This window comes from Dermacentor silvarum, chromosome 10 (assembly GCF_013339745.2).
Source record: "Dermacentor silvarum isolate Dsil-2018 chromosome 10, BIME_Dsil_1.4, whole genome shotgun sequence".
NCBI classification, from domain to species: Eukaryota; Metazoa; Arthropoda; class Arachnida; order Ixodida; family Ixodidae; genus Dermacentor; species Dermacentor silvarum.
In genome coordinates this window covers 15,906,566-16,032,955 of record NC_051163.1, presented here as the reverse complement: position 1 = coordinate 16,032,955, position 126,390 = coordinate 15,906,566, and the positions used below count along the sequence as shown (strand labels likewise).

The 126,390-nt window shown below is 45.8% G+C and overlaps 1 protein-coding gene across 6 annotated transcripts; it reads right to left on the bottom strand.

Moving 5' to 3' along the window:
• Window positions 1-14,576: 14,576 nt before the first annotated feature.
• Window positions 14,577-92,619, bottom strand: LOC119430932 (6-phosphofructo-2-kinase/fructose-2,6-bisphosphatase-like). 6 transcript variants are annotated; one of them, XR_007464096.1, is made up of 14 exons: window positions 91,625-92,614; window positions 59,620-59,745; window positions 58,297-58,393; window positions 56,060-56,258; window positions 54,444-54,627; window positions 53,550-53,623; window positions 53,389-53,460; window positions 52,232-52,378; window positions 51,946-52,050; window positions 49,484-49,525; window positions 49,295-49,382; window positions 40,937-41,064; window positions 21,765-21,899; window positions 14,577-15,966 (listed from the first exon to the last, which is right to left on the bottom strand). XR_007464096.1 is itself a non-coding variant. In XM_037698401.2 (13 exons), the coding sequence occupies exons 1-13, from the start codon at window positions 92,379-92,381 to the stop codon at window positions 15,907-15,909; spliced, it is 2,079 nt and encodes a 692-aa protein (XP_037554329.1). In that variant the 5' UTR covers window positions 92,382-92,614; the 3' UTR covers window positions 14,577-15,906. The 6 variants fall into 6 exon arrangements, 5 of the variants coding, with proteins under 5 accessions (XP_037554329.1, XP_037554330.1, XP_037554327.1 ...); XM_037698401.2 differs by lacking the exon at window positions 21,765-21,899; XM_037698402.2 differs by lacking the exons at window positions 14,577-15,966; window positions 21,765-21,899 and adding an exon at window positions 24,650-32,045.
• Between the last annotated feature and the right edge of the window lie 33,771 nt (window positions 92,620-126,390).

Here is a 126,390-nt window from a genome sequence, read left to right as displayed (position 1 = left end):
GCGCGGTCGACTGCGTCCCCGTGGAGGCCATGGCAGACGTCGACCGGGAGGACGTTGGAGATCGCGGTCGCCCGGCAGGAGAGGCCATGCGAAAAGGGAGCCGCGCCTCAGTAAGAAGGAGGCGGCTCGTGACGACATGGATTTCGTCCACGAAGCGGTAAAGAGGTCCTCGCCTGCCATCGCGGACGCACTCGATCAGGGCTCAAGCAGCGCGAGCGAAGATTACTACGAAGGTCCGCCAGATGAAGCAAAAGAGAAGCAGATGAGGCAAGAGGCAGAAGCCCGCATGCTCAGGGAAGCGGAGGAGACGAGGCAGCAAGAGGAAGAAATCCGCATGCTAAGGGAAGCGGAGGAGAGGAGGGAGCAAGAGGAAGATCCCCGCCGGTTGGAGGAAGCAGAGAAGCAGGAGGACAGAAGGCGGCGTAAGGAAGGAGAGGCGAAGAAGCCCGAGGAGGAGGAAGCCATCCGCACCGGCGGCGTAAAGAGCGTCAGACAGAGGAAGAGGACACACTTCGTATAACTTAGCATCACTTGGCATTACTTCTTATAACTCAGCATCACTTCGTATAGCCAAGACCAGCTAGGAACCGATCAGCTCCGCTGTGTCTTTAGCCTTGCGCCACTAGTGCAAGCTACCCCGATTTTTTTTTTCGAGGTGGGCAAACAATCTTGCCATATTTTTGTATGATAGACGGCGTTCCCAGAAAAAGAAATAATGGCCAGAGAGAACCGCAAATTTGGTAGACACTCCCTCGCGCGTGTGAATATCATTTTTCTCGTTTCCGCTACCGTCCGGCCCACTTCACTGAAACTTATTGAGACTAACAGTAACGTATTAAATACGAGTGCGCTCGTTAGAGAATATGCCGACCAATCGGTGGTTTTCATGCTATGTTATCTAAGAACGTTCGAAGCTGAACGCACCTTTCGCCACCAGTCGCAACGTAAACGATTGACGAACGACATTACAGCTTTTCTGTAGACTATTACGAAACATAAAAAAATGGATGTTTTCAACTCGGAGCGCGGCAAGACATCTAGGACAATTGTCACGTTCACGCGTGATAACGTAGAAAATAATGTAATTACATCGCACCAAATTATGCTACTGAACCCAAAATATTACAACATGTTACTTCCAAACCATTAGAAATAGATAAGGGAGAAAACGATGAGCGGACGACAGTAATCCTCACTTAATACAGCGGCTGAAAATACGTACCAATGTGTCTTGGAAAATAGTTTCTAGCCCGGCCTTCTGATACGCGGCCTTACTACGCCAGTGCTCGTACGTAGCTTTTGAACAAGGCCTAATGGGCTCGGAAGGATTGATATGCAACATTTCGATGTCTCCTGAAACGTTGGCCAAATTTCCGAGCCTTTCACGCATTGTCGCGGTGACAAACGCTGAAACAGTGGCTTGTCGAGCCGCACAGTCGTCGTGTGCTGCCGTTGTAAAAGGGCAGCGGAGGCCGGTTGAGGCAAGCAATGGATGCGTTGTCACGTGATCAAACATGGCGGCGTCGGTGGGAGCGTGGCGAAAGGGTCTGTAGAAGAACGATAACGAAATATGGGCAAGTTATCGAGGTATAAAGCACCGACGACTTCATGATAAGTTGTGAAAACCAAATAGCTTTGTACAATAAATTATGAGCCGCCGATTTTAAGGCTTCACCGACGATGATCGGGTGTGTGCGAGACGTATACAGCTTAGTCATAGCTGCAGTCCAAAAATGAAAAAGGACTTCAAAAGGAGAACCGCATAGGACAAGCGCTGCGTTATTCTGTTATACGCAGATTTTCACTATAAGATTAATTCCTCAGCCGGTTCACTTGTGACAAGGAGCCTTTGTGCAATCGATGCTGCCGAGGGCAGCGACGCGTTCTATGATCTCTGAGACCCGTAACCGAAGGGGATGTCAGGCGCACCAGGTCCGCAAATGCTGCATGAATTGTTGCGTTAGCGTTTTATTCTCTCTCTCTCTCTTCTGCAACAAAACGGAGGAGATGTACGAGGAGCAGTGTTTCGTACATTACTTATTGTGTGCATACAACTGAAGTTATATATATATATATATATATATATATATATATCGACTCAAGCATCCATCGCATTTTGATGCTACGTAATTTACGCAAAAGCTTGCGCAGCCTTGCCTGCTTGATAGAGAGAAAATTCCGGTCCGATAGAGGAAAGCGTGCATATTACCGCGTGTTTCGTGGCCTATCCCCCACAGTGGGTTTGCGCCAATAAATAAGGAATCTTAGTCATCATCATCATCATCATCATCATCATCATAACGCATGACGTTCATGTCCAAACAGCGAGTTGCGCCATTTCTAATCTAAGGAACAAGAACGAAGCTACAATCATGGCGCACGAACGGCGGTGGATACCGGAGAATGTCTTCTGGGACGACGTCGTACGGTTACTGACGGCCATCAGCTGCTGCCTGCTGCTCGTCATGGTCACGATCAAGATGAGCCCGCACTTTCTGGACAGCGGAAACGTTACGCTGCCGTTCACGCCGCTGCCGGACACCGATAAACAGGTGCCCTTAACCCGAGCCACGAACGCCGCGGCCAACGCAATCCTGCTGCTAGGACGGATCATCATCGGGACGGTGTTCATAGTGACACTCCACTACTATCGCTTTTACACCGTCATCGGAGCCTGGATCACACTCGCCTGTGTCATGATGCTGGCCAGGTTGCCCGTCATCTACATCGGCACCATCTTCAAGGAGTACAACGTGCCGGCCGACATCTACTCGGTCGGCTTCTTCGTCTACAACTTCATGGCGCTCGGCGTGGTCGTGATTCGGTGGAAGGGCCCGCTCCTGCTGCAGCAGTTCTACCTCATCGTCGAATCTGCCTTCACGTCGATCATACTGCTCAAGTTCCTGCCCGCCTGGACTCTGTGGGTCGTGCTGTGTCTCATACCCATCTGGGACCTGGTCGCCGTGCTGGCCTACGTCGGGCCACTGAGGATCCTCGTTGAAACAATGATAGAGAGAAAGGAGGGTCTGCAGCCCGGAATGGTCTTCTCGACTTCCAGTACGGAAAGCGGCTCGGACGACCAGGGCATCAAGCTGGGCCTCGGTGACTTCGTATTCTTCAGCGTCCTGGTGGGCAAGGTGTCGACTTTCGGCGACTGGACCATTGTGTGTGCCTGCTTCATCGGCGTCCTGGTCGGCAGCTGCGTTACGTTATTAATGCCGGCCATGTTGGCCATCAAGCGAAAGGCGCTGCCGGCGCTTCCCGTGTCGATGGCGTTCGGCCTCACTTTCGTCGCCTTTCACAAGGTCATTCAGAACTTCACGAATGAACTGTACGTCTCGCAAGTGTTCATATGAGGCCTCGAGCCTCCTACACGCGCAGCACAGGGCGCCACACACCGAGCAGAAAAGGTGTGTTAAACTGAATTAAAGAACTGTAATCGCAACTTCCGGTCTTGAGAGAAAGTCAAGCCAACAAAAAAAAAACAAGTGTTTTCGTCCTCTATTTCGATTGGTTGAAGCGATAATACGAAAGCGCTCAGCACAGCATCGATAAGCGCGGTGTCCGCACTGTATTTCATTTTAGAGACTAAACAAGACTTAATTTGGCAATTAGAAATGTCATCATTATCATCATAATCAGCGATATTTATGACCACTGCAGGACGAAGGCCTCTCCCTGTGATCTCCAATTACCCCTATCTTGCGCTAGCTGATTCCAACTTGCGCCTGCAAATTTCCTAACTTCATCACCCCACCTAGTTTTCTGCCGTCCTCGACTGCACTTCCCTTCTCTTGGTATCCATTCTGTAACTCTAATGGTCTACCGGTTATCCATCCTACGCATTACATGGCCTGCCCAGCTCCATTTCTTCCGCTTAATGTCAACTAGAATATCGGCTATCCCGTTTGTTCTCTGATTCACACCGCTCTCTTCCTGTCTCTTAATGTTAGGCCTAACATTTTTAGTTCCATCACTCTTTGTGCAGTCCTTAACTTTCTCGAGCTTCTTTGTTAACCTCGTTTCTGCCCCATATGTTAGCACCAGTAGAATGCAATGATTGTAGCACTTTTCTTTTCAACGACAGTGGTAAGCTCCCAGTCAGGATTTGGCAATGCCTGCCGTATGCACTCCAACCCAATTTTATTCTTCTGTAAATTTCTTCTCATGATCACGGTCCCCTGTGAGTAATTGACCTAGATAAACATACTCCTTTACAGACTCTAGAGGCTGACTGGCGATCCTGAATTCTTGTCCCCTTGCCAGGCTATTGAACATTATGGTTGTCTTCTGCATATTAATCTTCAACCCCACTCTTACACTTTCTCGGTTAAGGTCCTCAATCATTTGCTGTAATTCGTCCCCACTGTTGCTGAATAGGGCAATGTCATCTGCAAACCTAAGGTTGCTGTGATATTCGCCGTTGATCCTCACTTCCCTGCCTTCCTAGTCTAAGAGCTTGAATACTTCTTCTAAGCATGCAGTGAATAGCATTGGAGAGATTGTGTGTCCTTGCCTGACCCCTCTCTTGATAGGTATCTTTCTGCTTTTCTTGTGGAGAACCAAGGTCGCTGTGCAATCCTTGTAGATACTTGCCAAGATATTCACGTATGCCTCCTACACTCTTTGATTACGCAATGCCTCTATGACTGCTGGTATCTCTACTGAATCAAATGCTTTTTTTTTCATAATCTATGAAAGCCACACAGAGATTAGAGAGGTTGATTGTACTCCGCAGATTTCTCTATTACCTGATTTATGACATGGATATGACACATCGTAGAATATCCTTTCCTGAAGCCAGCCTGTTCTCTTGGTTGACTGAAGTCAAGTGTTGCCCTGATTCTAATGGAAATTATCTTGGTGAATATTTTATACAATACGGAAAGCAAGCTAATGGGTCTATAATTCTTCAATTCTTTAACGTCTCCCTGCTTATGGGTGAGTATAATGTTAAAGTTCAACAGCTTTCTGGCAAACTTGAAGTCGTGAGGCATTTGCGTATAAAGAGCCGCAAGCTTTTCAAGCATGATATCTCCTCCATCATTGATTAAATCGACTGTTATTCCATCTTCTCCACCAGCTTTTCCCATAGTCATGTCTTTCAAGGCCCTTCTAACTTCATCGCTAGTTATAGAAGGAGCCTTTGCACCCTGTTCATCACTACTTCGAATGAAAGTAGCTTGGCTGCTCTGGGAACTGTACAGGTCAGTATAGAATTCTTCCGCTGCTTTTACTATGTCATCGAAATTGCTGATGATATTACCCTACTTATATTTCAGTGCATACATTTCGCCTTGTCCTATGCCAAGTTTTCTTCTCACTGATTTCATGCTGCGTCCATATTTTACTGCTTTCTCAATCTTTTCCGCGTTATAATTTCGGATGTCCCTTACTTTCTTCTTGTTGATCAGTTTTGACAGTTCAGCGAATTCTATCTGATCTCTTGAGTTTCACACTTTCGTGTCTTGCCGTTTCTTTATTAGGTCCTTTGTTACTTGGGAAAGCTTACCTACTGGTTGCCTTGGTGCCTTACGTCCCACTTCAATTGCTGCTTCTGAGATTAGCCTAGTTATGGTTTCATTCATTACCTCTATGTTGTCTTCATCTTCGTGTTCTAAAGCTGCATATTTGTTTGCAAGCACCAGCTTGAATTGGTTTGCTTTTACCCTTAACGCGTCTAGGTTGGCCTGTTTCTTCTTGACTAATTTTATTCTTTCTCTCTTTAAATTGAGAGAAATCTTAGACCTCACTAACCTATGGTCACTGCACTTTACCTCACCTAACACTTCTACATCCTGCACTATGCTGGGATCGGCATAGAGTATGAAATCTATTTCATTCCTTGTTTCTCCATTAGGGCTTTTCCGGGTCCACTTCCGCTGCACTTGCTGAAGAAGGTATTCATTATTCGGAGCCTATTCCTTTCCGCGAATTCTACCAACATCTCTCCTCTAGTGTTCCCTAGAACCGATGCCGTAGTTGCCAATTGCTTGCTCACCAGCCTGCTTTTCCCCACTTTCGCATTGAAGTCTCCCATGACTACAGTATACTGAGTTTGCAGCTTTCTCATTGCTAATTCAACATCTTCATAAAACTGTTCTATGTCTTCATCATCGTGACTGTAGTTGGGGCGTAGGCTTGTACTACCTTAATTCTCTACCTCCTATTTAGCTTTATTACGACGACTGCTACTCTCTCATTAATACTGTAGAATTCATCAATGTTGCCTGCTATGTCCTTATGGACTAGAAGTACTACTCCGAATTCTCTCTTATCTGGAAGACCTCTGTAGCAGAGGACGCTGGCCGTTAGTCAGCACTGTATAAGCCTCACCAGTTCTTCTAACCTCACTAAGGCCAATAATATCCCAGGCAATGCCTAGTAATTCTTCAAATAGCCTTGCTAAGCTAGCCTCACTCGATAACGTGCGCGTGTTGAACGTTGCCAGGTTCAGTTTCCAGTGGCGGCCTGTCCGGACCCAGAGATTCTTAACACCCTCTGCCGCGTCGCAGGTCTGACCGCCGCCTCTGGTCAGGTGCTGCGCAGCCGCTGGGGACTGAGGGCCATGGGTTGGTTAATTGTAGGAGTCATGAGGGAGGCAGTGGCCGAATACTGCACCAGGGAGGCCAATTCCTGTTCTGGTGAGGGAGTGACTTTGTTGAAGCTTAGTGAGCCTTCCTAATTTGGTAGCACGTGGACCTAGTATAGCCCCACTAGCTCTCAGCGATGTTTTTTTTTTTTTTTTTGCCGGTGTTAGACGCCACTCCATGCCTGAAAATGTAGTGGACTGGAGGAGGATTAGAACTTACGACCTTCAGATTAGAACCCGGCTGTTCTACCTCTGCTGCACGCCACCAATTTTCTGCCCTAATAGGCAGCACTAAAACAGTGACTGCAAGAGCTAAACATTCCTTCGAATAATGTCTCACCACTTCCTGTGCCCTCAAACAACATGTCCACGCTTTGATTACTCGCCCTACGCACACTTGTCCCTAACACAAACGAGTGCCTTGACAAAACAGAAGCCTGTTTGAGAACTTAATGCTATAAAAAAAAAAGATAGCGGTTAGGTGCGTGGCAGGCACCGCACACACATATACGAAGCAAAATCGGAACCAGGCCCATTGCTTAATGAGTCACGTTCGATGCTGATAAGGTGTCGACTCCAAAGCAAGAATTTCCATGTAGAAATAAGCTGGTAATTCTTGCGAGATTTGCCACAAAAAGAAATCTTAACAGCGTACCTAGAATAAATGTTCTCTATATAGCAATAAGGGCGGCGCAAGGGCTTACACAGATGAGCTTACAAAGCACGAGAACATCGCCTCGAGACTAAATCATTATAGCCGCCTAAATTGTTACTATATTTTGTCGATATCTCACTCCTTACAATGTTTTAATATCTACCGTTAATTTCCTAAAATGTTCTTTCCAAGTAAAGCAAGCGCGCCGCTTATGTACTAGCATCGATACGAGGGCACAGACCGCAGATAGTCACTGACGTTTGGTAGCAACACCGTCGTAGGATAACCACAGATTAAGTGAAATTAGTTAACTGTCCAAGCAAAGTTTTCACAATAAAGAACTAGAATTTTCAGTATTATATACAAATGCACCGTTCACTGCAAACAAAAATTCCGTGGTGCCTATAGGACTGCAACTGTCGACACTAATATAGTCACAGTGTTCCAAACAAACTGCTGAATTTTCATTTCGTATAAATTTCGCGGCACCACCTCGCCTCCTTATCAAAGTGCCTTAACGTGTACACATTCAAGAGTGGAATGTCGTGCACGGTTGATCAGCTCTCATTTGGTCACCAGGTCTTCAGCCAAAAGCGTCAGCAAAGGCCCCGACAGTGACGCAGTGGCAGGTTGACCCTCATCTTCGGCGGCGGTCGTTTTCGCAGAAGTAGCTGCCTCCGCTCAAACCCGTCGTAGTCCCGCTCGCAATGGTCAAGGGCGCTAATACATGAAGAACAGCTGCGTAGAAGTATAGTCAGGCAGGGTGACGAAGCGATACTGCAGCTTCCAGGTGCGGCGCAGGTCCAGAAGCTCACGGAAAGCGTGCAAAGCTAGTTCGATGACCAAGGTCTGTTCGAGCAGCCATTGACGCAGCCACCAGGCTCGATGATCCAGTAAGCCATAGTGAAGTGGCAGGCCCGCAGCGTCCTGATCGGAGAGCGCTCGCCAGTCGTCTTCCAGACAGCGCCTGACGCCCTCGAAAAGACGCTCCGATTCACGGCCCAAGTCCAGCGCAGCTTCGCGGTCGTACTCGTAGCTCGAGTAGAGAAGAGGGACCATGGATGCGTAAAACCGTACGGCCACTCTGGAGAGGTGGAAAGCAAAGATGCTGCTGTTGGCGGGTACCGAGTCGTTAAGCGAACCTTGAGGAATGCGAACGCGACGTAAGGCAGCATCGAAGTCGGGCCACATGCTTAGGGGAGACAGCGGGTGCCAGCCGGGACCAGAGCGAAGTTCGAGAATGGTCCGCCGAGTCCGCATTTTCCGAAAAAGGCCGAGGATATCTGCCAGCGAGTTGCCGACGGCCAAGTCTGCCGGGACGCACGCAACGTCCTCTCGGATCATGTCGAAGGAAAAAGGGGGGTCCACGCGTATTCGCCGCAGTCGGAAGGCAAGCGCAAACAGTGCCCGTTCGTCGAGCCACGACACGAGGCAGCCCATGAAGGAAGGTGACCTCCAGATCGGACAGCCACTGCCTCTGCCACAGAGCGGTGCCCGCATGTAATAGTGGTAGTGCTGCAGCCTTGACCACGCAGAGAGGTAGGACGAGTTCCGTAGCTCGAAGGCATAAGCTGTCGATATCGGGAACCTCCGATCGGCCTGTTACCTCGAGGTAAGACAGCTCACGGAGCACACGCAAGGATTCCGGCATGAAGACAGCCAGCCGAACCACAGCGCGGAAGCCTAGGTGGTTGAGAAGGGCGTTTGCTTCAACCCTCCGGAGTTCCTCTGGCAGCTTCTTGAAATACTCGGCGGAAAGCAGCATAACGTACGTGATGCCATTGTACGTCCTTGATCTCGCTCTGTTTGGTTCGTACTTCACAGCAGAGCTCAGTAGCTTAAAAACGTCATTGTCAAGGTCTCAGTCTTTCAACACAGTAGCGTTCTGGTTGTATACAGCAAGACGCTCGAGTACATCAAATACCATCATTATTTCATCTGCCAGATGCTCTACGTGCTTCTGGTCGTTGAGATTAAATGCGCGCAAAGTCTCCTTGACAGCACGATCGACAAGATCGGACGGCGTGTCGCGCGGGAAGTAGAGTGGCTCTGGAGGCCTAAGAGTTGTCACGTCTCTTCTTTCATTGACAGGGTTGACCGCTACGTATATATCTGCAAATACTGCTAAGCCGATGTCGCGCAGCAGTTCCCCCGCAAAAAACCACGCATCTTCACGGTGGCGCTCTTCAAAGGATTGGACCGGCCACTCTAGAATTCGCCAATGCCTGAAAAGTTCTCGCATTTGATCAACAGATGCAGAAGCTGCGCTATTTTGGCATGTTCTTATAAATTCCACCGCCGGCTCAACTTTCGCCGCGTTGTCTTTGAAGACTGACAGTAAGCTGCGCTCCCTCAAGAAACACATCTTCGGATAATGTCGCTCCTCGGGTCACTTCTGCGCTTCGCCTCTGTGTCCAGCGCTGGCAAACGTGTTCACAAAAATCCTCGCACGGGTAGTCTGCTTCGCTCAGCAAGCTCATCAGAAAATTTCCTTCCTTAGCGCAGTAGTCACTGTCGCAGATGTAGAAACTGGGGACATGAGTTGTAGTACTGACCGAAGTTCTATTCCGATTGTAGCTCAGAACTGATGTCCGAGGAGTTACTGCGACGGTCTCCATTTGCACATGCGCTGTTAGTTTGGGGCCCAGGAATGTGGTGGTGCTTAATACTATAGTGATCCACAGGAGCGTAAGCAAGCTCACCAGTGACACAAAACTGCGTTCAGGAAAAGTCTTGTGGGGTATCCGAAATTTCAAATTTTTTTTCGGCAGCGGCTTCCTCGGCGCAGGGAATCGCCACTTCACAAACGAGAACGCTGCCACGGTGGCCAGACGAAAAAGTCTTGGTGTCACTGTCAGGTGTGCTTTTTTGTTTTTTTTTTTAGCGGATGACTTTTCCGCAGTACTTATATTAATTTCTGGAGCTGACTCAGCTGGCTGATGATCTTTTTCGCTTAGATCAGGAACCGGTTCCGGCAGTTGTAAACGCTGCTCGTGCGTCAACTCTTCGACTGCATGCGCCTCGTCCTTATCCTTATCACTGGCAGGCTTCGTCGCACCATTCGACAGTTTTAGTTCTTGGCGCAACAGGTGGTGGCGTTGTAACACTCGCAGGCAACGCGTCCTTGGAGTCAGTCGGCATTGATTTTGTTGTGTCTTTGACCAAGTCTTCCGGCCGTAAGGTTTCAAGCTCGGCAGTATTCGAGGAAGTCGCTGCTCCAATTTCCTCAGCACTATCTCCTGTGATCTGGTTGATGAAGTCCTCGGTTGTGTATCGTTCCTCAGTGGCATCTTCCACCACAGACAACTAATCAGGTGACTGTTTGGGAGCTGCTGGCTTTCGTTTCCTTGGTGCGATGGAAGGAGCAGGTTGCACAGGATGCGTCCTGGGTTCAGGACGCGTGTTTGAGCTTGTTGGCTTCCAATAGGCGGCTGCTTGCCGCGCTCGAGCTCCACCCTTCCTCCGCTTTAGGCAAACTACTGACGCTCTTACTGGACTTCCTACCGGCCTGCGATAGCTGCGCTTGGGAGGCATTGCCTAAATCGCTAAAGGTGGTCGAGCTGCTTTCTGTATACCACGCTTCTTACGGCGCTCTCACGCATTTTTCGGCTTCACGTTTGGTTCCGCCGACTTCGGAGCATCAAGGTCAGTATCTGAGAGCACGGAGAGCAAACTTTCTATCTCCGTCGAAATGGCGTTGTGGCTTGGCAAGCCCATCCTGTCACGCATTGCTTTAGGTGATATAGACTTCCGATGCTTTACAAAAACGACATCAGGAACTTCAGGTTCTGGTAGCACTGTGGTCCTAGGCTTCTCAGCTACCGAAGCTTTGTCATCAACAAACTTCTCTGGCTTGCTAACTGCCTTGTCTTCCGTCTTACGACTTACTCCCTGCTCGCTCAACGTAGACTCTACCGCCACTTTCCCGCCTCCTACGACATCATCCAACTCAGACGGCTCCGGTCTGTACGACACATGTTTTGTAGCAGGCTTTTCGGTGGACAATAACGATGAGGACAAGAAGGGCATCAGCCTTCCAAGGAACGGTACGTTCTCTTAAGCCTCTTGTTCATCTTGTTTCTGCGAGGTTGCGCGTTTCTTTGCATCTTTAAAAATTTTCTTGGTATTCCAAGCAAAGGACTCGTTCGCCTTCTCTCCCGCTTCTCCTCCCCCAAGAGTGCCAGCTGCAGGCCTAAGAGATTGTGATGACTCACTCCCAGCATCCGAGCAACGACGTGCACGGCGACCCCGCTGGCGCGTCCACCAAGATGAAATATCTGTAGGTACTTGCTGAGCCGGGAAACCGCAAGGTGGCACTGCATAGGGCCACGGCAAAACAAACGGCACCGTGGTTGGTACGCCGTCCCGAGTCCATGAGGCACCCTTCCTGGCGACGTCCTGAGCTTGCTCCAACAGCCGCAAGCGCTCTTGAATTCGAGATATTTGCTCCAGGCCCAAATCTTGGCGTTGACGCCATTCAACCGCGTGCCTCCGCTCATTCAGCCGGTCCAGCTCACCCTGTAGTAACTGTCTCTCCAACTGCAGGGCTTCCTCTTCTGCGCGCAGTTCATCGAAACGGGCTTTTTCCTCCTCATGCCCCGCTTCCAGGAGTCGCAGTTTGCTTCTGAGAAGCCGTGCCTCCTCCTCTGCTCTTATTCTGGCTTCGAGGTCTTCACGTCTCCGACCTTCAGCCCGTAAGGAGTATTCCCTGTGTATCCTATCTGCGTCTTCAAATGGCCTGTCACTTTCATATACGCTTGTTGAGTAAAGTAAACTGGGTTCTGAAGGCTCAATAAAATCGCTTTTCCTACGCCCAAGGTCGATGCAGTGATCGCCGCACTTGACCACACAAGTACATACTGTACTCACGCTCTTGCTGGAAGGCAGCTGCACGCGACCACCTTGTGGTGGACTACGCTCGAAGGACAGGTTGCTCGGACGGTGGCCTTGGCGGACTATAGTGGGCTTGACAATAGGGCACCTGGTCAGCTCCTATGTAGCATCCCTGCCCATCCACAAATGGCTGGCGTGTGTCCCAAGGGCTTAATGTGCGCGGCGTCAACCACGGTTGAAACGGTGGTGGTGGAATGGGTACTGCCTGCGGCCTGCGAGTTCCTCCGCTGACTGCTGGAGGGATAAGGTCCATGTGCCGTAAATTCAGGCTGCATAGCCGCGTCCTTCGTAAGTTCGGCGGTAGCCTGCTCAACAGGTACCTGAATATTCGTGCGTGCACAATGATCATCGATTATCGGTTCCGGTCGGGTTTTCCACTCTCTGATGCTACGAGGCTGTGGTCCTATCTGTCGTGGTACGGTTCCTGAAAAGAGTGTGTCTAAGGGCCTTACTACTCGCATCTTTCGTAACCGGGGTCCGACTGCCTGTCCGTAAAAATTTCGTTCAGGTTCCATTATTTCCTCAGTTATTTCCTCAACGTAACCCATGCCCTGCACTCTTTGAGCAGCTGCGCCAGCGCCATCAGCAGTGCTCGTTTTCGCCTGGAACAGTGCTTTCGTGCGAGCAAACTCACGGGGATCAGACACTTTCCTGAACGGTCCTCCGTCTTGCCGGACATCATGGCGTTGAGTTGGCTTTGATTTTTTCTTACGGCCGCGGCGTTTCTTTCGTTGCTTCCGTGTGTCGTCCTCTTGACCTTTCGGATCTAATTCATCTGGACTCGGCTCCGAGTCGCTGCTGTCTGGCGATTCGTCGTACTCGCCTTCTCTCTGAGTTTTCTTTCCACCCTTTCGCTGCTGGCGATATCCTTCTCCGTAGCGCAATGACTTATCTAGCCGGTCCTCATAGGGCGACCATACTGCTGTGGGTTCCATATACTGATACTCAATGACTTCTGAGTCCGGTTGCTCTGGCGAAGCTAGACCGAAGAACGACAACAGCCGCTGCAACCTTGTCTCAGACCGAGGACTCTTGATAACGTAGGTAGCAACCGGCCGCTACGTTAACCCTGCCTGTACTGGCTCGTTTCGCGTATCCACTTGCTCACGTCGCCGGTAAAATGTGTCGCCATCTGTTTCCGTGCTCCCTTCCACCGTAGTTGGCCGCATTTCGATGAGGGCGAAATGCGAAAATACGCGTGTACTTAGATTTAGGTGCACTTTAAAGAACCCCAGGTGGTCCAAATTATTCCGGAGTCCCCCACTACAGCGTGCCTCATAATCAGATCATGGTTCTGCCACGTAAAACCCTATAATAATAAAGAAAAAAAAAAAGCCGCAGCACAGCACGCAATTCTTCCGGACCCCTGATTCATTGCCCTGCTTAATAGACGTTGCCGCGTTTTTTGCGCCCGGCCAGCTTGACCATTCTTTAGATGTTACAGTGAAGCTGTTAGCCTCTAGTTGGTCGGGATTTCTCGCGGCGCATCCTCACGAAAAAAAAAAAAAAGTACCTTCAGCGGTATAATTTTTTTTTATTTTTAGCGTAGCTTGCACTGGAGGCGCAATGCTAAAGAGACAGCAGAGCTGATTGGCACCTAGCTAGTCCTGGCCTTTGGGCTAGACTAAGCACTACCAAGTCATCCCCAGCACTTCCCGGAATTTATTTATTATTTGTCGATTATCGATTAGCTATTGATTGACTATCGATGACTGACTCAGCTTAAGTTGTCCCAACCATGTTTAGCTAGACTTATCCAGGCTCAGCTTCGCTAGTTCACAGGGGTATGCGCCATCGCGCTTGGACCCTTTCTGCACTACCGCCAGGATCGGCCCACATCACACTTTTTTCCTGTTAACGCGCTACAAATTACGGCCGGCTTAAACAGCTCCGCTGTTAAAACCTTGAGCGATTGAAGCGAAAAGTGCACACATTATTTGGCATCACGCATGCAACATACAGCCCGGCATTCGTTTTATTTAATAAAGAAGAAAAACAAAACAAGCATTCAAACCACATCATTGACTATAAGGCGCTCCTGATAACAATGCGAAGCACGTAGCGCTCCCCGCTTACGTTTCCCGAAAGCTGTCTTGGAGACGGCAGCTTGCGACGTGAGAGTGACGTCACTAGCCATTCATGTATATAAGAACCAGCCTAGCAACTGATTTCACTGTTGTTGCAGCGCCGCTACGGGTAGGCAAGGCATGTTAGGACTCCCGAGGAGCAGCGTGAATACAAGGAGCGCGGCATAGGGAAAAGAAACGGTAATACGTCCAGCGGCGGTGTTCTGCCGAAAGTGCCATTACTAACTTTACTCCAAAGCACACCCCACTATGCAGTTGTAGTGACAGTTTTCAACAGCTTCGCTGGACGTCCACTTTAGCAGGGCCGAAATGACGAGTCAGTTTTTAAAAAGAATTATGAAACAGACAATTCAGTGCCTAATAGCATAGCGTTTATTGTCTCAGAGCGAAATCCAGGAACGACAACAAACATTCTCTCGAGTTTCTTGGTTCTACTGAGCAAGCGATAACACTTTTGCATACTTTGATCATGAATCTAACATTTATTACTTCCTGCTACCGTTCTGCAGTTAGCCGGGCCTTATCAATAGACTTTGCGCGCCGGCGGACTTTAAGCAATGCCATAGCTATATACATGAACCGAACAGCTAGGCTACAGCAACAAATTATAATACCACGTCTTAAATATTTTCTCCTAAAAGTTATGGGCACTTGAGATCAACATACAGCGTGTATGAGGCGCGAGGGGCAAAACGTGAGCAGTTGTACCCAAAGCAGTCTCGAACAGGATAAAAATATACAGTTGTAAATAAAATCTCCGAAACGGGATATTTTCACATCGACAATATAACAGTATTGAGATTCAACGAGAGTCAACTGTTGCATGTGTCTGTGCCAGGCGCTGGGAGTATATTTCATTTCCACGTGGCCGTTCACACAAGCGGCTAAGAAAACGCCGCATTTTGCTGTGACGTCACTAACATCGAGCCGTCTGCGGCAAAACGTGTAGGGAAATGAGTGCCGCTTGGTATACGTTCGCTTGCAACCGACACTGCCTTGTACTATACGAGTTCAGTTTACAGTCGACGCGAGAAAAAAAATAAACAGGCGCACAAAAAGTGCGTCATTCGGTGCGTCGCATTATTGCCGTACGTGGGATTCACGGCGATACCGCGCGTGTGATTTCTTTTATTTTTTTTACCACTGAACTAACGCAACAGTTCCTTGCTAGTTACATCGACCCACTGCTCTTACGCACCTTTCGACTTCTCGTGGGAGCGTGAGCAGCACACGTGTGGTTAACCCCGTGACCACAAGTTTCGTTCACTTACTACAGGCCCTTGCCTATATACTTCGATCGCACGCGTTGTGCGTAGCGGCATCTCCTATTGTATTAAACCGCACCTTCGCGTACGCTGCAAGGCGCTGCTAACATCTCATCCGGCGTTACGCAGAATCCTATATTATAGTTGCTAATGAGATCTGCAATGAACACTGCAGGAAAGGGTATGGGGTTTGGTGGTGGAGGGTGTATCGCAGCGCGTCAGCAAGCAGTCGTTTCGATCTTCGGTGAACAGAATGGCTTGAGAAAGTAGGTGTTCGTGTAGTGTGTGCAGGACGTACAATTTTAATTTCTGTCGCTTTTTTGTTTTTTCGTCATCGTCGTCTTCGTAGTTCCCGGTGAGCAGCGAGTCGTGCTTTCAAGACAGCCGGTGCCGTCGACAACGCCACCGCTCCGCTTACAAGTGCGGGGGTACCGTGTTGAGGGCGTCGTCGGTGCTTCGTCCGGCATCGCAGTTCTGTGTGGGGGAGGAGGAAGAGAGAGAAGGGCGAGGGGGAGAAGGCGCACACAAACAAAGCTGTCAGGGACGGACGAACACAAACGAACACATGCGCGACAGAGCACACAGGTGGAGCCACAAAGTATACAGGGTGCACCAATATGAGAAGTAGCGCCTAATTAAACGATGCTTTATACCGCCGCGGTGGTTGTGGCGCAGCGCTGTTCAGAACGCGGCGGTCGCATTCAGACGGTGGAGGGTGACAAAAGCGTTCGTGAACTTTACCACATTCTGGTTGTCGTTTAAGTTAATAGCGCTCTGGCAGTGCCACGAAGGTGGTGAAAAAAAAAACACATTTAAAGCTGTATAACAAGACTAACCGGGTATAGTAGTAACTAATATGGGTTCATTATCATCAGTGGAGCCTGCTTATCCTGCAAGTAGCGCTTAGATGCTCTTCTTGCATGACATTTGTTGCACTGCCAGAGCGCTGTATAGGGGTCAGCAGAACATGCTATTGCCTTTAGGTGCGCGTTGAACCTCAGCTGCTCAAAATTCACCCAGTGCAACTCCACCACGGCGTCACTCATAGCCGTTGCGTTGTTTTAACAAGGCCAGCCAATCAAACAACGATTACTGCAGATGTGCCGAGTAGGAAGGTGACATGCTTATGCGTGATGCGTATACAGTGTTAGGGTGCTCTGCAATGTGTCGCGAGGCACTTGTGCCCTTCATTGCAAGGCAGATCAGGCGTGTCCTTTCGTGTTGGCCTACCATGCACGAAAACATCCATTAACACAGGCGATAAAAAGCCTACTCTAAAGCCACGGCGAGCTTTAGCTCCGCGCCAAAAGTGGCACGTTTGTAAAATAAAGGAATAAGTGCGACCGGAGACGGGTGTGCTTCAGTGCTCAGACAACAAAGACAGACCCATGGAGCGATTCCGCGCCATCTGCCGCTTTATTTAGGCGCCCGTTCCTACGGCGAGCGTCGGCGTCACCGTAATCGAGCGAACGAGCGCAGCGGATGAAAGAGCGAACGCGGAGCGCAACGGGGGATGAAAAAAGCGGCGAGAGCGAAGAGAGCGCTAGGGGGAAAGCGGAGGAGGAGGGTATGGCGAAAGCGTGAGAAGAAAAGCGTACGTGCCACGCAAGACGCGCACTGCGGCGACGATGGCTACGAGATGGCGCCAGAGTAACGCGCGTCGTCTGGTAGGTCTGTCTGCGGCGGCTGCTGTGAATCGCTTCCACGCTTCACCCACGCGCTGCTTCTCGCGATCTCCCGATTAGCGAGGCAGTCGCGCCACACTTCGCTCCGTTTGCAACGTGCCGCAAGAGTCAGATTGTCCGCGCCAGCCAATATATCGCGAAATGAAAACACGTAGACAGCTGCGCTCAAATTTCGCATTAAGGAGTATCGTAATCGTCGGTGAATTTTTTTTTGACGACATTCAACAAGTAAAGATTCTAGAAACTTGCCTTGCGTCTTCCACTTTCTTCGAGAAAAGGGAGAATCAATACACTCTACACTGTCGTTGACTCTTATGTGCAACATAGTCGGAGAATTCATGCACTCGTAGCAGCTTACACTTCGTTTCAAACTTAGCGGGCAATGCTGTCGATGCTACGCAAGTAGTGCGGTCATAGAAGTATCACTCCACGGGTTTAACAGCGCAATCGTTTTTAATCTGCGCCGCCTTCAACAGAACAACCAAGTAATATATTACAACTACAACTTGTTACGTAAGGCTACGTCAAATCGTGTATTATAATGTAGGGTCCTTCGTTTTCGGGTTTTATGTCTTTAAATTCGGGGGGTAAGAATTGGGTGCTATTTTTTAAGAGAAAAGATGGGAAGAAAACGGGTGTTTCGCTGTCTGGCAGCCGAAAGTTCAGTATTTTTCTGGTAACTTTTAGAAACAAATAGCAGAAGCAATAGTCTCCTTTTGGACACAAACATTGTATTTTAACAGGCGAAATCACTCAGAGGGACATGTAATTTTTTCTTTTTTCTTCTTTGTAAGAAAGGGAGGGAAAATGCGAAAATAAAGTTCAAGTTGAAGTTAATTACAAAGAGAGCTGCTTGCAAATTATGTGACGAACACACCTCTACAAATCCTCGTTATCAGTAATTATTATTATACTTAAAAGAAACCATATTAACAAAAACCACATACAGAGACGGTTTTGGCGATCTTTCTTTTTGTTCTCTGCACTTTTTTTTTCAGAAAAAGAAAGAAAGTACAAAAAAATTCAGAACACTTCCACTACTGTGAATATGGAAGCCAGCGAAGCTATGACTATGGTGGGTCTGCTATAGTGAACATTGCTATAGTGAATTTAGTATACATTATCATTATTGACTGCATTCAGCGTCTTCAGCATGTTCGTCAGAGCAAGGACACCGGCGTCTTGTTTTCGCCCGGAGCGGTGGCCAAGTGGTGCGTTTGCTATACGCCAAGTCCGCCCCATCCTCATAGACTAGCGTATGAGCCACAGCGATTATAGCCGCGGCACACTGCACGGCATCGTCAGGATCTTGACGTCCCGATCCTGGAAGATGTGGTTAAACCAGCGTCCGTCCCTTAGCGAGTTCAAAGGGTAATTGCTGATAACAGCGCTACCGCGATCCCTACGTCACGAGACAAAGGGGCACAACGATTGGTGGGACGTGCCGCCGCTGAGTATCGCGACACTTGTGAAAGAGGCATCGACGGTGGCGAGGGGTATAACAATCGGCCATCCATCATCCGTTTTGACACCTGTGCTAAGGCACAAATGGCGGGAAACCGCCACGGACCGCCAAAAACCGCCACGAAACCACCAAAGCGCCACGCACATGAAGCTGGAAATTATTGATCTACTTCCTGTCTTTCTACTTCCGCTGCGTTGCCGGACGCCATCTCCTGGAACCTAGCCTATGACAGCTGCGCTGTAAAAGTAGTGCACAAGAGCAGGCTTCGCGGGAGGTGTGTCGCTTTTCGTCATCTTGCAAGCCCTTGTTGGTGTAACTTATCATATGCATTAGGAACACTTCTGTGTCCATCCTAGACCTGTTGGGCCTTCAGACCTCGTCTTTTGTCGTCCTGCTTCACGGATTCCGAGTATACGTTCTTGCAACAAAGTTAATGAAATGCCAACTAGACGAAGCAGCCACCGTTCTTCGAACGCAACGCAGTTGAGTAAACATCCTCTCAACGTCACAGCGACCACTCGAAATGCAGAGCAACGTCATTGCTGCGTTAATTCGCTTGCTAGCAAAATTCCCGCCGTTTACACGCGTGCGACGTGCAGGAAATGCTAGGCAATCCGCCACTGTCGTATTCGCTTGAACGTGGCTACTAAAAAAGCAACGAGCTTTCGTTCGCTCAAGGCCGACGGGAACTGAATATATTTTATAAGTGCCTGTTTTCGCTTGTGTGTTAACCGAGAACGAGGCGTAAACCATATTTATATATCAATATTATTAATATCATATACGTACCCCTCGCCACATCGACGACACAGACGCTCTTTTTGCGGCCAGTTTCGGTTTCAAGGAGCCTGCCAAGGGGAACTAATTGTTCGCGTAGCTCCCACATGAACTCCGCTATTCAAAAAAATTGATCGTTGAGATAGGTAGTGTCGAAGACGGGCCCCAAAGTACTCATTTGCTGTAGCCGCCTATCGTGGATAATTAAAGCTAATTAGCGTAACTTCGCTAATTACGCACGTAAGTGCTGAAATTGCTCTGTATCTAGAGGCCGCCAATCCGTACACTCGAATGGTAAAAATAACGTGACCAAGATATATATTTTTCTAATTTTGAAAATTTGGTGCAGATAAAAAAAAAACCTGTATAATATTTCCTTCATATATAAGAACAGAAAAGCACGAGATTTATTGTTACGTCGAATTACATGACGCATACCTATATATATATATATATATATATATATGGATTTTTCAATGGGCCAAGCGTATTTAGGAAAATCAGAAGCACAACTTCGCGGTTATCTTAGGTTTATTATTTTCCCAACAGTTTCGGTCGGTGGACCGACCTTTTTCAAGGAAAAAGGTCGGTCCACCGACCGAAACTGTTGGGAAAATAATAAACCTAAGATAACCGCGAAGTTGTGCTTCTGATTTTCCTATATATATATATATATATATATATATATATATATATATATATATATATAACATTGCCTGCAATGTACGAAACGGACTATATATAGTTCTGCCATTAAGGCCTGCAGGGCAATCTTTCACTGATGGACACTTGCGCAATTCGTGAGATCGTTCACTTTTGTTCCCATAAGGTGACTGGGCACGGACCCAGTCAAGCCTTTTGAAGGCTTTTCGTCCGCGCTCCTAAGCATTATAGGATGTTCGGAAAAAGTTCGTTTGTTTGTTCGTAAATGTTGGTGATATACCGGAATGAGAGCCAATTAAGTACTTCCCCTAAGTGCGCGCCGGCCACTTAAGATATCACGGCGGGCTTGTAATAGTTTTATGCTGGCTTACCAAATTTAAAGACGCGGGTAACGAAAAATCACCATTTTTGTGGAAGTGCGTCTAGGCCAAGATGGAGTACCAGTATTGGAAAGCAAACGCCGTTCTCCGTTACGTCCTAAAGCAATCGCTGTCCCCTGCTCTCGCGTTCGCCTTTCGTTGGCCTAGTAAGCTACACCAACGGAGGTTTAGAAGTTACTGTTTACCTGCCATGCCGCCTTCGCTGTTACGAATTCAAGGCAGCAAAACACAAGCATGCTTTTGGCGCGTACTTCAGTAACGTGTTCTAATTGACCGACGACAGGTGGTGACAACCGCAGTGTGCCCAAAACCATGACTTTTGTCGTCTCGTTGCGCCATCAGCGGAAAGCAGCGATATCGAGGGCCATGAAAAACTTTTCGTAGTAGCGCGCAGTTACTCCGTTTCAGTTTACGCTGGAGCAAAAAGTGGTGACAATGTAGACTGCAATATCTACTGCACCCTTGATGTTGTGTTTCGTCACTGTTAGAGAAAGACTTGCGGAACAGGCGTTTACTAGGGCGCTAGCCATAGTATAAACCATGGATAATGCACGCGCCCCAATAAGCATCCTATAGGATGCGATATACGATGCGTTGCAGAAAACCAGGACACCAGGTACGGCGACTTGGCACCATCAACTGCACCCAAGTAGATCCGGTCCCGACACAGTTGGCTTCCGTGGAAACAAGGGTTGCCAATTCTTCTAAGCAATGCGTTCGGACAGCTGTTACAAGAAGTAAAGTTCTGGTGAAATCAGCATCTCCTTCAATTCGTTTTTCACGTTGTATCGCTTAAACCGATAAGTGGCTACTCGTAAACATTGATGCTATATATTACAAGTAAAATTCCGCTTCAAATTAAATGCAGTCACGCAAGATTGTCGCATTACAGGTAGAAGTTCCAATTTTGTTCTACCGCGTTCAATTGACCGAAGTCTGAAGGAGTTCTCATGAAAGACTATCTCATCACTGGACCGCTGAGGAGTAGGACCTAACAAATTCGGGAAGCACAAGAGTTTGGGCAGTTGCAAGCCACACGTTCAATACGCATGCTGCACACCGAACGTCAAATGCGGTATCCGGTTCCGAACTTTCTCCAAGCATCTATTCGGGATGACTACCTCAACAGGGTCAGGTCGGGGCCCGGGAATTTTCGATAAAGCGGTTGGCAATCCTGGTACAAACCTGCATCAGCAAATGACATTGGGCGCGTGCCGGTCGATGCACTGGGACTATAGATTCGCCCATGACGAATTAGGACGTTAAAGAACTGTGCAGAGCGTTGAGGGTTTACGTGGTTACCGCAAAGTACATCCGTGCGCCAGGTAGGTTTGTACGTGCGACCGGCTTCACAGGCACGGCGACCCGTGGCTGCATTTCGCAAAGGACGTCAGGACGCTTGAGCTGGCCTTCGCAAAGCTGCCACTAGGTTGCAACCTACGGCGAAACGGAGTGCAGAAGGCGCAGCGTGAGTACGACCGACCATGCACCTCGATGATATACGGCGGTAAGGAAAATTCAAGTGGTTTATCGTGTTACTTCGACACGTCTAAAATGACCGACGCGTATGCGTTTTCTTTTTCAAGCACCAGACGACCACGAGATATCGGTATTCACAGTGGCAGAACAACGAATGTCGCTGAAGCCAAAGTTTTAACAAACAGACGAAGACAAGTCTGAAAAAAATTAACGAGTATAACAGCGCAGACACGTACCAACCGGCCCAAGTTAGCACTTTATTGAAGACAAGCCCCCCAAGTCGAAACGTTGGCTTCAGCGACATTCCTTGTACCGAAGTTAGACGCCTCAAGCCCACCTTCCTGTGAACCTCTCTCTCTTGTGTTGCCTTTATATGTCAGATTTCTTTTTTGTTTTCTTGTATACAAAACTTGGCACCAAAGGGCTTTGCTCACAGAACATGGCGTCTAACATACGTACTAACAGAGAGCTGCAGTTTCTCACTGCTATATTGCATATGCATGATAATCGTAAATGTTTTGCAGCTGGTTGCCATACTGTCGCGGATTCTTCCTTTTTTTTTTGTCACTGCTTTAAGTTGGTCAATGTTACGGGTTTCCTAGGCGCCATGGGGCCCGTATTACAATGATGCGCATGATACAAATATATATATATATATATATATATATATATATATATATATATATATATATATACTAGACGATAAGCCCAGTGAGCCCTGAAACCACACAGGTGTCCTAAGAATGCGAGAAACACAGTTATCGTACGAAAAAGGAGAATAACTGCACAGTAGAGCTCGAATGCGCTGTTTGCTCACTGCTATAGCAAGCCCTCCTATCAGAGCACGTTTACGTACAGAATATCCGTGTTTGGCTTGGCTACTGACTGATTTATACAGGCGCTAACCCGTATACAGGATTTGCGACATGCCCCGCAAGTTGTCCCGAGTGCGTGCATCTATCTATAGCTCGCTAAAAAGCACTCAATGCGGGCTTTTCCAGAGTAATAGGCGTTGTGGGTTGAAGACCGCCTCAGTGGTTCTTGTTATATTATTATTATTATTATTATTATTATTATTATTATTATTATTATTATTATTATTATTATTATTGTTATCATTATTATTATTATACAAGACAACCTGCATATTGAAGGCAGGATCTGCGTTGTCGTGAATATAACCGATAACGCAACAGAACGGCATAAAGCGTCATTACAAGATGGAAAAAATAAACAGTGTCACAACGGAACGCAGCCCTGAAAATATTTAAGTTTATAATAAAAATACTTGCAAAAAATTTTTAAAAAAGACGTCACCTGGGTATGCACTACATATTTATGTGAAGTACGTAACATATGACATGCACTCGAAGCGGCGATGATTTTAAGTGGCCAGAACACGAGGTGACACCTTTCTGATCACGCGCGGGATGTTCTGCAAATCGCCAGTTTTTATCAATCGACAAGTGCAACAGTTCTTAACAAGAAACGCACGCTCTTGAACAGGATGTCAATGCGTGCCAATTGTCTGCACTCCCTCCAGATGGCTTCCGCGAAGCGCGAGCAGACAACAACGTACTGCTGCCGCCAAGGTTTTCGAAGTTTCAACGTATTGCCCTACTGCGGCTCTCATTTCGACCAAGAGCGACGTGACAAAAATTAGGGCTACCTTAGAGCAATACTCGTACACTGCACGATCGTAAGCTTTACAAGGCTCAATAAAAAGTAAGGAAAAAAAAAAGAATTCAAGGGGCACTTAGTTATTCCTACGAGTATGAATGCGAAAGCATTGCGGGCACGTCAGCAGAAGTGCGGCGACGTCCGGTGGCGCTACTGGCGGAGTAACGTGACTCGAATGGTCACGTCTGCAGAAGCGCCACGACGACGCGTGACAAACGGTGTTCGTCACAAGGTGCACACAACACAAGGTCGTGGGTGCGAGTGCCTTAACTCTATCTTAACTGTCTTAATTAACTTCGCCTTAATTAAGAACAAATGTCGTGGGTTTCAGTCTCATCAAAGGTCGAGGGTTCGTAGCCTTTTTGGACCATCGTGTGATCACGCCAACGCCGGATTTTCCGCCTCACGAGTCACATAATGCTTTCGCATGAAAAATAACCACCGTCCTTTCTTTTGCACGGCCTGGATGGAGCAGACTCTATCAAGGCCACGCAGTCCGCCTCGTCGTCTAATATCCCCAGCATTTTCACTTTTGAGACAGATGCCCACACCACATAGGTCATTTTTAATTCCGAGAATCCTCCATACTTAGAATTGCGTTTACATTTTCCCCGACTACTTCAGCGAGAATAACGTGACGATGCGCAACACCGCCGTTCGCGAGGAACGAATGAAGTAGTTGTTCCTAAAACACCACGATATTCCAGCGCCTGTTAAGTGTAAGCCAATATTTCAAGCAGGTTTTTAACCATAAACAGTAGGGGATGAGATCCTGGAATCCCATGGTGGGCGAGCGATTGCAGCATAGTAATCTTACTACGAAACACTATGGCAGGCATCCTACGAGAGCGCAGCAGCACCAGGCGTGCATGCCACAATGGCACCACCTCAGGACCTAGCTACACCCGTGCGCGCGCTGGCCTCTGAACTTTTAAAAATGGCTGTAGTGACTCCTGCTGAACGCTATATTGGCAAACTAGTTCACGAAACGCGGCACTGGCCAAAGAAGTAATGTACGCGCAGATCCGTTTGTAGATTCCATAAAACGCTTTTTATTTCGTCAGGATTTTACAGTGGGACTAATGGTGATGATAATAATCATAAGCACAAATACTTCTGTGAAGCGTTCAGACCATATACACTTGTGTACAAGGAGATCAAAAATATGCTCAAGAACTATCACGTATACGTATAATATGTATATACCTATGCAAGCACAACAACAACAAAGGCTAGACTGTCTACACGACGTCCGAAGTACTTAAAGGCCAACAGCAACGAAGTTATGGGGCACGTAAGAAAGCATTGTTTCAGCCAGTGTCGATTTGGAGCAGCCGTTGTGCAAAATTTGACGTTTGAAAATGCGAGTAGATACGTCGCAACAGGCTCCCAAAATTAGACGGTTTCGATACCGAAACTAAGAGAAAAAAAAATACGCTGCCCTTATCGCTAACCAGAAGTGACGCACGACTTGGTACGCGCGGCCCCTAGGCATGGCCTTCGAGATTAGCCGTTGCCAGCGGCTTCCCGCGCTGAAAACATCTCGGAGTTGACGTGCTGGAACTTACGTCATACTCGCCAACCACCAGGTGGATGGGCTGTCTGCTTAGGTCCTGACATTTAAAAGCTGCTAATAAGAAAATTAGACAGTCAAGTAATTGGACAACCCTGAAGCTTTCCAAGATTGCTTCAGTAGTATGCGCTACTCGTGTATAACTAATTTAGCCCAACTTAAATTTCGTTGCTGGTGGCCTTTAACGATAGTGAAGGGCTCCTATATCATCTTGTTTAGCGCGGGAAAGGTTACCCCCTCTAACTCAAGAGCGCCAAAGCCACAGTGACGTGATTATTCATACCCCGTTTCATACAGGGCAGGCAACGCTGAGGAATCTATGCAAGTAGTGCGGCCTCAGAAGTGTCACTCCGCGCGGTTCGCACTGCGGTTACTTTTGATCTGCGACGATTTCTACGAAATAACCACTTCAAATGTTACAACTACGACTGGCGCACGTAAGTTTAAATCGAGTCACGCATGACTTGCGCACTTTTGTGCTTCCAATATGCGACGTACTACGTTTTTGGTCACATAAACCGGTCACTGCGCCCGTTCGGTGGTAATGTGGTTCAGATCTGCGAAGTCTGCTATGTAATAGTGACGAGCTATTTTGCGACTAAAGTACGAGACGCCGAAGTATACGAGGCATACCTATATCATCATCAGCGTGTTTTTTATGTCCACTGCAGGACGAAGGCATCTCTCTGCGGTCTCCAATTGTCCCCGTCTTGCGCTAGCTCATTCCAACTTGCGCCGGCAAATTTCACAACTTCCTCAAACCACCTCATTTTCTGCCGTCCTCGACTGCGCTTCCCTTCTCTTGGTACCCATTCTGTAACTATAATGGTCCACCGGTTATCCATCCTACGCATTACAAGGCCTGCCCATATCCATTTGTTTCTCTTAATCTCCATTAGAATATCGGCTATCCCCGCTTGCTCTGTGACCCACACCGCTCTCTTCCTGTCTGTTAACGTTACGCCTAACAATTTTCGTTCCATCGCCCTCTGTGCGGACCTTAACTTGTCCTCGAGCTTCTTTGTTAACCTCCAAGTTTCTGCCCCATATGTTAGTTTTGGTAGAATGCAATGATTGTGCACTTTTCTTTTTAACGACAGTGGTAAGCTCCCAGTCAGGATTTGGCAATGCCTGCCGTATGCACTCCAACCCAATTTTATTCTGCAAATTTCCTTCTCATGATCAGGGTTCGCTGTGAGTAATTGCATGACTTAGATAAACGTGCTCCTTTACAAACTCTAGAGGTTGACTGGCGATCCTGAATTCTTCCCTTGCCAGGCTATTGAACATGATCTTTGTCTTCTGCATATTCATCTTCAACCCCACTCTTATACTCGCGTACGTATCTAAACTATAGGTGACGCACTATTATTTGGTAACGGATGCGAGAATTGAGAGAATTCTTGCTAGCCTTTGCAGCGGTGCCTGCTATGTATAAAACGGTGTATGGTGTGCACCGACAGAAGAAAGCCACATGTCATCACATGCCGTTATGTTCGATCGATCACTCCCCGAAATGTGCGCGTTATAGTGCGCACTGAATCCAGCGCCTATAGTGTCGCTTTATAGCAGACACCGGGACATTACCAACGCACAGCGATACCCCAGATCTTTTATACCAGTGACGGAGTAAAAGTGCCTGAAACTTGCAAAGTTCAGTTCTTGGCCTCCTTTAGCATACAACGCACTATCTTTGCCGATTAAAAATTTAGGCCCGCGCAGACGCCGTGAGAATTCATGACGTCACAGCGAACTGTTGCGGGGACTTGAAGGCGTTGTCGCCACCTGCCTGTTTTTGAGTATTTTCCAACTCATCAAGTCTCTTCTCACGTAGAGTTTTTTTCTTCTTCTGCATTATAGATGGACAATTAACTAGTAAAGCTCAAATTACTTTTTTTTTCTCTTTTTTGTGTCTAGTTTACTAAACTTGTTTCAGATATTACACCTCCGAAATAGCAAATAGGCGACTCTTTAGCGACAAACGGGCGCATGGCGAAGCAGAAAAACGAGACAATTATGAGACGTTTAAACTTCGCCTGTAAGAGCAGAACGCGATAGCATTCAAAGATCACCGACTGCTTCTCACACCTCCCGGCAACTGCAGCTTATGTCGCCGTAATGTTTACCGGGAAACGCTGACGGCGAACGCTATGTACGAAGGCGAGCGTTCTGTTTTTCTTTTTTTTTTCCCCGGCCGGCCGGCACCGCGGATGCCGCGCTACGATTGGTAGAAAGCTAATAGAAAGCACGGCGCGCGCGTCACTCTGCGATTGCTAGAAACAGGGCACGAGTCGCCCCAGGATTGCTAGCGAGTTTTGGCTCACGCTCAACGCCGTTGGCGCTGTGCTCACTGCGTAACGGGGCCCTTAAAGCTTTCGCTTTAAAACCAAAATGCGGGTGGCGACGCCTCCCTCGATTTCCCGCACCAGCTCTCAATGACGTCATACATTTAGCAACGTCAGGTCGTGGCTATTTACTACGCCTATATTGCAAAAGGTAAAAAAACAAACAAACAAACTTGTAGACTCTTGCTGCCCGAAAATGGTTCTACATGTATGTAGGCGACGATACCGCAAAGCCCTTGACTCCACACAATTCAACAATCGGCACCGTGCCTTGGGCGTGAAAAGGGGACTATGGCCCGTCAAATCAGCTTTTTTTTCGACGAACAGAAGCAAAGTGCGTTGAGCGGGAAGGGCAATATATAACTAATATGTCAGCCAAGTTTAATTAGTGCCCCCTTTTCGCGTTTCTTTGACAACGGTCACCCATATAAGTAGCCAAAATTTCTGGAATCGAGCTAATCAGATTCCTTCGGTTGGTGCACACCTTATCCACAGTGACTGTACAACAAAAACTCCAGAACCAGGCTTTAGTAACGTACTGCGATATCGCACGGTACATATTCAGTCACAGCCGCTAGAGCCATTCTATTATAGCCGAGCGCTTGTACGGCTCAATCCGCTTAGCGGGAATAGCGCATGAGCAAGATGCTCAGCCGCTGTTCAGCTTTCCAGGCCTGTTTGGAGTCTTATGGCAAGTGTAATTTCGGGTCCAGGCTTGTTTTAATGGCGCTTAACGCATTATTAAAGTCCAAATCTGTACGGAGCGCTCATGTAAACAGGTCCAACCCCCGTACTCTAGAACAGTCTTCCACTCAACACCCTACCTCAACCCAGGAAAGTTTAAGCCACCGCCGCCCTTCAACAAAAGCGGTCACTGCGCTACATGTACACTCCACAACAATCTTTGAGAAACGGAGTGTCTTCTTCAGTGGAAGAGCAGCGCTGTGATCAACTCAGAGTTAGATTTAAAGCGGACAGACGCATCAGCCGGTCAGCAGTCCATATAAGCAAGATATGTGTAGAGTAGTGGTGGAAAAAAAGCAGGGAAGAGACTGATACGACCGGTTTCGTTACAGGCATAGGTAGCAGTACAAGGTAGATAGCTAAGTTTTGAAGAAGAGAGAAAAAGCTCAAGGAGATGCATACAAAAAATGCTGGAATGAAAACAGCATCCCTGACTAACTCAAGCTGGCTAGGTGACTATCACCGCCCCGTTTCAAAGGGGACGCCAATAAATCATCATTATCATGGCGTGGAAGAAGAGCTTCGAGTCGAAGATTCTTTCAGAATACGGGGGTTGCGTGACAAATGCGTACGAAGCGCGTCGTAAGAACGCTCACCTTAAATGCTCTAGCACTGACCTTTGTCACACACGGCTACTCGTGAACCTGCACGATATATCACCAACGTGGCAAAACACATACCGCATACAATACGGTTCACAATTGTAAGTGCGCGCGGCGCACGTATACAGAAATGTCCGTGCGCGATACTTAATCCCTATACACACTGCCATATACAAAAACCTGTACAAGTGCTCGCTACCGGCAGAGCCGCAACGACGCGCACAACCCTGTCACTATCTGCTACCTCTGACTGCGTAACCACTACAGTTCGGAATTGTGCAGAATAAGTTTTATGCCCCTGAAGTTCCGTTAATTAGTTCTTTCAAGTGTCTCAGGAGCACGCCGGCAAAGCTAAATGCATGCAATGGTCAGTGACACATGCTTGGACCGACTTACTGTGTCCACGTGCAATTGGTCTCGTACCCGAGCAATCTCGAGACCAAATCCCGAATAACAAGCAAGATTTGCGCTAATACACGGCGAAGAAGTATTAACGTAGACGGGATGGGAGCAGCAGTGAGTGGCGAAACCTTCTGATGCTATGGTTCAAATATAGAGCGTCAGGAACGCTGCGTTGTACGACACGGTCGACAACCGTCGACTCTTGCAGCACCGCAAGATTTCATCCAGTTATCCGAAAGGTCGAATTAACGAATGGCAGCAAAATTAACAATTTCAACTTTACTTAAATATTTTTAGTGCTCGACATTTTCTGCATTTTCTTTTCCCTCTTGAAGCGCGACTCAATCAGCATGCGGTGAAGAGCGTCGAACCGTTCATGCACTGCCTTCGGCTTTGGACTGTCACGTTTTGTGTCGTCGTTGTTGAGCGGCCCACAGACCACAAACACTGTCGTCACCGACGGTGACAAAGACATCAAAGGAGACAAACGCAGTAGCACCGTCTGCTGAATTTCGTGTATTTTCGCATTCGAACTGACCCGTTTTCCTGCCATAGCAGCGCACTGTTTCTCGCCAGAACTTTTCAGTGTGTTCGAATTAAGCGAAAAGTCGAATTAAGCGAGGACATACTGGCGGAGGTCGACCGTACTTCTGTTCTGAAAAATAAGCTTGATAAGTGCATCCGGCGACACTTTTATGCCTTCAGATAAGAAAGAGAAAAGCTTTCGATGAGAAAAAGTTGAAGTTAGCCTGGCCTGCAGATAAATTAAAAATACCGTAAAACCCGGAATATAGGTCGAACTTTTTTTCAAAAAACCATTGCGAAAAGTCGACCCTCGTCTTATATACCGGACATTGACGGAAAAATTCGGGAAGTCTAACAATGGGCAGAAGAAGTAAACAGCCGCCTTCGCCATCGCATTCAGGCTGCTTTTTCACATTTTGTTTCAAAATGAGCGGAAGCCGACGGCAATTCGCCGTCGCCTTCAAGAAAAAAGTTGTCGCAGTTTCACCTGAAAGGCGAAGCATCAATTGCGATAGCAAACGATAGCAAATTTGTAGAGAGCTATACGGAGTAATGATAGTAGCTTTATCAGCTGTATAAACTTGGACATGCAGCAGCACCGGCAACACGCATAACTGTTGTCGACGCCGTCGGCGTTTTGCCCGCGTTCGCACAAAATGGGTGCGGCGTTGGTGACTGTTGCCGGAGCCTCTGATATAAATAGGCACTTGGTGCCGCAGCTAAACGTAGCCTCCCTTCCCTTCCCTTCCCCTCCCCCACGGCCTCTCGCGCGTCGGAAGAAGGCGCGTTTGCTCTACATATATGGTGATTGTAAAGGAGGAAAGAGACGCCTACTTCTGCATGCCCTTAAGGGAGCACGGCGCAGAACGCGCGTTTGTTCTCCGCCGTGCGTTCACTCCCCGTTCACTCCTCGCGCCCTTTCACTCGCACATACAGCGTTCGGCGCGCGGCGACGATTTCATCTCCAGTGACGTCATACGGAACCTCACGGCGACGGCGACGCCGACGGCAGAAATCTGCTTTTGAGTGTCCATATAATTGCTATCGCAATAAAAGGCGATTGAGTAGGCGGAAGCCCACGGCAACCCGCCAGGTTGCCGTGGGCTTCGTATCGTGCGGCCATCGACCCGCGTGTTTGTCAGCACCTTATCATCACGGCACGGAGCAGCATTTAAATAAATACCGTCACCATTGTGCAACCAGCTGAGTCGCATTTGTTTAAGGGGTGTCTTTCGGTATATTTGCCATTGAAAAAGATTTTTTTCATTTTTAGAATTGCTTAGTTGGGGGGTCTACCTACATTCCGGTTCGACCTATAGTCCGGTTTTTACGGCAGTCCTTCAATGCAAAAGTTCCGTGCATTGTAGGTACATCACAGCATCGCAAAGCGTTGCCATATTTGATGCTAATATAAGGCCATTTGATAATCCCGTATACGGCTTCTAGTATTCTACGCTAATATATCTCCGCCACGTTAAAACGTTTTTCACCCACTTTATGGTGTGTCACGTTCAGCGGTTAAGTACCTCTGTCGGCGGCATAAAACTTATTCTGCATTACTAAAACGCCACTTAGAACTTAACATTTCCCACGTACCCTTTCTCCCACGCAACTGTCAGAAGCTCCACAGGATCGTCAACTCTGCACAATAGCAACTGCGGTCGAATGCGCGTGCACAGGAACAGTTCCGGACGGGATTCCACTGTCCTATCACAACTTCCCTAGTGCAGCATCAAACACAGCAAGTTCGCGCCGGGTCTGCACACCAGGGACAGTTTATCACATACTTCATAGGATCACAACACGAGCCGTACCTCACGAGACAGAGGGAAACAAAAAATAAAAAATAAACGCAACATACAAGATGGCGGTGCATTGTGGGCAGGGCAAAGGTTGCAGGTGCCATCACACCGATTCAGCCACTCATTTGAATTCTCATCCATGTACCTTCAGGCAAAGTTACCGAGGCCCCAGATTTTTCGCCAACAGGGATGTCTTCAGGAACAAGTACACATACACAACCTAGGGTCCATTGCAGGCTGTCTTTTTTTTTTTTTTCGCCTTTGTATGGTGGCCAGAAGGTTTGTTTCTACGTAACGCCAGGCCAAGATGTTGTCCATCTCAAAACATGTAGGATCGTCGGAAGAGGAGAGGACGGAAATCTAGAGATGCGGTATATATGGGGTCACTCGTCGTTCTTAGACTTGAACTTGTCCTCCAAAGTTCCTGGAATCTGAAAGACAATTTTTTTTTGTTCTCCTTGAAGGCGTTTGCATGTAACGAAGAATAAACCACACGACGTGGATTTTCAGGAAAAAACTTGCATAAGGCTGGTGTTCCACTTCAGCAAACGTGGGATCGACAGTTTTCAAGGGGGCTACCGCACCCGTGAGTAGCTACCTCACCCATGAGTGACTGCAAAACTGCGATGATGAGTACTGCAACATGATGCAATGGTATTGGAGACAAATACATGGACTGCTGGAATATATGTCCGCAGAATATTTGCATTGCTAGGCACTGGAGTGATTATTTTACAGAGCCTTCGCAGAAGAGGTTATAACCCAGCTGATTGAACATGCACGGCAATTAAACTGAAAACGGGAACAAAAAGGAGAGAAGTGTAAAGGCTAGAAACAAGATGCAGAGACACGAAAAATACCTTTGTACCAAAGTGGCAGCAGAGATAAGTTAATGGAAGTTTTATGACTCATGATGTTGATCTGTGGCCATTCACTGCTTGGCAGCATCAATTTGAAAAGTGCCATGCATAGGACCTAGTGGTGGTGGTGGGGGTTGAACCAAGTATAATGATACCCTAAATTTCGAGTCATATCTTGCGTAAAAACATGATCGAATGATGCCTGCGGGGCTGCCAAAAAAAATTGGGAAATGTCTGAGAAATAGTGCATATACTGAGGTGGCATACAGTGTAATGATCTCAGCTACTATGTGAAAGAGCAGTGATTCCGTGAGTACCAGAAAGAGAAATGTCGAGAAGCTGTATTGATACCCGGAGGGAGGGGGAAGTATGACAAATTCCTGCCCAACATTTATTATACAATACAACTGCCACATGTCTACTTGCAGCATGGTGTCAACCATCTGTTCAGTTTTATTGAGATGAGTGGTCAAAGTAAACTTCACTGCACATCACAAGTGCCATATGTTGTCGGCACAGTTCGTTTTTTTTTTTTTTCATTACATAAAGCCTTGCCACAGTTGACTGACTGACTGCAAACAACTTGGACACACTGCTGCACGGTAAATAAACCATGTGTGCAAATTGCACTGTTGGGCGTTGTGCTTATTAAGGGCCACCACCACAAGCATGCTGTGGCCCATAAACGCGACTGCCCAGGCATTTGGGTAAACGTATCTTTCGACACATTACCAAACTAGGCTGCCTGTCACTATTTGTGGCACCCTTCTAGAAAGTTGGACATGTTTATTTTCTAGCTTACCATTTCAACTTGCCTGTCCACGTCCTGAGTCACTTGTGGTAAACCATCTCTTGAATAATTACTTCACAATGTACGAAGACTGCTGAAATATTTTCTGCTAACAGTCAAACGAAATTATTTCCCTATAGTGTAGGGCTCCTAATACACAATTTTGGCATGCCATGATTAACAGTGAAGGTATTGTATATAATCGGACTCCCTTCAGAATTCGTACCATGCACCTACTACAATGAAAAGTTATGGTTTTTAAGCATGCACTGCTATCAATGCTCAATATATCTAAGTGTACTTTCTCCATACATGAGCAATGCCAGCATGACAGCCAATGCTTCTATAGGGTCACAACCAGTTCTCCAATTACGAAGGCAACATGGTACAGAATATTATGTTCCGAGTTCATACAATTTCATACTGATTTCAGATCATACATTCACCAAACTTATGTCCACGTTTTTTTTTTTAATGTTATGTTCTGCTGTACTGACACACATTCCGCTACCTTCGGTATACATTGACTAATTATGTGATTGCAACCTACTGAGCAGCCTCAAGAGGTGACATGCTTTGTGGGTTGACAGAAATTCAGCAATGCTCGATTCTATAGAAATGATAATAATGGTGTCCTACTGGTGTTCTTGACGTTACTGTTAACACTGCCTCTTTTAATCAACCCGATGCGGCTGGACTGTTGGGAGATTTAGGTTGTGCCTGTCATAAGAATAACGCAATAGTGATGCTACAATTGTAGCAAGATATATATATTTACCATAGCAATGTATTGCTTTTTTATTCCAGAGTTTTACGTGCCAAAAACCACCATTTGATTACGAGGCACGCCGTAGTGTGCCTCTGGATTAATTTCGACTACCGGGGGACCTTTAACCCAATGCACGGGACATGGGCTTTTTTTTCATTTCGCCGCATAGCACTGTTATGACAGTGAAATGAGAGGCGTAATATGGAAGTATGACACCTGTTCTAGATGGTCTTATGCTGTACTGTGTGGCAAGGCTTAAAGACCAACTGTAACGAAACTTAGGACTGCATAGAAAGCCTAGAGATAGTGTAGATACAGAGGAGCATCTGTGCAAAATTTGACGAGTGAAATATGCGTAAAAGAGTTACGAAAAGCTCACAAGATTAGCAGTTTTTGATACCGAAACTGAAAGCAACGCCACCAATACTGCTTGCCAGAAGTGACGCATGACGGAGAATGCGCAGCTTCTCAGAATGACCTCAGAGATGAGGAGTCACCCGCGGCCGCCTGCGACGCAGTGAACAACCTCGGAGGCGACGTGCAGGGCCTTACGTGATAGCGACAATGACCAGGGGGGTATTCTGCAAGTGTCCACCTAGTGGACATGCCCATTTCGTCTGCTGCTGAAGTTCTGATTGGCTGGGCTGTGGTACGCGTCCTTTTGACGCGTATCCCCCTTACTCCTGGTGCACAAGTCACCTGCATAGGTGCTGCTTAAATGGCGCTAACAAGAAAACTAGAATTACCAGCCCTGCAGCTTTGCCAAGATTACTTCAATGGTGTGTACTGCTCACTTAAAACGAAGTTAGCCAAAGTAAAATTCAATTGCAGTTGGTCTTTAAGTTGAATTGATTGAGTCAGCAGCTGGTGCAGCAGTTCAAACACAAGGAGCAAAGGTCAATAATGGCCAGAGTTACCTGTATGCTGCTAGCAAACAGACTAGTACTACAGACCTTCTTGTCAAACAAGCCCCAACAATGCATATACTGTGCTAAGACTATTCTTATGCATGTGTACTCCAACCATTTGAGGCTATCACAAAAAATGCAAGAATGATAGGGATGACAGCGAAGATACAGCAAGCAATAAACAAAATCTTCCTTTTATTAACAAAGTTTTGTTGAATCAGTGGCATCACAGCACTGCGGGTGCAACTACTGACATTGGATTGAAGACGCAGTTCAGCTACATTGCACGGCACAGCACCAAAACTGAGAGGTATACAGACAATGCCAAGGAAGGTACGCTGTTCAGTGTCATGCTTTCTACCTTACAGAACAAACAACATCAAATTGATAGGGCACGTATCCATCCATTTGGAATGGCAAAAAATCTCTACAATGCAGCTACATTTAGCAAGGTAATAAAATCCTGCTATCACAAAGGTCACTGTCATGCTTACGGGGATCGCAGAAGGTAAACTTACGATGCTTGCCCCTGATGCATGCACTATTAAAAGGCTGCTTAAGAGCTCCAACAAGAACTATCACAGCTATGACGTAGAGCTAATTTTGAGTTGGCCAGCATATGCCCATCCTAGCAACCTGCTGACAAATGAAATAAATGAATAGAGAGCAAGCAGCAGGAGCATGTACAAAAAAAGTGTACGCAGGTCAGCGTTGCCATTTCATCCACTAGACCTCAGCTTTTACTGTTGCCTTAGCAAAAATAATGCTCCTTTAGCAGATATTCGACAGAGTCTGAATAAATTTTTAAAGCAACTTCTGAGTGCATTCGCAAGAATGCTTAGTGGGTTCTAAGAAATTCTGAATGTTACTTTAAGCAGTTATTTTGGAAGAAAAATCTGCTGTGAAAAATGCAGTGATCTGCTGTAGACCTCTGTTAATACAAATATTACAATACAATGCCTTCATGCAAACCTACAGGAACACATTCCATCATAAAATAAGGAGCATTTTTAAAGAGATTAAAAAATTAATTGCTCTTGATTGAAATGTCACCACAGAGAGTATATCTACCGTAGACATGCCTATATAACATTGTGGCATTGCTATAATTTTAAGTGATACTTGCACTGATTAAAAAAAATATGTCTCCTTTACTTAATGTTACTTCTTGTAGAAACATTGGTAGATTGTTGTGGGATTTACAATATATACTTGAACTTGTAACACATTTTAAGTGTTTTGGGACAATCATCGTAAGAAGCATATGGCAAAGCTGATGCAGGGGTTATTCATGCAGGAAGCTCTACATTCAAGACAGGTGAGAACAGCTAAGTACAGAAGCCAGCCAAAAGTCAGATTTGTGGGCATGCAAACTACAAGCATGACATGATGACAGATGTGCTTTCACATAGACATTTCAGCCATGACTCAATGACGGAGTTGAAATGATATCGAAAATGTTTGTTCTTATGCAAAATATATATGGAGAACTTCACATGATATGATGCATATCGTAAGCATAATTAATGCCGATCACCAAGTTTGCTGAAAAGTACACACTGGAAAATCGACTGTATATGTACTATTCGTGGAAGGTCATCAAACATGAGAAAGCTAGTCAATGACAGATGCATTGACATAATGGTGATTGACACTTTTGTGTTATTGCCATTAATGCACAATAAGCTGCACAGAAAATGTAAACACAAGGCATCTGCATTATTATATTGCATGCATTTTTATGGCACAAAAGATGGCGAGCCACTGAACTGCCATTAAATGACACCAATGCTGCTTCGGCACCAATGGATTGCACAAACCTGCTCATCAGCACAATTTTCAACAATGCAATAAGTGGTTATGCAGATATCTTTTTAAGCTTCTTCTATCAGCTCTCTTTTCACCTGGGCAGAGCAATCACTAAACCTGAATATTGGCGTAAGTGCTCGTGCTTAAAATACTGCATTAAATTGCACCATATGTGCAAAGGGACGCACTGCATAAGCATGACATGGGTAAGTCCCACTGCGAGGGAAGCCAAGATAATATGCCATAAAAGGAAGAGCATTTTCAACATGCTTACAAAATTAAATGGAACAATGAATGGTATAAAACAATACAGCACTGCTAATAAAGTATACAACATTAAAAAGAAGAATGTGCTAAATGTAAACGACTAAGAACATGCCTGCATTAGAGTACTACAGTGTGATACTTACCGTATTTTCCGGTAAATAAGCCGTCCGAAATGACATGGAGCTGAAATCTAAGTGATGCTACGACCTTGCCAAACTCCGAAATAGATGCCATGCACTGACTCGTGACACACAGGGAACTGATGTCACCAATCACACACAAAAATAGTTAGGAACAACCAATCACTACAATGCATCTAGAAGATACAGTGCTTTTTGGACCTCAATCCAATTTGCACATTCTAGGCATCCACATTCCATGGTGTCTTTTGAAAGCTATGCTTCCACATGCACTGCTAGCTAGCACGTCAGGTAAAGTGCGAGTGTGTTCAAAATTGTAGCTCTGTAAGCGGCACGGCTTATCTACTGAAAGATACGGCAATGTGAACACTTGAAAGTTGAGTACAGGTATGTTCACAGGTACAATTGCACTCTGAGCTCACCCTACACTTGGATAAAAAAATATGGTGATGTAGGGAATGCAGCCAGTCATGTACACATGCCGCAGAGGGAAAGTCTACATGCTAAAACTTGGTGTATTATGGGTAGAGTGAATGCTCTAGTGTCTCAACAAAAACTGCCAAATGCCAACAAGAAGCACAACTTGTGTAAGACACCAAACGTTTTCTTGCACACCTACGGTGCAGTTCTATTAACATGTAACCTATAGCGAAGTACTTTGGGGATCAGAATAAGAGGCAGATATGTTACGATATCCTTCACACCCCAGTGAACCTAATTACAACAACTTGTTCATGTGCTTAGTGAGCCTTCATAACCACTGCCCAGATGACAGCACAGGGCTTTGTGCCAACAAGGCTACAATGCTCAAAAGGTCAATAATTATGCTGTTCACTAAAACAGCATATAAAACCAACCGACAGTGAAATCAAAAAATCATAGAAAACACACTTTGTTTGATTAAAGTGCCTCAGTGATTGTATAATAGCCAAACTTTATATTTATGCTGCCATACAGTTTAACCTTTTCTCAACCAGTGACGAGTATAGTCACCAGATACCAACGTATCTTACGACTAGTATAGTTGTCATGAGGGAAAATGCAGTGTAAACTGACAACAAATATATCCATCTGTTTGCTTGTACTTCCAGTTTTCAACACTAGATGTCGGCACTTGTCAATGTTAGCGACATTGTGTATAGTTTCAACGTATTATGGGCTGCTTGAACACTTGAACTGAAAACATGCAGCAGTTACGAGCCACATTTATGGGAAATTTGGTACAATTATTGTAATTTCCAACAGCATGGGAGGTGTTAAATTTGTCCTTGCATCAATAACATCACAACCTTACCCTCCCCCAAAGATTACTAGACAGTAAGCAAACAAAAAGTGTTTCCTTCATAATTTGCATGATTTCACTGTCTGTAAGCTGCATATGCATTACCTGTTATTTCCACACAGGCATCACATCTTTGCTTAATATTGTAGTGTGTGGCTATTATGTATGATTACAGTTGTACCAAGGTATGTGAAACTATCTTAACAAACTCACTACTGGTTCAAGTGGAAAGCATGTCAGGCAAGCAACATAAACCAAGAGATTTCCTTCTACTAAGGGCTAACTTAAGTACTTCGTAGGCATGCATGCCAATGCTATATTAGGTCAGGTACAACAAAATGGCCACTTATGAGAGTAGATTGAGCAGTAAAAGGTCACCTGTCATTACCATTATAAAGCACAGGGCAACCATAAAATATGAGGGATATACTAGTAACGCATACTCAAATATAGTAATACCTTGTTTGTGTCTTCATGGTTTATACAATTACTTAAGTTTGTGGTGCATAACACTGTAAATAACCCATTTGTATCATACATGTCATGTTTCTATAGATAAATTTTTCACACTATTTTCTTATTTAAGAACATACGAGCGAGGTTCCGCTGTCCTAAGCAACAAGGCAAGGCCCAAAATTTACTTTTGACAAGGTTGCCTAGAACAAAATAGATGCCAAAGCAGTAAAAAAAAAAATGATGCCCAAGAATAAACACAGGCCATGCAGGCTCATAAACAGACCATGCAGTAACAAAAACATAAGGCATTTTGCGGAATAAAAATGCTGCAGCCTCCATTACAAAGAATAATATCATTGCACCATTCCTACAAAGATGTTGCAAAGACAACTGCAGCGTCACCTCAACTAGCTGAAACTAGCACTGTGCAAACGTTGATAATACCGTTTCACACTGGTTCACAGCAAATGTCTGGGCCTTGGTGTCTTCTGCCATTGCACTAAATCTTAGCATTTAAATGCACAAGCATTGAAAAGCTAGAATAATTGCATGTTTTTGTAACAGAGTATTGGCGAGGCATCAAGGTGTCATGTTTGCAGAGGCAACTAAATTTGGCAGAAAAAGCAGATGAGTGATTGTTACAGTATAACTGAATGCCACCTACTTCCTGTGTGTTAAACAGTATGAGCATCGCTGGCACGTTTCTGAATCATACAGAAGCTATCTCGACGAAAAGCTGATTCTCAAAAAGTATATTTTCTTATTCCAGGTATATATTCTTATTCCACTGACCAAAGAACACTGCCACTCTAAACTGCCACCTACTAAAGCACTGTGCAAACACTGATCATACCCTGTTTAACAATGATTCACAGCAAGGGCCTAGGCGATGTATACAGTGCCAAGACAAGAGCCCGAGCATCAAGTTACTGAGTTATCACATAAGAAATGAAAAAACAAATGAAAAAAGACCACATGTGGGCCTTGCCTTGTTAAAGTCACTGGACACACAGACAAGAGTCCCCTTGGTCTCTGCAGCTCAAGTGCAGTAACCTGAGCACTGCGTCAGTACACTTCACAGTTCAACTTCCAGCTATCCCCCCATTCACATCTCCTGCAGCCCAAACCAGGGAAAACTCAGCATGGCAACTAGCACAAAAAAAAAAAAAAAAAGCTGCATAAGCTTGGAAAGTAGTGTATACATTCAACGTCTTGTACAACTTGCTCATCCAAGAACCTCACAGCATCACAGTGACACAATTTGAAGGATCCTGCCTTCTGGTCTACTTGTATTCACTTCATTGTAATACTGTGAATGTGAAATTTTTTCACTCCCTTATTACTTGCCCACACAAAAAAGTACACATATAACTCATTGCTGACCTAGTAGGTTCAAACTTCTAATGGTCGCAAAACAATATGCGAGCACAGGACAGGAAAGATGCTCCTTGCTGTCCTGTTCTCACTTCATACTGTTTCACATCTTACCAACACATTTACAAAAACGTCCATGTTTTGCTTCCACCTGAAGTGCCAGATTTCCTGACCTATCCAGACCCAGTGCACGGTATTCTGGTTTAGGCTCTTATGGAACTAGCCAGGTTGCTCCTGTCACTTCTGCTGCTAGAACAAAATTATTGGACAACTCTGAGGGGGAAAAACATTAAAGACTGTAGCGCTCCAAATTTAGCCTTTTCAAGCAACTTGCCTACACCAGCTTTCAGCAGACTAATGCCCACACAACATGGACTCAGATTCAGCTGCTCTAGAATAGCCCTCTGACCACCAATTAACAACTGCAGCTGAGAAGTTGAAATCTGACCAGGGTAGGCTAACAGTAGTAGTCAATCAAGGGCTCCACTGCAGTGCTTGCACTGCCCCGGCTACTGCAAGTTGGACTGCCGAGACCAGCTGCTACGGGAGATATTCATCCCTGCACAAAGGTGTCAAGCTGTACTAGCAGTTCTTCGGTGATCTGCATTCCCTGCAGGTCAAGGTTGTCCACTGCAGTGGTGTCGGGGCACACACCGTCAGTACTTACGCTGGGCTTGGCGCGGTGCGTGTCCACTGCAGCTATGGGCACGCTGAACTTCTTCATCTCGCAGCCATAGGCCGTGGGTGTAAGCTTGATGATGCTGTGCAGTGGTGCACGCAGGTATGGAAGCTCCTCTGCGAGGCAGCCAGGCCATGATCAGGAGGCAGCAGCAACGAGAGAACGATAAGGAGGGAGGAGGGGAAGGGGTTGAAGAAAAAAAAAGAGGAAGCACGCAAATGGCAAGCTTAGGGGCCAGTGGAAAAGTGGGAAGTCTGTGACAAGAAACAAACTTCAGGACAGGTGTTAATGTTCACCGCAAGGCCAATGTCTGGCAGGGTATGAACAGACATGCATGTTACCCATGCTAATGTGCGAAGATCCCATCACACAATCTTCCAACATCACTCTTTGCACAATCTTCGAACTCACACAATATCATACAATAGTGAGAACCACGTTACAACAGTTAAGAATAACTACAGTGCTTGAGGAACAGACATGTCCTGTTGTGTGTTCAGACGTGTGCACTGAACCTATGGCTCTTGTGTACATCAAGGGCATTAGGCCCTTGTAAGCTGTGTAAGGAAGTCCAAGGAAAACACGGGGAATGCGGGAGATGGATATTCAAATTCATTTGCTCATCGTGTAAGGAAGTCGTTGCACAAGTTGGCACTTCATAACTGAACAACTGCTAAGTGAACTGTATATGAATTTAACTTGTGTCACATGCATGAAAAATAACCTAAACCCACATGACCATGAGCTGCAATATTGGTTATCGACATTCTTCCGCACAGTGGCAATTTGAGTATCGTAACAATGACACTACATAATCTTAGAGATTGCCTGTATGCTTTCTCATATGCAGATATGCTACACGTTCACTTGCAAGTTCGCTGCACAAGAATTCTGAAATCAGTTGAATACCAAATGCCTGCTTGGACTTTGTAAACTGTACAGAATATAGAGAATTTCATAAAATCAACTTAGTCAGAATGAGCTGTCATGGCCATGTATTTACCTGGCTTTTTCAAAATCTAGGCTAAGCTAGAACACTTACACCAACTTGGCCACACATATTAAATGAATATATAATTTGAAATTTGGTAACATCATAGAAACCCATAAAGCACCTTTGCAAGTACTACAAACTATGCAAGTTGCAGAGTTCCGACTGCAGAGCATTACTTAATGAAAATCTAGCTAAGATAAGAAAGCAATGAGATGAACTTCAATTAGACGAGCATACAATCAGGTTCTAGAAAAGGGTTCTAGAAAACTTTACAGCAATTTGTCAGGCAAATTAGTCTAAAAGAGCACACAAGGACTAAAAACTTGCAGTGGCATAATTGGCAAACAATTTCAGAGCACCTGAATTTCAGATGCCCAATATCCCTGCCAGACATGCCCTTTCAAAGACCATTGAAACCAACCATGATTGCGGTCCGTGAGACCTGTTGGCTCCCTTCCATGAGCTCGCATGAAAAAGGCAATTAGGCCCACAGAGCTCAATAATCCTTGGTTTCAAGTGCCTTTCAATGTGTTTGATAATGGTGTTAAGAGGTCTGTGTTACGCACAACAGGCCCTACAAGATTAAACACACAAAACCATGTGTTTGCAAACGTTTTCAATAGTGAGCAGTTATTCATTCTGTTCAATAAAGATTTAAAAAGCGCCATGTGTTATTCTGAAAAGCAACCAGTACCACCTGTTTCGTGTGCAAAAGTTGGCCACCATGAAGGTTTGAAAAAAGTTGAAAGACAGACAAGGGAAATTCTCTCCAACAAATAGATTTGTAGCAGAAACAAGGCCTCAAGTTTCCTTAATATCGGCAATGACACAGATGTACTAAAGGTAGTTTTCAAATGTCGACTGTGGCCTGTATACCAGCATTTTAGTAACCACGATACCGCTAAGACACTTAATGGTTCAACAGAGTTAGTAGCATAGTGAAGTTTTTTTGCCTGAGCTGAAAAATGCGCTTAACACGGAAATTTGAGTACAATGGGTCCTTCACAATTTCAAACTTTTTCACCTATTTCTAAAACACAAGGTTGTTTTATTAAGGTCACTAACGGATGCAAGCTCTATCTGCTGGCTCATGACAATGAGCAGTGCTGCATGTATTGATGAATTTTGAAAAGCCATGTTAGGCCATGCACAGCCATTTGCAGAAATTTCCAGAACACCGGCTGCTATGAGAACTTCTTTACAGCCTCATAACTCCAGCAATCAAGACTTGCAGTATGCCCTCGTGCGCATTACTTGTACAGTGAACTTCACAAATGCAAGCTACACACCCATGGCATGAGGCTATTTAGTTTGTGGCTTCACTGTTTCGAAAGGGTTGTAATCTGTGCCTACATGCACATACATTTGATCTTCAATATAATGAACGTGGATATAACAAATTGTTGGATAACGAGAAGAAAATCTAAAACGTGTTTTGCTGATATCAGCGGGTACTGAATATATGCTTACGATGAATATACGATAGGCATTTTTCTTTTGTGTGTGAAATTGTAATGAGGCGCGACTGCATTTTCTTTTAAAAAATGAGGGGGGGGGGGGGGGCAGCAAGGCTAACCACAAGCTACAGTGATGGCAAAGTTTCTGGGACTGAAGTGTCCAAAAAAGCCTTCACTGCACCAGGTACTAAATATTAATTTAACAAGAAAGACTGCCTAGTGTCCAACCACGTTTTTGTACAAGCCAGTATTTTAAAATACCTAGGGCATTTAGTGACCTTATGCTGATGAACATGCTGCAAGTGGTATAGTTTAACTTCACACCAAATAATATATTTGGCATGCAGTTTGTGATGTGCCTTTAATGTAAATAAAAGAAAGAAATTCTAGTAATAAAATGCCAATTCACCCCGCTTTTATTTCATATGCCCCTGTAAAAAAAATATAGGACTAAATGTCCATTATTAGACTAGCAAGTCTAAATTGGGGACAGTGTCCATAAAAAGCAACAACAATATTCAATCAAGAGAATTTATTCAGGTATTGAGCACATGACTCGTGTACATTCTATTCAAAACGTGGCAATACTTGAAGTTTAAACCATTAAAATATTTGTTTCTCAATGAGTTCACAACTACAATTTTTCTGCATGACGACTGCAGGCTATGCATATTGGTTCAGTAGTTGGATGTATTCACATTATATTAACTCCAGATTATTTTTTGGGGTCGGGCTCAGATTATTGCAAGGTACCAAGTGAAGATAGTGTACTGCAGTAAAATATTTCATGCAGAAACATTTTTATTACATTAAGCTTTGTAATCTTGTTGCTCAAACCTCAAATACAGCACATATGACCAAGAACTAATACACTAAAACAAGAGTTACCCATTACAAAAAGACGTGTACCATAAATATGACTAGTCCCTAAGGTATATATGTAAACGCATCACCTTTTAAAGGCCACAAAATATATTGTATGTGAAATCTTGAGCTTTATATAAATATTCATAAGACCGAGACTATGAAGACTGCCTACCAGTAAACTATAAAAAACAAAAACAAGTAGATGTGCATAAGGAGCAAATAAAACAATTGAACATTAAATTAATGAAGACGTTAAGCTGTGTCATAAGTAGAATACACCTCCAGAAACAAAACTGCTTTCAAGACTGCTAATGTCTTCCCTACACAGTCCTATTGCTTGAAAAGTAGTGCCAACAAACGCTGTACCAGTGATTGCATTGCTGGATGTGCATTGGCACCTCAGCAGCTGATTTAAGCTTATTGCTTTTACAGTGTTGCTTGTGAAATTTTTAGTGATTTTTAGTTTCCATGATCACACATGGTCAAATTTTCAGGTGGCCCAAACTCCTCCATATCTGCAACTCTTGAAACAAGTGACTAAAGGTGTCAATGTAATCAATGACACTGATTAATCTTTCGAATGTCTATTCATGATTTAAATAAACTGGGCAATCTAAACTATGAATAAGAATGTTTTGTGCAATATGTATCTTTATTTGAAATTAGTCAGGTTTTTAAAGATTCCTTGGATGAAATGTTTTGTTTTAGACTGATTTGTGATCATTCAATTTATTAGGGCTTGATAGAGTCTTTGACAAACAGATATCAAATCTGTACTTTATTTTGAACTTTATTACAGACGTGCATTTCACCAAGTGGCTTGAACAATGTTTTAGAATAAAACAGGTTCCATGATTGCCCAAACCCTGCAATGATCAGTTGTGCTACAATACTAAATACAGCTGGATTATGTGGGGAAGACTTCATCATTTTAAGTATTACCTTTAGTTGAATAAATGTGAAACAGCACAAGGTACCTACATCAGCTCAGCAGATAAAAATAAAGTTGATGGAAGCTTATATGTGTCAAAAGTAGTGAGATAAAGTGAAAGTGTGGCCTGAAACCCTGCTCTGGATCTGCTATTGTGCTTGAGAAGAAAAAGGTTCATTCACACATCTTTCACCCAGGATCTCAACCATTCATAGTGATAGATCATAAAGTACGTTGCACTTTACCGTGCAATAAGCAATAAGGGCAACCAAGTGGCAACGTTAAACAATTAGCAACACAGAACAGGATTATGTGGTCGACAAACACCAAGCCCCCTGAATGAGGTAAACTGTACAATGAACTCGAGTAGCCTTCGATATGACATGTCTAGTTTCTCCCATCAAGTTGTAAAAGCAAATTAGGAAAACAGAGCAACACAGCAAAACAATTTAAGAATCTAGCTAAACCTAGCAACACTGCATAGTTCTGAACAACACATTTTCCAAGCACACAGGAAAGAGCACTGAAAGACCAGTGTGAATGTAGATGTATAGTCAGTGGTTAAGAGAAATTAAGGTACAGTAAAGCAAAACTAAGTTGCTAGAATGCCACTTGAAAAGCTGGAATCAAGACCTTCATAAAAAAATGTTCACATGTGGAGAAAACTATGGTAATTACAGTAGAATTCACGGAGTCACCTGAGCGTAGTCACTAGACTAGAAAGTGGAAGAGATGTGAATTTCCTATCATACAGGACGAAAAGTTCAGCACCACAATACGTTTCATGCCGAAATGTGCCAGTGAACCAAATGAACACATAGTATTAGATGCCTCTTAAAGGAATGATTCTACACTTGAAGCAGTCGAGACAGATATATAATCAGCCACTTTGTACTATGTAGCTATGTATTGTGAAAGTCCTGTGCTAGCCATTTCCTCCATGGTTTGAGTCATACACTTACACAATGTCTTGAGGAGACCTTTGACTGGGTTTATCTAAATCTGGACAATGTCTTCATAGCTACAATCATTCTTAGAAAAAATAGTCTACAACATTTAACAGCACGCCACCTAGATGAGATGGTATCAATTTCCTTTATTTTGAGAATAGCATTCTCTTTTCCTTCCCAAGAGATTTGTTTATGCTTTTGAAACCGAAACTGTTGCCTCCGACTCAAGAGTGCAATGCTCACGGCAAAAACATGCGTCCAGCCCCATCACTGGTCAGACTTCCAAGTTGTTCGCTGCTTTGTTTGGCTTAAGACATTTGGTTGACCAAGTGGCTCACAACTGCTGCTCAACTATGACTGAAGTCATGCCAAGCTGTATCTCCATCAGATCAGACAGTTCACAACCAAAAAAAGGTAGCATGATTGAAAAGTGACTATGCTGAAGGCCCTCGCATAAGGTGGTATCAAGGTTTGTTTAAAATCCCTTCATGTTTCATTACACAGGCACACAAACAGGTTGTCTAGTGAAGAAATTTTGCACTTTTTTATATTAAAATGACAAATCAAAACATTTAGATTAGGATCTGCTGCCTGTTTGGTGGGATGTTTTTATTTGTTATCTTCAGCAATTTTGATGCTAGTATTGAGCGTATGGCTGCAGCAAACATTTTACCATTTTGTTTATCCAAATGCCGAGACAATTCAAGGCCAGATTTCAGCTACATTTTACAAATAAAGTACACTGATACCTCACTTTGCAAGCCTCATTGAGACAAGCAAGCAAAAGCTGTCTCAATACGCAGAGCAACAATTCAGTAGACATAGTGCACAGACAGGAGAAATAAAACCTTATCCATTGGAAAGTTTAACCTCCGTGCTTTTAAGTTAGGGTGGTTCAACCCAGATGTGCCAATACTGTCTCATTGATAGCGCATATGCATTCATAGGTCACTAAACTTAGTACTTTACTTGCTTCGCAAATTTCACCAGAGGTGCTGTACATTTGAACTCAATACATGAAAGACTGAAATATGATCCACATTTTAGTGTTCCACTGTGCCACAGAAACACTCCAAATATCCCTTCTTAAGCAAGCACTGATGCTGATCTTATTATCAGCATGCATGCAACTAATAGTGATTCCAATAGTGATTCCAGTCAATTAGGTATTTCGTGTTTATTCCAACTACAGTTTGTGCAAGCAAAGGTAGTCTAGCCAGTGTCTTATTTTCAACTTGAACACATACCAGCTAGCCTGTGCAAAGAATTTTCTTTTAAAAACAAATGCTTAAAGATGCTTTAAAAATGTGAAGCAACTTGACTTTTACACACACTTACACCAAGACCAGGAGGTTTCCAAAGAGGACTTAATAGAAGCCTTTGGTTGTGCGGACGGTTCTTTCAGTTGTTCAAGCATGAGCCCCTGTGTTGCCCTCCCATTTCTTCCTTTTCTCTGTAACAACATTATCCCCAACTTGTTGTTCTGTTGTTTGCACCGACATGCACACATTGATTTTAATATTTTCAAGCAATAATCAATGACTGAGAGTTTGAAAATCTACAAGCAGGTGCTCATTTAGGGGTCCAAGCAGATCTGTACTCATTATCTTATTGCATCTTGTGATCATGGGCACTAATGTGTTTTGGTCATTTTAAATAAAGTAAGGTTCCAAAGGCTGGAAGGTTGCAAACCTTGACGGTTGCAAACTCTTGACAGTTGCAAACTCTTGACAGTTGCAACGCTACAACACACAACCTAAGCTTTCAGTGATAACACGGCAGAGTGAAAAGAGTGCATTCATACTGTATCGGTCCAAACTGGTACCTCGGACACAAGACACAAGGCAATGTCTCACGACATCATCCCACCTGCTCTTTGGATTGCCAGTGCCAAACCATACAACCCCTACACATGGAAGCACTAGTAAAAAATATAAAGTCCGAGAAGAAGGGGGCAGAGGTTAAAGCAATAAAAAAAAAAAAAAAAACATGCGGAACAACACTGTAGTGGCGCTCAGAGGAGCTCGTGGTCGTCCACAGCGTCCACGTTTGTCTTCAACTCTGACATCTGGCAGCCGTGAGCCGTCAGCCTCAAGTGTAGGATGGAGTGCAGAGGTACGTGAATGCGGGTCATCTCTTCTGCACGCCAGAACGAGCAGAGAGGCGAAGAAGAAGACGAAAATGCCGAGCATAGGGGAGGAAAGAGAAGCGGGAGAGGAGAAAGGCAACAGGGCGTCACGGTCTGTGCCCTCAGCCTCTTTGAACCAGCACCCAGATTTCTATTATCCCCACAGCTAAATACCAGTCTTTCATTCAAAACTTTGCAACAGCAGCAAACGACAACCATGTGACATTTTTGCACAGTACAACACTGGCACAAAGGTGCAGCCCAACTCGGCAAACGCCCAATTAAAGCCCATTTGTTAGAAGCGTTAAAGCTTCAGCACAATGTCAAAGTTGGCACTTCGTGTATGACAAGGGACTCCATACAGCTTGCCAAGACAGTTAGTGCCAATGTGGTCGCCATGTTCGAAAGACAATCAAGGACCGACACATTGTGCAAGAAATGCATGGTTGCATGAAGGCGTTAGATATTGACACTCAAAAACTCCCTACCTGTTCAACTAAAGTGTTACGGATTTCTTTAAATCTGTTTGCTATACAAAAGTAAGAGCTAAATTTGCATCTGCTATACCTTCAATCTTGCTGACAAAAAATAAGTTTTCCAGAATGAAAGCAACCTGACCTCTGAGTACTTTCCTAACGTACAATTGAAATTAAATGTACTAGCTCAATAGTATGCGAGCCACACGAGAATTCTGACAAATACACGACTGCTCTGGAATAGGATTCTACAGTTTAAAACCACTGTCCACTGCAAGAAAAGCAGTGAAAAGTGGGCCCTCTTATTATCCCTACCCTATTTGCAAACTTTCAAATAACAAAATATTTTCACTTCATTTAAATGAGACAGGTTATTTGAAAGGAAAAACGACAACAAAAAACAACAACAGCGGAGTGATCACGCCCTGGTCAGACAGACTTGCCAGCAAAACATAGGTATTTGCAACTAGTAAAACAACAGTGAAGTGATCTTTCCCGATAAAAACTATGCAAAGTTCAACATGAAAAAGCAAGTCTACTCACCAGAGTTCTTGTCAAGGAAATAGGCAAGCAGACAACGCAGGACAGCTTGGTGCGCAACCACAAGGACATTCTCCTGGCGCTCCAGTTCCTGGCAAAGGACAAACATTCATGCTCTCATTGTACGGGGAAAAAAAACAAAAAGAAAAGACTTATAAACATGACAAGTGCAGAGTCAATGAAAACACTAACCATGATGACAGGCTCCAATCTAGCCACCAGGTCTTCATAGGACTGGAAAGAAAGATTTATATTTTTTTCATTGAAACTAAGTACAGCAGAATCTTATCAATTTTCCAGGATTTAAAAAATAATCTGTATCATACAAAATTCATATGATCCGTAACAAATAACGGTTACAACATCAAAGTTAAAGCGAGACATTGCCCTAGCAAAAATGGCAACAGAATTTTCTATTGGTCCAATCCCCCATTGGATTATTAGAATTCTATGCGTTTTATTAGGATTCAGTCAGTGCCAATAGGGTCCAATAAGTGACATTTGTTGCCTATATGACCAATAGAGTTTGCATTGGTACCAATAGGAAACATTTTTCGCTTATAAGACGAATAGATTCGTAGTCGCATCAATAGCGTCCAAGAGGCGGCAGCTATTTGTTACCTATAGGACTAATATGCTTGTATTGGCACCAACAGGGTCAAATAAGTAACAACTATAGGTTACCTATAGGACCAATAGGTTTTTATTGCCACAATAGGCTCCAATATATTTGTCACCTTTAGGACCAATAGGATCGTATTGGTACCATTAGAGTTCAATGAGCGGGAGCAATGAGTTGCCTATTTTTTTCCGTTGAACCGATAGGGACTCTAAAAATAAAAATGATTGAGCTGGAAATGCACCTAACAGTGTAAATTCCCCCCCAAAACTTCATAATGCCACTTGGGAAAGCATACGATATTGAGGAACTCATGCGCTGAGAAAGTAGCAGTTTCGTATACGATTGATTTGATTCGACAGTGGCCCCTGCACTTTGTCATACCGGTGTTATTCCAAGACAATTCCGTTATGCCAAATAACTAATTGGTGCACAAGTGTGACAGATACAAAACTACGCCTGTCAGCGCGCCGGTGCCATGACAGGTAACACGTCATCAACAAGTGCTGGCAGTAGTCATTTTGGCTCCTCAGGCTTTTGAAGTTTTTCCCCCTCAATGTTTTCGGTGGAATTTTTGTCGAGATTTGTGTTGTCGATTTGCGATTGTCTGCAGCCCATAATCACACAGGAGCACTTCTGTGGCACCTGTGTGGCGAATGCAACATGAAGTGTCAGCTCTACGAACTCAAGGAAGAGTCTGCATGGCCTACGACTAATGATTGCAACGATATTTCCTGCGAAATCACAAAATGTGTGCCGGCTGACCATCAGTTCCACTTTGGACTTGCTCACTGCCTCATCTATTACTTCGGAAGTTTCCCTGCAGTAACAATATAGTACATGCTGTGATAGACGATATGTTGACATGACTTAACGTGACTTACGAAAACAAACAGGATGCACTGACAGAGCAGCGATACTTCCAAATGTGCTTACTGATATTTTTCACAGTTCAAATCAGGTGTGTGCCTTTTATTTATTTCTTGCTGCCTCTGTCAATGCATCCAAAGCTGTTTCAAGCCTGTGCCAGAAGTTATTATAATCTAGTTGTCCCTCAGTCTGGTGCAATTCTGTACTTAGCATCATCTTTAAGTGATTGTTCTGTGGCTATTGTACCACATCTTTAGGATAAGCGCCGTCCCACAGAGTGCAAATAAAGTACTCCAAACTTTATTGTGTAGTGGACACGTTCCTGCCATGTTAGCATGCGTTGTGGGCAGCCACCTCACGATGCAGCTATTGGTCTAAAGCTGATAGCTTATTGAACCAATATGCCTATAACTATTGGTTCAATCGGCCGATTGAACCAATATTGGTTTTTCTATCGGACCTTTTTGCTAGAGATGTTTATGACAATTAGTTTTGGTTAAAGAAGTCCTTAAAAGATTTGTTGAGCTTTCGTCAATGTTGTAGAGGAGACCCTTTTGGAGTTTGTAAAAAGTTGCCCTAGTTATTTTCCAGCACTTGCTTGTCAAAGTGAATGCTTTTGAAGTGCAATAATCCCTGCCAGGATTACGGAAGACCAATATTAGTTATACAGTGTAAGCTCGTTGATACGATTCTGTGTAATATGTTTTTCGGGAATTTTTTTTTCTTTTCCCGATAATATGATTTGGTTGGCTAATATGTTGGATGATACGATTTTCGGATGATACGCTTTATTTTCCAGTTCCCGTGAAGATCGTATAAACGAGATTCCACTGTACCTTCTTCACAACTGTATGCCATGGTCGTACTCCCTCGACAGATCTCTCAGTGATTGAAATTCAAGTTATCTATCACGGCCCAGAAGATCGACGTTCAGAGTCACCCAAAAACAGGATGTATTGTACTTAATGCACTGTGGCTGGGAGTTAGTGAAAATTTGTCTTACTTCTATATATTCCACTGAATCTCCACTCAATAGAGATTTAACTAACAGCCTAAATTTCTGTTACTTCTATACATTCAACTGAATCATGACCGTATTATAGAGAATCAACCGCCTAAGAATGCTTTTATGCCAGTAGTGCGAGTCAAGCAAAGCGGAGCTCACCTCGCCTCGTGGGTACCGGTAATGAAACTTGTCCTGATCTCTGGCAGCAAACTCTTCAGGGAACTTCGCCTGGATTTCCTCGTATGTCATCTCCTCACATATGCCCTGGAGAACAACAGATAAAATTGCTTTTATTGTATACTGTCAACTGCATTCTCGGGGTCATTACAGGGAGGGCAACACTGTCTGTAAGGAATGAAAAGCAGCTCTTCTCAAATCTTCAAAATGGTGAAAGGTTTAGAAGCCAACATAAATCAAAGAATGGTCAGGAGTGCACAAAACTTACGGCATCAATTTCATTCAGAGCCTTCCACCGCTCTTGTGGAGCATCAATGCCTGCTGCAGTCTGGATGGTGCGCTTCAGCTGACTCGTCCACACACGGAGGCGTGGAATGGACTGCTTCTTTATGAACTTCGCCAGTGCAAGTGCATACTGTACAAGTAAATAGAATAGGAGGAATACATATGTAGCATGAAGAAGGATTGCTTTCCAACATTCTGGAAGCTATATTCAGAAGGACATGTACTACCACCAGAAGGTTCAATTTCAAATACGCAAATTTTAAAGGGACATTAAGAAGAAAAATGCTTTCGCCTGCATTAGTAAGCTTTACAATACCATAAACACTCATCCAGAAAAGGTGCAAGAATTAAAGACTGGTAGTGACACTGCCTCGAAGTTCCAGTACCAGCTCGCCACGATGTCAGATTTTGACAGCATCTGCTAGGTCCTAGTTAATTATTCATCAGTAAAAATGGACTACATTGTGTTTCTAAAGAAGCCAAAGACTGTACATGGCAAGTTTCGAGAACTTTCACTGAAGCCAACGTGGTCCAAATATGAAAAAAAAAAAAAAACTTTGAAATCTGTGATGTCCCACTTACGTACCGGTGTTCGGGTTTCGGTGTGAAATTAAAAAAAAAAGGAACTTTGACTATCATTTTCTTTTCTACTAACCAAACTATTATCACGCAATTACCCACAACAGGGTTTGCAAACAATAGTTTATCAATTTACACTGTCTTAGTGTTTTGCTTTAATGTCCCTTTAGGCTGCCAGGGAGGCACACTTAGCAGACAGAACTTAAAATTTTATCAATAATCATTCCCTTCCTAGAAGAGATTTAAGCTTTGTATTTTGTTTTCAAAATTGCTCGCTGAAATCGAGCAGTAAATTAAATTTGATTCAATGCAAAAAGTGCACGACAAAAATAAAAAGGCTATAAAATTCATAGCATGAGGCAGGTATCTTCCAGGAACTTCAAGCCTGGAAGCTGCAGTTTTTTTTTTGTTTCATTATTGCACCAACCAAGGAAGCAAGAAGAAAGTTTTAGTGGTCTTGAAACGCAGCAAGAGAAAAGTAAGCAAATAGCAACTGAGAGCATTGAATTCCCTGCAATGAAGAATTATCCAAGTCTGGACCAACCCAAGTCAACTGCTTACCTCCCGTCCCCGTTCGGAGAGATCAGCATCCCCACCAATCCTTCCCTGCAGGTTCAGGACACTTTCGCCATGCTGTGGATAAGTGATGCAGAAATGTTTTATCAGAATCGATGCAATACTACACAATTATTTGGACCACATAAAACACGAGACAAACTCACCCTCGTCAAGTAGATGGATCTTGGCATGATGTGGATGTTCATAAGGTAATAGACTACCCTACTCTGGATGTGCCCTGCAAAACAATGACGTGATATCAGAATGCTTTGGGTACATCATTCTGAAAAAGCTGGGCACAGGAGCATTGTATCTCACTGTAGTTTCACATCCAAAACTACACTCGGGCTATGAGAGATGTCATACCAGGGGGCTCCAGATACATTTCAACCACTTGAGGTTGTTCACCGTGCACGAAAACTTCAGTACACAAACTTTTTCCCATTCCATTTCCATTAAAAAGGCAATGACACAGTGGGAAATAGAATTTGGAACCATGTGCTGGTCAACAGCAGGATTTGCCACTGCCATTGTACCCCGCCTCAAGGGTGTCTCACCAAAATTATTTCAGCAATGTGCCTATAAAACATTGAAGGAAACACTCCATACAAATCAACTTAGCAAATAAGGCACTTTGTGAGCTATTGAGTGAAATAGAGCTACTTTCAAATGAGTAAGTACACTAAACTGACTTCAGCTACTCTGTACTCTACTCTATATGCCTGGTGTCACACAGAATCCTTGAAATTATTTAAGTTTTCCCACTGTCAGACTTGTAGCAAATGTACTGTCAACACAATCTCCACCATAATGCACAAAGGAAACATTTAGGCTCATAAGAAGTAATCAAGAAAACGAACATGCCTAGTCACTACGTCTCTTCATGACAATCTGTCAACAGATGCTATAAAAGATCTGTTCACGGACAAAGTAAACCCTCGGAGAATTTAGTTGAAGCTTATTACATGTTTTAGTCTAATCTTGGAAAAGAATAACTATAGGGAAAGGTAAAGTTTCTATGGAACGCAAAAGAAAACTGATCCAATAAAAAATCTCACCTTCATGTCTGTGCACGACAACCTTTTGTCCTGTGTTGAAGATCTTCATGAATGAGTACTGCTTTTCCTGGACTTCATCAAGGGTTTGGTAGCAAGCCTTATAGTGTTCAATGCGGTGCACAAAATCAAGGAGGGCATCATCCTTGTTCATGTCCTTGTAGTCTGGGCTGTTGACCTTCACCTCCTGCATTGCATCAAGCAAAGTGACACAATCAATACTGTCAATACAGCCGGCATCGATTAATTTGACCTGGACAGGCCCGATAGAATTGATCGAATTATCTGGCGAGTCGAATTAAGAGACAGAAAAAATGTCTGAACACTCTGTTGCTTCATTTGGAAGTATGTATTTACCCGATTCTAAAATGCCCCCAAATCAAGCACACCCAGCTTTTATGGATTCATAGCAGAAAACTGTGCACCCAATTCTATAACAAACAATTTTGCATACGTCCAACCCCAGCAATCAGAAATAAGATTAACCATGCAGCTTACCTTCACACAATGGAAACTGGTCATCATCGTCAATTTTAGACAGCTTTTTATTCTGCTGTGTTGTGTTCTTATGTTGTGGTCTATGGACGACAACATGTAACCCTCCTTGTAGTCCATCGCGTTTGATATTCCACATCTCAAACCACTACACCAGAGTGCTAAAAACATCTGACGTGATTCTACTGTTGCTAGCTTAGCATATAAGCTTATCTTATTCATAATTATTGTTTTACAGAGGCACATTGCCATTGCCATCCTATGCAATAACTTCTTCTGCTGCTATCTTATGATGACAATGGCAATGTCAGCTGCTCTGACAATGGGCAGTTTCTGATTGATGTGTACTGTTTATTGGCACAAGGGCCAGGTATGGCCAAAGAGCACCACGCATATGGTGATGAGTTGTCAATGAAAAGTGAATAAAATGGTGAATTGCAAATGGTAGATACAACATGGCTGTAAAAAGGCACAAAGATCAGTCACTGTAAATTACATAAAATACATAAGTAATAAAGTGACAATGACTAGAGATGTATGCTGTGACCATGAAAGTTTCGTTACAAATTGATGTAGTAAAACGTATAAGGTCACAGTAGCACTAGTGCCTCAAGAGAATAGTTTCTGATGTCCCAGACATGGTTTCAGTTAGGTCCCAGATTGTGAAGCACAAGTAATTTCGGCACTTTTTTTTTTTCAGGCATGTGCTAGAATCAGGATGAGAGGTAGCCATGTCGTTAATGTATTCACTCTCCCCTAGCAATGCCAAGATAGATGCTGTAAGCATTGAGGTCACCACTGTGATCAGGCACATGCATGCCAACCGGTCAAGTTTGAATTGCGTGATAAGGGCCAATTTTAGGATCCCAATAACAAAAGCTTTTGCCCATCAAAATGTATGGGTGCTAGTTGGGACCGTCACTCAGGATCAAATTAATTGAAATATTTAATAATCAGAGTCGTATTAATGGCAGTGTACTTTACCTTATACCAACTTTACTACAACAGTTTTAAGTTGGGTATGCATATAAGGCAGGCATGTGCTTGATCTTCAAATGCATGTATGATATGCCCTAACAATGCCGGGCCCACGTCTGCTTATTAATAATGATCAAACTACTGACCCGAATGTTGGCTTCAATAATCTTGGGGTCGTCACAGTAGGACTCCACAAAGAACAGCTTGAAGCCAAATCGCTCACAGACCACGTTGAAGATGAGCTTGCGCCTTTCATAGGTTGTGTTGGTCGCATCATACACTGCCACTTCCCCTTCAGACTCCAGCCATTTGCACATGTCCTCGAGAGCATCCAAGGCACACTTGCTGCAATAGTACAGAAATTGCACAAGAAAAAAACTTTAATTTTTTGTCGAAGCGAACCTTTAAAAAGCAGACATTAGAGTGTTAGCTTGCCCATAAACATGCTATTCATTACGGAATAACAGGTTACCAGAGACATCTACGTGAGCAGCTGTGTTAGTGGCACTCAAGTAGCCTTTTACCAGCGAAGACAGAACTATTATTGCAATGACCCACCATATTTGGCTTAATTGCTGTTGTAACCTTTCGGTGGCAACCATAATAAACATTCAGTCCTTTTTTTCAAATGTTATTCAACGAGAACACTCATGTGACACAAATTGGATCGAAGAAGTTGTGTTTGGACAAAGCATCACAAGATGTCGCTACCGGCTTTGCTACTGCCATTTTTACGGCACCGGTAACCCGGTAATCTGTAAACGGTAAGAAGTTTGCGGACAAGCTAAAACTCTTAATTTGCCAAGCCAGGCATTACTGCTAGCCTAGATATTAAAATCAAAGCTGCAAACGACTGGAATAAACAATGGTAATTTCGTGCAATTCTACAAGCAATGCTCACATCACTGTAACACTGTAATGCTCACTCATTACTGTAACACATTGCACTAGCTTCACAAGGCTACAATCTTAAGAGTCACTTATCTTTTAGTTTTCTTTTTACTGAAGCGTAGGTACAGTGTTTAGTGACTGAAATGCGACACTCAAAGTGTGTGGCTGTCAGCATTTTTTCGCAGCATCACATGAAAACGAGACCCTTTGTGATGCATTATGACAGCATTCGGCTCCTCAGCGATCTCCCAGTGCTCACCAGTGGTGCAAAAAGCACCGGCCACTATGCGGTCCGAGTACTGCGTTTCAATTGCCGAGTACTGTACACAAACAACACGTACGGAGGACTACACATATATGCAAACAAATGTTAAAGTGTTAACCCACCAGGAATGTGTTCAATTATCGCTATATTGACCCGCTGCCTATCCCTGCAGTCCTGAATGCATTTTGTGCAGTGTGCTACCATTGCACCACTCTTCTTACAAAGTACTCATACTATTCGCTGCTCAAGGCTTGTGTGTGTGCGTGTGAGCATGCACACATGTGCAAAGGATGTTGGATGCTAAACAAAACTCCAAAGTGCAATTTTAACATTTTTTCAGTACTAGCATGAGGAAACAACTGGGACAAGGGCGAATACAAAAGAATGAGGCTAAACAAGTGATTGAACTTAATTTCAAGCTTGGCTGACACTATTTTTCAAATGCAGCCCTTAGCCTCATTTATCCTGTGAAGCACTGAAATAATTTCGCTCAATAATGTTCAACGTAAATATATCCGTTTCATTTGCCAAAATTACAGCCGCAATTTCTCGCCAACACAGGCTCAACAATCTTTGAACATCAAGCCATTACTTTCACGGTATCTCATCGAAGCCTTAAAACTTTATATGCAATTATTAACTCCACTTGTGGTCTTTCTGATTGTAACTACATCACATTTAAAAACGCAAGTTGTACCCGTAGCTTCCATGCCTTGAACATATCACCTATCTTTGCCCGTACTAACACATTCAAATACAGTTTTTTCCCACGTACAATTGAGCTATGGAATTCTCTCCCCGGCGACATTCGATCACTATCACTAAAGGATTTTATAGCTACCACCACTAAGCACCTCGCTAACATGTAAAGCGCTTTGTTTTTTTCATTTTTTTGTGTATGTGTATGTTTGTTATTTTGTAGCAATGTATAATGTTCACACTCCTGCTATAGCCGTATATAGGGCTGCAGTATATGTAAATAAATAAAATAAATAAATCTTTATAGCTCCACATAGCACTGCAATGACTCCACCCCTCATGTGTGCAAGCTACTTAACAGCAACGCCAAAGCCACTGCGCTATCTGTGATGGAAAGATCTGACAGATGATTTGTGTAAGGTCCACCAGCACAACTGCCTGGAGGCATAGAACATGCATGTAATTGGATATTGTCAGTAAAAAATATAACATGTGAACATTAGTACAAAATTAATTGCTGCAACGTACCTGCGGATGGCCATGGCTTCAGCATTATCTGCTCTGAAGAAATCATGGCTCTTGTAGGCCTCCGTTGCTTGACGCCGATATTCGCCAACATTGAACACTGAAGAAACAAGACATAACGAATGTTGTGAAATTCATGAAGTTGAGAAAAAATAAGAACAAGACCTAAACAAGCAAGTTTTATGTGACCATTTAAGTAAGGAATTAGTCACTCTTGACAATTTTCACAGCAATGGAAGATTAAGGCTAGATCAAAATGAGCAACATGAGGTTGGGAACTTTCACCACTGCATTGTTTTTTTTTTTCTGTAGATTTACACATATTACAAACTCCACTGCCTAATTTAAGAGACAAGTATTTCGATTCATATATTTACCAAAGCTATTCCCTGTAATGCCTTTAATATCAGGGGTGTTTGAACAATAAAATTTATTAATTGAATCAAATACGGATATTCAAGGAAAACCACCTCCAAATATCAAGTATCAAATTGAATATTGATTTTTTTTTTCATTACTAAACAAAGTGAAATGTAATGTTTGCGCATAGCCTGCTGGGTAAAAAAATTTGGCCTACACATTTACTTAGCCTATGTATCTCTAACACAGTTCGAATTGGACGTGCAGACAACTGAGGAACTTGTAAATGAGTAACACCTGCTATCAGTTGCCTGAGACACCACAACAATGACAATAATGAAACAAGGAAACAACACGTCACCGCACAGTGTTTGTTGAAGGAGAGGTGGAATGCTACAGCACTGCACATTGTTTTAATGAGATGTAAACATGATGAGAATGGCCAAATAATAAATGAGAACGACACATTTCTATATACAGGCTGCACAAGAATGATGCATATTGAATGACTGGAAATTAGTAGTTATTTGCCCCGTGCGTTCGCATAGGAACTGGTGTGTCTGCACAGCAACTTGCAGCTGTCCAACATTATCATTTGGAACGGTTCTCCCTTTCCTTGTTCTCCCTCTCTCACAACTGCAATATTTAGCTTCAACAACCAAACAGGGCTACATGCAGTTGTTTATGTGCCTCTTCTGTGTCCTCGTCTTTCGCACTGTTCCTCAATTCAAGATCCAATATTCAAACGAAACAAATATTTGATAATTTCGAATAGTCACTTCTCAGATCAAATAATTCAATTCATATTCAGGATGATGCATATTCACACACCCCACATTATATACATCACCTAGGCTGACAAGTCCTTTCTCTGGCAAAATACCTTCCAAGCTATGTCTAATGTTGAAATGTCCCACATATAAATGTGAAAGTATGGTGCAAGAGATGAAACAGCAAGGAGCGCACCTCTCGTCTGGATGCCAATCCAGTTGAGGTACCGAGTCAGCTTCTTGGCAATGTACGTCTTGCCCCTGGCAGGAAGACCCACCATGGCGATGACGTGTGGAAGGTTGACATAGTTGGTCCTGTCCCCTGCACAAACAAAATCAGAAAAAAGATAAGATACTGAACACCCCAAACAGTAGTGTTTACACTTTCTCAGGAAAATGAGCCACTCCAAGGATGTATGGCACCTTGGCTATCTTTTCCTGCTTTCCTTGACCTTCAGTAACGACATTTTGGATTGAGTGACTAGTGTTTAAATCCCCGAAGAGGAACTCGACCACATTGCCCAGCAAAACCAGCAGCCAAGAGGTGAATAATCTGTTCCTGGAAAGTGGAAGAGATGGCATAGTGGCAGGGCTTTTTAATTGCATTCTTATAGCACGATTTGACAATAGCCCCTTTTCAGACACTTCGAATGCATGGAATTGAACAACAGTAAGGGCTTGCTCCTGTGCAGTTCATATTTACAGCAAAACAGCAAACATGCTTTGCAGCAACTGAAACTCTCAGATCAAGAAACCTAGCCGATTCTTTCCGAGGCAATTCTTTCGTTACATCCAAGGGCCACAAGCATTCTTGGAATAGGCCTTCTATACATTTGTAGTCACTCAATCCAAAATGTTACAGAAGGTCAAGGGAAGCAGGAAAAGATAGCATTCCAGGGAATATGTACAGAAAAGTGGTTAACTATATAAGCAATGTTCAACTGACTAAAAACGTAACAAAAACAATATTGTCGACAAAAATTCTACTCAGGCAGAGGAGGGGGAAGCTGCATGGTACCGACAGACACTGTACAACAGTTCTCGGCTGAGCTGGGAGGGGGTACTCTGTGAGTCCAACTAGTGGACTGTCCATTTTGGCCACTGTTGATTGGCTGGAGCTGCACGAGTGAGGAGGAGACAGGTGGCCCCCAGCCAGTCTCCTCGCTCGTACAGCTGCAGCCAATCAGCGCCAGCTGAAATGGACAGTCTGCTATGTGGACTCTAACAGAATACCCCCCTGGTTGGCTTATACTTACCTAGAATCCAGTGGGCACTTGTTATGACAACACTGAAGGAAATGTCAAAACACAGAAGCAATGTCTTCATTATATGCTTAGCCGTCAAAATATGTGTCCGGTGCAATTACGGAAAAGTACCGACAGAACCTTGGTTAGGCTTAGTGCACAAGTTAAGCCTAACTCACCGTCAGAGCAATATTGGGGGGAGGGGGGGGGGAGTGACGGCATCTATGCGCTCACACAAGCTTTAGTGTCACATAAACATCAGCGCCCCCCGAGTGCGAATATCTTTTCTTTCTTTTTTTGCAGCATTTCGTCTGTCGGCCGGAAAGCCGACAGCGTTTGCGATGTAACCGCTTCTATAGAACGCGAAGGGCTTTAAAGCTATGCCATCCCAGATAACAGAAAACAAGGGTAAAAGTCAAGTGAATGCAACACTGGAACACCGCAAGAACAAATAAAAATTAACCGTTGAAAAACTCCCAAATGCGTGCTATTTTCGATTTGAAAAGGTTCCACGCGTATGTAAATCTATAATTTCCCTAGCATGTGCTCAATCGCTGCAGCTGTCGTCAACCGGCGATGCCATTTGCGCGAGTTCACACGTAGCGGCAGCCAGCAGTAATAAAAGATACCTGGCCGTGGCTCGGAAGGACTCGACAGATACGAAATATGCTAAGTTGTTTACACCCGAAGCACCATAGTCCCTTTGAGATTTACTGCGCGACGCAACAATTGAGGGGTTAAACAGAACCGAAGGTGCGAACGCCAAATGAACGCGACGCAATCCGTTATTCCCGAGTGGCAGGGTTATTACAATCCGACGCGCCAAGCAAGTGCGAGGGAGCCGCAGACCTTGGAGGCTGCGCTACAGGCAGCCGGAAGCAGAACCAACGCGCTAACCACTTTCTCCCGAAATAAAGCGAAACAAAACTAGGAGAGAAACAAAATAAAGACTAGCAAGGCTAGCTGTCAAGTTCGCGGGCGGCCTCGCAGGCGTTGGCCCGCCCAAGGAGCGGGCGGAAAAACAAGGTCCGCGGCGCGCGCGTGGCTTAAAAAAAAAGAAGAAAATAAAATAAAAAAAACGGCCACTAATATAGCTTGGCCTCTAACCAACCCACGAGAGACCTGTGAACTGCAAACCAGGAAAACAGAGTCAAGGTTCACTATTGGTACTGCGAACTATATAGAATGGAGGGCGCGCGCCGGATTGCTCTCCGGCTAGCTGACGTCCGCCATCGCAAAAATCAGGCGTCGCAGTCAATTGTGTTTTGAATCCATTGAATTCAAGACAGTCCATGGAATTTCAGCTCAATACCGACTTCTGCAAAGGGTATAAGCATCATACGACACAAAATTTAATATTCCAGGCGCAATTTTTGAAAAACAACAACAAATGTGCAGAAATCATCTGCGATCATTGTCATTGTAAGCGAACAGCCGAACGCTTCAAGAATGGTGCGCTTGACGTGTATTTGTTGCAGTGAAGATATTTTGGTATAGAAATTTGTTAACTTAATTGTGTGATTTCGCCTGCAGTAGAGCATATGACCTGCACATCTGTATATATAGCTGAAGTACGAGTATATGGTGAACAGCACATGCGTCTCAAAGCGAGATGACAGTTGGCATTGGGGCACTGGGCAACGAACGTGACCCGCAACGCGAGCGTACGCGCCCTTTGCGTCAGCGCCTTTGTTCCAACCCCCGACCAGCAACCAGCGACCACCGAAAACGGGCGATAGAACCAAAGAAAGCTAATCGCTATATATATATATATATATATATATATATATATATATATATATATATATATATATATATATATATATATATATAATTAGATAAATCAGTATCCAATTCGCGGTAAACGTGAGAGCAAGACGTTATCACTACGTCGCACCTCTTTCAGGCCCCGGTTCCACGATTTAAATCCTTGTTTTAATTCAATACATTGTCTATTCTAATAACTTTTAGCAAAATTAAAATTGATATTTGGTTCCTGTGAGCTTTGCGTAAATCCATTAGATTTATGACACTCTCAGTTGCACAAATAAGTGCCAGAGAATGATTGCAGCGTGTAGTGCAGTTTAACGGCATCTAATCTCTCACGTACGGCGTAGCGGAATAAGTTACGAGGATGGGATTCGCATACCGTGAAGGTCACATCTCGCGAAACTCCACATCAGATTTCGTGACAAAACAGGTGTAACAGTACACCAAGTGAGTCAAAAGCAGACGACAGCGACAGTCAGGCAAGGAATTAGGCAAGACCTGAGAGCGGCTAGGTTGGTATTCCGCGTACGTAACTAGCAAACTCGAATCGCAAAGGCAAAAAGAAACAGTGACTAAGGCTAATGGAGTCAGAGGAGTCCAAGGCAGACGAGAGTCAGGCGCGCCCAATCGAGTGTGCTAATCACGCGTGGCACAGCCCTTTAAACCGAGCACGCATCTTTCAGCTTCACGCGCTAGCTCCTAGTGGTGAAACGATCGAACACGACAACGACGGAAACTAAAAGGGAAAGAAGAAAACTGACGTCACTGGACGTCGCAACGGCGACCAATCAACGGTGCCGCACGTGCACGTTGCAAAGAGGACAATGAAGTAGCTAAACGCTAGGCAATACAAAGGAGAGATAAACGTCCACTAAGCGATCTCAGTCTTCCTGCTTACTCAATGGGAACAATATTTAGAGCGCTTTCGGAACATTACGGCCGGCTATAATTAAAGTCCCGCGTCAGAGGAGGTGCCTATGCGTTTTGCAACCCTTGGCAACAGTGCCCGCCCTTTGAGCGAGCGAGTTGCCGTCTGATGGAAAAGAGGGAACGTGCAGATGATACGAAACTAAACAGTTGGCACTCGCCGGCTGAGAGAGTGTCGCAAGCTTTGGAAAAAAAAAAAAAAAAACACGGCTGCGAGATCTGTGACGTCCGTTAAAGACGATGAATGCGATAGCATTGACGCTGAACGAGTTAAACTGACGCATGAGGTGCTCGATGCGTGTGATGGAGTTACTCGACTGCGAGTGAAAAGGGGGCAAACTCACGGTTCAATAGAGAGCCACTGGCGAGAAACATGGTACATATCAATGATAATCGACGGCTGACTTCAAAGGCGAAAAAAAAAAAAAAGTTCGGCAGGTGTTACACTCTTGTAACACAAAAAGGCGAAAGCCTGCTGCACATGTGGCAATACATGAAGTTATACAATCGGGGTTAAACTTGTTTGTAAGACATACTGGTAATGCATTAAGTTATACCATCGGGGCTAGACTTCTTGCAAGACATAACGAGCCGAAATGGGAAGTACACGCGCGGCACTAAGGCGACCTCCTGAACGCCACATATGAACACTTAACGTAGTACCTAAAATGCAGCATGTTAGTGCACGCACTAAGCCAGACCTTTAGTCAGCGAAATGGCTGCGACGTGACCTGTGCCGTCACGCACGCACTAGGCTCACCTTTAGTATAAGCCAGAACCGTGGAGCAGCCATGGATTTAGGGAAGCGTATACCTCTCGCCCCCCGGAGGCCCGAGTTCGATTCCCACCCAGACCGAAATGTACCAAATTTTCTTTTCAAAGCAGTAATTTACTTTAGTTAACAGGAACCTCCCTCAGAAATGTGACGTCAATCCAAGCATTTTTTTTTTTGCTCGTTTTGCGGCGTCGGCGGCCATTTTTCGTCACGGCCCAATTTCGCGAAGGTCACTGACAACATAGACACCTAAGGCTTTCGCCTTATAATGTGAGCAAGGGTTAATTTTTTGGCGCGGCTGTGCACTACATCGGGGGCCCACGCAAGAGGCCGCGTTTCTGCGAGAAAGCTCGCCTTCGTGCATAGCGTTCGCCGCCAGCGCTTCCAGGTAAACATTACAGTTATACATAAGCTGCAGCTGCCGGAAAGCGTGAGAAGCAGTCGGAGATCTTTGAATGCTATCGCGTTTTGACGCCTTTTTTGTTACGCGCACTAGAAGGCTAACAATTGCCTAATTACGAGACCAAAAGTGGCCTAGGATCCAACGAACATCAAATAGACCTGAACACAGCAAGAAACACTATGTCTTCGAAAAATAAGTATTTGAAAAACATCTGGGGTTTTACGAGCCGACACTACAATATTATTATGAGGCGCGGCGTAGTGCATGGGGGGCTCCGGATTAATTTTGACCACCTGGGTTCGATTCCCACCGCCGCCGGACACCCACTGGTTCAAAAGGGTACAAGCGTACCCCGGCCTGGCGTTCGGCTTCCTTCAGGGGTGATACGCTTGGGAAAGGAGCCTGCGCCCTGAATTCCCGTCGAAACCAACGTGAGCACGGAAACGAGCTGCTTCTGTCGCCGTTCTCTCTCTCGGCTTCGCGTATCGGAATTGTTTCGATTGGCGTTGTCGACTTGGAGAGCTATACGCATGCGCTACGAGGCGATCTCGGGAAGTTTCAACTTATGACCGATGGCCCGGACGAGTCGCAGAATTCACCACAATAGGCGCGCAGGGCGACGCAAACAACGCGACGAGTTCTGACACGCGAGCCTCCAGGAGTGCCTTCAGTAACTTTATGAAAGTCAATGCATGTCCATTGGACATTCGCGAGGAGTTATTCAGCAGCCATTCTGATAGGCAATGAAGCACCGGCTCCGTTACGCCACGACGCCCAGACGTCACGGCCGCCATGACTATCATGAACTTCAATTTTGCGAGTGAACAACAAAATCAGGCAAAAAAAAAAAAAGAAAAATAGCACGAGAACAATAACAGAAGTCTCGCGCAATGCATACGGAACTATACAGCAACATCACTACATGATCTTCTCCCGAACTGTTTTCACGCATATTTCAGCCACAATTGCCTCACGCTTTGATTCTCCCGAAAGCATTCATCCGGATGAATGAAGGTTTGGATGAATCTGGATGAATGAAGGTTTATTATTATGGCAAAAATTTGCACTAAACTTCCCGCGTCTTGAATTTTGCGATAAAACATTGGCTTACGTCAGCGTGACGTCACGGTTTTCGAAGTATATTATCGAATTTTGGCTGTTTTACACAAATTTTTGGAGCAGGTAAAAAGACAGTTCTGGAGTGGTTTAGGAGCAGCCACACCAAACTTTTGGAGCAGCAAAGCAGGCATTTTCTGGAACACTTGGAGCAGTCAAGAGTAACAGTTCTGGTGTAGCTTATTACCGCGCAGTCAGTAAATGTTGCTCAGTAAAGGGTGACACAAGGCCAGCAGTCAGCATCAGCCAATTAAGCCTGTCTTCGCACCGACGGTATACCCCGCACGGTATGATGCAAAGCCACTATTATTTTGGTAAAAAAAAAAAAAAAAACCTTTGTAGACCATTACATGAAAATTTGTAGGCTAGTGAGAACAAAGCTATGCGGCTAGCCATGCGACAAAAAATTACAACCGCGCAAGAACAATTAACGCCGCTAGGCATAAGACAAAATAGACTGCAGATGTGTGCATTGATATGTTTTAGCGCAATACACCCAATGTGTATTGCACCCAATACCGATTTCGAAGCTACGACAAGAGACCGATCTGGGTCTATAAACGACGTCTGGGACGAGATGCCGCCGTACGGTGTATATAGCAAAGAGGGCGAAGGCGGTCGTGAACAACCTTGGTACCATCCCGTACACTCGCTTTCGTTGCGAGGCGGTTTATCGGTTTTAACGAAATAGCGTTAAAGGCCCCGTGTCGCAAGAAATCCGGCGTCGGCATCCGCGGCTGAGAAAATCATCCCAAACCCCACCGACCACACAGGCCCTCCGCGTGGTGCAGAGGCGCTTGCATGGTGAACTAATTGAATTTCTCAAAGTAAAATCAGCCAGGAAAATCGTAAAGTACGACTTAACCATAATCTACAGACATGAGAGCGTCGGACTGTAATTTGAATATAAGAAAAAAAAAAACATTCTGCTACGAGTAAAATAATAATAAAAAAAAAACATCTTCCAGCCTTTCTACCATTCATACAGCGGCGCGCCCGGGGATGTTGCAAAAACACCGTCCAGATGGCGCTCGCCTCCTCGGCAGCGTTTTAACGACAGCGGCGCGCAGAGGCGAAGGAGTGTATATAGGGAAAAAAGCTGCAGTTGCCGGGAAGCTAGCCTGACAATCACTCAGGCTTTGAATGCTTTGGCGTTTCACCCTTAAAGGCGAAGCTTAAGCGTCCTGCAAATTTTTCTCTGTGTTCTGCGGCCTCTGCGAATAGATACGAGTCGATTACGGACAAAACCGTAACTTTAGTCACCGATATCCACGACCTACCAGACGGAGCACTGCAGTGCCGATTATGCCTAACGAGGCAGTGTGCCGTGACGAAAATACGTCGTTGGCCGTTGATTGCGCATACCATGTGATACGGGTCACAAGCCGTCGAGGAAAGCTTGCCGCCAATATAATATGTCCGTACGAGTGCATGGCTAATCTGCGATTGATTCCGAGATGGCGCGCGTATACGGGTTTGTGATGGCTGCGGAAGTTATCGGGTATACGCGGGCGCGCCCAGTTGCCAACTATACACCGCTAGCGCACATACAGAAGTTGGTTTGTCTGCTTGAGATCGCGTGATGACAAATCTCCGTAAGTGAACACGCATAAGACCGATACGATATGCGTGCCTTACAGTGGCTAATCGGTTCGATCATCGCACATGCTATCGCTCATTCCATACGAGCTGCTTCTGTCGCCGTTCTCTCTCTCGGCTTCGCGTATCGGAATTGTTTCGATTGGCGTTGTCGACCAATATGCGAACCTTCTACCAACGCAATATCGAGCCCTATGGAAAGGCTACACGTGCTATGCACCGACCTCCGCCGGGTGTTCGTAACCAAATATTCGAAAAATTGAATATTTTACTGCATAACCGATTCGCGAATTGATTCGAATGCACACTATTCGATTCGTATAAATTCGAGTATTCGTGCATCCATACTGAAAACGTTTCGTTGCCGTGTAATAAGGCGAAAATAGCGCAGTTTGGCACAAATGGCACTTGCATATATGGGCGCGCAACCAGGTGCAGGCAAGTAGAAGCGTTGAAAAATGGTGCTGTATAATGGCACAGTTGGACGTGTACCACTGGTCCATTTAATACCATTTCCTCCCAAAGCGTCCATGGCGCGCGAACTTCTAAGGGAAAAAGTCTCGAAGGAACTTAGTGAGAAAATGCGGTATACCAGGGGCCTCTTGGAAACTGCGCAGCAATAACGACAACAGGCATATACCTGGTGTTTCAGCGAACACTCAATATTTTTTTTTTAATTGCCTGTGGCAGACAGCACAATTCTAGTCCGCGAGCTGGTCTACTCGAAGAGGAGGACATTACTTGCACAAAAAGTTGAAAGGCATTACTGACTAATTAACGAAAATGTACTAATTAAGTTTCAACTAATTACATTATGGCACATATTGCAATTTGCTAAATTCTAGCCGGGGAATTCGCAAGGCGGATCCACTTGATACGAATTCTCAGGACGACACCAGTTTGGAGATATAAATTCCCGAACTTTGCGGTGTCGTGCACACAATTCTTTTCAAGGGGATGTGTCTTACAGTCTAACCCGCTTGAATTTGTAAATTGCAACATGTACCATAACGTAATTAGTTAAAAACCAATTAGTGTTTTTGTTAATTAGTCGATTACGCTTTTCAATTTCTTGTGCAAGTAATGTCCGCCTCTTCGAGTAGACCAGCTCGTGGACTAGAATTGTGCTATCTGCCACCAGGTAATCTTTAAAAAAGTTTAAAGTGTTCGCTGAAGCACCCTGTATAAAGCCATCAAGGCAATGAAACATCTAATTCTGTGTGTTGCCGCCAACACATGCCAAGGTTTTCGATCCGCAACACTACATTGTTTCGCAGCAGCAGTCCCTGGAGTGCACAGGTACCAACATGCCCTTTCACCATCCTATAACATTCATCGGCTCTATACTGTAAAGAACGAACAGCAAGGCAAAAACATGTGCGCCTACAAAACGTTCGCACTCGTAAAACAAGTAATTTCGAGAGCTATGAACTACTGCGTCACCGCAAATGCCAGTATACATACGTCCCGCTATCTTAAACACGTCAACTACTCACGCACATGTGGGACCTCGATCAATGTGCGTGGATCTTGTGCACACTGATCAAACAGTCGTGGGCTGTTTCTGAAGAACAGCGGATCAAAAAAAAAAAAAAAAAAAAAAAAGCCGACATCAACGCACGCACGTACCATCGACTGATCTACGGGGTTTGAAACATCTGGGCTATATGAGGGGCTTCATAAAGGACGGCTCCCCGGAGTTAATGTGCCTACCACCTGCGACTGCTTATCGCGTATAGTTAAATGTCAGCGCTCAGGCGTTTTTACATTCCCCACACGGCGCGTCCGCACAGCCGCGGAACGGGTATCGAACCCGCCACGTCCTGCTCAGCAGACAGCTACATGCCGGGACCAGACGCGCAGACCATTGCGAAAAACGGCCCATGGAGTGAGAACTTTCACGGAGGGGAGTGTTAGCCATGCAGCGCCGCTCACTGCCGTATAGCCCCGAACGGCTCGGGCTAACATATCCCAGGGCTAATACTGCATACACGTACACAAAAACGTATAGTTTTAACGAAAGAGTATATGATGAAATAATCACTATGACGAAGTAGCGCAATTTCCCTTGAAATCCCCATAGAGATCCACGGTGCAGAGCATCAAATAATGAATATAACGAAGTAATTTTGGCTCCCTCTTCAACTTCGTTATAACGAGGTTTTACTGTAAGTGCTAAAGAAAGTGGACGAGAGGATGGCTGCTGCTGTAGCTTGATTTGTTAAGCACCGCACGCGCAATAGGGAAGTTGTGGTTTCGGCTGCCACTTGCAGCAAGTTGTCTTGTCGTGAACTTTCGTTTCCCTGCTCCTTACTATTTAAACATTTCAATTAAAAAATTACAAATAATTTCCCCTAAGCCATCTCTGGCTTCAATGTCTCTTCATTTGGTTGTAACTGAAAAAAAAAAAAAATGGAGCCCTTCGGATCCCCCCTTTTTCTCCTTCTTACAACACCACACGCGAGTCGAACCGTGACTCATTCAGTGTGCTGATGACCAGCGCTGACAAAATATCTTGCTGCGCATACACTCTTAATCTCGCTCCACATAGGTTCCAATAAGTGGAACATATTTGCTAAAATCTTCCGCTAACGAATTGGGACTTACGTGGAAGGAATGTCTTTAGCGCGTTGGCTCTTCGGTCGAGGTTCTCGACACTTAAGTATCGCCAAGTGGAACATTTTAACCTCGTTTCCCCAATTAAGTAGAAAACACTTGCAAGAACATTTGTACCACTGTGGACGAAAAGAAGTGTTTAAACATAGCATTCTATCGGTGCTAACATATGGGGCAGAAACTCGGAGATTAACACAGAAGCTCGAGAACAAGTTAAGGACCGCACAAAGAGCGATGGAACGAAAAATGTTAAGCGTAACGTTATGAGACAGAAAGAGAGCGGTATGGATCAGAGCAAACGGGAATAGCCGATATTCTAGTTGAAAATAAGAGGAAAAAATGGATCTGGGCAGGCCATGTTATGCGTAGGATGGATAACCGGTGGACAATTAGAGTTACAGAATGGATACCAAGAGAATTAAGGGAAGCGCATCAGAGAACGACAGAAAACTAGGTGGAGTGAAGTTAGGAAATTTACAGGCGCAAGTTGTAATCAGCGAGCGCAAGACAGTGGTAATTGGAGATCACAGGGAGAGGCCTTCGTCTGCAGTGGACATAAAAATAGGCTGCTGCTGATGATTTGCAAGACATGTTGCACTTGATGTATCTTATGTGCAATTATATTAAAGGTGATACACAGTGACAGCGGCAAGAACCTCGAATGAAGGAAAAGCCGACGCTCAAGAACATTTGTTCTATACCCAATGGAGGATTCTTGCATAAATGTTCCACTTGGTGGAGCTGTACGAAGGAGATTATGACGCAGTACCCGTCGTTACTGGAAAATCACGGCGCATTGTGCGAGACACTAGCCCGAACTTGTTTTATAGTGTACCCACTGGAATCTTTAGGAACGACAATTTGTTGTCGCAAGCTAACCTACGGCTACCTAAATCTGATTTCTAAATATGCATAAAATTCGATTCCAGCGTCACTTGCGAATTATGTTCGCTACAAGAGCTATACCCCCCCCCCCCCCCCCCCCCAATTCTGGTTTTCTTTTTCTTTCAGCGCCGCTGCATTTTCCAATTAAACATTTGTTTCTTAGACTTTTAACACTGCTACGAAGTCGGTTGTTAAGAGGTTCCCCAGAACACTGTCAATCTACACTAGTATTAGATTTTAGTATACCGCATGCTCCATTTCCGAAGAAACGAAACAAGAGCTAGTCTCGCGCGATCAGCAGCGTCGTACAAGTACTTGGCGCATGGCGGCTGGGAAAATTGTGCCTCTATAAGACCGTACATCTTTCGACACCACTGCAGGCACTTTCTCCATTGCATAATAAGTAGAGAAAAAAAAAACAAGTAAACAGAAAGGAACCGCGTACACTTGCACCAACGCTTTGCGACCAGCAATTTACTAAGCGAGGCTGAGGCGATGGAACTTGTGCCTCGGGCTACGGCGCACTGCCGTGGGGTCCGGGGGCACCCCGGACCAAAATGCGCCTGGCCGCGAACGCTGTTACGGCCTATAACGACCGAGAAGCATTGAGAAGGGGGGGTGACTCGACGCATGCAGCCCTACTGACGCCGAGTCGCACATGTGCCATTCTGTAGATGCGGGCCTGGTGCAGCCCCTACATTATTTAAGGCCACGCGCAGGGGTGCGAGGCATAAACAACTTTTTCCCATTTGCCGCAGGGATGCAGTCAATCTCGGCAGGGGAGGCAAGAGGGCACGAATGGTGAAGCCAATAACAATATAGTGGTCTGCGCTTATAATAGTTACGTCATCGGCCCAAGGCGACACATGCATATCACTGTAATGACAGGCGTGTCACTTATATGCTACGCTCCGTTTGATACCTCAAAGTTTCTATTTATAATTACGGGAAACCTAACTCATAATTTTTATACGCTGCAGATATATGCATGTTTCGCAGTTGCGGATAGTTTATAAACCAATGCCTAATCAGTATAATAATTACGTGTTTACTCGAATGACATTTCATTTTTTTCTTCTTAATACATACTCTCTACGGTCAGAAATAAGGTGAACAAGTTGTCCTAGTATATTTTGATACGGAATTGTGTTAGGGCATTCGAAGTACAACGAAACAACTTGCAGGCGACCGTGTCCTTGTCCTAACTCGCGACGTTCTTGCTGCTGCTAACAGACTAGACAGATGAATGAGCTCTCAATCAAAGTGCTAATAGTGGCAGTACTGTCAGTTGACTAATCTTTACACTAAAGCCACGTACAACGACCAAACATTTAGACAAGTTGGCTGATCTTCAATATGAATTGGACGGATCCTTGAAAAGAAACAGGGGTCGAGGGAGTTGGGGGAAAGAAAGGATTGAAGGGATCTGATGACGTTGTATTCCCTGTTCAGCTTCAGATGTGGAAAGAAGCAAGAGTGCTTCGAGGGCGGTATCGAGCCCCATAAACAAGCACACGATGCGCTTCTGCGCACAGCTCAGTCCAAAAAATCCTCAAGTTCATATTTTGTGTAACCACTACTGCAAACTGTCTACACACCTATCTACAGTGCTTCTACGTGACAAGGGTTGACACGAAGCACTTTACATCAAGCACTTTGCGAGAGTAATAATTTTAATTAAACATAGAAATTAATAATCGAATGACATTTCGTGACCTTCACGAGCGCGACATTACTAAAACTAGAGCAGATAAAGATATCATTACGATCCCGTAGGCACCTATAGTTCGTCATATCATCGTCAGCTACAATGCCGCCGACCTTCTCGAAAGTACGGACAGACACTTTAGCAGCACGAGAAACAGCAATGGGAATCCCCGAACCCTTTCCCACGGTGAACTTGAGCGAAAGCCGTGTCGCTCGATACTGACAGCAAAAGCGCACCGGCCGAAAACAGCTCGGAAGACTAGAACAAACACATCCGTATGTCAACAGGGTGCGCAGGCGCATTGATTTTGCTTAGGACCCGTGGGCAACGCGGATTCAACAACTGCGCCGCTGACACAAATCGATGACAACCACATGAACGGGACGCATAATGAATGTTACATGCTGACCGGCGCGCACAGTTGCACATATGGGTGGACGAGCTCAGTACAGTTTTCTTCGTAAGTTTCCCGGCCGCTCCGCATCACGGCCACAGGCGTCACAGTGCGATTCGTGCATTACATATTCACAACTCTAGAGTGCAGCATGCACGCGGCAAACTGCGGCCTTCTCATCCTCGGGATTCTGTTAGCGCAATGGGCAAAGCCGCAAGAGGAACACCGCCCAGTACTATACTTCCGGTCAACAGTGCAGCGGTCTTTATAACTTTCGGGCGAAAACTGCGCCCGCCATTGCCAACCTTGCTCACCTCGATTGTTACGCTGCTCCTTCATGAGCGGGTGCGAGGACACGATGCCCCAGTCGACCAACATGACTGCCGCCCGTCTCGCTTTCCTCCTATCGACCAACTGCAGCAGCTGAGAAGAAAACTTGCGAGCGCCACTAACTTGGCCCCGAGAACGTGCGTACGACGAACCACCACGGGCGCGCGCGCACACACACGCAAACACGCGCGCTCACCGGCACCAAGTCCGAGTCAACAAATCCTGTGACAGCGCGTCAAGCGTGCGGTGCACCGCCAGCAGCAGCAGCAGCGATACCGCGCGCGCACCACCCGACGACTTCTCCGACTTGGCGCTGTGCAGTGATCGCCGCCGACCCGGTTGCCGTTGGTGACTCGAGGACCCTCCTCAACCAGGATCGCATTGCACAACAGCTCGAAGGACGTAAACGAAGAAGCATGCGTCCAGAGGAGGGGGGGAGGGGTGTCTCTGGCGGGGGGAGGAAAGCGCACGCGTGAAACACTCCTCTTGATAATGAAACAGCCGGCGGTAAGCGACGAAATGTCACCGTCAGGGAAAGAAAAATAAAATGAAGTGTAGTCCTGAAAGACCGTGCGCAGAAATCAAGCGGGCGGCGACGGTATCAATCAGCCTCGCGTCGAATAGCCGCAAGGGAAACGGGCTACAACACAGTTCGATGTTTTGCGATGGGCGCGAAACAGCCTTTTTGCCAATCAACGAACGAATGCGACGCACCGCCGCGCCGCTGCCGTCGCCGCCGCGCACGCTGACGGGAACGCACCGAACAAGCGCAGGAGGCCGACGCCAAGCCAGCTCGGTAGGCTCGGCCCCCTTCCCTTCCCTCCTCGCCAAACCTCCTCTCCACCACCAGCACGCGCGCGCTCGCAAACACACGCACACCCTCGAGCGCCGACCAATCGGAGACGCGATCCGCCACCACGTGACGCGCTACACCTCCCCCCCCCCCCCCCCCCGCACTTCTACTTTTCGCTTCTTTTCGCGCCTTTCTGTTCTTTTCCTCCGTACTTCGCGGACGTCACTTCGGATGACCAATCGAAAACGGCCAGCGAACGTGACGTAAAATACGGGAAGGAAAAAAAGTTGAAAAACGATAGGCTCTGTCCATTGATGCTGCGTTAGACAGCTGGGCGCCGTGATGAATAACGAGGAAATTGTCATCTCGTTCGCGTTGTCGGCTATACGACCGTAACCGAGCCACATGGATGGAAGGAAAGCGGTCGAAGCATCGTGCGAGAGAGCGCGTGTGAGAAAAAAAAAAAAAAAAGAAGGTCTCGTGTTAGCAACGGCGAGCAGTGTCTTGCTTGCTCCTCGGAAGTGGGAACCCGACCAAGAGTCAAGCACGGGTGCACGGCGCATGTGCACCGAATATAGCAACACAGGTAGAAGCGAGGAGTAATGTCGGCAGGCAGAATAGGTTGTTTACACCTCAAAGGTCCCAGGGGTTCAAAAAATAAACACGGAAAGCACTCAACGTCACGAACAAACTTGCGCGAGAACCATGGCTCACACAGCCGACGAATGAATGTAAACACTGAAAACAAAGAAATCCAATGCAAACAAGAAACAAATTGTAGTGAGTGCGCGATAACCGCTGCCTAACTTTTTCCCATTTATTGTCAGTAGAATACACACCCGCGTAGTTTGCTGGTAATAGCTAGTCTTAGAAATAGGGGACCCACAGTCAGGGGCGCTATAGGCCAGGTGTACAAAGGAGTTGGGATTCTTTTGGGTACGCAATGCAGCTTGGGGAAGTTATTTCTGAAAACCCATATTAAAAAAAAAATGAACACAAGCCGGGTACAAGTGCTTCAGCTAGCTAAATTTGAACCGGAGCAGTTATGAGACGCTGTGTTGCACGCCTCCCGGGTTCTCCTTGAGGTCTCAGCGGAACGGGGCACCACTTGGAAACGGCAACAGTTTTCACGTGCTCGGCATTCCGTAATATCGTCAAGACCTTCCCTGCGCTCTTCTCGCTGGCGTCTTTTTGGGTCCTGAAATGTCACGTTCAGCGCCAGAGCGATAGAATGCAAACTAATAACAGAAAAAAAAACAAGAAGAAGCAAAGAGAATAATGCTGCGGCGTCACAGAAAAAGCAACAGTGAAAGTTGTTCCCACAGAGCTGATACACGCGGCTGCTAGCACACCAGACCACCGTGGCACAACGCCAGCGACTTCCCGCCAACTTCGAAAGAACGCGGCGAAAACTCAGCGCCCTGGGAGAAAAATAAAAAATAAAGATACTTTCCTCCTCTCCATTTTCTCTACCACTCTTCCTCGTCATTAACTGCGCCAGGCCAGCATCGCGTTTACGAAGCGGAAAGCAGGATCGAAAAAAATAATAATAAAGAATTACGGGAGCCTGGGTAGAGAGAAGGGATAGGGCGCGAGCACCGAGAGTGTGTTCGGATCCAGAGAGCGCGGTCCGAGAGCGCAGAGAGAGAGGCACGCGTGCGCGCTTTCTGATGACGTCACTCGCGACGTCACTAAACGTCACGGGGCAGCGCCACGCCTGCAGATGTTTTCAATGTCACCTTGGTCGCTCCGGCGCCGCACGGATGCCGGAGAGGCGAAAGAATGCGCAGGAAAAAAAAAACAAAAAAAAACAAACAAAAAAAAAAACGTTTTCTAATACAGCTGTTGGGAACAGTCTGCCGGCCATCGTCGCTCTATCATGACTTCCAGTACTGGGTTTCTTTAGCTTGCTTGTTTGTGCGCGTGCGTGCGTCCTCGCGCTGGCTCAGCGAACTGAAAGTAGTTCCTCGTTTTCGCGGCTGAACGATGTAGCGGGAGATAAACGCGACTCCGGGGATACCAGTAACGCGTGGCTCGCAATCACTTTTTTTTTTCTTTTTTTTCGCGTTCGTGGCTCGGGCTAGTTTTCTTATCGCAAGCATCGTCGCTCGTCGACAGGGGGCCGCTAAACAGTTCGTCCTCCGGAGAAAGGTCACCGTTCAAGAACGACCTCCCGCTCATGTTCGACCGAGACATGAGCGAAAGAGAGGAGGGAAGCGCATCGCGTTTATTCCTCACCAACAGGAAAGAGAGAGAGAGAGAGGTACAGAAACGGTCGTGCTGACAGAGCGCAACAAAAACGACGACGCGGACTTGCAGTTTTCATACCCGCCTCCATCCCTCTGATGCTTTCTTTCTCATTTTCTTCTTTCATTTTCTTGAGTGAGCGTGCTTTCCCGCTTAGCCCGGGTGCGCTGCGACTGAGCCAACTTCCGCGCAAGCGCACCCTTCGGAGCTCGCCGTGCAAACGAAATCGCTGAACAAGAAGAATACGGTTTTCAAGCCGACGAAGTCGTAAGGACAGCAAAATACACGAACACCCGCGAGCGTGGAAGAGCGAATAAGGCGACGATGTTCGAGCGCTAATCAGTTAGGTCGGGCGCGACGAAAAGTAAGCACGTTTGAAAGCGACACATCCTCTTTTCAGACAAAACGGAGACAGCGAGGAAAGCTGAAAAAAAAAAAATTATTCGCTGAGCCGCGACGTGGGAGAAGGAAAGAGGTAAGACAGTACGAACAGCATAACAACGACGATGCAGCATTCTTTCCTATACATCTCATTTAAAAAAATATTTTTTAAAGGTTGCTTTGCCGCGCAGCAGCCGTGCAACACGAGTGGGCCGACTGCCGGGAAGAAGCCGGTTTTGACAGTACCTACATTATCTGTCATAATCTGCCTATCATGTCTATTATTGCCCATATAAATGTTAATTATTAGCTATTATGCGTGATCTATGTTATTATTACTGACAATTAATGCATATTATTATCTTCAAGATCTGTCTTTTACGATGATAAACTAATTAGCCCGACGACCAGCCACACTGTTGAAGAAAGAACAGAAAGCTTTGAAGAGCTCCTAAACACATAAGTTATTTCCTTTGGTAGCAAAGCTCCTATTTCCAATATTCATTTTCCATTCGTTTACCCGCCGTGGTTTTGATGTTGGCTTTGACGTTGAACGTGGCTTTGATGTTGCGCTGCTGAGCCCGAGGCGGCGGGATCAAATCCCGGCGGCCGCACTTCGATGCGGGCGAAACGCAAGAACGCCCGTGTACTGTGCAAAAAGTGCACGTTAAAGAACCTCAGGTAGTCAACACGCCTTAACCACAGCGGCAGGTAGAGCATTTCAGTCCATATTATCCCCATCAGTCCCGAATCATGATATGCGGTCAATAATTGTGTCAAAGTTATAAAATTTTACAGTGTCACCCACCGTACGTATAAAATACCCTTCGATTCAACTTCTAAACATTTTCTGCGCACGCGTACTGAGTTGCCAGCGATCTCTCGCGAGCCTGTTACCAGGCGCGCAACATGTCGCCACACACTGAGCGTGCTTTTCTGTATTTCATCCATTGCGTAACGGTAAAATTGTAGCGTTTCACATTAGCGGACGCAAACGCATTTGCGCGCACCAGTATACACAGCTGCACAGTGTTACACGCCGTGCAGCGATACGCTAGCTGCCCACGTCTCCGAATCTAAAGCTATAAATTGTAATTTTTAACGCCAGGACATTCGTTATCGCGCGCGTACGTCCGACGTGAAGCTAACGCGGGTGTTTATGCTTTACGTTAAACTAAAAGCACTGCGCAACGCAGGACGCGAGTAAGGAAACGTAGAAAACCCCGCCATCGTCGAGACGACATTGAAATGCAACCGGCCCATTTCTTTTTTTTTCTCTCTCTCTCTTCCGGACCGACACGTGTCGGTTCGTTTGAAAGCGGAACTCCCGAGTTTCTATACGGTTTTTCTTCGCCGCTCGGCAAAGAAACGTCTTTCCTCGTTGTCACTCGTCTATCCGGTGCCTTTACGCTGCCGTTAGGAAATATATAAAGATAAATAGAGACAGAGAAAAAAAATATGTAAGATAGTAAGTGCACTTAAGTGAAGACACTATTTCGCGTGTTGCGTCGCCTTCCCCTCCCCCTTCCGCCCACAAAAACTCCCACACACCAGACAAACAAGAGACAGGAGATAACTCCGTTCCGCGTGGCGGGAAAGAAACAAATCAAGCGAGAATGGGCAAGACGACGACGCGGTCCTCAGGGAAAAAAGGAAAAAAAAAAAAAAAGCACGACGGAGTGGGATGTTGCGTGTACGGCAGGTAGTTGTCGCAGCTTCCCGTGTCGACATATCTTGCAGGCTATAGGCCTTTTTCCTGGTGCAAGTGGAGGCAACGCGAACTTGCAGTATAGCTTGCAATGTTAGGTGCAAGCGACGCAGTCGCGCGAACCGTTCGCGAAGCGAGATAACTGCCTCCACCGTGCGAATGACTGCAACTCAGATCCGGAACTTATATCAGTCGAAGAGCGAATTCATGTGCTTGCGGAACGGCGCTTAGCGAAACGCCGCGCATGACAAAAGCGCATAAAAATTATGCAGAAACCATCTACGATGATTGTCAACGTCCAGCGCAGCGTATGATTGGAACGAGAGGCGTCCTGTCTGCCGGTTTATCCAATGAACTGCTTAAAGCGCACGCTTCATGTGATAACCCCGAAACTGGTCGACTACCACTAATACGTAAGCATTTTCAAGATATTCGTCTATAAACTCGGGGCAAAATGCACTTGCCTTACAATTCGTCGTCGTATATACTTAAAAAATTAAAATGATTGTCAGAAAGTCTTCCCCACGCACTGCGTGACAAAACTACGATAGCGTATAGGAAAATTGGGCAGAAACCAGCGAACGATAGCCTGTCACAGCCAAACGATAGCTTTCCGGTAGACCTGCCGAGATAAGCTGCATGCTGGGGACACGTTGGTTAGCGCTGTTGGTTATCGCTATGAGGTGCATGTGTCAGAGTTCTAAAGATGCTTCGCTTTAAGCATAATCTTGGTTCGATAATTCAGAGAAATTCACGGCACAATCTAGACGAGGACAAAGAACACAATGGCAGGACGGGCGCCAGTACTTCATGAATACTGACAAAAGAAATAATCAAGAAGAGGGTAAAAAAAAAAAAAATACGTGAGTGCGTGTATGAGTGTGTACGGGTACAGTGGATTGACTGCAGAAAGTCGCGGCGCTGAGCGGACGTGCCTCTAGGGAGACACGCAGGACAAGAGCACGCAATCGAAAACCGGGACAGCTTCGATCGGCACACGGTGACTCATTGTGACTTAAAGCACTGCACGCAAGACGTCGTGTAACCCACAGCCGCGAGCATCGCCGAGCAATGCTCGCGGCTGTGGAAAAGAGGATAAAGGTCGGAGCGGAAGGATAACAGCCGAGGCACGCTCCCGGGCAAAATACTGCACGGCCAAGTGGCTATCTCACATGACATTCGACAGAAGAAAGATCAAACACAAGAGCAAGCGTGCTTTAAGCTTTGTCGTCGATGCGGAGCGCAGACTGCGAAACGCCGGTACACAAGAGCGACGTCGACGTTAAGCCGAGGGGATTACCACGCGTCGTGGTCCCTTCGGCTTCAGTACAATTACACGCCGAGATGGTCCGGCAGAGTCCGACGGCGCGGAAGTCGGACCGTTTGCGTGCAATGGGGCGCGAGTCGGGTGTTGCGCACTTTCGTGAAGGGGCTGAGCCTGTTTTGAGTCTACGAGTACAAACACGACCACCTGGTCAGTAAAGTGTGAAGACACACGGGCATACGTGTTCCTATATGGCGAAAGCCTTATATGTTTCATCAGTCGGTCGACCTTGAGCGAAAACGCGCCAACGACCCGAAAGGTACAAAAAGGCTACGAACCTTTGGTGGGAGTCGAACCCACCACCTTTGGTGTTACTGAAGGTGAAGTTAATTAAGGCACAGGCAATAAAGATAAAGTTAATTAAGGCACTCGAACCCTCGACCTTTGGTGCGAGTAGTACCCACGACCTTTGGAATTAAGAGGGATGACTAAGCGATGTACACAATGCGAATTAAGAGGGATGACTAAGCGAATTAAGAGGATGAGTAAGCAAATTAAGAGGAATGACAGAATGTGAAACAAAGCACGTCATGCGTCCGTCTTTCATGCATCGGCACTCGGGCTTTCGCCTTCAAGTCGTCTTAGGGATAACATAAGAGACCCGGGCCTGTGCATCTGCCAAGTTCCCCTAAATATATATGTACCTTCAGAAGTACGTCTTTCCTTGAACGACCTACGTCCGCGACTGAGTGGCTTCAAGTTCCCAAAGGAATAAAAGAACCATGATCCAGAAACGCGCTACAGTAGAGGGCTCCGGATTAATTTTGTCTGCCTTGTGCGGTGGTGTTCTTAGACGTGCACGCTAATTTACTGTAGACGAGACTTTCTATGCCTTCCACCTTGGTCAATAAGCGGATGCCGCAGTCGGTAATCACACCCGCGACCTCGCGAACAGCAGGAGAACGCCACAGTGACTCATTGACCCTACCACAGAGTAGTGCTAACTATCATGCACCAGTATCATGCACAAGTGTTGTTTCCGTCGCTTGGAGATAGGCAGGTTATCTTTTGCATTCCACCTATAATTACATAAGTAGTCCTAGTTATAACTCCCCTGAAAGACGGGAGCCGCACAGAGTGACACTATATATACCACAGAGCAGAGCCAACAAAGGGTGCGTTTCCCTCACCAACCGGAGGTCGCTGTAAATAAACAGAGTTCTAGTTTGCTCATTGGGTCCAAGCAAAATTCAAGCCTGCTTTGCATTCTTGGGTGCACTAGCCACTTATACGTCCCCTAACCTAATAAATCTAGTAGATCTAATATCTATATTCATATTCTATATATATTCTATCATATTTCATTATTATCTACTATACTAGATAATAATTAAATAAATATGATAGAATTTAGATTAAACAGTAAACAGGGAGATATAGAGTTAAAACGAAGGGGATCCAACGGTATGGGACACTGTCTGCAAGGCATCAAAAATAACGCAAAGAGTACAAAAGAACACTAAAGGCGCATAAAGGAAGTTTGGCTCTTTGTGCAGGCAAAGTCGCTTGGGGGCGCTACACATTTCTCAAGCTCCCCAAAACTATACTTAACGAGTGGAATGGATTGGCCAGCAAACGCGGAAGCTCTCTCAGTCTGTTGTAAGCACAACAGGCGCCGCTCCGGTATAGGTCGCCAATTAGGCGACGATCGACCAATCTTCCGCGGAGACAGGCGCGAGACAACAGCAGCGAAGAAGTGGGTTGCTCGGCCGGCTCGCCGCTGCGCGACCGATCTGATTGACCGCATGGCCAGCCCCAAGACCAACACAGGCACGGCCGGGACGACGACGCCCTACGTTTAATCGTCGTGCGTTCGGCGACCGACTGCGCTTGTTTACGCGCGACCGCAAAGCCGTCGTTGCTCAGCGGTCGTTGGATCACTCGCGGCGGAACAGACAGTCAGCCCATATATCCTCGATCGTGGGGAACGCGGGGTCGCTATAGCATAGCCATGGCTTTAGGACTGCCGCACTAAGTCCTGCGCCGCCGGAGTCGAAACACGGCCTGCCTCGCGGCTTTTTCCGACCAATGTAGCGTAAGCCTTAGCAGTAGTAGTCAAAATTTTCAGCTGATCAACGTAGTTTTCAGCAATCTGCTCATGTCGTGTAGCGAATGGCATCACCGTTTTCACTTCATTTTTGCCTTGGCCTCTTTCAGTGATTCATAAGTTTCTAATGTCCGCCCGTCCCGTCCGTCCGTCCCCGTCCGTCTGTCTGTCTGTCTCTGTCAGAATACTGTCATGACGTGACATTCGCGCACCTCTACATACAATCTATTATAAAGTTACTCTATAAGGCGACTGCGGATGTTGTACGCTACACATATACTGACAGTTTGCGATGGGCGGGCTTGATCGATGCTCGGATACTATATTCTGCGCATGCGTCGTAAATGCCGCGCGCCCCCGCTAAAGTGGATGACGTGTAGCACACACAATTTTTAGGCCTTATACACACACACACACACACACTCCGCGAACAAGGCAAAAAATGTTAAAACGCGGCTGAATATACATTTGAACGCCTATAGAAATATACGGTATACATTAAGAGCAGTGTGTCCGTCATCTGCATGCCTGGCAGGCCAGCGCGCGAAGTTTCTGGACCGCTGGCGGAGCATCGCATACCTAAGCAGCTTATTCTTGGAGGCTATATTCAAAGGAGCACGACGTTTATCAAATATGACGTCTCCGCCATGCAGAAGCCCCGGACACGAGCCAGCCGCTCTACTATATTGGCCAGCGCGATGTCCGGTCATTGACCTCGGAGTCACACTTACTTATATATGCAAATACAAAAAAAAAAAAACTGTATACGCTAACACAATCCAAAAGCAAGAAATGGCACAATATCGACGATGACCGTGAAAGTCCAGAAAGTCTAAGGACGACACAAACAGCGAGACGGGATAATAATAAGCTTGCTTAGGGCCGGCCACGATGGTATTACATATCGCTGCACGAAAACACAATCCATGCAGCGTTGAACGAGATCAAAGCAGAAATCGGGCAGTGAAGAGTAGTATAAAAAACGCTGGGGGGTCGCTGCTGGAAGGTCGCTTGAAGGCATATGTTCCATCAAGCCCTTCATTACGTGCTTGCGTCACGTTTTTTTGGCTCTCGCTTCTTTGACCGCTGGGGTTAACGCACCACGCGGCGAATGGGGTGCAGGGGAAAGAAAGCTCTGAAAGCAGAGGCGACTAATTAATTACCGCGCGCGACGGCCTGTCAAATGAAGAAGGCAAAAACGCAAGATGAACGATTAATGAATGCCGCGTGAGGCCAGGTTTCACAAAATTGCAGGCAGTATAGCGAAAAAAAAAAAAAAAGGGGGGGGGGGGGGGGGGGGGGGCTCATTCGTTTAACTAGGTTCCTCGGGTTTGCACAGAGCGTAATGACTAGACACACAGGTTGGCGTAGTGACAAAACAACCAACCAAGGCAGAGGGAAAGATAGCATAAAGAATAAACGAAAATAAAGTTAAAATACGTCAACGAACAAAAGAAAAAGAAGGTGCTCTTTTATTGTTTTATTTTTTGCTCACTCCCTCCTTTTTTCCTTTGGACGTAGAGGCACACAAGAACGCTTGATCAGACCAAAGTTCTCGCTCGAATGATATATAATCAAAGAAATGTCATGACGTCATTCGGAGGAAAACATGCGCACCGGTAATAGAACAGGTCACTTTCAGCGTCCTGACAGGCTGTGACGCACGTAGAGCAGCAACACCGCGTACTATAGATGTTTATCGATGGCGTATACATAATTAAAGCGTCGCACCTGGAAATCAAATACGAACGAGGAAAGAGCTAGAAAGGTTTCAGCACGCATACACATAAACGAGTGTGGAACCAGTTGGCCTATATTATTATTATTATTATTATTATTATTATTATTATTATTATTATTATTATTATTATTATTATTATTATTATTGCTTGTACATTTGCCGTGAACGTGCTAAGTGATACTATAAACGAGCTGCATAGAATGACGCTGCGGCGCTGCCAGCAAGTTTCACTCGCTCAAGTTTTCTGAAAACTAGAAAGATTACTACACACGGAGATGTTTCCGAAACAGTTGGCAACGATTATCGATTCAAAGCCGCTAACAGCAAGGAGGAAGAGAAGTTACGCATTTTACATAGGAAAAGTTGCGATGATATCTCTCAAACGCTATCCCTAAGAGGCTCGACAAGCGTAATCATAACTATCACATTTAATCGTCTAAAAAGGTTTCCTCAGTGATCTCCAGATACGCCGGACTTTGAGGCAGCCAAATCCATCCTATACGCCTGCAAATTTCCCTATCTCCTCGCTTCATATAATGCCCTGAACTAACTACAGCGGCACGTCCCTTAATCTCCTGGGTAAGCAAATAGACAAGAATTGAGGAAACGCGTCGCGGCTGACGTAACGCGTACTGACGCAAGCGAGCTCAAAATAATCTCTCGTAAACGCACTGGGCATACCGCTGATATGCTACCAATCGTAACTTCGTAACCATCGCCTGACGTCGCCATGCTTATGTGAGCCAATGGGAACCCGAGTAACGTGGTTTGTGACGGCACGTTGCGTTTATTTAGAGCGTTTAACGCCCTTATATATTTTGAATAAAGAAAACGCGCGCAAGTCACATATTGGGCACGAATAAAAGAAAGCGTGAAGGCGCAAGTGGATCCTAAAGTGAAACACTAACTCAGTTTACACTGGTTAGGTATTTCTTTCAAAGCTCTTCTGTGGGAGATCTCGCGGTGATAGGTTGGTTACTAGAAGAGAAAACGAACGCCGAAGCTTGATTTCTTGAATTTCGCGCCGAAACGCCAGCGCCTCAGTGTCAGTGTGACGTCACGAATTTCAAGGTATCTTTTTCGCATTTGGACCGTTTTGGGTCAGTAAAGTGTCCGTTAGACGTGCTAAAGTTCAGCCTTTGGCTCCTTTAGAACACAATGTAATCCATCTTTGCCAATAGAACAGTGGTGCTACTCAGTATACATCGTCAAATTCCGCCGTATTGTCAGATTCTGTAATAGCGCCCTTTTGAGCCAATCAGAGCTCGTAGCAGCCCTGTCGGCCAGTCAGAGCTGACAAGATGGCGAATTTTACGATATGGTCGAATTCGAGGATGTCCATAATAGCACCGCAGGTGCCCCAGCAGACGCTGTCATAATCCATGACGTCACAGTGATCTAGTGCAGGAACTGGTGGAGTCGACACCTGTATTTCATTGTTATGTCCTTTTCTGGCTTACAAAGCCACCCCCCCCCCCCCCCTCTTATTGCAATAGCAATTATATGGATATTTAGGCGAATTTTCGCTGTCGCCGTCGTCGTGATGTAGCAATATATATATATATATATATATATATATATATATATATATATATATATATTAATTTTGGAGTGGCAGCCCTCGCAGATTGACAGCAGCAGATGTGAAGCCAGCACTTGCCACAACTTCACCCTTTAAAGCGTGCTGAAGTAGATGGAGAATAGTCGCAGTTCAGCTGATATTGCTCTATTAATATAAATTTGGACTAATTGGAAAAGAATAGCTTCTTGTATCGGGCTAAAATATTGCCACTGGCTGAGTAGTGACATCATCATACCCCCCATACAAGTTGCCAAGACCTTCCAACTTCATCCTAAAACCAGAAACACAGAGAGACACATCGATCAGCATCTGCACGGCAAAATTGGCCGGGCGAAAGCCTTTGGAATTGAGAAGAAAACGCTTCTTGTTCTCCGCCACATGCTAATATTAATCAATTCCCCTAGTAAGATGATGGCGGCTGGCTTCACCTTTGGGACGCCATTTTCCCTCCAGAACTCCCCCCCCCCTTTTTTTTTTTAAACCTCCATGTGATGTACCGATAAATTTAGGTAGACGTATGGCACATCTTTATCTATATGTACATGCAAGGTATATGCTATAATATTCAATCACCGACGTTGCTTAAACAAGGCATTTTGTCCTTGACTGAGATGAAGGGCACTTCCCTAAATCAGAGTTAAACCGACACGCGGTGTTAGTATAGTTCTATTTGGGCGAGCAGTTTATTCCGGTGAAGGTCATTTGTATGCCGGCCGGGCGTGCATTGGCTCCATAATTCAAGACCCGGCTCGACATGTTTGGCTCGTACGCGAAGCAATACAGGCTGTTTCTGCGAACAAATAATATAGGCCACGCAATTGCTAGACAGCAATTTCGAGTTTTCCTCTTTTTTTCTTTTCCACCTCCATTCTTCTACTTGCACAGTTCCTTTTATTTTTTGCCTTTCCCTTGTATTTTTATCTCCTTTATGCTTTTCTTGCTTTATTTCTGCGTTCCGATAACGATGAAAAGTACAGAAAATTTATCTAGCTTATATTCAGCGCAGCCGCAAAAAATAAATATAGATTTTCTTTTCTAATTAAGCGGTAGTGTACGTTATTAGCGAAGCGGCTCGGTCGCCTTCTAACTCCCCATCACATCTGTTTCAGGTTTCCTTAGTTCCAATTTCGCGTCACGTTAGGTTAAGCTAAAGAGTTCAAGCCGACGCGCAACAGCTCGCGCAGCACACGAGCTCTTATACTAGGTCACTCCGCAAACGAGTCTAGCGCTTGGATTAGCCATGACTGATGGGAGGTTATTATAGCAGGGATAAGGCTGCAGTATAACGCAGTATGCAGTGTAACGCTGTACGAGGTCGCTGCGTATAATCCTGCCGCGTACTCAGTTCTACACGAGAGTATATACAGTGACGAGCAGCGCCCAAAAAACCATGTCCTTATTTTCGACTGGACCCAGCAACGCGTTATTTTACGCTTCTACGCATTTACGTACAGTTGGCGACGAAAGAGAGGCGATCCGCTCTGCATGGGCGTTTTCTCCGGCGCGAAAAGCTGAGCTTGGGAAGGACATCACCCAAGGTCAAATGATAGAGTTAAAGGCGGAGAGTTGGCGCTGTAACTCTAGCGCAGACCTACGGTATTATCAGCGCCGACTGCTGATAACCACAAGCGCGCTACATACACAGGGTGATCATTTTTAAGTTTTATGCAAGTTTTTAAAATATTGCCTGTGGGAGAAAGCATAATTCCTGTCCTCGAGCTGGATTATTCGAATTGGCGGACATTACTAGCACGAGAAATAGAAACACATATTCAACTAATGAACAAAAATTCACTAATGAACTTCCTAATTAATTACTTTACGGCACATATTGCAATTTACGAATTGTAGCGCCGGTGAGTTTGCAAGGCGTATCCACTTGAAATTAATTTCCAGGATGACAACAGTTTCGAGATGTTATTTCCCAAAGTGTGGAACGAAATATGTGAGCGTTCCAATTACTTTTGTGCTTCAATGCATAAAAGTGTTTGTACAAAAAAGTAAGTGTCACAACAGTGCATTCTTACGGCAAGTTTGATGGTGCATATCTCCAAACTGGCGTCATTCTGGAAATTCATTCAAAGCGGATACACCTTGCAAGCTCGCCAGCTACAATTCGAGAATTGCAATATGTGCCTAAAGTAATTAATTCAAAATATTAGTTAGGATTTTTGTTAATTAGTTGAACATGTGTTTCGATTTCTCGTGCGAGTAATGCCTACCTCTATCAATAATAAAGCTGAAGGACTAGAATTATATTATCTGAAACATGTTATATTTAAAAATTCCATAAAACTTAAACATGGGCACCCTGTATATAAAGTCACCTGCCAATCCGATCGCGTCTACGTATCCAATCGCGAAGGTCATGAGCACGGGTGTGCGAATATTCGAAACTTTCGAATAACGAATCGAATACTGCCCTATTCGTCCGGTCTTCGAATCAAAAAGTCAATATTCGTAAATACGCATATTTTTCGAATAGTTTTTGAAAATTTCTAATCCCCAACTGTGCAATAAACTTAATCCCGACGGCATAGTAGACATAAAACACGAAATGTTATTTAGTGGAGCAAGCAACACGTCAATCAGGGAGACACGACTTCTTTTAGACTAAACAACTCATCCTTACCATGCGTTTAAACTTTCTAGTGGCTCCTAAATCTCCACTTGTGCTTTTAATAAACAACGCTAAATAACGTGCAGTGTACTGACAGAAACTTGCTAACCCTGCGAAAATACTAGGATGTGAAGATAGATTATGAGAACTGTTCAATTTTCGGCAACTATATACTCGGAAAGTGTTCGATATTTCATTCGTCTCGCTTCGCTTCTTGCACTATTCGATTCGCATTCGATTCGGTCTAAAAATTACTATTTGCACGCCCCCAGTCATGAGTCGTGCTTTCTCGTGTGCGCTGGGGATCCCGGGTAAATGTTATTGATTGATTGGTCGATTGATTGATTGCGTATCAAAGTAACGCACGGGATTTTAAGAGGCGCTGTAGTGGGAGGCGAGTTGGATTCCCGGGCGCGCTTGCATTCCGCTCCCATTGGAATCCAGCTGCCGCAGGCGGGAATCGAACCCAGGAGAACGCGATATATCCACCGAGTCATCACGGTGGGTGCAATGCATACTATACGCTAACGAACGCAGCAGCAGCATTCACGAGACGTTTGCGTCTACAGCTGCATAGGTGAGAGACCACCAATGGAAATGCTGAGCCTCCTAGGAGGAAGGCATACTCGCTCGCATTACATCGAAACAATGTAATCGTGAAATATCAGTTAAATAAAGGAAAACCGGGTAAAATGATACGAAATGAGAATCGCTAAACGTAGATAAATAATTAAACCGGTGAACAGTGTCACAAGCATGAGCGCAGTCCTATATCCTCCCAAGACCCCTTGTACAATACATGGCACATTGCCTTCAACTTTTTTTTTCAACATTCCCTGAGAAGTGATTACGCAAAATATTCATTCCGGGTATGAAGTAAGGTGCGTGTTTAACTGTAAAGAAGTGGATTACTTATATTCTTCTCATCCGCTTTGGAGGAATTTGGCACTCAATTGATCTAGACCTCTGTGTCTAGACCCAGACGGCCGAAAGCAATTACCTTGAGGTGTGTTAGAAATCTCCGAGATTGCGTGGTAATACCGGACGCAGCAGCAACATGGCAATGTACTACACGTAGTTCCATCTTCGCCTTGGCGTTTAACCAATGAAATGCAGTTTTTACCGTAGCAAACATGAGGAGATGATGGAGATGTTCACCTACATGGAGACGCAGTTTTTGGCATCTTATCCTTGGTATTTAAATTTAAAAAGAAAGGTTTTTAAAGTTCATAACCTAACAGCAGATAATAAAAACCGCATTGAGCCATTATGCAACATAGTTGTATTCGGGTCTCAGGAGGATATACGCGGAACTAATGCAGTCTTCTAGCGCCCTCCCAAGACAGAGGACGACTTGAAAAGGTAACACGTCGGTGCGGCTGCGATCGTGCGTGACAAGGACCCACTCCCAAAAAACTCCTGGTCCTCGCCAAACTGCCTAGTAGTTCGCGGAATCGCAGTACGAGAACACCCGTCCGACCCGAACTCAATCGATGCGCGGACGACACGCCTAACCTCGAGCCTGTCCCGTCACGCTTTCTCTAAACGGAACGGGACGTCTCTTTTCTTCTTTCTTTCTTTCTTTCTTTCTTATCTCTCTTGCCGGTGTCGTACTAGTTCGCCACACCCGCTATCATCTTTCATTTAATGCGAAGCATTCTTCTCCGAGTCAACCCAGTTCTTGCCGTCTATCTCGGTGTTTTCGTCGGCCGATCCCGAAAATGGTGCAGTCTAAGAAAACCAGCCTGTAAAAAGAAATAAACTGCGGTTTGGATAGTCATTGTACGTGGCTTCTACCCGAATGAAATGAAAGAAATGCGTAAAACTACATGGTTAGCCATGACATCATCGCGCCTCTTCTAAAGCTGCTTCTGCATCAAAGGTCGCTCCTTGCTCTACTGAGGTCCCATATGTAATAGTGAAAGGGCTCACTCGACACACACACACACACACGTGTGTGTGTGTGTGTGTGTGTGTGTGTGTGTGTGTGTGTGTGTGTGTGTGTGTGTGTGTGTGTGTGTGTGTGTGTGTGTGCGTGCGTGCGTGCGTGCGTGCGTGCGTGCGTGCGTGCGTGCGTGCGTGCGTGCGTGCGTGCGTGCGTGCGTGCGTGCGTGCGTGCGTGCGTGCGTGCGTGCGTGCGTGTTAAAGACAATCGTTACTACAACGATTTCGTTTTGTTTGATTTTCCTAGAAAAAGCTGCGTTCCGCGATATTCATCTCGGAATTTTGTTACTCATTGTGGCTAATTACAAACCCCGAGATTTCGCCGTATCGCTAATTCAATTTTTTTTTCTGAACTCGCATGACAGCGGAATATACCAAATATTGTAAATGGTCGGTGACCTGTCCCACAAACATTCCTATTCTGCAAAGGCCCAGATGATTCAGCTTCTATTGTGAGTGTACAAGCACCGTCATATGCAGTTTTAAACAGGTGTTCGCGTTTTCTTTTACGATTGCATATATCGCAGAAATCGAAACAGAGTTTTTGAGAGCTGACACATTAAAAAAAAATCAACACATTTTCTTCAACAATCTCTGCATTGGATCGTAGTGCTCCACAAGTGATCTGTAAGTGCTCCATTTAGACCAGGACCGCATCACTGAAGACTCATCGAGTATACGATTGAACAAGTCTGGTTAGCATCAAAGCCCATGCACTCTCGACATGTGACAGCTACAACGCTTCAGATGACTACATCGTGGTTTGGGAACATCAACAGCTCGATCGAAGACTACGTGCAGTCGCCACTGATCGTCCCGAGACAAAGCATTGTCGTACGCTCTTGACAGCTGTCTTGCATGTCATAATAGGGAGCACATCGCCAAACTTTGTTTACACTCTAATCACAATTTCAGGCTATTATTCCGGCTAGATGACTTGGTACCCGAAGGGTCACTTCCTTACAGGTTTTGTATCATTATCATCATTATCATATTTGGCAGGGCCAAATGTGGTCCAATACTCGCCGTAGACTAAATAGACAACAAGGTGGACAGCGGCCAACTCAAGTCTCGCCAAAATTATGACAAAGCCGATGAAAAAGACGGCTTCGCGAAGACAGCATCGAAGTCAAGAACGAAGCCGACTAAAGTTTTCCGTCAAAACAAGGCGGCAGCTCAGCCGCCTGCACGCCCGTCAGTCTTCCTGGAAGCTCAGCGAGATCGCCTGCCTGAAGCTTGCGCATAAGAAAACATATCCGTGTTTTTTTATGCCCTTAAAGCAAGATACGCTGTGTTTTTCTTGGGTTCTCACCCGCACGGCGTAAAAATATAGAGACCCCATTTTTTTTCGGCGTTGTTGCTATTTCTATTTGTTTGTTTTTTCGACGCAGATTGGCGACGAGTTGCAGAGACGCGTTCCAAATGCATTTCAATGCATGGGGCTCTAAGCTGTCTTCGTTGGACGTCGAAAATATACTGGCTTCATTGCTAGCTAGACTATGAATACTCGTTTACAAACATCGATTCTGCTTACACCGGTTAGAAACGTGGATCTTGTTTAGACAGCACCCCCCCCCCCCCCCCCCTCTCGATTACTGTTTCACAACTTAACTCTTGTTTCTTGAGCAGAAAACAGCGCATTATCGAGGCAACCCCTGCAGATAAGGGGTTTCGACAAACCCACGGAGTTGACACCGTGCCACGGAGAAAAAATAGACTTAGCCGATAATTCGAGATATCAGAGTTCGAGTTAACGAGGGTTTACTGTAATTAGCAGCTGAGAAAAACGAAGCCCCTCTATTTCCTATTCATGTTACCAGCGCAAAATTAGCAATTCGTTCGCATTTTTAATCACGTTACCAGCGCACTACAAAGCACTGGTTCCACAGCGTTTGTGGTGTCTGCGTCTCTTAGCTCTTTCGTGTTCAACGTGAATAATAAATTCAGTAACCAACTAATCTGTCTCTCTAACAGCATTACTTCCTTCTTGTCTCTCTTTTGTTTTCTTTTTCTTTCAGCTCGCTCCCACGGAGGGCAGCGCGAGTACCTTGCCAGTCCTTGGGCCGGACGTAGACCACTCCGTACTGACCCGAGTGGACGCACTCGAAGCGGCACCGGTGCCGGTAGCTTCCGTGGGGCAGCGGCACGGGCCCGGGCCAGTTGCGGTTCGCCTCGGCCATCGAGACCAGCAGCTCGTGCGATATGTGCGCCGGCGAGCGTTGAGGGGTCACCTGGATCGTCTTGGCGCCCGGCGTGATCTCGTCCGAGGAGGGCGCGCAGGTGGGGGGAGGAGGAGAGAAGGACGTCGATGCCGGCGCCGGCGGCGACTCATCCTCGAGCTCCACGAACGACAGCGGCGAGCGGGACGTTGACCAGTGCGGCGGCGGAGGGAGGTGTTCGGACTCTGCAGGCTGCAGCTGTTTATGGAAAGGCAGCGGCGTTGTTGCCTGCTCCTTGCGGAGCTCTGACCGTTGATTTTCCGGCGGGGCCTGCGGCTTTCCAGACAACGACGACGACGACGTTTGCTGCTTACTGGGATCTGGAGGCTGCTTTTCAGGCGCTAACTGCTCCCTGATTTCCGGTAGTGACGTCGGCTTCCCGGGCGGCACCTGCCGCTTTGCGGACGGTGGCTGCCGAATATCTGACGGCGTCTGCCGTTTTTCAGGCGGTGCAGGTTGTTTCTGAAGTGCTGGCTGCTGTTTATCGGGCGGTCGCTGCTGGCCGGTTTCAGGCGCCGACCGCTGCTCCTCGGGCGCTGCTGACTGCTTATTTTCAGGCGGCCCCTTTGACGGCGGCAACGACATGGCCCCGTGGCGTGGTCGCGGCGAACGAGGAGACGAACCTCGCCCACGAGACGCGCGGCCGAGATCCCGGCGGGCGCAGAAGAAGGAAGGGGAGGCGACGTCGTCCGCTGCCGTCGGCGGCGCCGCCCGCCCAGCGACGCAGCGCGGCGGCTGCGCGGCGGGGTTTCGGCGCGCTGCCGCCGCAGCCGCCGCGTCTTTCGCTCGGAAAGATGTGCGCTGCCGCCGTGGCTGCCGCTTCTCAGGTTGGCGCCATTTTGGAGAGGTAGGAGGTTCGCGCGCGCCCCCTGTCGAAGCTGACAAGTGCCCACTACGACACGGATCAGAGAGCTAACTGTCTTGAAATCAACGGTCCTCAATGACTGTCTTGAAATCAAAGCAAAGACGGCGCCGCTCCGATGAAGAACACACCCAAAAAATTGGAGGGCGCTTAAGCTTCGCCTTTGAGAGTAGAACGCGATAGCTTTATCGGGACCCGTTCGCATCGAGTCGTTCGCACACGGCAAGTAGGCTTCATTCACAGCAACACTGAACGTGGGAAAGACAGCTTACAAAGACCAAACTTACACCGATCCCCTTAAAGTCGGCTTCAGTTTTAAACTGAAATGCATTGCTGGAAAGACGTTTTTCCAGGTGCAATATAAGTGGTCTTTATTAAAATGTGAAAGCCCTAGCACCTTTTTTAAATTATTTTATTAATTGTTCGCTGTTGCCCCAACGCGCGCAGGTCTGGTAGAAATGTTTGAGTTTCCTCGTAGCAGAATTAGGTTTTCTCGTACATTCAAATTACAATCCGACGGCGAATCCAACGCCGAATGGTAAAGTCGTACTTTGCCATTTTTCTGACGGATTTCACTGTGAGAAATTCAATTTTTGTTCACCAATACCTTGCCCCACGTGGAGGGCCTGCGCGGTCGATGTGGTTGGATGATTTTCTTCGCCACCCGCGATCACACACCGGTTGCTGACGCCGGATTTTCTGCGACACAGACCCCTAAACGCTATCGCGTTAATATGAGCCGCTCTCGAAGGCAGGCAAGCAAGCAAGTAACCCATTAAAGATGGTTTCGCGCGCGAAATGTTAATAACAGCAGCGAGCGTGCAGCCCCAAGAAACTTCCGTCCGTGGTGCCTTATCAGTGTACTACGCGGGAACAAAAATCGTGTTTTAGAGAGCAGCACTGCGGCAGCGTCGGTGCTGTCTCTCGGCGTAGCCGAGTGAACGAGCACAGCGAAAGATGAACGCGAACGCGGAGCGCAGCATGAGAAGAGAAGCGTAGTGTCGCGCAGGACTTGCGACGACCGCTACGAGACCGTGCCAGAGGAGCGCGCCGTCTAAAGCGCCGTCGTCTGTTCACCGATGACATGTGGCGAGCACGTCCAGCGATACCATACATGGAAACAAAGCGCTGCATGAGCGGAGGTCTGTCTGCGGCGGCTGCTGTGAATTGCGCCCACGCGTCACCCACACGCTGCCTGACGTCATCTCCCGATTAGCGAGGCAGTCGCGTCACACTTCGCTCTGTTTGCAACGTGCCGCACGAGACAAGATCGTCCGCGCCAGCCAATGCATCGCGAAATATATACACGTTCATAGCTGCACTCAAATTTCGCATTAGGGAGCAACGTAATCGTCGCTGTTTGTTTCAATGCACGGAAAGTCTTTTTACGTTTTCGTGGGGGGGAAGGCGGATAACGCCTGTGTTTGTAAACAGTGAACGGTTCTATATTAGATATTGTCAAAGCCAGCCATGTTGCCAGATTCGTGATCGTTTCAGCTGTGATTGGCCCAGAGGGCTGTTACAGCCTCTATGATTAGCTTAAAATGCCACCATGGCAACAGAACTCCCCACTATGGCGAAATTTGACGATGCCCGGAATAGCGCCCAGTATTTCAAAAATCGGACAGAGAGATCAGCGCTAAACCGTCGTGTCTGCCGATGCCAAGTATGGATAACAAAATTAACTGCACATAGCCACTTTCTTGAACACCACGACAAGAAAAACAGAGAGAGGGAGAGAGACAACTAAATATATGAACGTACTGTAAGCAAAACCAAATAAACAACATTACTAATAAACAGGGTTTCTTTTTTTTTTGCCGGATTTGCTAGCTATTTCAACTATATTCAGCAAGTGATAGTCGAATACGTATCGATGCGAAGTTTTGATTTGTCGCATACAAGGGGACGCCTATCAGTTAACCCCGCGGCGGCCGATACGCGGAGTTGCCAAGCGAAATTTCGGAAGTGATATCATTAAGGAATTGAAAACTGACAGGCAGGCGGTGTGAGAAAAATATTAGAGAAGTCTAAACAATAACAATTATAGAAGAAAAAAGAATGCATAATACTAAGTAAGGGCAATTGCACAGGTGGGATAGAGGCTTTCAAAAGAATGAAGTTGTAGACATGGAGAATTCCAAGAAAAATAAAGATTCCTGAGGAGTAACAATTTTAAATTATCTGAGCTGTAAAGAGAAAAAAAAAAATATTTGAGCTGTATCAGTAAATAACACTACTAGGACACCAATTTTTGCTGTGATTTAAAGCACTCGTAACGCCAGAAGAAGCCTCGGTAAAGAAGCGATCTGTAAGAATGGTACAGCGTTTTATTCTAACAGAGTCGAAGACTGTAATTACCGACTTTCGAGACATCATAATGAACTACGAAGGCCCGAATACGAGAAAAAAAAAAAAAGAAAACTTTTTGTTTTTGGAATCCGTGACAACCTGAACTAACGTAACGTAACGGCCTTAACGCACCGGGACTTCGCCACAATTTTAAGGGGAAAAAAAAAAAAAAGAAAAAGAAACAGAGAGAGAGAGAGAGAAAGAGAAAAGAAAGTTAAGAAAGAAACCTGTCTCCACATGACTTCCGAACATGACTTCCTCGAGCATAAAGACCGAAGAAACGAGCCTGAATTGAACGGTGTTTTCGGACCCGCTTCGTCTATCGCTAAACTGCTTCATTAAGCGTAGCCCTATTTTTACCACAGGCTAAGTGGGGCCACGATTTACATGGTACGCCTGCGTGATAACGCGAATTTCCTCCGTCGGCCTCCATCGATTCTCCGTTCGAAGCGGCCGCATGCGACTGAGTCGCCATCTGGCGCAGAAGTTCCCAAACAACCGCACCTAATCCATGACCTCCGAGACCGGAACGCCTGCCTGCTCCGGTGATGGGCCCCAGATCTCTGACAAGTGCGCGCGCCTAGCGTGACTCAAAAGAACGCCGACAGACGTCGCCACCTCTTCAGGCGCGAGGCAAGGAAATGAAATGGCGCAGAAGCTAAAGCAGCCGACTACGGAGAGGAAGTTTTCGCTCGGGGACCAACGCTCTACTTCTCTATTCACTCTTCCATATACAAAAAGTTACGTTTATTTCGTCTAATATTTTTTTAACTGCAGTGTTATCTTTACAGAATGTATGATTTTGAAATCAATGAGTACGCGAGAGTACGAGTACACAAAAAACATCGATGAGGGGTTTTGTCGTACCTTACACAATTATATCGTGTGGTATCAGTGTGATGGCCAGTGCCGCCGTAAGTCGGGCAACTTTGTGCATTGTGGCGCAGAATACATTACAATTGGGAAAAAAATATATATATATATTTATTCCCAAGCACCTCAGCCCCCCGCACCCCATCTCTCCACATTCGCAAGGGCATGCCCTCATTACGAACACAGTAAGCGAATTTTAGTGTAATCTGTTCAATTTTCATAGAAGACATAAAATTGTAATGACTCATGACGCTGTAATTTAGATTTGAGCGCTAAATTTCGTACAATGAGAAAGTAAAATCGCAAAGTAAAAAACAAAAGAAAGAAAGAAGAACAATGTTACCATCCATCTCGATTTTACACTAAGCTTTGAAATACACAGACACAGGTGCCACAGGAATGTTAATTTTATAAAACCCAACAGAATCCAACAAACTCGGGTAGTCATTCCGTCCTCATCGAAATGCGGGCGCTGCGGCATGGAATAGAACCGGCTACCTCGAGCTCGGCAGGAGAACGCCACTGCCGCTGAGCTCGCCTCAAATTCATCAATAGGAATCGCCGGAGGAAACGTTCGTCCCGCAGTGGACTCGGCGATTCAATATCAATTTAAAGAGCTAGACTATTCTTTCAAAACTCATTTATTTAGTTGGTGGGAAAATGTCGATTATCATTGGAAAAAATAACAATTATTGTCCCTGAATTCCGCGCCTTAACCTCAGCGCCGTTACGTCAATGCAACGTCACGGATTTAAAACGTATTGCTTTCATACTTGGGCCATTATGGCGCTTGAAAAGTGCTATAATCTTGCTAGGTTGAGTCTGTGGTTCCTTTAGAACAGCAAAGTAGCCCTATTTTTACCATTAAACGATCCACTAGACCAGGGTCAATGCTGCCGAAATACGGGGCGTCATGCATGATACGAGCTGGTGCGTGAACTTCCTAGCGCCGTTGCCACCCGACTTTGGATATTGCACGCTTTCCAGGCTTCCTACCAAGCCTACCCTCACAGTAAAAGCGATTGTTTTGCGAGTGAAAATGCATGATGAACTCGCATAGCTTAAAAGGGAACCTATAAAGAGAAGCACTAAATCAGCTTAGCCTGATATCAAGTATATACTACTTCAAAACGACATTTGCGTTAATTTGGCGATAACAGGTTGATTACACGAAGCTACAATGGAAGTCAAAGTTCCGCTTTTCTTTATTTCGCGCCGAAACCACGGCGTCGGTAAGACATTGTGATGCCACTGATTTAAAAATATTTTGCCGCATTTGATTCGTAGTGGCGCATTAGCTCTCGAAACTTGCTAAATTCTGTCTTTGGTTCCCTTAGAATACAGTGTAATCCATCTTTACCTTTCAAAATTACGCAGGCGCCACGGACTGTGGAAATCGATGTTATGCGAAACATTTCGCACGTAGCATCGTTTGGGGTTCCGCAAAGCGTTATGACTTGTCATTCATGGCATGCCATGGTATTCATGTCATGAAAAACGCATGTCATTTTTATCACCTCATGTCATGCATATATGTCACGTCATTGTCAAGACATGCATATCCTGATATATATCCCTTTAGAGAAATGCCGCGACGGCAACATGACCAAGCGGAGCACATAAGGAGCGGCCCAAATGTGATGGCATGCGTTTCGTGATATTTATTCACGCCATGCATTTCGTGTCATTCATGGGATGCCATGACATACTACATGCATGTCATTTCATGCATATACTGATATACTCGTATATCAGTTAAACAAACAAACAAACACGACGGCATCCCGGCCACGAGCACATATCTAGCAGCCCCAGCTAGTAAGCAACTTAGATCAATGATTTGGACGGACGGACGCACGGATTCAAGATAACTTAAGTAGGCAAGGAATCATCATCATAATCATCATCATCATCATCATCATCATCATCATCAGCCTATTTTATGTCCACTGCAGGACGAAGGCCTCTCCCTGCGATCTCCAATTACCCCTGTCTTGCGCTAGCGTATTCCAACTTGCGCCTGCAAATTTCCTAACTTCATCATCCCATCTGGTTTTCTGCCGACCTCGACTGCGCTTCCCTTCTCTTGGTATCCATTCTGTAACCCTAATGGTCCACCGGTTATCCATCCTACGCATTACATGGCATGCCCAGCTCCATTTCTTCCGCTTAATGTGAACTAGAATATCGGCTATCCCCGTTTGTTCTCTGATCCACACCGCTCTCTTCCTGTCTCTTAACGTTAGTCCTAAGATTTTTCGTTCCATGCAGGCAAGGCAAGGCAAGGCAAGGCAAGGAAGGAATAGTACGCATTAAAACATAGGCCCAAAGATACGCACAAAAAAATTCATGACATCACATTTGGCTGGTGCGGGAACTTGCACGACAGCCTCGCCACCCGTCTTTAGTGGCTTTTGAATCTCTTTCGACTTGCCAACTTAGCCTCCTATAAGGGCAAGAGCGGGCTTTCTTTCCTATTGTAGAAGCGTAATTTGTAGCGTTGAAGCGATGTTGTATACATATTGTAAAAGCGTAATATCAACTTATATTTATATTTGGTGTCCCTTTAACTTAATATTGATATTTAACGTTCCTTTAATAGACTGATGATTCTGAAGTGCAAACCTCAAAGAACTTGGAGCGCATAGTGCGGGAATGTTGAATTTTATTGAAGGTACCGCCGTCCCACGTACTGCACCCCTATAGTATACAAACCTCGGAAGCGTTATACACGCTGCAGACGGATAAAATGCCGCTTAATAGGAATACAAATTGGACAGGTTGGTACCAATCCGTCTTCTCACAGCACCACTTCTAGACACGGACAGGCGAGAGACTTGTTACGTGTCAAAGAAACAGCACTCGGCCTGTGTTCTTTGGCCCGTCCGAGTCTACAGAAGTGCTGCTGTAAACAAAAGATGGATAAAATGCTGCGCATCACATCACCATCATCGGCGCCGCACAAAGAAACCGTTGAAGCAGGAAGGATAGAACAACCTTCTTTCTTACTAAATATACGCCAATACAAAAAGCTCGGATAAACTTTATAGATGCGGAGGAGAGCTCGAGTTCCGCTTCGCAACATTTTATTCAGAAGCAGCAGCACGGTGCGTTCCCATTGGGCGTGGAAGAGGGCACCGAATCCGTAACATATGCCTCAAGCTTGGCTGACTTCGCCCACGCGCGATTCATCCTTCCATAACATTACGGCAGCCGGAACGGCCTAAGCGGCAACAGATGCTGCGCGGTGCAAAAGTGGGCGTGAAAATACACTGCAGGGCGTCGACACAAGCGTCTCGTTCGCTTCCGCGCATCCCGTCTTTCGCGGACATTTAACGGCAATAACTACGACGTTGCTCTCTGGCTTGGATATATCCGCAGTCATCTGTTGTAACACGCAGCATACGTTTCCCAACAATGAGAAAATTGTAGAGCAAGAGGAAGATCTCCCGATAGAGCTTTCTAGTTGCTCAATATGTGCTACATAAAAGCGTTTTTCCGAGCGTGAAAGAAGCCCGCGAATAAACGCAAGATTGCCGCGCGACTGGCCGCTCGAGGCACTTCTCGTGTATTCGCGGGCTTCTTTCACGCTCGGAAAAACTTTTCTGTAGCACGTATTGAGCAACAAAAAGCTGCATCGATAGTTTTTCATGTTGCTCTACAATGTCGTCACTGACAATTTTAACAGCGAAGCTGTTGAAGCCAGCCGTCATATGTGGTTCGTATCAAGAAACTGCCGCGCCGTAGCCATGGCAACCAGAAGGGTGGCGCATGCGCACACGGTCTCCTCCTCGCGAGCTCCCTTCCTTCCCGACCCCTGCCTCTCTCCTCTCCGCGCCACGCTGAGCCAGGAGAAAAAAAAAAGGCGACAGCTTGCACTATAGGCCGCGCAAAGCTCAAGACACAGCGAAGCTGGCCGATTGATATCGAGCGGCTAGCCTCCAACGCGTTCGGCGTCGCAAGCAACAGCGTTCTTGGCACTGTGCCAACCTTGGTTAGCCTGCCTGCGTTTGTGGCATGCCAGGAACGCTGTGGCTCGTAGGTACGCGTCCAGCGCTAGTCTCGCGAAATGTCGCGAAAGGGAAGGTACTTCCGAAAATGATCGCTCTAGAATATTTTCCTACATGCGTAGTTAAGTTAAACCATGTTAAGACCTTGCAGCAGCCAGTAAGACTTGAGGATCGACAGTTTCGCTGTGCCTAAGCTGTGCACGACCGAGTGCAAGCTTGCCCGTTTTTGTCATCTAATTATGATATTTGAGGAGCTGGATAATTAATTAGGACTAATTGCGTAATTAGGCGGAACGCAAAAATTATCTGAGCATCTCCAAGCGACGGCAAACAACATTATCTTGGTTCTGCCCAGCTACGTGGCATTTGCATATCTTTAAATCTTGGTGCATGATAGTTGGGACACCCTGTATAGATGCCTAGAGAGCCACCGCCATTGGTATAATAACTTTACGCATAGGCCTTACGCACCTTTAGAATTAAACCGCCCCAGAGGGATCAGAGTACAAAATCATACTCGAGGAATGTGCGCGACATGCGTGTACCTTAGGGAGATGAACGTCATTGGTGACACCACCGACGCATGCGCAGTGACCATCAAGCATGGAAGAAAGAACGACGCCCACTAGCGTGAACTATCACTCTGCGTCACGCAAAGTCTTCACAACGGATATGCTACAGAGGGCGCTGCTATCCCGCACAGTAATGTGAAGTCTAGCCGTCACAAAGTAGGACACTTCTCCAGATTACCTTTTTGCGTTCTTCGTACAGTTAAGCTTGTGCGCGTTTGCGATGTCTTCGTGCGTGTTTATGGGAAAATGGCTGTATAGTTTCGATTAACTCTGTTGGGATAGTCAGCTATTCACTACATGCTTAGAAGAAGTATTGAAGCTGTTAGAATGGAAGGCTTATCTGGCAGTGAGGATCAACGGCGAATATCTCAGCAACCTTCGGTTTGCAGATGACATTGTCCTATTCAGCAACAATGGGGACGAATTACAGCAAATAATTGAGGACATTAACCGAGAAAGTGTATGAGTGGGGTTGAAGATTAATATGCAGAAGACAAAATGGAACAAGAATTCAGGATCGCCAGTCAGCCTCTAGAGTCGGTAAAGGAGTACGTTTATCTAGGTCAATTACTCACAGGGGACCCTGATCATGAGAAAGAAATTTACGGAAGAATAAAATTCGGTTGGGGTGCATACGGCAGGCATTGGCAAATCCTGACTGGGAACTTACCACTGTCGTTGAAAAGAAAAGTGTACAATCATTGCATTCTACCGGTGCTAACATGTGGAGCAGAAACTTGGAGGTTAACAAAGAAGCTCGAGAACAAGTTAAGAAGCGCACAAAGAGCGATGGAACGAAAAATGTTAGGCCTAACGTTAAGAGATAGGAAGCGAGCGGTGTGGATCAGAGAACAAACGGGGATAGCCGATATTCTAGTTGACATTCAATGGAAGAAATGGAGCTGGGCAGACCATGTAAATGCGTAGGATGGATAACCGGTGGATCATTAGAGTTACAGAAAGGGTACCAAGAGAAGGGAAGCGCAGTCGAGGACGACAGAAAACTAGGTGGGACTGATGAAGTTAGGAAATTCGCAGGCTCAAGTTGAGTCGGCTAGCGCAAGACAGGGGATAATTGGAGATCACAGGGAGAGGCCTTCGTCCTGCAGTGGACATAAATATAGGCTGATGATTATGATGATGAAGGTATGCCCTACCTTCCCATTTGGTCGCAGTTATTAAACAATAATAACAAATTCGTTACAAAGGGTCCATTAGCCAGCAAACATCATCGTCATCACCACGCAGAAGCTCTTAACGAATGCGGCAGGTATATGAAGGCTCCCAGCACAACCTGTGCGTTTTCGGAGAGCGTTTCAAAAGGCGCCGACGAGAACTACACGACAACGATGACGAATCCGGGCACACCCGAGCCAGTTAGAAGGCCGCTGCAGCTGTCGCTATAAAACAAAAGTAACCGGAGCCCGTCGCCGACAAAAGCCAATGGTCGGCCGGCTTCCAATGTCGTCGTCGGCTGATGCTCGCGCACAGGTACGCCGCTCCAATTCCGAGACCACCGCGAACGCGTTCTCCATATCACGCTCGGTCCCTCACCCGTTTTTATTTTCTTTTATTGTGTTCTCTTTCCGGCATATCCATTGAACACCGGCGACCTCGAGCTACGCCGACGCGTCCCATTTCTGACGCTGCACAGACACACGAGTGGGCAAGATGAGGAGATGAAATAGAGACAAGAGGCACGGGAAGAAAAAAATAATAATAATAAATAAAGCGCCGAAAGAGCCGCGTAATATCGAGCTCAATGAAAAATGGAAGAGTGGGGGGAGACAGCTCCGGCGTTCCGCGTTCCACAACGCAGAGCGGCGAGCGTGGTGGCGCAGGGTGATCCAGTTTCGTCGTGCCGTGCGCACGGGGGCCTCTCTAGCTAATGCGTCTGGCGGCCGGCGGAGAAGCCGCAACTGCCACGGACGACGCCGCGGTGCCAAAGACACCCCAGACAGAGCTCGCACCGGGAGGAAATTTCTATAAGCAAATAAAATACTTCTATAAAGCAAAGATGTATAGTCTTTCGGAATCGGAGCCACCTGGCCTTGAGTTTCCAAAAATATATATTAAAAAAACTTATTGCCCGTCCACTCTGTGAAAAAGGCCGACCAGCGAAGCTGTTGCGTTCTTCTAAAATGACGAAATTATATACATATATATATATATATATATATATATATATATATATATATATATGCAATTAAAGCATCAAGACAAAGACACCCCAATCGACCTTAATCCACCCTAGTCCTCCTTAATCCCTCTTCATCCACTTTAGTCGACCTTCATCTAACTTAATGAACCCTAATCAACCATAATCCTCCTTCACCAGACTTAATCCACCCTACTCCACCTTAATTGTTGGATTGGTGTGTAGACTACCTCCGCCGCGGGTCGGTCAGGTATAGCACTACCTTGGGGATCAGCCCACTGCTTTCTCTGCCGACGCAACTTTTTTCTAGACACCAGGCCTGTCGACGCACGAACTTTTGGTCAGCACCTATAGCCATATACAGCTTCGCTGTAATAAATACATAAATATCAATAGGCAACTAGGGCGCTGCGATTTTTCAGTAGATGTACTTGGCTAAGCTTCGTGCTAATGGCTACCGATGTTCTCGCGGCGTCGTTTATTACGCTTGTCTTTCTAAATTTCAAAACAATCAATTTTTTTAATACAGCAGGGCAATGAGTATGTGCATAATAGTTGCGAATCGTTGCATATATATAACGCGATATTTCGTTTAAAATTATGAATTGGCATCGTCACGAAGTCGTTTGAAGCCAGAAGGACGAACTATAGGCAAGGTCATGCCCTAATCATCATATCCATGCTATCTGCTAACCGCTATACCTGCAGCAAGTATGGCGTGAACATTCAGGCAGCTTGGATATGATGATGATGATGAACCTCTATCATGGCTGGTGCCCACTAAGGCGGATAGGCCAAGAATTGGGCGGCGGTAACTAGGTAACGAAAATTCTTATTTAAAAATCAGAAACGCAAAGCAAAAGAAAAAAAAAACAAAGAAGATTTTGGAATACCTCATGATTAGGGCATGGAGTTGCCTAGATTTCGTCTTTCTCCCATAGACACTAGCGCCAGACTTCCCCATAGTGATCTTTTGTAGGAAACTCTGTGCAGTCTAATGTCTGGCTAACCGCAGCAGGCGTCCACAGCACGCCTCCCTAAATAGACCAGCAATGAAACCACACGAACTCTTGCCGACAGCTGCCGTTTATGCTCGCAATTTAACATGGACACTAATATTATCGTCGACCACGCAACTATTCTATAGGTGCCATCCAATATGCAATTTTTTTTGTTTATACATATTATTTAATCTGGCGCAAAATTCCAAAGTTCAACTGCATCGGAGCTCGGCAAGGACACCCGCTTGCGTGCCTTTCGTTATCCCATACAAATGCGCCTGTCCACTGTTTTTACCCGATTGAGCTTACTTTTACTCAATTCGACGCGGGAGAAGGGTCGAGTCAGAAGTCGGATTAGGCCCAGACCTAACCGACCAAGTTTACAGTGCATTTTACAAGGATCGACCTTGCACTTTGTTTCAAAGCAAGTCGAGTGTAGCCAACCCAACCCTCCCAGTCGCACCGACTCAAACATCCCCGATGCTCCCTTGACCCGACACGCTACATAGTTCACATGAACGCGACAAGTCAACTACCCTAGACTTTGTCGTCGAATCCACGTAAACGTAGCTTATGAAGGTATAGTGACGCGTACCTCCACTACGGTAACTTTTTTTCTCCAGGGGGTGCAGAAAGAAAAAAAAAGAGAGAGAGAAAGTAAAAACTGTACTTCGGAATCGGAAGTGTTAATAAGCGTGCTGGCAACCTTGCTTATCAAAGGGAGAAGAAAACTTGCTCTCATATGCGCCTGGGGAGCAGGGAAAGGATTAATGGGGCGGTGTCGCAATGCTATCGCGGAGCAATTAGCAAGCGCAGGCAGTGTTTCGCCGCGACACGATTCCGACCACGCCCTTATTTGCCAAGCTATTACTCGCGTTCACGTTCGATGGAATGTCTAACCGCAGGTCTATTGATGCGTGTGTACTAATTACGCAAAGTCTTGTGATGAGTCCTGCGGAAAAGGAAAGGGGGGAAGGGGGGGGGGGGGAGGGGGCTACGTCTGTACGTGTCCACCTAGTGGACATGTCCATTTCGTCTGATTGGCTGGGCTGGGGTACGCATCAGAAGGAGACAGGCGTCCCCAGCCAATGAGCTCTTCAGCAGCAGACGAAATGGTCATGTCCACTAGGTGGACACTTACAGAAAAACCCCCTGTAATCACCGGTTAATTTATTTCTTGCTCAACGAGGCTTAGCCTCTTCCTCCCACTTTGCGGTTGTTGTCTCGCCGAGTAGACAACAACTTGGGTCATTGGCATTGTGCCACACAATTTATTTATTTATTTACTTTATCGCACTGTACAATATGTATATATTTTCTTCCTCCTACCCTGTCCCTTGCCACTACCACGTTTACTTACATTTTCCGCAATGAAGATCCTTGGACCGTGGCCGTACGCGTCGATCGCACAGAAAGCGACGAAAGCGTTGTTGAAGTACCTGAAGTCGACAGGTCTCGGCGACCGTGCGTAGACTTGGTGCGAGCCTTCAAATGCGCGCGAAACTGTGCTCTCTCTCTACCTTCTCTCTCTTTCTCCCTTCATTCCTGTACCCCCTTTCCCCCCGTGCAGGGTAGCAAACCGGACGTGCGCCTGGTTAACCTCCCTGTCTTTCCTCTATTTCTCTCTCTCTCTCTCTCTACTAGAGAGAGCGGTATTAAAGGGAAAATTAGGCCTGTAGGGCCCCCGCAAGTCACGTGGGTCAACGTGTCCACGCACACGTACACGCGCGATCGGCGCGTAAATTGTTCCCGCGCTCACGATAACAGCGGCGCAATAAGTGCGGGCCTCGAACGAGCGAAGCGACGCAACGCGAAGGCGGGCTCCGTTATGCTTATCTCGAGATCGGGTTCGACTCCCACGCGCAACAAGGACGCGCTTTGCCTGGAAGATATTTGTTCTGAGACTCGCGGACCTCGACGAAATTTTCCATAGTATGCTTAAAACGACTAAATGTTGAGCAAGTTAGCAAGGACTCGTCGTGCTGAAAGTATAGAACTATAAAAGCGTTTGGGTTGTCCTTTCCGTCGAAGGATTTCTCGCCTATCATTTATGAGCGATACCGTCACCCTACTCGACACCCTAGATTCACGTCACGACCATATTACTTAATTCAGCGCCAAAAGTGCAATTCTTTCATTTTTTTTTCTTTTTTTACAGTCATATCTGTCCCGAATATAACGAAAGAATGGAACGAACTTCCCGCTGAATAATAATGAAAATTTCAGCAAGGCATTACCCAGTATTGTATAAGAGCAGGCATTTGTATGAACTAATGTTAGTTGTTTTTGTGCTGCCTATATTATGCTGTGTTCCTAATCGCATATTTAACAAACCCTCAGTTAACATCTTACAATTAGCAAACAATGCGTAAAATTTCGTACTTTATTTCTTCCCCTGTTATTTCTTCCATAACCTACTCCCCTCTCTAATGCCTAAGGGTCCTGAAGGTACAATAAATAAATAAATAAATAAATAAATAAATAAATAAATAAATAAATAAATAAAAATAAATAAATAAATAAATAAATAAATAAATAAATAAATAAATAAATAAATAAATAAATAAATAAATAAATACATGTATCCGTGTTTGCACGCCTGTCTTTCAGTGCCACGAGTTACATCGTATACGTCCTGCTGCACACTTTGGTCGCACATGTTTGTCTACCGTAAATTATTACGAAGTATTGCTAATATATAGTTGAAAGCTGGAGGGAGTTTGGTTACTGGCGCTTTGAAACATCGTTACAGCACCAACGATGACGAAACACAAACACGAACTGTACCCGACCAGAGTCCGTCCTGAGCACTTCGTCTTCCTAGAGCTGTAAGCAAGTTTTACATAAATATTTTCCTGCACACAACTGGTGTGCGCTTTAAAACAGGTGATGTCCACCGGCAAGTAACCACTGTGTTTCGCTCATCGTGACGTCGATATACGCGGTAGTAGCAGCGCTACTATACCCAGTTTCTACCAAATCGCATTGTTTAACAACGTGTGCAGAGCTCATATTGCCTTGAGCGACTGCGTCCAGCTTATCTGCCGCCGTAAAGCTCTCCCGCAGCGAGGCGGCCTTCATAAAGTAATCTTTACGTGTTATTCGTACTCCCGATAAGAGTCATAATTATCAGATCGTGGTCTTGGCACGTAAAACCCCACCAGGATTTGATTACTATAAGAACCCCAGGTGGTCAAAATTAAACCGATCGAGCCCTCCCCTACGGCAAACCCCTTAACCTACTGCGTGGTTTCGGAACGTTCAACCCTGCAATTTATTATTTTTTTTTCAACAACAACAGCGGAGAGAGACGATGCAAAGCACGTTAACGGAAAGCCAGGTATCCCCATTCACGGACGACGTCACGATTACGCATTTTGGCAAAAGTAGACAAAGCGCACGTGCTGACGACATCCGGTAGGTTATATGGGGACACCGACAAAACAAGTGCTCAAGTAACGTTTTTTTTTTTTTTCGTTTTTTTTTTCTCTTCTTTCTTAGCGTTCATCTGTTCCTTTTTTCTCTCGTGTTTACGTGCCACCGTGACGCAGGTCGCGACACAGAACGTATAAACACACACACACACACGCACGCACGCACGCACGCACGCACACACACACACACGCACGTACGCACGCACGTACGTACGCACACGCACACACGTTCCAGAAAAAAGGCGTCGTCACTCCGAACGACGATCGGAACAATGACCGTCGCGAACCGTTTCGCTTGGCCCGATTCCAAAGGCAACAACAAGCTGGGGTTCTTCCCCGTGCCCCAGCGGTCACATATAATACGCGGGGACATATCTGAACGTAAGCAGAACTGTGTGCCGGGAAGGACGATGCAACTGGGGCGACAATCTCCACGAAGCTCCCTGGAACGGTTCCCACTTCGTATTGGCATCGGCCAAGACGAGAACACAAGCCCGTGAGCTTCCAAAGCGTCAGCGCGAAGCGATCAGGCAGAGCAGCCCTGCGGCTCTCGTCCGTTTTCGAGGTCTATATATTGTTGAGGTCTAGAGAGACCGCCCTATATACCTTTGTAATTCTTATTTTCGAACAGGAGTGCTAGTAATCGCGGATACGCCGAAACTCCGCATATTGCTGCATTTTCAAACTAAATAGTTAAATAAATAAAGATACACATTTGGGGGTGTATATTTGGTCCACCGACATTAACTGTCATCAATCTTGCGCACACGAACTTCTTTTATTTGACACTGCGCTCGCTACTTTCCTGTAAGGAGGGCGATGTCACGCTGATATACGCCCCCGCTGTTTGTAACCTGAAAGTACCGGGGTCGCACCGCTAAAGAAAGGAAAGACGCGCAATATAGATAACGATCAATGTCGGGAAACAAGAAAAACGCCACATAATGTAATAAAGACCCAAACATACTTTGTTGACTGTATAGCTACTCCTAAAAAACATAGTGGGTGCTTGAAAACGTATTGGACGCTTCCTACCTCCGAAGTGTAGAGATGTCTGTAATGAGGAGGTATGGCTAAAGAAAAAAGAAAAAAAAAAAAAAGGGGGGGGGGAAGCTGTGCAGAAACCATATACGATAATCGCCGATGTAAGCGAATAGCCGAACGCTTTGAGAACGGTATGGCTTTAATAAAATAATGATGCGATCGAAGGCTATGTGTCTATTGCAGCGAGGACATTTAGCTATAGCATTCGTTGTTTAATTGCGTCACCTCGTAGAGTACAGAACTGTCAACCAATGCTTTGATGATGATGATGATGATGATGATTATGATGATGACTTATTGGCATCCCCTATAAGAAACAGGGCGGTGACAAATAGTCACCTACCCTGCTTGAGTTAATCAGGTATGCTATGCACGCTTTTCATTCTAGCATTTTTATAAAGTCTCTCTCTCTTTTTTTTTAACATCTCCATCTATCTTGCACAGGCTACTTATGCTTGCAACAAGGCCGGGCGTGTTAATCTCTTCTCTGCTTTTTTTTTTTTTTTTTTCGACGAATACTCTAAACTTATCTCGCTTATCTCGACTGCTAACCCCCGGTTGATGCTTCCATCCACTTTAAATCCAAGCGCTCAGGAGGAACGTGCACGCTACCTACGGGTCTCACTGGGTGAATCCCTTCGCATTCAATTAAGATGTGCTAACTGATCTCTCTTTCTTTTTTTCTTTTTTTTTTCTGTGCAGATGTATACCAGCTTGCACAGCTAGCGATTCTATAACACTGTAACACTTGACGTTCGAACGGTGGACCGAAAAGTCGCGGGAATTAACACAGACAGCGTGTGGAAAAGGCGTGAGCAGAAGGAATAAATGTAAGAATTAAAAAAAGAAAAAAGAAAAGAACAGAGAGAAGCACGATCGAGTCGTGAGGGGCTCTTCGCACGACAGCCGCGCCGACGCGCTGCGGTGCGCGTCCACCCCGTGGCGCATTCGCCGGCCGTGACTTGGCCCACATTTCGGTCACACTCCACACTTCTTCCCGAATGCGTCTCCGAATGTTTTCGAGCATTTCACGATTCCGAGAAAGCGTCCATTTTTCGTCAAGCGACACGCATTGTGAGCAGCTGTGGACTATAGAGTATATAATGACACGTGTATACTTGTTTGCCGCTGTCGTTGTGCTCAGAGTGTAGCCTGTTCTTCTGGGCACAAGTTCGCCCAATAAATGGTTAGTTTCGTCCTTCACAGTTTTCCTGCTGTGTTGTTGACCATCACCACAACGTGACAATGTCATATTCGTATACCGGGTGTTTCAGCGAACCCTTTCAAAATTTTTTAAAGGTTGCTTGTGGCAGATATCACAATTCTAGTTACATGGGCTGGTCTACTCGAATAGGCGGACATTACTTGCACAAAAAACTGAAATGCATAATCGACTAATTAACAGAAATTCACCAATTAAGTTTTTAACCAATTACCTTATGGTCCATATTGCAATGAACAAATTCTAGCCGTGGAGTTCGCAAGGCGGATCCACTGGGAACGAATGCTCAGGATGACACCAGCTTCGAGATATTAATTCCAGAACTTTGTGCGGAGAAATGCATTGGCGTTCCAGTTACTTTCTTCCAGTTACCTTTAAAACACCCTGTATGTACGATACAAACACAGCGCTGCGTTTGTTTCATTTCCTATAGTGCCCTCGTCTTCCATGATGTGCCCATCGGTTGCACAATAATTAACCAGCTTGGAAAAGTATGATACCTCCGTTATGAGCGGTCGAAAGACGGCATATATGAAAGAGCGTGCGAGAAAATGTATAGCTAAAGTAACTATAATTATTAGGTCAACCACGCTGTTTTTTTTTTTTCTAGAAGGAATGGTTGATCTCATCATCTCTTTACACCACTAACGTAATCAGAGGGTTTTAGCGTATAAGTAGGAGCACTGCAGTCTGCGGAATACCGGAGAATTCGACAGGAACGGCATAGAGTTACTGTATATACTAAAAACTCTAGAGCAGCAGAAATGGTAGCGGCATCGTGTGGTGGTTATTTCAACCACGAATCGTCAAAAATTTCTTCTTTTATGCTCGTCTAAAAGGGCAAAGAAAAGAGCCAAGACGTGTTTCTGATTTAGTTTCTACCGACGCCTTTAAACCAACAGACATAATCTAGCTGTCATTGAAATTACAGTTTCGTGCACACTGGTTGATGCCATACAGCTTCACAAGATGGTGCCAACAGCCCAAGCGAGGTCTACGTCTCAAGTATTCTGGTATTTCGTCGGTATAGCGGCACTGTAGGACAATGGAACCGCTGCGCCCTCTCTGAGCAGCCCTCCGACTCACTGCGGGGTCAACAGGGCCCGGCAGAACGCGCCCTCAGAGATCGCCGTCGAACGCGCGACGTCATGTGGGGGGTGGCGTGTCAACAGGTGACCCAAACCGCGCACGTTTTCCCCGTGCGTCGGCTCCAAACGAAAATATAACGGACTGAGGTAGAAGGCGAGCTCGTCAAGCACACGCTCTCTCTCCCACCTCCTCCTCATCCTCCATTCCTCACGTGGCAGGCGGGAAAATGCGCGAGTGCGCGCAAATTCAAGCAGGAAAGAGGATGATTGTGGTCGGGCAAAACGGCACAAGCGGAAAACACGCGAGCGACGCGACAACAGCTGCGCCGCTGACGCCGCAGAAACTGCTAAAGCTAACAAAGGAAGCAACAATTACAGCAGAGTCGAACCCCTCTATGCCGACCCTTGCGGGACCGTATAAGATTTGTTCAAATTATACGTAAGGCCGAATGAAAGCGATAAAAGGAACGAATTCAGGTCATTTTTATATTGCTTGAATAATTACGTAAATAATTTTTGTTTCTTGCTCTTGAAGCGGCGACTCAACCAGTATGAGGTGAAGAGCGCCGACATGCTTAAACCCTGCTTCAGCATGAGACGACACGAAACAAGCGTCGGCCTTAAGAGGCAAGAATTAATCTAAATAAAACAGCTTCGCGCCTAGGGAAGCAATAACACCTATCTACTGAACTTCTTTTCGTGTTTTCAAGCTTTTATGTAAGACGCCCGGTTGGGGTCGAATTAACCGAACCGACATATGCTTTCGAGTTCGAATTAGGGTTTTTTTTTTTTTTTCAATGACAATGTATAATTTTTCGCCAGGACTTTCCAATGAGCTCGAATTATGCGAAATGTCGAATTACCCGAGGTCGAGTTAAACGGGAGTCGACTTATATAACGAGGACGAAGGAAGTTACAAAAACGGCAATTACGCAAACGTGTAGCGGGATCGAAAAAATTGCGACTCTCTCGAGGGCGTTTTCAGACATCGTGTCTGCGGGGCATATGACGCCACTTAATAGAGATTTGCGCACAGGTCAATATTGTCATATTGACACCTGTGATTGTCCATCTTTCTTCGGTGACCGCTTTCACCAGATAACAAACGTTAAACGTTATCGCGCAGCGCAAGACGCGCCTACATGATTTAGAACTTAGGCGAATGTTATCGTTGATTCTATGTGTTGCGTATGTCCCTGCCGGATCTGATATAATCAGATTGCATGCGCGACACGAATTCTGTAGTAGTTTCTGGAAACCACGCGGGCACCAGCAATTACACTCGAACCTTCGACGAGTGATCTATAAAAGCCAACGCGCTTGACCCGCTCATCAGATTTCGACGATCGCCGACCGTGTTCGCCACTATCGCTGTGCTTTGAGTGTATAACTTGCTTTTGTGGGCACAAGTTCGCCCAATAAAAAGTTAGTTTCGTCCTTCACAGTTTTGCCGCTGTATTATTCACCGTCACTACTACATGACAATATCGACCATGTGTAAGCGGCAGGACAAACACCTCACCAAAAGCTGCAGAGGAGTCGTCCAGCGCCACGACTCTCTTTCTTTGCTCTGTCTTTTATTACACCATCCTGATAACCCACTAGTTACACTGCCATGCTAGAACTAACCTCGCCGAAAGTCTCATGTTTCAAAAACTTGCGCGGTGATTTCGCTGAAAAGTACGAAATCATAAAGAATTTTATATAATGAAGACGAAAACAGAAGTCTTAAGATGTAACGCGTTGTCACGCCACCTGGCAACAGGTGTATGAAGTGGCGGACGCCGGCCCGGTGTCGACGACGACAAAGCATCTTGGTCCATCATCATCATCATCATCATCATCATCATGAGCCTATATTTAAGTCCACTGCAGGACGAAGGCCTCTCCCTGCGGTCTCCAATTACCCCTGTCTTGCGCTAGTTGATTCCCAACTTGCGCCTGCAAATTTCCACTCTTCATCACCACACCTAGTTTCCTGCCGTCCTCGACTGCGCTTCCCTTCTCTTGGCACCCATTCTGCAAATCTAATGATCCACCGGTTATCTACCCTACGCATTACGTGGCCTGTCCAGCTCCATTTCGTTCTCTTAATGTGAACAGATTATCCGCTACGCCCGTTTGCTGTCTGACCCACACTGATCACTTCCTCTCTCCTAGACAGGAAGACGCGTTATAATCAGATCCTCGCTCATACGTAGATGTCGCGTCCGTCGGCTAGTTTCCCCATAGTCACCATATATCATCACCTACAAAAATTAAAAATTACTAGAGGGAGCTGCAGCGCTGCGCTCATCCAGCTATCGATGGGAATGCAATACATAAATTTGTTTAATATTCGCGCTTGGCGGTTCAGGGCGTTCTTGCGGCGTCATTTTTTTACACTTTATCTTTCCTACATTTGACAGCAATCATACTTTACTAAACGCACGAGAACGACGAGTTTTTGCGCATATAGATAATAATTACGGTCGATCTTTGTGGCGCAAGCGGTTATATCTAGCTGAGAATAGAAAGAACCGGAAAGAAAAAGCGCCCCATTCCTTCTTTCCTCCGCTGAATAATTTGCTCCACAAACATCGACAGCTATTCACCCCCAAGAACGTAATTCGTACTTTGACAATTATTGCGAATCGTTGCGCATGTAACGCGATATCTTGCTGAAAATTATAAATTTCCGAAGTCACGAAACCATTTGAAGCCAGATTGGCAAAAGTTTAAGGCAAATCCATGCATTACCCGTCGTATACCCACGCTGGCTGTACACTGACAGCAATGAATTCTAGCCGTTCTCCTGCTTTCACGTACGCGCGAGCGTATAGTATACGGCAAACCCAAGCAGAAAGCTTCGAAACGGCGCCCTGCACACTGAGACGGAAGTGAAGCCAAGCGATTCCAGCCACAACACGCGTGCATGCAGGGTTAGATGAGCACGGTGACGAAGGCTTATATGCGAAGCTGGTTGGTTGGCGGCGAGGACTGCGTAGCAACGGTATATAGGTGCACACGGTAACGCTTCGTTCAGCAGCAAGGCCATCCGGCTCTGTAGTACAGTGCAACGCTGTGAACGCTGTTCGTCTTTGCTGCAAAAGCGAAAAACTGGTTCTGGTTCAGATAAACCTATAGCTTGATTTCTTGTTATTTCGCCTGCGTACTATTGCGAAGTATTTGTTTATTTATTTATTGAATGATTGCTTGATTGAAGAATCTTCTAGTGAAACGAGGCGTGGACGAGAGAACAGGAGATAATAGGACGCTCCGGAAAAGTGCTGAATTTGATAAAAGCCTCTCTATTTTTTTTTTCAGCTCTTGCACGTGTTAATTACGTTTTCTGAGTAATTGTATGTAACATAAATTGTTACAGAGGATTTCTTTGTTTGCTGGTTTGTTAATTTTGCCTGCATGCCATCCGGCAGGAGCCCCGCTTTCGATCGTTCAAGCTCTTTCTTTGCAAGTTTTCCGAAAATACCAGTGCAGGGTAGCAAACCGTGCTTTTTTCTGGTTACAACGTCCCTGCCTTTTCCTTGTTTCCCTCTTTCTCCCCAAAATACCTAATAAGTGTCCGAGACGCGAACAGTAGCCCTACTGACAACTTCTTACTGACCACTTCACAAAATTCTCCAGTCACATATTTCTCGGCGTATACCTTTGCACTATATCTCGCTAATACACGGCCTGAACAGAAAGATAATTCGTACCCTTAAATGTCAATAAGGGTGTAAATAGTTTTACAGTGGAGAGTTAAATTTCACGCTTTCAATAAAAAGGATGCGCAGTCGCGAAAAAAAAAAAAAAAGTCTGAGAACCACAGATGCCACGATTTTTTAATTTTTTTTTTCTTCACAGCCTATATGTGCACACAGGCTGACATTAAGAGCTAAAACACCCACATGCTCGTGTTCGACCAATGCAATGCAATGAGACAATACGACATTGCACAACTTCTTTTTTTTTCGCCTCGTCGACACGCAGGGCATGTACTTTCGTGTTCAGAAATATTCGTACGCACATCGAGCAACGGAATCTACTCTCTTTACTAACGCACATGCAGAATAAGGATTGACAAGTAGAAGCATGGCACCGTGTACTTTGCTGTCACTGTTCGTGGTATAAATGTTAAAAGATGAAAGAAGAAACAGGCAGACGCTCTACAGCGCCAGACTGTCAGAAATGGCGATCTTCTTGCCCGTTTCTTCTTCTTTTTTTTTTTTCATTTCGTAACCCTTGCGCCACAAGCATTCTATGCACCAACTAGCCCAACATGGCAAATCGCTAAAACAGCGTACTTTCCCGCCGACAAGTGACCGCGCTCAACACGCCTCGTAGCAGTGACAGCGCTGCGCCGTTCAACCGAAAAAGCGCGTGCGCGTCCTTTAAAAAAAAATGAAAAAAAAAAAAAAAGCACTCGCCCTGCCGCAACTTCTCAAAGAAAGCACGCGAATAATCTCTCCCGGAGTTGTTCTTTTCCCGGTCCGGTCTCAAAAGAGAGTCCGAAGACAGCAGGAGTTTAGTGGCCCTAGCCCGGTGTTAACCCGGGAAAACAACAGGCGACTGTTAAAAATAAACAGAAAAGTGTCTCGCCTGCACGCTTCGCCGGAGGGGGGGAAGCAGTCGCGCGCGCGAGCGTGCGTTTGTTTCCTACATGGGCGTCGTGGCGTGACCAGGGCGGTCGCAAGGTCTCGCTATCTGCTTACGCGTACTACGCCGCCGACGCCAACCACCGCGCACCCTGAGGCAGGCGTGCGCCCAACACCGCCGTCGGCGGCCTTCTCCCCTCTCCAGCGAGCCGCGGAGACTCAAAGGAGTTACCGAGCGCTAAATACAACAAGCAGGCGCAGTGAGGCGGTGACAGTGCCGGCGGGAAGGTGCGACTCTCTCGCGAACTTTCACCGAGGAGAATGCGCCGCGATAGAGAGTTTTCGCTCACACCATTCCCGGACGGAATACGCGAATGTCGGTGACGTAGACATCAACAGCACCATCCGTGGCGTCATCTTGCAACGCTGAGTTCGAACAGCGCGTAAAACTGTTATTGAAATCTGGTGCTGCACAACGTAATCTTCTTCTTCTTTATGGGGTTTTACGTGCCAAAACCAGTTCTGATTATGAGGCACGCCGTAGTGGAGGGCTCCGGATTAATTTTGACCATCTGGGGTTCTTTAACGTGCACTACAACGCAAGCACACGGGCGTTTTTGCATTTCGCCTCCATCGAAATGCAGCCGCCGCGGCCGGGATTACACAACGTAATCATGGGTGAGAATAGAGACGTGGGCGGCAGTGACATAAATCCCTTTACAGTAACAACGCTCGCAGTGACGTCTTGTGACGTACGTTTCTTCAACAACGTGTTAAAAAAGTTTTTTTTTTTTATTATTTTCTGCTAAGGCGGGTGTTATCGAAGGAAATAAAACGAATAGTCGTATGTTGACGGTTATACGACGCTGCCGGCGCTTGACACCCGCAGTTTAGTAGAATGTTCAATTCGCTACAAGATGGCACAACCAACGCAGCTGCTCACGTCTATCTCCAGTAGTTCGGTATTCCGCAAAAACCGTTAACACGTTTACGGAATATCGGAAAGAGGCAGGTGTAACCAACGTTTAGTGTAACAGCGCTGGTGGCGCTATCTTGTGGCGCTGGCGTCAACTATAGCACGCTGAACTACAATTGTGGCGACCACTTTCTACTCTTAAGCAAAGGCATCGGTAGCAACAATCGTTAACGTATCATTTACTTTTCCCCCTTCTGCAAAAACAATGACGCAACAGACATATTCTACATCGCGTTGTGGATTACGAAAGCTTCACAAGATGGTGCGACCAGCGCTGCTAATGCCATCGACGTCTCCGGTGCATACGGTATTCCGTAAGCTGAAGCACGTTTACAAATATACTAAAACCATTTTTTTTTTTTTGTTCGTGCACGTATGCGTATTACATCTTACGGAACGCTGGATACAATGATAATGATTATGATGACTTATTGGCATCCCCTTTGAAACGTGGTAGTGACAGATAGTCATATACCCCGCTGGAGCGTAGGTGGCTATACATGGAGCGTAGGTGGCGCCATCTTTCAACGCTCAGTTCAACTAGGCACACAAAACTAAAATCGCAACGACTACGTCTGGTTAGCTGGCGGTGCTAGACAGCTATACCGACACTTACAGTGCTAACCACTTGCTTACGGTGTTAACCGGGTGCATTCGTTATTTCAGTGCTGGTGTTGATAGCCGTCCCCCACCTAAACTAGTGGGAACTATAACGCGCATGTCACTCTGTCACTGTTCGACTCTCAGCGGCGGCTGCTTATTTACACGGGATCCAGAAGCGCAAACCCTGGCGCACTTCGATTTAGGTGTACGTTATACGGAACTTCAGGTGGCCGAAAATTATTACGGAAACCGGGAACACTTCACTACGGCGTCTATGATAACTCCTGAGTTGCTGCCGATCGATCGGGTTATGATGAGACGTCAACGCGGAGATCTCAGACAAAATTGATTACGGTAACCGTAATAAGTTTGTATTAATTACGTCCTAGTGGTTTCTTGCATCGACAGTCTTCAAGCCACCTGATCACAATATTTGTTTAATTTATTCACTCTCTCACCCACAGCGCCATTTAGGCATTACAGTGGAGTGGTCGCACACAGTCGCAGTAGTGTGAACAAACTACAGCAGTACATACGAAACGCTCTGTACAGCAAAACAAAAACGGCACAGCATTATAGTAATGTATGAAATACATACTTTGCCGCGAATTAAGACACACGCAAGAGGAAGAAACATAGACGACGCACGGGCGGCACTTCCAACATGGTTTATTTCGGGTGCAGACCCAGGATCGAACATAGGTGCAGACCCAACAAACAGTACAGTTGAAAGCTATAGTAATGTATATTTCCAATGCTACTTTGGCTTACGCCCCCAGGACTACCATGCCCTGGGAGGCGAAATATTCTCTTTCGCATCTTTTGCGTCGTTTTCATTACGAAACATAACCATCTAGTCCAAGCATTACTGAAGAAGAAAAAAAAAAAAAGGGGGGGGGGGGGGGCCTGGTGGATCAAGAGCAATTTAGTTGTGGCTAAGCCGACTGTAAATGCGCCCGCTAAGGCAGGCATCCGAGCATCACGTTCGAAAGTATCTGACGCACATTATGACCAAGTCTAAGTGAAAAACAGCCAAGCGGGAACCCGACACCAAGCCACCGATTCGACGCGACAGCGCATTCCTCGGCGCCTCTGCCGCATACACGGACCTGGGGCAGTAAACAACGGGCTGCCTTTTCAGCGCCTTTTTAATTCTTTCATTTTAACTGTTTTGAAGCCACCAAAACATAAATAAATACAAGCCGGAGCGCTAAACACGCGGGGAATCTGATGTCACGCAGCAGAACGCTTCATGACTCAATCGAAAGATTTCCACGCCTGTCGTTTTTAGCCTAAACATAGCCGAAAGTTTATGGACAACCACCGCTAGGACATCGCAAATTGGGCACGCCCCCTTCTTACGAATTTTCTGTCACAATAAACTCGCACCGCTCACCCCACACCACCCACCCACGATGTACATTCAAACAACTACATAGATATCTCGTTTCTTGACCTAACTAGGCAGCCTTGACACTACGCTTTCACTGTACAGCAACAACGCCCCCAAGTGGCGGCTGCATGCGTTTCGACGAGCAGCAATCGTGAAAGATAGCAGCTGCTCCAACAAAACCACTTACTGCTACCGGAATGGCATTGAGTGTGCACTTGAGTTTCCATTTACAGTTAAGATAGCAGGAGTAGTAGGAAAAGTCTTCGCCAACCTCTTCATTTATCGTCCGTGTTGTGTCATTCGACAATCAACAGTTGAGCAGGAGGAGGAGGAGAGAGCAAGAATCGCTGAAGAGCTCGCCTCCCCCAGTCGAAAAACATTTCGTAGTCGTAGGTGGTCGGTCTACGTTTAACCGTAGCCCTCTGCTTATATTTGTTTCTCACAAATTAGCTAGCTCACACCAAACAAACAAACAAACAAATAAAAACGAACGAACGAATCAATCAATCCATCCAACCACGTTAAGAACATTGATTTCCAGCCCTCCTCAAAATCGCGAGAACGGAGATAAATTCTCCATTCCCGCAAGCCTTCTTTGCTAAGGCAACTCGAAAAAATAGTAGAATTCATTTGAACCTAACTACGTATAACCGCGAAAAATGGTATTTTCGCTGCTTTCGCTCGGGATTCAAACGCGAAAAAGTCGAAAACTACTAGAAGGCGACCTCGCGTTTCCAAGTTCGCCTGCATTTGTAAAATATCGACGTAATTCGGCCTACAAATCGTAAGTAACTACATACATTCTTCAGAACCATATATCTTCCTTGCAACGATACGTATCTCCGCTTCTTGCTCATCTGATAAAATTTTGTCACACTGAAGTAAAAGAAAGAAAACAGAGAAATATCAAGACCACGTCTTACGAGCCGTACAACGCGGCAACCGGCTTAAAGGTCACGTATGCACTACGCCTGCAGGCATCTATACCCCATGCACGGGGAACCAAGCGTCGCACGTGAGCGGCCACAAGGCGATCACGCGCAGATTACGACACACTCGGCAAAAGCAACCGCGGGCGCACAAAGAGATTGTCCGTATTTACCCGTTCGCGTGCGCGCCACTGATAGCTGCGCGCGACGGAGGGGCGAGAGGTCTGTGGACGCATGTACTTAACAGTTAAGACACTCAAGGTGAACGCTCCGTCGTACAACAGTCCCTGCGCGGACGCCCTTTCTGGGAAAAAATGACGCCGCGCGCGGACTTAGGAGGAAAAAGGATCGAGACGCCGTTGGAGCTAAGGCCAACACATCGGTTTAGACTTCTTTCAAACTCTTATTTTCATGGAGGTAGGTAGGTAGTACAACTCTATTCGACAAAAGGGTGTCGTTCAAGGGGGTAGGTAGTCTGTCAGGTCGTGCCTGGCAGCCACCTCCCCGGCTCTGTCCCCGGCCCGGAGCTGATTGAAAACAAAAAACAACAAAAAAAGCAACGTAATTACAGGAAGTGGAGACCAAGCTTCTCTTTCTTGAATTTCGCCCCCAAAACCTAAGCTCTGGTACGTTAGTATGACGTTACGTCTGGGCGAAAACAAAAAACAAGCTCAAAACTTCTCGGCGTTTAGCACTAGCTCACCTGTTCACCGGTCACCGCTTTCCCTGTAGAAAACACCGTCGCTTATACACATTTCATGTAAATTTGATCAGGTCTCCATGCGATTGCAGTGAATGAATGAATGTTTGTTTGTTTGTTTGTTTGTTTGTTTGTTTGTTTGTTTGTTTGTTTGTTTGTTTGTTTGTTTGTTTGTTTGTTTGTTTGTTTGTTTGTTTGATGGGAGTAGCCACTGTCGTGTTGCCTCCAAGCTCTTCAACACAGCCGCATGCACCTGAACCTACCTACATCGTTCGGGTTGAAACAACGGTGAGGATCACGCAAGCAGGTGAAACAGGAAGACGGTGGCCTGAATTACATAGGGCGAGCACATGTAAAGCCGACACACTAGTTGAGATTCAAAGAAAGAATTGGAGTTGGCCAACTTATATTTAATGTCTATGGAGATAACCGTCACCCCTGAAAATATTTACTGCCACTGCACTACGCCACTACTAACCTATGGGGCAGAAAGGTGGGGGTTAACAAGTGAGCGCGGGAATAAGGCAATGATCACGCAACGAATGAAGGAACGAAAAATGTTAGGTGTAACTTTAGAGAGGAAGGAAGACAGCAGTGTGGACTAGAGATCAAACGGGGGTAGCCGATATTCTATAGTGGAGATTAAGAGGAACAAATGGAGCTGGACAGGACATGTAACGCGTAGAGCAGGTAACCGGTATTCCACCAGATTATAACAGGGGGAGGGTAAGCGCTGTCGGTGGAGAATTAAAAGTCGTGATGAAGTTCGGGAAATTTGCAAGCACAGGATCGACTCAGTTGACGGAAGACAGGGTTATAAATCAGAGGTCATCACTTGGAGAAAGAAGCCTTCGTCGTGCAAAATAGACATGAAAGAGGATGATGATTATGGTGACACTGATGATTAACGGCGCTACAAGCCCATATCGCCGTATGCGTCCAATTCAACACAGTGTGCCGCGTTAAAAAAAAAATTAAATGATACCAACTATAGGCAGAGGCTTCTGGCGTGCTTTTAAACCAACAGTCTATATATATATATATATATATATATATATATATATATATATATATATATATATAAAGAAAAATAGGTTCTGGTGGTTTACGTGCTGAAACTACGATCTGATTGTGAGGCACGCCGAAGTGGGGGACTCCCCGACTGATTTTGATCACCCGTGGTTCTTTAACGAGCACCCAACACACGGTACACAGGCGTTGTTGCATTTCGCTCCCATCAAAATTTTGCACCCCCCGCGACCTCGCGCTAAGCAGCGCAACGTCATAACCGCTACAGGCCACCACGACGGATGCACTCTATCTGTGGTGTTGGACGAGAAAAAAATGCCGCCCTGCGGACAGGCAGTTAGCCTGCTGCATAGAAATCGTCATTGAGACGACAACCTGCGGCGCTACGTGTAATGTGCACTGAAAGCTCAGCCACAGCAGTTCTAGTTCTCTCTCTCTCTCTCTCTCGTGTTATTTTCTGTTTGCAGCAGCACCCGGTGAAAGACAGCTGTCGAGGCCGGCAAATAAGAGCAAACAAGAGCACGCGACCTTCACAAAGCAGCCGTAGGCCACAGAGGCGAAATGTGTCCACAAACAAAAGGAACAGCAGAACGCGTTTATTTGGAGTGGCGCTTTTTCTGCGTTTGCGGCTCACCGTGCTGCTCCCAATGCAGAGACTAAACCGCGAACGATTCCAAGAACAAGGGAACAGACGTTGGTCCTGGCACGGGCACATTGGATCGCAAATCGAGTTTTCCGCAAGTGTCACTTGAATGGACACTAAATATAGAATGTTGATTTAATCTGCACAACGAAATTATTGCAGTAAAACTAGCACTCATACTGTGTGGCGAGGATTCGCATCTTTCATTTCTTTCTCTCTCTCTCATCTTTCTCTTCCCCTTTTCCCTCCCCACAGCGCAGAGAAGCCAACCAGCCACTTTTCTAGTCAACATCCCTGCCTTCTCCGATTCTTTTCTCTCTTCGTGCATTCTAGAAAGAGAGACGTTTAAAAGACGTTAGAAGCCTTGGCTCAACGATAAATATTTGATTTCCGAACAGCCACAGGTAACGGCTAAAGCTCCCTTAACTGCTTTGCATAATGTATGCCGTAAGTAGAGGTTCTTCTAAATGCAGCCGAAGCGTCATAACCCCTCCCCCCCCCCCCCCCCCCCCCCGCCTCCTGTTTCATTTCATTAATAGCCGCCAGGCGCAGAAAACGAATCACCATCTTCTTGTTGACTACAGACGCTTTTCCTCGATCTCCTCAGAATTTTTTTTTCTAGGTTCCCGGAAAGCACGTGAAAATTTCTTTCTCGCTAAAAAATGTTAGCTAAAGGCTCGTTCAGAATGTGACATTTTCTGCACGAAATATCGGGGCATGGTCGGCAGGACGAGGAGGGATTTAACCTGTCCACACGCAATAATACGGAACGCTTGCGTAATGCGGCCTACACGGGGCGGTATCAGAAACTAACCGGCTTCGTTCAATGTCTCCGCGTGGTCGTGTTAGGACTTTGCCTGGCTGTTTCACTCTCTCTTTCTCTCACTCTCCCCTTTATCTATTTCTTTACTTTTAACCTGGAATCGAGTCAGTAAATCTCTGTCTACGCCGCGATGGCGCAGAGCGCTATATTTAATTGCGGCACAACCGAACGAGGCGTTGTGGCGCAAAGGGAATACGCCGTAACGCAGAGAATATAATGCGCGGCTTTGTTTCGAATTTGGGCAAGTCAGATTTGCTTGACCCGTTACATTCGTATACCAATGTCTCCAGATTGATTTCCTTTGTCATCTCGTATGACCTAAAGCAATAGATTTGTCGTATTACTTGCGTATACATCTCATTACATTTGTTTACACTAACTTAGAAACACCTCCCAAATTACATTCTCGGTCGTATTGTACCCAGAATTCTACGGTAACCTGCCCAAAAGGTTGGTATATTGTCGGCGGAGCTAAAAACACACGAGTGTGTGAGTAAATAATTCATCCACAAAACAAAGGCACTTCTGCATTATCGAGGTAAAAAGCGCTTCAGCGGAGATAACGCAGACAAATAAATAAATAAATAAATAAATAAAATACAGAAATAAAGAAAGAATGGAAGGAAGAAGGAGAGGGCATAAATTCACATCGTTGGATTTCCCCCCACGCAAAATCTGCATGACGGACAGAAAGTTGTTCATCATAGAGACCGGCCCAGTCAACACAAGCTGACAATTGCGTCAGAATAAGGTGAGGCAATTACACTAACCGGCTCTGGCGAAATAAAAAGGCAGAGCACTTGCCAAGAGCACTGCTATGAATCCGGAATGCTGCTATCTCTCTCTCTCTCTCTCTCTCTCGCTTTTTCCGGACGCAACGTTATCACGGAAATCTCAAGGGTCGCCCTTTCCTACGCCCCCGTCTTCGCACGCACACACGTGCAACGACACCGCGGCTATAAAAAGAAACAGCAGGAATTGTCTCCGACCTCTTAGAAAGAACGAAGGAAAAAACAATAGACAGAATCAAGACCAGCGCCGACTAACTCAGTCACGGAATTCAACCTACTACACGTTCTGCAGAATTTGTTACTGGCCTATAGTTGCTGTTTACCGTTAAAAGGGAAGAAACGCAGACGTGTCGTTTTTTTTTTTTTTTTTTTTTGCATAGCGGTAAATATGTCTATTACCACACGTTAATCTGCAGCAGGCGCTGTACAAGATGTTCCCCGTATTCACACTCAGTTACCGCACGACTTTCCTCGAATAAAATAAGATGACCCGAAAAGGTGACGTAATCAAAGGTTCGGCGATCACGCGTCTGGACAAGACACGTTGACTAGAAGAAAAACTGCATGGTTGAGTAATTCAATAACCGAGCTTAACCACCCAAAACCACACAGGAACACAGTGGATATACGAGACTCCGTATATGTTCGGGAATTAATTTTAACCACCCAGAGTTATGCAACACGAATCTAAATTGAACTGTGCGAGCGTTTCTGCGTCCGGTCCCGGTGAACACGTTATCACCGACCGGGAGTCGAACCCCCGAACTTGGCGCACAGAAGCAGAACCCCACAGCCAGTGAGCCACCACGGCGTGTAAAAAAAAAAAAAAAAAAATACAATAACTGCCTACACAGAAATTGACACAGAGTGAGGAGTTTAGTCACCCTTATTGATATTTCATGACGTAACTACAGTTCCCGAATTTACTCTTCCCACGGCTACCGACTGCGACTCATTCATTCACTGAATGATGAAACGTCAACACTCACTCATCCCACGCGTGAGTCACATTCCTTTCGTAACGTGCCCGTACATGACTCACGCCCATATACATATCACTCGCGCGCACCACAATGTGTTCCGCTTCCTCGTATATATAGAATGGTGTACACGCGAACAGATAAACACCTTCCACGGTTTGGGGAGGCCGCTGTAACGAAAACACACACACACGTAAATAAAGGAAACACGTCCGAGACTGAACATGTACTACGTCGGACAAGGAGGTGCAGTTTAACGTCGAGGGTATAATAACGCTGTACGAGTTTTTTTTTTTTTTTTTTTTCATATGCAGAACGAAGACAAAACAGTACAAAGTGCGCACGTGCATTGCTTTTCTTTTTCTTTCTTTTCGCTCGCCGAGAGTTGTGCTGTTATCCTCTGACATCTCGTCGTACCAAGTGAAACCGATACTCTGCCCGTCTTCAAATAAATGAATGGAGCTACACATAACGGACCCGTTCCGGCTTCGCCGCCTCAAGTGCTCGCAGAGTTCTGCGCTGCTTCTGTCGCTACTTTCAACGAACACGAAATGAACTATTAGGATGACAAGAAAAGAAAAAGAAAATGTGTTGCGAGATTCCGGTTTACGTGACTCGCTCGAAGTATACAGGAGAAAAGACCCACCTCGTACGGGAAAGGGCTTAAGGCTGTCGCTGATCTTGCGCCGGACGTCCCGAACGGCGATCCGTGGAGTGGGCGACGTGCGTCCCATATCCAGAGGTCGGAGAGATCTTTCCGAAAAACGGCACTCACTTCGTCTCGAGTTCGCCTCAAAGAAAAAAAAGCAGCCCCACAAGAACACCACACAGACACACCACACCGGCACGCTCTCCCCCACAAAGCCAACCGGCAAGTCGAGGAGGAGGAAGACTTTTAAACACGCCGCTCGCGTACGCAACCGCGGGGTCGAGGAAACTGAGCCACCGACGACGACCACGACCGCACCAACGCCGGTTATCCCGCGCGCCAGAAAGACCGCACCGGCTCGGAGTCAGCGGGGGTGAATCACCAACGACGACTCACAGTCCCTCTATATCTCTCGTCGAGTTGGGAGAAGGATCTCGTCGATGGGAATGTCACCAGCACCCCGAGCACGACGCAAATGCCTCCTCGCGAGCGACACGCCGCTCTAGTTACGTATTGAGGGAGCACAGCATGTTCCGCGCGAAAGAGCAGAGACCGACCGGCACGTTCTCCCCGAGGGATGTAATATCCACGACGAAGACGTCGACGACGCTAACCAGCGGATACTGCACGTCGAGGGATCTTGGCACGTACGGAAGAGTAGAGCAGCACGCCAACACCACTTCGCTGGCCCCCTATCGCGAGAGCGTCGGTCCGCACCGGAGAGTCTGAGCGCGTTATGTATCGGAGAGATGAAGAAGCAGCCGCTGCTTCCGAGAGTCGGCGAATGGAGAGAGAGGGAGTGGGGGAACCAAATCGGACCAAAGTCCGCGACGATGATGATGCCGCCGACCGCGGTGCCACCTTCTCTCTCACTTTTCTTTCTTTTTCTTTCTTGGAGAGTGAGAGAGGGTTGGTTCTGAGCGGGGCATATCTGCACGTGAGCTGCGCATCTCTTGGCCATCCATCCAACCCCTCTCTCTTTTTTTTTTTTCCCCCTGCAAAATGCGCGCTAGCGGAGGCCAAGGCTGAGAGAGAGTGAGAGAATGAGAGAGAGAAGCGCGTGGCCGTGAGCAAGCGCGCGGGCGGTCAGCCCGACACGCGCAGATAGATAAAAATAAAGGACGAAATGGAGACTACGCAAGCCAGCGGGGGGCAGCGCGCTTGCTCTCCGTTTGAACTCTCGCTGCGCCTTTCGTTCATAATACAACAGGCATATAAAACAACACGCTTGCGAGAGACGCGGAAGCGGAGGACTCCGGGTTAACTCTGGCTACCTGGGGTTCTTTAACGTCCCAACAATGCACGGCGCACGGGCGTTTTTGCAATCCGTCCTCATCGGAAAACTGGCATTGCAGTAAACTTTCACATCACCTTGAGGACGAGAGCCCATTCTTCACCAAATGCGATCAATATCTCTGGTCGCAAGGACAAACTCGAGCGAGGAGTTTCTAGGAAGAGGCTGACTGAGGTCTGTTAAAACAGAGCGTCGGAGTTGCGTCAGCGCAGCCTTCGTTTCCGCAGTTGGGAAACGAAATCGATTTCTTCAAATCTTAGTCGGTTGCCTGAAGATACGGAGAAGCGTGCACGGAGCTCTCAAGATATGCCTTATCTTTTGTTTGGATAAACCGTAGCTGCGAGTACGGCTTCAGGGCGCGTGAGCGCAGCTCGTCTTTGTCGTTTATCGCTCACACTCAAAATGACCCCGTTTCTTTCCGACATGGGCGCGATGCATAAGTGATAACGCTTGATAACACCAAGCGTATATCCGTTCGATACGCCTATATATACGATATGTGATAACGAGTGGGAAAAGGAGTCACCTCGCTATATCACTGCGCCATTATTTCCCGGCTACACATGGCCTTCTTTAATGTGCATTAAAATC

Excerpts from the sequence above, each read along its gene's own strand:
- LOC119430932 (XM_037698399.2), bottom strand. The coding sequence starts at position 92,381 with ATGTCGTTGCCGCCGTCAAAGGGGCCGCCTGAAAATAAGCAGTCAGCA. Across the intron at positions 53,624-54,443 it reads TGTCGTGCACAGACATGAAG|GGCACATCCAGAGTAGGGTA; the intron begins GTGAGATTTTTT and ends ATTGTTTTGCAG. Across the intron at positions 52,051-52,231 it reads CTCTGAATGAAATTGATGCC|GGCATATGTGAGGAGATGAC; the intron begins GTAAGTTTTGTG and ends GTTGTTCTCCAG.